The sequence below is a fragment of the Ciconia boyciana genome, chromosome 3 (genome assembly GCF_034638445.1).
Source record: "Ciconia boyciana chromosome 3, ASM3463844v1, whole genome shotgun sequence".
Taxonomy (NCBI): domain Eukaryota; kingdom Metazoa; phylum Chordata; class Aves; order Ciconiiformes; family Ciconiidae; genus Ciconia; species Ciconia boyciana.
In genome coordinates this window covers 64,535,290-64,657,185 of record NC_132936.1, presented here as the reverse complement: position 1 = coordinate 64,657,185, position 121,896 = coordinate 64,535,290, and the positions used below count along the sequence as shown (strand labels likewise).

General features: G+C 39.6%; 3 protein-coding genes across 5 annotated transcripts; all 3 read left to right on the top strand.

Annotated features, from left to right (window-relative positions):
• The first annotated feature begins 219 nt into the window (after positions 1-219).
• HBS1L (HBS1 like translational GTPase) lies at positions 220-63,063 on the top strand. The gene is made up of 18 exons (XM_072855901.1): positions 220-380; positions 3,633-3,698; positions 5,659-5,796; positions 8,092-8,286; positions 36,297-36,405; positions 44,266-44,522; positions 45,006-45,171; positions 47,457-47,574; positions 50,214-50,360; positions 51,045-51,119; positions 51,919-52,036; positions 52,224-52,292; positions 55,568-55,672; positions 57,694-57,784; positions 59,394-59,502; positions 60,111-60,211; positions 61,167-61,311; positions 62,409-63,063. The coding sequence occupies exons 1-18, from the start codon at positions 338-340 to the stop codon at positions 62,418-62,420; spliced, it is 2,064 nt and encodes a 687-aa protein (XP_072712002.1). The 5' UTR covers positions 220-337; the 3' UTR covers positions 62,421-63,063.
• LOC140649146 (uncharacterized) lies at positions 9,146-11,963 on the top strand. Its single transcript, XM_072855902.1, has one exon. The coding sequence runs from the start codon at positions 9,317-9,319 to the stop codon at positions 10,364-10,366; it is 1,050 nt and encodes a 349-aa protein (XP_072712003.1). The 5' UTR covers positions 9,146-9,316; the 3' UTR covers positions 10,367-11,963.
• Positions 63,064-67,512: 4,449 nt separating the features above from the next.
• ALDH8A1 (aldehyde dehydrogenase 8 family member A1) lies at positions 67,513-77,974 on the top strand. 3 transcript variants are annotated; one of them, XM_072857919.1, is made up of 7 exons: positions 67,513-67,650; positions 71,795-71,942; positions 72,327-72,482; positions 74,062-74,211; positions 74,858-75,114; positions 75,911-76,072; positions 77,522-77,974. In XM_072857919.1, the coding sequence occupies exons 1-7, from the start codon at positions 67,513-67,515 to the stop codon at positions 77,972-77,974; spliced, it is 1,464 nt and encodes a 487-aa protein (XP_072714020.1). The 3 variants fall into 3 exon arrangements, with proteins under 3 accessions (XP_072714020.1, XP_072714022.1, XP_072714023.1); XM_072857921.1 differs by lacking the exon at positions 74,062-74,211; XM_072857922.1 differs by lacking the exon at positions 75,911-76,072.
• Positions 77,975-121,896: the final 43,922 nt, after the last annotated feature.

Genomic DNA, 121,896 nt, shown 5'->3' with positions numbered 1-121,896 from the left:
CAGGCCCCGCGCCGCCCGGCCTCCCCAGCCCCTCAGCCGGCCCCAGCGGCGCGAGGCCAGCGCCCGCCGCTGACGTGGACAACGGCCCGGCGCAGGGGCGGAGCACGAGCGGCGTAGGGAGCCGCCCCCCCCCCGCCTCGCACAACCGGCCGACCAGGAAGCTGCCGGGCGAAGCGGGACAGGCCGCGCATGCGCAACAGCGAGATGAAGGCGGAAGAGTACTCGGCGCGCCTGCGCACGGGGATTCCGCCAGGCCCACTGCACACCAACATGGTGCCCTAGGTCCGCCGCGCCAGCGCCACTCTGGGCGAGTGAGGCGGCCGCCGCCGCCGCCATCATGTCCCGGCACAGGAACGTCCGAGGCTATAACTACGACGAAGGTAGTGGCGAGCAGGAGCTGGCGGCAGAGCTGCGGGGGCCGCCCCGGACGCCGCCCTAACTGCCGGTCCCTTCGCGTCGTGTCCCCCCCCCCCCAACCCTGGCCCGGCCCGGCCCGGCCCGGCCCGTACCCCTTTTCCCGGCGGGCCCTTCCGCCCCGCGGGGGTGTGCGGCGGTGTCCGCAGGCGGGAGGGTGTGCCGGGGCCCGCACGGGTGGAGGGGAGGGCGCGGGGGGCTGTCAAGGGCGGTGGGAGGGGAGAAGCAGCCCCCTCCCCTCCCCTCCGCGGGGGTTGGACGAGGCCCCGTGCGAGGCCTCGCCCCGCCTCCCCCCTCCCCGCCCGTTTCCCGCCCGAGTGGCGGGTCGGGCGCACGTGGCCGCGCTGCCGCCGCCGCTGCCCGTCAGGGCCACCTCCCGCCGCCGGGGTCTCCCGGAGCTTTCACACGGGTCAAGCGCGGCTCTGGCACGGAGGCCAAGCTGTGGCAGGGTTTACCTGCGTTGCCTTAAGCCGCCGAAATTAACTGCTTTTCAGGCGGGTGGGAGTGACTTGAAAACCAGCCTCAATACAATTGAACCCGCCCTTCTTTAGCCTTGTAAAGCTTAAAACTTTGTGTTCCCAGCCTAACTCCAGCAAATTGTTGCTGGTGTTCAGCCATAGATAGATAAGCGGCAACAGCCGTTCCTCGTAGAAGGGATGAAGTTCCTGAAGATGAGCATTTGAGTATCTAAGGAAGAACCTCTTTTTCAGATACCTTTCTGTCATGTTTTACTTAACCTTGCATGGAATGAATGAGCTCTTGTGTAAGAACTCGGCTCCTACCTGCAGTACTACAGCTTTCTTTGTGCTCTGTCCCATTAACTTAGGCAAACTGTAAATTGCACCCTTTTTTCTCAAAGGCTTTGTTTGTGTTGGCTTGGGCTGTGGAAAAATGGACGCACTTCCAGTTGATATTGGTATTTTAAAGAACCCTTTACTATGGGAGCAGCTATTTTGTTGCCTCACTTTGTCAGGTTATGTAAAAAAATTGCAAGAAATACTTCTGCCTGCCTCTGGTCTTTTGTTGTTCAGTGAACAGATGCAACATGTATATAATATTATAGTAGCACAAATTGGGTTTTGCACCATGATCTTGGAATTTTTGGGGAAGTTGTGTAAATCCTTGTGAGCCATGACATCTGTGTGGCCTACCTTACAGGTTTTAGTAGTGCAAATGTACTTAATATAGGCAAAATCTTAGACTGGATTGGGGATTTTACTGCTTGATTCTTTCATCCTCTAGAGATTTTCTTCATCACAGATTGGCTGAAATGTTGATTTCAACTGAATCTCTGTCATCTGTGAAGTTGGGTGCCCAACCTGTAGGACTCATTTCAGTGGTTGTACACTCATTAGAATCTCTTTTAATGAGGTTGCTGAGATACATAGTAATTTGCTGTAGCCACATGAGGCTTAAGTTGCTATTGCTATTTGAAACTTTACTGTTGCATTACATGTCAGGTTTAATTAGAAGTGTGTATATGTGTGGTCTTTATACTTACACTGTATACTACTTTTGTAGTCACATACAATCATTTCTGTCCCAAATGAAGTACGTTTTTTTGTCCTTTTTTAATTTAATATAATGCCATATGTGTTTTTTTATGCCACTTATGATACTGTAATGCTTTGTCTGGCCCAATTATTTGTCTCCTTTCTAAAGTAAATATTTACAGTATTTTTTGGTCTCCTTTTATAGGAAGGCTTCTGAAGCCTTAGATCTTGAGGCCTTTATTTGACCATATTCTATTTCTGCTGTCTCCTTTTTGAGGTATTGTGATGAGAACTGAATGTGATACTCCAGCTGAGAGTATGTTGGTGATACAGCTATTGATGCTCTGGAATGCTTCTGTGACTTCTACTCTGTTCTCTGTAATTTCTGTAATTAATTTTTTAATAATTATGGTCAATGCAAGCTGAGCCATTTTCACTGAGGTGTCTTTTTCTTAGTCTAGAAATTAAACCAGTATGGGATATACAAGTGATTCAAATAATGCACACTGACAAGACTTACCTTGACTTCACTTACTACTAACTGTGAATGTTAACCATTCACACAAGTCATCTTGGAGTTCTCCTTGACACTATCCAAGTATTGGCCAAACTACAAAAAGTCTTCTTACCTTGGAAAAAAATGTATAACTCTTCTGTAGACTTTTTATAGATTAATTGGTCCTAGCATGGAACCAGGAGGCAGTGTGTTCTTTTCAACATGGTCAAAGAGTAGATAACAATACGCTCTTTTTTTTTTAAAGACAAACAATCAAAGCCTATGATATTCTGAGCCTTTTATAGTTGGATACAGTGTTTGTAATGTCCCAGTTCTGTGGTCTGTAAGTTGATATCAGAGTGCAGATTTTGTTTTAGCTGTTAGCTACTTTTTTCTCTCACTCTTTTAAAACAACAAACAATATATGTTATTTGTGAAACCGCCAAGTGTATGCAATAACATCTTTAAAAATAGTTCAATTACTTTTTCATTTATTTCATTATTAGTGAAAATTACAAATTTATTTTCAAATAATATTTATTTTCAAATAATACTAGGATGGGGCAGGGGGGATAATTTACCTTCTCTCTGTGTTTCCTGATAACTGATTCCTGGTACCTGTTTTTTTTAAAATGGAGAAAGTATATGGCTATGTTTAGAGTAACTGTATAAGATTCTTGGCTGAAACAATTTTGCATATTCAAAGGGAATTGGAAATTGTGTTTTTGCCTTGCTGAGCTTGAGTTGAAAGGTAGATGGCCATGAGGATAGGTCAGAGAAGAAAGCTGAGAAGCAGATAGGTATGGAGTAGAAATGCTGATCCTGAGTTGTTGGAGTAGAGATCATAATTGAACTGTCTGTGGTTAAGACTATTGAGAGGTCAAGCAGAAACGTCAAGAGAAGTGCCGTGAGTAAAGATTTGTGGAACTGTAGAAAGTTGGGTGTGGACTGTGAGAGCAGCCTTCCACAGGAGATTCTGAAGGAGGAGGCGTGAACCATGGCAGCTCTTGAAAATTTTCAGCTTTCCTAATGAATAGAGTATTAAATGTTAAAATTCTATTATTGTAACTTAGAATTTCTTACCTAGGTAAATAAACACTACTTAACTGCACTTCTGGAATACTAGAGATGCATAATTTCTTAAAACGTCGTGTAAAAACTACCCTTTCAATTATGATATTAAGTATGTAGAAATTGTGCAGACTAATCTTACTGTTTCTGCTTCATAGATTTTGAAGATGATGATGTGTATGGCCAATCAGTAGAAGATGATTATTGCATTTCTCCTTCAACAGGTTAGTTCAAATGATTACGTATAAGCATTGCCCATTGATTCCTACTGTATTTGTTTCTAGAATAAAACAATATTTAAAACCTAGTGAAACTTTTGAAAAGTGCCTAGCAGCCATAATCTTGTTAAAGTCGGTTAGGTAGTGTTAGGCATTGTTGTACTTTTGGAAGTCACATTAGACAGCTGGGCATATCTTCATTTGTACAAGCATGTTATCTGGGATGGTCAGAATGTACTTGATAATGTAAAAATCTGGTTTATGGGAATGTGTTGATAGTCTTGAAACATTTGGTATGTTTTAAAATTGTTAGTAGGATCTAGCTGGGCTTAACAGTTGTGATTCTGCACCTGGTAGTTGATGTCTTTTACACAACTTTGAGTAAGTGTGGGGTAAGGAGTCTTGTTGTGGGATGCAGCACTGGTCCTCACTGGCTTCTGTTCTCATGCAAGATCATGTGGAGCTAATAAGCCTTCGGGCATTTGTAATGTTGCAAAGTAGATATAAAATAGTGATAGCGTGTGCTCAGGTAAGACATAATTGGAGTGGCTCAGCCCAGCTGAATTCAACCGGACTGTAGAACCATTAGGTTGTGTTCTCCAGTCAAATCTGGTAAGATTATGAGGTCAGGGTTTCCCCAGATTTGGTGGCAGTGTTTCTAGAGCTGAGGAGGCCCTGAAAATAGTATAGCTGATGTTGATGTGAGGCTGTACTACTGCAGGTAACTAGGCTGGATCTAAATCCACTGCGACTGTAATGTAGTCTGTGACCTCTGGCCACAGGTACTTGAGTTAATTAGTTAATTTAAAAATCTGTTCCTCTGTCATCTTGTTGATTTTTAGATAAGCAAATCTAGGTGTGTACTTTTATTATTTGTAGTCACATTCCCTGATTTAAATTCAGATTGTCTTGCATTCAATTTCTAAGTTTAATTGCTAGAATTTTTCTGACCTTTTCTAAGAATTAAGGTAGCATTGCATTTTGTGATGAAAATGGGCAACGTGTTTCCTTTTTAATCAAGTATAAAGTGCTAAATTGCAAAATTAATTCTTGTTTGTGCACAGTAATTTTCCTAAGAATTCTTTTTAGGTAAGTTTCATTTATAAAATAATCTGATCTAGATTGTATAGCAATCTTTTAATGGTTGCTTCAGTTATGGCCATTGACTATTAAATGGTACACGTTTGGGAAACAGTTGTTAAGGCTATACTACTTCTGGATATACATATACTTTCAGTATGTATTTCAGAGTTGGGGAGAATATTACGTAACATAAGGAAATTAATTTACGTTATACTTTGTACGTTTCTGAGAGTATGTGATGACTGGGGCTCATGTTCAGCAAGAAGTTTTATCTATATATGCCTTAATGTGTTGCTAAATCAGAGTGGAATTATGGACTTGTTTAAAATTTCGTGTTGAATATACATTTTAACTCATGGGCTGTATTTCGAATGAAATTCCAAGAAGAGAAGAATGTGTCCAACTCCATTAAATTGTTACCAGTAGTTTGACAGTGTCATGCTGTAAAAGCAAAGTTATCTTCATGCTAATTTATTTTTTACTTGTAACTGAGGTAAAAAAAAATAATTGCGGAGTAAGGTTCTGAAGACATTAGGCCATAGATGGTAATTCAGTATAGAAAATACTATTTTTCAAACTTGAAGTATATTATTTTGTTTGAATACTGAGCTTTGCAGAATTATTGCATTACATGAATACAAGGATATTGCCCAGCCTGTGGCTTCACTGTGATTGATGACTGACTTATATTCTAGGATGAACTGCTGTATGCTCTGTACAGTCTTCAGGTAGTAGTCATTATGCAGTAGTGTCCCATCCCCACACCCCTGAAACCACTGCAACAGATCAGCGTCCTTTTTTTCCCCTTTAGATATGTTTTGTTTTTAAAGGAGGAAAAAATATTTGACTTTTTTTTTAATACTTTGTTTTTTACCTAATGCAGCAGCTCAATTTATCTACTCCAGACGAGACAAACCAGCCACATTTGCTGAACCATTAGAAGAAGAATATGGCTACGAAGGTACAGATGATACTGCTGATTATTTTACATCCAATCATCAGTTGACTGAAGTTGATAGAGGTAATTATATAAAATAAATAATTCTCAGAACAATCTCCTTTACTAATTAAGGACTTACTAAAATAGTCTTAAATTAATGTTTGTTACTTGACTGACACTACTCAATTTTGTAATCTTGTTGTATAACCACACCCTTCATGAGCATAGCTTCAGTGGTGATTCTTCAAGTTCATAACTACCTTTTGTATACTACTTGTAACTTGGTTGCATATGTTGGATTATGTTCTTCTTAGTTTCTTATTAGAAATAGTGAGATTTGATATGAAATTCAGACATAAAAACAGCTGTACTGGCTCAGACCAAGCATCCATGTAGCTCAAGGTCTTGACTCTGCAAATGGACGCTTAGGGAAGAGTATTAGAAACAGATCATTTGTAGAATAATCTTTTGCTTGTATGGCATTCCAAATTATGGCAATTAGCAGTATTTGAGAGGTTTTGAAAGTCACACATTTCCTTGAAACAGTAGCCAATATCTTTAGTTACCTGTATCCTCTACAAGCTTGTCTTACCCTGTTTTGAATTTATTAGACTTTGGTTTCCATTCAGTTCTGCAGCTGTGAATTCCACGTTATAAGCAGAGTTCTGAGCTGAGTGATTGGGGAAAAAATACTTGCTTTTGTTATTTAAAGTTGCTGCCTGGTAGCTTAATTACATGCTTTGTGAAAAAGATTCACAAGTCTCTTTCCTAACTATTAATAGTTAACTTAGTTTTTCATGTTTTGGAAATAATCTAGGTTATTTTAAAAATGTTGATAAGCTCAGAGTAATGTGTGTTGGTGAATGAATAGGTAATAAAATGCATGAATGAAACTTGGTATTTAAAACAAGTTGCAGAAAATTCAGAAACAATAGATAGAATAGAAACAATCTAGATTCCACGTCAAGTAAATTGGTAGAAGCTATGCTAATGCATAGACATATGGGTAAATGTGATAAATTGGGGTGTAATGTACATGTTTTTACAGCAGGAAATAATGCTGTAGGGGGCAATTTGAAAGAATCAGCCAGTATGTGGATACAGGTGATCTAGACAATACTGTACCCTGGCTTTTCAGAATGCTTTTGACAGACTCAATCAGTTAAGAGTTGATATTGGAACTTATTGGAAAGTAATATTCTGGATGAAAAAAAAGATGGAAAAGAAACCTAGAAATAACCATTTCTACTGTGAAAACAGCAGTGGTCCCACAAGACCTGTTATGTTTGGTATAGTGTGCAGTGTTCGCCATTAATACAAAATTATTGATTGTGGTCAATCTGACTGCAAAGAGTTTGGCAAGATTGTCCTTGTTGAGTGTCGGATAATAAAATGGCCAACCAGCATGTTGTGCAGGGCTCTGCCAGTACTTGTTTTGCAGAGCAAATGTCTGGGGAACATTGACTTGATTACGGATCGAGGGTGCTGATTTAAGTAACCTTGAGGAAGTTGGAATTCTGTAGTATTGAGTTCCCTTAGCAAAGTTCTTTAAACATCACCATCTTTGAGGAGGCGTTCAAATAAAGAATCTGTGGTTGTCTTCCTGTTGTTCAGTTCCTGTTTTCTAAAATCTGAACTGGCAGAAACCATGATATTCAGAAAGATTTTTTTCTGTTCTCTTGTATTTGTATGTCTGATTAGCCCACTACTTCCAGTGAGTGGCAGCCAGGTGAATTTTCAGTCTCTTGTTGTGCGGCAGGTCAAGACTTAAGAAACTGACCATAGACAAGGTTTATACTGGTTGTGGAAATATGCTCCAAAGAAAATTGATTTTATCAGCCAAAAAATGTATTACAGTTTTAGGAAAGGTAAAGACTGCACGTAGTTTCAAACCTGGTGTGTTGATCCAGAGTTTTCAATCGGTAAGGCCTGAGGCCCCCTGAAAAAGCTGTTTTACTTTGGGTGTTAATTACAGCATCTATAAACACTTAAAGTATGCTGTTCAATGGGATTCCACGTTGACTTACTAAATTACTTTGTGTAATTTCAAGGTGATTATTTGTATTTCTTCTCTGCAGTGAAGATAGTTAATTTTACAATGCCAAAGTATTTAAATATTGAGACTTTATAAACTAATATGTAGTAGTCAGTGATATGTTCCTTCTAGCAATATCTGAAATTAGTCAAATATTCTGCAGGGTTTGGGGGCAAAGTTTATCATAGCAATAAGTGAGATGGAAATTAATTTCTAAAGGTTTTATCTCTTACTATGATATTTTTCTCCTGTTTTTGTTAATCAGATGTGTGGTGCTAGTGGTTAGGCCGCTTAAGACTTTTTTTTTTGTGCAGCTTATAACAGTAATATGTCTCTTTTAGCCCATCTTAATTCATGCCTTGATCAAATGAGAGAAGTTTTGGCAGAGTCTGTACCAGAGCAAACAATGGTGCAAGCAGTACTGGATAGTAAATTTGATGTACAGAAGGCTTTGGATCTTGTGCTTTCACAAGGCAGTAAGCAATATGTGAAGACCAAGAATGAGGACGCTGTGATTGTAGGAAAAACGACAAAAGGTATACTTCTATTTAATTGTTTACATTCAAGATGATTCATTTCTATGTACAGTTTAATTTTGGCTTTACAACCTGTGAAGATGCTTGTTATTGCATTAGTCATTTATTAGAACATTTAAAAAGACCAACTTATTCTTCTATTTCTGTGTTCTAAAAACATACAAAGGAAACAATAGCTTTTCTTGAGCTAGGAGTCAAAATAAAACCTTAGTGTCAGCTTAAATTCAAACTGCAACCCTCTGCAGTTCACAGTAAATTTCTGATTTCTAATATATGACTTAAGTGAATGAATACATGTCCTAAAAGTTGGACAACATCTTTAAGTTTTATGCACTTCCATTATTTGTTTGGTGAACTGATATCTGCCATCCCCCATACCTCCCTTTTTTTGGTAGTGCCTGTACAGTAACTTATTTTGATACCCATAATTTAATTGTAGAGCACTGCGTATCTTTGGATAACACTTAGTAATTAAATGCCTTTTCATGTTTCTTCTTGACTTTTTTTTTGTTGCCGCTGTCTACTTCAAAAAAATCGGATATTTCGTTGCGACTGCACTTCCATCTGAAAATTACTGGCTATCGTAAGGTAAGGAGACTTACTTTGTTGTCCAGAAATGTGTATTGATACAGACAGTTTCTCTTGTGCAGTAGAAAATGTTGCTGACAATGCCAACAAACCTGGGTTTGGAAACTTGACAGCCAAAAGTGGTTCAGCTTGTTACTCTCTAATTACAAATGACAAAATGCTCCTTAATGCTGAAAAATCCAATATGCTTACATCTGAAAGGAAAGGATTGAAATCCTCTTCACTTGTTCTGTCATCTTCTTTCAGCGATGATTTGTGTAAAGGAACGTTTTGTGAACCTGTGAATAAACAGGCAGAGAATCAACTACCAGAAAGTGCTAATGCAGTAAGTTCGATTCCTGACAGTGAAGATGTTTACTTTAGCATAGGAAGTAACCCATCTGGAAATTGTTCCTTTAAGAAGTTGGAATGCAAGGAAACACAGGACTTGAAATCCTTGCTGATGCAGAATGTGGTTTGTGATTCTGTGAGTCCTGAAGACAGCATTCCTCTTGTTTCCCCAAATACTTCTGATTGTAACAGTAATGCAAATTTTTACAGTCCTCCGTGTTTAACAAGTGCTTTAGGAAAACTGGCTCTTGATAATGAAGTCAGTCATACTGTAAGTAGAAAGAATCAACTTCTTGAAAATTTTCCTTCACTTCTGCAAAGCAGAAAACAAAAAAGCCCCTCTTCAGACATGGCTGCTTTGCCAGTGTTAAGGTCTGGAAGTACATCATTGGCTGACTTACTTCAGGAGCACCAGGAAAGCAGTCCTAGCCACTGTTATTCTTTGGCTGATCTTTATACCCAGTCAACAGCAAGTCTCACTGATACGAAATTGGGAACCTCACCATTATCACAACTAGTGAGTCAACCCCAAACTTCAGGTGGGATGCCAGAGCTAACAGGATCTTTGTCTTCTCTAGCCCTCTCTAAAGTTTCTCCACTAAAGGAAGTTGAGAATTTATCACTCTCGGATTTAATAGCGGAGACTATTGAAGTAGATAAAACTCAACAAAGGACAGACTTCCCCATGCTCAATGTCGCTGAATTGAGGTCCTCTAAAAGAACCAACATTGATTTAAGTGTCCTTGTAAAAAATGCAGGTGTATCTGCAGAACAAAATGTGGTAGGACAGTCAAATATCTTAAGCCCTGAAACTAAACTTTTAAAAGAAAAACAAGGAAAATGTTCTGGTTTTGCCAAAGCAAATAAAAAACCCAAAAGAGGGCTTACTCCTAAGAGGCAGGATTTGTCCTTTTCATGGATGAAGGCACTGCGTGCAAGACCTTCAGCTTTTGCTTTAACCTTGTGTCTCCGTTATCCTCCAAAAGGTTATAAGCGACGCACAATTGGTATGCATAAAGCTTTCCTATACAGTAGACAAGTACAAGATGTAAAACCCAAGGAAACTGGTCCTATAATAGCCATAACACCGTTTGACTTCAAATCAGCATCTCCTGATGATATTGTGAAAGCTAACCAAAAAAGAGCTTTTACAAGAGAGTAGTGCAAAAAAAAAAAAAAAAGAAAGAATCAGTGTTTATATCTTGGTATATTTAAAAAAAACCAAACCAAAACCCACAACTAATTATATAGGACCTGTTTATAATCCAGAATTGAATTTTTTATTTTTTTAATTGACATATTACAGTTCTCACTGTTTGGTATCAAATTTGTATGTTAACTTTTAAGCTGTTGCACTGAATATCTTTATTTTTGCCTAATTTTCACTGACAGTTTAACATTTTTAACTTTTGCAAACTCTTGAACTTCAGTATATAGATATTGCATGTACAAAATTCTATAAACACCATTGGACTTCTTGAAACATCTCTCTAGGTGTTGAAGATACAGTTCATTGGAAGGAACACTGAATTATTATTTTGTAAAGTAATTTAGTTTTGCTATGTGGTGCATAGTTTGGGGAGTGGGAACCTCAGTTTATATTACGACTGTTTTATTAAATGTTCTTAAAGTTAGATTTTCTGATAAGGTAGGTTATTAAATTGCCAGTCTTGTAATTGGTATTTCCAGTCAAGGTCACTATTCTCTTCTGTCTTTATACTGGTTACAATATTACAACAGAAATACCTTTAGTTTTTAAAAGCCTCGCTAACCTCAGGTTTTGACAGTTTTAGTTGTGATAGGACATGTATAGTTTTTGATAGGACCAAATTTGTAGGGGAGCAAGCAATTAAAATTGTGTGCACCCCCCATTCACTCTCTAATCAGCTGTCAAAATGTGATATTCAGGATTTTAAAACAGCTGTTTTGTAGGTATATTCATGTTGCATGTATTTCATGAAGTTTCACTGGGATTCTATGGTTTATTCTCAAGTCTTTCAGAGAAGTATTGGAATAACAATTCTTTCAACTTTAGCATGAGAGTCTTTGCTTAATGGAAAAAAAAAATCAGGCAAAGCATAAGTGCTGTTTGTGTCTGCCTCTTGTCTGTTTTGAAGAAAGCATCCTTTAGTAATGGAAATATATTCTCTTCTACTGTTTGCACCCATTGCTGTTACTTTGAATCTTTATATAGAAGATCAGAATCAGGGCATTCTGGACTTATTTTTTTAGCTGATAATTACCAGATTCTCGTGCCCATGTTAGTCAAACTAGTAACTGCATGTATGTTTCAACTTTCCTTTTAGTACACGTTACTACTTTTAATGTATTTCCAGTGTCAATGTCAGTATTTTAGATCCTGAACAGCAATAAGTGCAATAAAGGTACTGCTGCAACTAGAAAAATACGTTTGTTCATATACTGCCATACAGTTATTCATGCTAAACTTGGCAGCTAGTATGGAACAGTAGATACAATTTTCATCTAGTTTAAATCGAATTTTTGTTGAACATCTTTCATCAAAAAGAAGACAAAAACTTCAGGTTTATTCCTGACTTCAGGTTGCACTACAGTTTTGTTTCTAAATAAAAATATAACATGTTCCAGTGCTCTCAGGTACAGATTTCATGTTCTGTATATTTTGCTTGTTTGTCTAGTTGATGCTGTTGTCATTTAGGACTATGAGCAGTGTGTCCTCTGACCTCTTGAATGAAATTAATGTTTCTTACACTTACTAATAAAAGTTTTATATAATGACAGTGCTGCAGTGTTTATGTTCTAGTTGACATGTTAATCTAGCCATCTGTATCCTTACCTATTTTGAGTGCCTTAAAGCATTGAAGTGTAAATAATACAATCCAGTGTATACACTATGATCCAAGTTCACGAGCAGGAGCATAATTGATTTATTTCCTCAGAAGACTTCCTATAGAAGTCTGTCTGATACTGATTGTATACTGGTTGTTTTATTAATTAGTCTTAATACCAACTTCTGCTTTTTGAACAATATAAAATGCTTTTCAGTGATCAGTGTCTCTGTAGTCAGTCCAAATATTAACTTCCCACTGCTTAAAAGTCCAAGTCTGTTTTTCCCACTGAGGCAAAATGTCCTATTTGCAGAATTTATAATTCAAGTTCAGTTTTTCCAAAATTGTGTGTATTCTTCTTGTGACAAAATTCTGATTTTTAAAAGTAAAATATTAGTACAAAGTTTGGCATCATCATGCCTGGTATACTTCTAGGTGGTTTTGCTTTCTTATGTTCCAGATATTCTTGAGGCCCTAATTAATGTAGGTAGAGATTTCGAATACATGTGTGCTTTTTTAAAATTTTCAGTGAATAGCTTTGTTGTTCCCCTCTAAATCTTTTCCCTTATTCTTGTTGAACTTCTCTTTGGTTTTGATCTGTTTTCTCATTCCCCTGGCCACTCTTCTTTGCATAAAACTTCTTAGCATTTTTAATAATTTTAGAGCCTGAACTGGACATACACCTAAATGTACATCCTGTGGATTCCATCGGAAAGTATGTACAAGTAGTAGGTGGAAATGTGTAGTACTTAGAGCTCAGTTTTGCCATAGGTTTCATGCAGATTAAACTTCAAACAAGTGACTGAAGCCAAAGGGCAATGGCATTGCATGTTTATCATGGATCTTACTGTGGGACTAATACCTTAGTAAACAACTTTGGATCTTGTTAGGTAGCTAGATTTTCGTATATAAATACTTTTTTGTTTGCATTTATCTCAGTGTTGTTAGTGATCTTGAAGAACAATGCTGTTCAGTGTATAAGGAGTAGGGGAGGGATTTTTCTTCAGTTTGCAATCCTGAATCCTGAAGTGAGCCTTGAATTGCAAAAACAAACCTGCAAGCGGAACACTGCAGAGGTGCCTATGTGGTGGATAAACCTGAATTCCAATTAATTTTCAGCAGAGATTATTTATTTCCATGCTTGGAAAATTTTACAGTTTTGTTTTTATAAATAAAAGGTAATGTGTTACTATATTTGCTTTTTAAATGAAACAGGTATTTTAATAATTTCCTTACTGAGAACCGGGTTTGTGTCATTAGTGACAGGTTTGTCTTAGAATACTGCATGTTACTATGGTATATGGCATTTTTGTATAAGAAGTCTGTGTTTGGCCTTTGCACTGAAGTGTTTCCGCCTAATGAATGTTAGAATTCTTGTTAACTAAATCTGTCTATTTTATGCTTAACACGGTGAGCTTATTTTATTGATGTATGTATAAAACTTCCCGCCCCCCCCCCCCCCCCCCCCCATTTTGCAGCTAGTGTGCATCTTTGTCTAATACGGGTTAATTATGTTACTTGTTTTGGAATTCACATATTAACATTGCAAAGTACTTGTGTCTGTGTTTGCATATGGAGATAAAAAAGATAATATTAAACTACTAAACTAAATATTACTTGTGGTATTCAGACTGTATACTCCTAAGGTATTTTGTACATTAAATTTATTTTGTACATAATTTTTAAGTGGCTGCTGAATATTTTTAATATAAAATTGCCTTGTGGACATTGCTTTATGTACCTAAATAAAATGCGTATTCTTAAAGGACTGACTTAATTACAATTTCTTGTTAACTTACCTGATAGAAATAGAGTTGTGATTGAATGTTCTATGATGATTGAATCTATTGTGGAAACAGGCTCCAGTTCTTGTCTAGGTTTGCGTGGGCATACTTCTTTCCATGGAAGATTCCTTTGGAGAAAGTAAGGCAAAACCTGGCATCTACTAGTGTGTCTTCAGATACCAAATTGAGGCTCCAGTTTGCTTTTGGTTAGAAATGGGTTTGTAAAGCTTTTTTAGATCATTTTGATAGCGTTTTTAAACCTCATTTGGATCTTAAAAAGGAAAGGATATCAGTGAAATAAGAAAAAACCAACTGTCTAAAGTTAGTTCTCAAGCTCTTTGTTACAGTAGAAATTTGAGCTACTACAGTTGATTTCTTAAAATCAACATTCTTAAAATGTCTCGAAATACCCCTTCCTTTTTTTTCTCTTAGGTTTCCTTTTTCTAGCTGATTTCTATCCGAACTTGTTTTGGGAAACCAGGGCAAATTGAAAGTTAAAGTATTAGAAGGGTAGGAAAATAACAACCCACATTGGGATATCAAAAAGATTGATGATTTGTACCCTTTGGGATGTGATTTAACGTAATTATATTTAGCTGTTTTTTAATTACAACAGAAAACACTTTTGTTTTGAGAAAAGTATAGAATGTTAGGAGCATAAGCTTTAGATTTTAAAAAATCTCATGGGATTAAAACTTCACATACCTGGTTTTTACTTTTTATTCAGAAATAACTATGAGTAATTTCTCATTGAATTGTTCAGACAATTCTCAGGATCTTAAGTTTCAGAGGCAGCAAGCTACTTGAATTTCTGGAACTGTTGCACAGTAATATTTCAAAATCTTATTTCTAAGAGACTAAGTGGTGCAGTGAGGTAGTCTTTGCAATTTTGTGTGTTTTGCCCTATTTCCTCTAATCATGTAATTCAAATACATTTTTCAGTAATCAACAGTTTCTGAAAATCTACACTTATGCAAAAAGTTAAAGAGCAACTACTACTACTGCAAAAATGAATAGCTATACAAAATAATTTGTATGAAGATAGGATATAGGTTGTCTTTATGAAATGTATATAGTTTGTTACAGTACCTTTATACAAGGGCAGTAGTTTAGGGTTATACACACAATCATTCACATCTCTTTCAAAGCTAAAGTGCTCAGCTTTTCAAAGTTGTTAAAGCGTTTTTGTATTAAATGTTGATTATGAATTGTGGTCAGGAGAAAAAAAGCAAAAATTTCATCACATTGTAATTCATACAGTAAAAATAAACTTCCTAAAGTGCTGAAAGGGGATGCTTCTCTGCTTTTTTGTTTCTTTGGAAATTGAGTTGGATTTTTGTGGGTAACTTGTATCCTTTTTTGGTTTTTGTGAAATGTAGACGGCTGATAAATTCTTAAGTAGATTTTATGTTCAATTCACTATGTCCAAACTGCTATTTAGATGATGAGGAAATGTCATTAGTCCAAGTTATCTATACTTCTGTGTGTGCTAATGGTTTTGACCTTACACGTTTTTCTGTGGGGGGGTAAGGGAAACTTCTTTTGTGAAACTGATGTGTTTAGTCTGCACTAGAAAACAAAGTGATGAAACAAAAATCAAAGCCAATGGTGATTTATTTATTTATTTATTGAAGCAAGCTCTTTTGGTCTTCCCAAATTGCTGTCTTAATTTAGTTCAATGGGAATGGGTCTCTGTTTTAGTATTACTGTACTATACAGCCAGTTGCTCCTTTATGCAGACTGTTGAAGTATACATTTTTACCAAAAGTAAAAGCTAGTTGCAGTTTGTGATTCTAGGTGATTGTTGAGATGAACAATTCTTATGAAATGGTTCATGGGTTTCTGGTGTTTTATGTCATCATGGAAGTTTTCTTTATCTGGTTTGTGGATACATTACATTGCATACTCAAAAATGGCCCATTAAAAACAATTAGTGGCTTCTGAAGTATGTCAATGGTTTGTTGGTTAAGTAATTGATTTGGATGCTTAGTGTTGGTAGGATTCCTTTGGAAAATAACCCATTGCCCTTCTCTGGTGATGAAATGACCAGAAGATGACTAGAACCCGTAAAATGGTTTTAGACTGCAGAGATTAAAATGATAGATCTTGAAAGAATGCATGAACAATTTGTTAACTTACAGACTTAGGAAGACATAGTGAAAATTATCTAACTCTCTTTATAATGAGAATATGGAGATTTTAGAGAACAGTTGCTTGTGAAGGATTTCCTCGTCATCACGTCAATGTATGGAGGTAATAGCTGATGAAGATGGACCTTATTTTAATTTTTCAATTGGCTATTTTGAGTCTTTTTGTCCATAAAATCAAAGAATGAAAACTTTATATAAATTTATTTTTAACTAGTAGCATATGTTCTTGACATATGTAGCATTTCTCGGGCATCCTTCACTTGATCTCAGCATTAGGGTATTAGTGATGTTCAGAGATTGCAATTTGAAATGCATTATTGTAATAAGTTTGCTTTCACTATAGTCAAGCAAGAATTTTTATTTTATGAAATTTAGCTGATATTTATGGGTTCTCTAAGAAACCTTTCTTAAAGTTCAAATTTCTAAAAAATGTTTATGTAAAAATGGTACCCTCTTAGTCAAAAGGATCTGCATTCTGTGCATATTCGTTTCATTTCTGCTTGTTTTTTCTGGCTAAACTACGTTTTCATTTCTTTTTGACCGTGTTAGTATTGCAGAACAAATACAGATACTGGTGAGTGAGCTAGATTCTATTCCATTTCAGGCACCTTTAACGGAATTGTTAACCACTTTATGACACTAAGATTTTTGGTTTTAGTGATGTATGAGCAAGAAGGAGGTCAGATGTCTGTAAATGTGCAGTCCTTGCAGGAAATTAAAACTAGTGTGAACTGAGCATGTTTAGTTTGATTGTTGTTGGGATAGCAAGGAATCTAGTCTTTTTTTAATGAAGTCATTCTCATAGTTGAGCTATTTTTTTGGGGGCACTGGCTATTTTGTATTACAGTAATTTCTCAGGAACAGCACCAAGAACAGGACCTTTATGGGGCTATATGTATAAATATTTAATAAGAAACAAGCTTCACAGTAAAGAGTCAAAATTGAAAGTAAGGCACAGGAAATTGAAAAGCCTTACTCATGATATGCCAGATAATCTAGGAATAGAGCACAGGTCTCAAGCTCCAGTCTAGATTTCTAAATATTGGACTGTACTGCTTTGCTTGCAGCTGTTAATAGAGAAGCGGGCATTTCTTCACTGGCATTTATTTTTTATTTATGATTTTTATTAATACTGCATTTATTCAGGTTTTTGACATAGCTATTAAGACAGTGTGGGCAGTTTCAAGAGTACAAGCCACAAATAAAATTAGTAGGTGCTTAGCTTGCATTTTGTTAATGTTGTTTATCTTTCAATTTTCTAGAGTTCTTTTTTGCTTCTCCTGTGTAAATATATTCCTTCATTTTTGCTTTACACCAGTAACAAATAAACAAAAATCCCACAAATGTTACCACAGCGGGACTTTATGTAATTAGCTTTTTCTTTTCACTCAGTTGAGTGCAGCAAGCTTTGTTTTTGGTTCAAAATGATGGGCATTTCTCAGTCCATGGACAAATACTTACTTGTCTTCTGTCTTTTTATGCTACAGATGGACACTGTGATAGCAGTTGCTTCCTAGTGCAAATGTCAGAATGCAGATTATTGTGCTTTAACAGATAACTTTTATCACTTCTGCTTTGTGGTTAATGGACAAGTGAAGTTGGGAGTCTTAAATGAAAAAACAAACAAACCAATACTTTTGGATTTTATTTATAGGGAGAATTCCAGAGAAATCCTGGAGGTACAAACATTCTGAAGTTTAATGGTGATGTACAATATATTTTCATTAGCTTAGAGTCCCTCAGGTTTTACTTCCATTTATCATACTAGGCTCTAATGCTTTGATTTCACACATTTGAAAACCCATTATTTATACCCAGGTAGCTCAGAAGAAATTTTCGTCCCCAACTTCAATTGGCTGTTCTAACTTTTCAGTAACATGAGAGTTCTCAAATGCCTGCTATAGTGATGAGAGCCCATTGTAATGATACTCAGGTATGGCATGTATTCAGTCTGTGACAAAGAGAATTTGTTCTGTACTGAATGGAAATGTTTGAAATCTGACATGACTGATGATATAGTTATATCTTAAATCATGGAAAGTAATGAGAATTTAAGACTTCCGTGTTTTGTGTAAGAAAAATATATACACAGACTTTGAGAAGTTACTGAATCTTGACACTGAGGTACTGTGTGGGTTTTAGAAAGGAAGTGGCTTATTTCAGGGAAAAATGTGTCACCAGCAATGAAAAGCTTTTTAAAATCCTTTGAGATACCTTTTTGAGATTCTCCTCTTACATACTGTACACCTACACTGGAAAAAGTGACACTCCAGGCTTTTTCTGAGTTTTCTTTTATGGTCCTTTAACACTGGTTTGGTTTACTTTTTTTCAGACAAAGTGTAAACCAATACAAAGTCAATCATTTTCATAGTTTACTGTATCATGTGTGAAAGTTGGGTGCTTTGCTTGGAAGCTAGGAGAGCTTAGATAAACCTAAAAATGATTGTGTCCTTTTTAGAGCTTTGGGATTCCAGAATCAGAGATCCTGGGGAAACAGTAGCTCCGCTTGTTCTTACAGTGGCCTTCTATCTCAGTCCTTTCAGGTTATAGTAAAGATCAGCCATCAGTTGGTTTTCTCTGTGTCTTTAGAAGGTAAAGTGAAGAATTTACTAAGTTCTCAGATGTGATTGCTGGAGTGCCAGGAAAGTATGGTTGGAGTCACTTTTTTTTTTTTTTTTAAATCCTGTTAAGTTTTAAGGATGAATGATTGCTGCTGTAGTGCCGTTGTATATCAGTTTAAACATTGTAAGTCTTACCTGAAGTTTGCACTTGAGTACTCAAAGCAAGGGTGTTGACAAGGCTGAGACAGTAGTATTTTGCAGTTGTAAGCCAACACATTTCAGCTCTAGAAACTAGTAAGACATCTAAACATTAGAAGTATGGGCATATCAAATCCAAAATTGTGGGACCAAACAAAACAGTTTAAAATATATTAGTTACTGATGAAAAGGAGCTTGAATGCTAATAGGAAACACATGTAAAAATTCAGAAAAGAAGTTAAAAGTTAAAAGCCAGGAAGGTGTAAAAAATGCAAGCTTAAAACACAAAATTACTTTACAATGTCTGTTTATGCTAGGTGTCTTTCACTACAAATACTATTGTTCCTTCCCTGTAAAATTTGTGTTATCAAACCCTACTTTATCTCTGTATGGTCTTCTGGATGTGTTTCTGCAGTATCATACATATTTTTTTTTAATTCTGTGTGATTCAGTATTGTTATAAAATGTATTAGTTGCATACTCTAGTGTATTATGCCATGTATATGTCAACAGAAATGCCACCCACCCACTACTTGTGTGCTTCTATTTGCACCTGAACTGATTTGTTCTTAGGTGACAAAATATTACCTGTTTTTCATCATCTCGGCTTTTGTATTCTCTCATAAAACTAGCATTTCGGTCTTCAGAGTGGACAGTTACAGTGCTTAAAGTCCCAGGTTCCTCCTTTCTATTATACTTGTGACATTTGAAATGGCCATTAAACTTAAAACTCATGAGTTTACTGTTAGAATGCCTGGTAGAAATTCATGCTTAAAATGCCAAGAACTTGGAAAACTAGGTGACTTAAATATGGAAAATACCTGTGCCTGCATAAGCTGTGATGCCCAGTTGGCAGAGATGTGGAGGAGGAGCTTTGAGTGGTTGTTGCTTCAGTTCTCCGTGTTTTTACTGCATGTAAAAGCTCAGCCTAAATGGAAATTTTATATCTAATTAATTCCAAAATATGAGTTGAAGTTGTTTTGGGTACTCCTTGTTTGAGTCCTTGTTACCACTTTTTGTGGTTTTAGAATCACATTTTCCTATTTTTAATGTTTTCCTCTTCCCTATTGCTGAGCCAAAAACAGGAAAATGACTAACTTTGCTTGTCAGCTAGGCAAGATGGTGAAACTGCGTATACACCAAGTGCTATGCTTAAGTTGAAAAAAGGAGGAAAAGTGCCACTTAAAGATTTTAACTAAACATTTTTGAAGGCAAAAATGTGATTTGAATTGTATGCTTTTAACACTATTTTTCTGATAACATATATATGCGAACAAACTATTGTAAGGTTTTGGATGCTATCTGTGTGCTTGCAGGTACTACTGCAAATGTGACATGTCTACTCTTTCAAGGAAGAGGAAAACATGAAGCAATGAACTTGAGTCTATGCAAGTTCCTCTCTAATATCACAATAGAGTGAAATGCACTGCTTCAGACTGGCAAATGAACTTTTCCTGGCATTGATCTGCATCTGATAAATCTTGCAAAGCCTATTTAAAGCTATAGGTTCTATTTTACTATATTCAGTTCTGAGTCTTCTAGACTCAGATATGCAGCTTTTTATAAATCAGTTCGTGTCTCTGAATGATTTCAGCAATGAAGAATAGAGCCTCCAATGCTATGTTTCACATCACATCTATACATAGGTTGTTCCAAATATAGGTCTTCCTTAGTCAGATTATGGCGATGTTCAGTCTCCATTTTTTCTAGACTTAATTAAGCAAGTTCATCTTTGATAACTCTGGAATTCTGCTATGTTTGGCTAGCGCCAGAGGAGTTCATAGGAAAATCTGGAATAGTTAAAGAAATTTTCAGGGTGGTAATATAGATAAATAATGCAAATGTAGATAAGTAATGCAGATAATGTAAAACATGCTGCAATTAGAAAGGGAAAACTTAACTATGTAAGTGAATACATTTCTGACACTGAAAGGTGGGGCAATTTTTATAAACTTTTCCTAAATTTTAATGCAGAACAGATTTTTTTTAAGGTATCTTGTGCTTCTCAAATGCATGTTTTTGTGTATGTCAAGTAGCTTACTTTTACCTTGCTTACTTCAGCTTGACCAGTATCTCCACTTCTCCTTGCAACGATTTCCCTGATAAATACAATTAGAGCTTAATACTAGGATTCTATATCAGTTAGCTACTGAAAGCCCTACTGTCAGCTTAATAATTGAATTAATGTTAGATTCACTAAATCCCTAATAATGTCCATTGTTACTGGTAGCATCTATAATGTATTTCTTATGGAACGATGTCTTCCTTGTGTATAATCTGTTGTAGCTGAGTGTACAAACAGTGTGGTGTACAGTGGTGGTCCAGGAAAATCGCCTTCGTGGCTTTTTTGATAGCTTAAGATTTGTTTCTAAAATTGTAGTAATAGATTTGTGAACTTGTTTGCCTTTTTTTTCTGCTAATACCTTGTTTTTAGTACTGCGTAAGTTCTGGGCTGCAGATAAATTCAGTACGCTTGATCAGCCTACTGCATTGATGCAGTTTGAGTTTGTTTTGCAAGTTAGATTCAGAGATCTTTAGCAGTTTCACACCTAGGTTTCAAAGATTCTTTGTCTGTAAATGTGTTGCCACTAACACATTTAAATAACAAAGCTAAAGCTTTTCTTTCTCCATATTCTTTGTATTTTTTAATAGCCATTGCTTCCTCTGCATTTTTGCCCTTCCTCAAATGTACTTTATATATGAACAGGGCACAATAGCAGTGTGGCAAATTAATTCTGTTTATTTAGGAAATGAACAGGGTGCCTTCAATTAGAATTAAAGAAGCAGCAAAGGTAGATGTTGAAGCCTGTTGATATTACAGAGAAGACAAACAGAAAATTTGACAAAAATGAACTCGAAGAAAATTACGTGGCGTTAAAGTATGCCTTAGTAGTTTGACTCCTTTATCTAACAGCTTGCATCTCAACCTGTGCTTTGAGAATGTGGTCATCCTCTCCTAGGAATGTGTTTAGTTATTATTTGTCTTTTGTTAAAGACAGCTGGTGTTGAGTAGGTTTGTGTGTGATCTGTTGAACTTTCATCTGTGTAGCACTTAGGACAAAACTGAGATTGTACTCTTTTTTTTCTAAATGGCAGGAGTTGCTCAAGTTTAGGAAGTACCTACAGAAAAAATTCCTTTACAGCACAGGAATATCTGGAAAGTGTACCAGTAAGAGCTGCTAGTGGTGATGTAGCTAGCTGTATCAGAAGAGCTGAGCTTTGAATCCCAGTAGTAAGGTAGAATAAAATGCTGGTTTTCTAGAATAATTATGGCCAGTCAAGGTCTCTTCCAGTAGAGAGCAGTCACATGTGGAATAACACATCTTCATATACCCCATTGTTATGGACATCGTACCAAAACCTGGTAGATAAGAACATGCCCAGACTTTAAGCCTCATTTCCCTTTGTTTTTCTTCTGATGTTCCACCATGAGTGGAAAATAGCGTTAAGACTCTGGATGATGATGGGAAGATATTCTGATTTTAAGAGGTGGCTAATATAAGAGAGAGGGAAAGGACAGTGCTAAATAATAGCACATTGTAAAATGTAATCTTTAGTATTGAATTGGTAGGTTGTAGAAACGTCTTGTTTGATGGTGCACCTACAGCCTTTGGTTTCATGATGTAAGAACACACTGAAAACAAGATTCAGCTAGAAGGAGGAAATCTTAAGTGTTTTCTCCTGGTCTTACCTTTTTAAAATTGATGTTGAATGTCTACAGAATACTTAAACTGTCCCATCTACATAGAAATAATTTATAAATCTCATTTCTTTTTAATTGTCTTAAGCTGAATCAGATATAAGGAAAAGTGTTAAAACTTTGGCATTTCTGAAATTTCTATTGAAGAATTATGATCCTGCAGTTAAATTTTTTTAAAAAGCTACTTAATATTTTGTAATTGAGGAATAATGGAAAACTGATCTAATGGCATAAAACACCACCCCTTAATCTGAAATCTTGGAATAGTTAAGGAGGGGAAGAGCAGGTACTTGATCAATATTAGTCTCTAATTTGGAGAAAAAAACAGAAGGAAAACAGCACCTTGTTAATTATTTTGCTTGGTTTTGATAAGTGTATGTGTTTTGCTTCATTATTTTACATTTAATCCAACTAAAACGAGTACTATAAAAGGTGTATGTTCACTCAGCAAATTTCATTTGAACAGATTGTGTGAAATGTTTAACTTCACCTAATTTACATGTGCAAAGGAGAACAATGCATTTTTAATGCCTTTTGTTTCCAACTTGTCCTTTCTTAACAGTTATTCTTTGTGATACGTTACAAACGATAAAAATCTGAACATGTTTAAGATTTTTCTCTTCAAAGTAATTAGTCATGTGGCTTTTAAATGTATGTATTAAACTGTTTAAGATTCACAGCTTTTTAAAATAAACTCGGTTAATGTATCATTTCACTTTTTACAAGGTTGTACATTTCCAGTAGCTGCTTAAGTTTTGGATATTAAGAGACTGGTTGGAATAGCAAAAGAGGTAGGATTTTCAAGTTACAGTACCTTTGAGCTATGCTGTTTTGTAAAACCCTGTAAAATATAATATCTTCTACTCTATCCTCCATCTTTTAATACAGCTCTTCTGTAATCAGGGGCTTATCAGCTGCTAGGTCTGGAAGTTCTTCTATAGTTTGGGCTCGTCAGCTATCGGAGGTACCTTTTGCATCATTCCATCAGTCTTGTTGTTTTTTTTCCTGTTAAAATTTTATTTACAATAGTTAGCTACTTATCTTAAGTAGAGGCATCCATCTGCACAGCTACAAATGCTTGCTCTGAAAAAAATTCCCATTGTCTTGGGGGAACACGGGCAGACAGTGTTCTGCTCGACTGCCTTAAAAAGTGAGAGTACCTGTTACGTGTAACATGCTAGTTCCTATTTCACTGCTTATTCTTGTTGCTTCGAAAGCTTTTTTCCATCCAGAGAAAAAGGCGTTGCTTATTCACTGAGCTGGAGGCCTTGCATAGAACACAGCCATTTCTGCAAAGCAGGCAAGCTTGTAGAATGTCAGTCTTGTGTTTTACTGGTTTAATCTTCATTGGAGCCTGCCTTCCAGCATCATTATTTCCATTCTGGTGAATATGTCAGCTTTTTCCTTGTCAGTTTCCTGAATTTATTAGAATTGCTCATGGTCAAGAAAGCACTAAACATTGTTTTGTGACAATTTGGAAAAATGTCTGTGTCTAATTCCTTTGGTCAAAATAATATCTTTTAATGATTTTTATTTGGGGATTTATAATAGCACAATAGTTTCCACCATATCACAAGGGTTTGTTTCTTTTTTGTCAGCAATGACTTTTTGTTTGTGTTCTTGTATCTAATTGTAGTTTTCAATATAGAGAGTTGCTGTACTCTTTGGCACGTTGTTTTTTATAAGAATATTTATGGTTCATGTAGAAAAAGTTCTGTAACTTTAGTTGTCCCTGTACCTTAGTATCTTTTTCTTCAGTAGCAATTTTCTGTCTTAATGGAAGCAGAGCAACGACCTGAAGCAGGTCTTGTTGAGTTCAAGTCTCCACTAAAGTTATGGACTGTAGAGTTTAACTAACTAACAATTTAAGTATTTGTACCAAAAATGCAAGATAGGTCTCCTTTGACTTACGTATATGAACAGATATTGAACATCCCACACAGAGGTGGTTGTCTTTCAACCAAGGCTCATGCCCAAACCTGATTAGTAGTAGTCTACAGTGAAGTAATTTTTAATTGGAAGATTGTAGCTTGTCAAAGTGCAAAAAAACTCCCCAAAAAACTGTCAAGAGTCTGAACTTTCATTGTGCTGTGGATGATACACTTATCTACAGTTTCTGTTGGGTATAGTAAGGACTTTGTACCTAGTTTTACCAGATCCCAGAGAAGTGCCATAACTACTGGCTTGGGAAGATGCCTCCATTTCTATTGAGTAGGGGGTGGTGGGCATGGTGAGGATGATCAAGAAGTCAATTTTGTCACGATGCAAAGTAAAAACCCTTGAATTACGAACTGTTCCACATAATGCGCTTCCACCTTTTCAGTCCCATTTCTGTTGGCAATCCCATACCACCATTCCTACCATCTTTACCTTTAATGAAATTCTAATGCATACTGTCATTTCGTTTCATCTTAATTATAGGTAAAGCTTTCAAAATTGGAGTCTTTGGCTGACTTTTTGTAAAATATTTAAGTAGAGTATGTCTGTCTTTTGCTTTTTTTAAGGAAAAACCCACAAACTTGAAAGGGGACATCTCTGAGGATTTGCTATTTAATTACCATAGCCTTGCAGGCAGAAATGCAAAAGTCAGTGTCAATCAGTGAGTCTGTCTCCCTTGTACTCATGAACAATTCCTGTTTTTTGTTTTTAAATGCATTTGTGTTTCAATTTACAGTAAGGGGGGGGGTGTGTATGCATAGTGTTTTCAATGATTGCTGTACTGCTGGACCTTGGTTGGTTTTTTTTTTCCCTTTTAAACTGTACTGAATCTGTTGAGCATTTTTGATACTTTGCAATCATGTCTTACATAAGTCCCTAAACTCCTTTTTTCAGTAGCTGATAAATTCTTGATATATGATTAGGTTATTCTTTTGGTCCTCTGAGGCCACAAATCTTCCAGTCTGAAATGTGACCTATGCTGACATTACAATTGGCACAGCCATCCCTGAAATCATGGAAGGGCATCAGTAAATGTATTTTTCTTATACAGGCCTAACGTTGCAGAGAAATAAAAAAGTGAATGTGTGGACAAGTAAACACTTGCAAATTTGACTGACTTTTAAGAAAAAAATGGATTAATTCTCCCACAGCTATGTCAGCTCTCTGGCCCAGTCAGGGTCTAGTGTGGTTGTCATGTCACCAGAAGAGTGGGAGAGTTGAGAATTCAGAGAACCCAAATTATATTAAATAAGGTTTTAGCTAATCTTACCTTGAAATTCTCGCCATACTAGGAGTTTGCAAAATACAACTTTCTGGAACTTATAAAAGCTGAAAATACTTGCAGCTTCAATATATTTAATTGTGCAGGACTAGTAAATACATTATTTCTTCTGCAACTTTAGAAGGCCACCTCATTAAGTTTCTGGAGAGGGTTTGCAGAATGGTTGTGGAAGAGTTGAACAGATGTAAGATGATTTTATATACTATCAATTTGCTGGTATGCTTTTCTTGTTCACTATTCTTCTTATATTTAAACTTCTGTTTCATGCTGAAGTAATTTTGGTGCATAAATAGAAGTTGTGGATCAGGAAAGCTTTCTTTTGTAACGTGCCTTGCACTCCTGTAATACAATCAACGGGATTGTACTTGCATAGATAATGTCAACGTGTAGAAGGCATGATGTTGTTTCTGAATTACCTGGATGATGTACAGGCAAATAGCACCATCCTCTGGCATTATAATATTAACTAAGAATTAAATCTGAAATTGCTGTCTGTTATTTTTGGAAATTCAATATAATTGTAATAGAATGTACATATTGTACTTTCAGTTTTACATACTCATTTTGGGCCAAGGTTTTAACAGAAATTCTGGTAATTTGCATGGACTCTGTGTATTCTGTTCAATTAAGTGACTGGCTGAAGGGGATATCTTTTTAGGGTTATCCTGTCCGTAGTGCTGACTCTGCTCTTTACATGACCATTTATGGTAGGAAGTTGCACTTCAGAAATATCAGACCGAGCTTTTTCTAAATCTCAGTGAAAGACAATTCACAGTCATTTAAGAAAAATTCGTTGAATTAGAAAACACCACCAACGATTTACGGTTGTGTATGTGTGGGAGAGTGAAGGTGCTGTTACAGAACAACTGCAAATGTCTAATAAATTATTTTTACAGCAGATCGTAGCTTCAGTTACAGATTGAGAAGGGGCATTGTTGGCATTGCTAGAGTGCAAAGAAGTACACCTCCCACAAATAAGATTTCTGTAGTTACGGGATGAGTTGAACTGAGTGACGATTATGTGAAGGACTGGATTTTAGTCCATTTAACTATAAGCAGTAGGCATGAGAAATACCACAGGGACATTCTTCAAAAACTTGACGGATGAGAAAGTCACTGTTTTGATTGTTGTGAATTCCTATTGGACCTTTACATGTTTACGCATCAGAAACATCAAAAGGAGGCAGCTGATGTTTGTGTAATCTCTAGAAGAAAACGGACACCCCCCCCCGCCCCCCCGCCCCGTCTGCCTTTCTGTACATCAGATCTCCGTTCTTTTACATGGGAGGTGTTGGCTTAGTGAAACTGGAAATCTTGAGAGTTTTACTCCAGTGACAGTGCCTTTCCTTTCCCTAATATATTAACTGTGAATGTAAATCAGACCAATTATCTGTGTTTGTGGAAAGACTATGCCAATGGTCTACATATAGAGCTGAACTATGCATTCCTTTGTTGAAGTATGTTGCTTAAACATAACTTCTTAGAGATAGATACTTATTGGAATGTCATATTAAGCATCCAGAAATTGAGACATACAAGTTTTAATTTGCTAAAACACTGGATGCTCACAGTTGTAATAGAGGTCAGTAGGAAGTTTTATATAAAAATATATGTTATACCATTCTCTGAGATAATAGGTTTCTCTGGGATATCAGATACTCTAAATTGAATTAACACCGTTCAATGCATTAAAGGATCACAGAGAAAAAATAGCTTTAATAGGTAACATTAATTTTGTGGTGTTTGAGTATTTGAATACATGTAATTTGAGTAAGTCCTGATGGCCAGAAAAGTTCCATGGGAAGGTGTTCATTTCAGGTAAGAACAGCAAGAGAACGCAGCAGTAGCTGACTGCTGTATTCTGTATCATTTGGCTTCAGCTGGGGAGGAAGTGTTGATGGCAAGAGAAATGGTGAGACTCCAGAAATTTTCGCTAAGTTCCAGGCAGGAAAGAAAATGTTTTATTGTCTTGTTATAACACATTTCACATCATCCACTTCAGCCTGATCCGATGTCAGTGTATGTGTCCTTCTCATCCTCTGATTTATTTAGTCATGTTCAAATTTTTTTTGTTTAATTCCTGTTTGTGCCCTAAACACAACATGTCCTCATGTCATTCCAAGTTTTTCATTGCAGTTCCATTTTTTCTACTTTATCATTCCAAACCCCTTATCTAGCCATTTCCAGTTTCGTACCTATTTTCCAGATTACTTTCCATGTTCACTTTTTTCCACCCATAGCTTGCATTCATTTTCAGTTCTGATCCTCTTCTGCTCCTTTGTTCATGATTAGCTCTGCATGTAACTTGTCACTGACTATGTGTTCTCTTGCTTTCTCCTCCTTACACGCAATTTTTCCCCAAGTTAGGTTGTTAACTAATATTGTCAAATTTTTCATGGTCACTGTAACTCTCATTTCATCTTCTGTGCTTTATTGATTTTCGTTCTTGTAGTCCTTGTCTGTCCTTGATAACCTACTTGTCCTGCTGCTTGCCAGTGTTCACTATACTGTTGGTTTCTTCTCTTGCCCCCCAGTTTTGTTTACTTTTTCTGATTATCCAAGGCAGATTCACACCTCCAGTTTACTGATGTGGTAGGAAACTATGCAGACCACAGGAGAGGTAGGGTTTGCTCTCAGATGACACAACCGAGTCCAGCCTGGTCAAAAATAGACACAGCAGCTACATATTGAATGTCGATGAAGTATTTTGGGGATTTAGTTGTTAAAAGTTAAGGCTTAAGAGCATGTACAAACTGTTTTCTAAGGCCAAATTGAGTGGATTTTCCAAAGGTGAAAAGGTCACTTAAAGGATTTAATTTATGTAAATAATATTTTCTTCAGGTGCAATTTTTGAAAATAAACTGTTCTGATCTTTTCTCTCCCAGTCACCCTGTTCTCCCTGTCTGGAAGGAAAAAAAAAAGAAAAAGAAAAAAAAGTCAGCCCCATGCAGGTACCTCACTTGAACAGATTAATTTTTGGACTAAAGAGCTCAACTTGCTGAAAGTTGCTAGCATTGAAAGGGAAGCCTGAGCAATGACAAGTGCCAGCTCACTGTAACAGACGAGGCTGCCAGCCCTTCTGACTGTGCCTACTGCACATCCAGTTGTTGCAGCTGCATGTAGTGAAACAAACTGTTTCTGGAACTTCAGTCTTGGGGTGGCAAGTTGTTGTGCTGTTTGTCTGTTGGAGACAGACAACTGGCCCTTGTTGGAGATACTCAGGAATATCACTCAATAGCCTGCTATATCCCTCCTCCCTCCTGCTGTGTCAAAGCTTAAAAACAAAACAAAAAATTCTTGTAGTCAGGTGCAAGTAGACATTTTTATTTGCAGCATTTTTCAGTGAAAATGCCTACTCCCAGTTTCATGAAAAAAAAATCATATTCACCATCTGAAACTTTGCAGAGAAGGTAATAGTTATAACAACAAGATGAAGTTACCTGGAAAACCCCTGACTGTGGTTTCTATTAGGAAATAACCTTTCTTTTAAAAAGAAAAAGTTCAGCGTTCTTGTTTGGAGAACTGTTTTCAGTAGTATCTTTAGAATGGCTGTGTCTCAGCACTGGGGGGTGACTTAGCAGGTTGCCTTTTCTATTATTTTGGACTGTTGCATTATTTTCTTAAGTGCTGTGGATGTTCCGTAGCATCCATTTGTATATTGCGGTTCATAGTAGTATAATGTAATGCGTTTTCCTAAAAACGAGTATTTTGAACTGGTATAATTTAAATACTAAAGTAACATGTTATTTTGAAATTTTTTCACGTGGCACTTTTAAGTGGCACTTTTATTAGAGCTGGTTGGTGTTTCTTGGCTATCAGAGGTGCTCCTTGAAGGGCTGCTGATGTTTCTAGGATCACAGAAGAGTGGGAGAGACTTTTCTAAATCAGTTAATTTTTCCTTTCCCAATTATCCTATATTGCTTTATCTATTTGCATAAGAAAGGATTTCTGTATGTTGAACTTACTTCTCACACGTGCAGCAGGCTTTGTCACTGATCTGTTACATTCAAAGAAATTTAAATGATGGGCTATAAGGATGAGTGCATGGCAAGTTATATGCAGGCAGAATGTCTTAAGGATTAGCGAACTGTGTAAATTTAGTAAATCTGGGAAGTCCAGTAGTCATGTTATGTACTGGTAGGATATGGTTGAGAGGCCTGGACTTCTGATAGTATTCCCAGCACTGTGATGTGTTGATAATACTAATACTCAGTACCACTGCCACTGAAGATCCAGTGTGCTCTGTGGCAAACTTAACTAAACCATACTGCAAGTTGCCATCATGTCCTACAGCATTTTGTAGAATTTAGGAGTGTCAAATAATTCAGTTGAATTATTAAAAAAAAAATAAATTCAGTAGTGTATCTCTTTAATTTGACAAATTTTTATATTTCCTTATGTTATTGGTTTTCCTACATGCTGTGAAATTTGAAGGGAGAAAAATACAATACTACTCTTTTTAAGGCAAACTAAAGTTTTTAATTAAAGACTAGAAGCTTGTGAGGTTTATGGCAGAAATAGAAGGATATAAACAGTTTGAAATTTGTCAGCTGGGATATGTTACAGTCAAAATTTTGAAATAGCTGATTACAGTGATGGATGGATGTATTAGCTATTAATATAAACCCACATACATGTGGGCAAACAGGTGATACGTGCTTCTGAGCATGAAATTGTATGTAATCAGGCTGGCATCTCTGCATCTGGTTGTCTCGTGTAGTCCATATTTGGAATATTTTCACAATTGTAGGGCCTTAAAATTAGTTTTAAATTGTAGCACAGCTTATAGGAAGGGAAGTACTCTCTTGATAGAGGCCTCAGTTATTAAATCTGCTTTTCAGACAGAACTGTGTCTTGTCTGTGCTTCTATTGTTACTAATACACTCAATAGTTGCACTGCCAGTAGTGTATGCAAAAAATACTTTTTTTTTTAATCAGTGAGTCATAAAACATACTTGGAACAAGCTCATGATATGGTGCACAAAACCAGTGCACTGTCTTTTTTTCTTTTATGCAATTGGTGGCTGTTGCTGTGTAATCGGTAGACAAAGGTGTAAGTGGCTTGCTTGTGGTTATATAGAAAGTGTGTAGCAAAGTAAGGGATGCAAACCGTATCTTCTAGATCAGAAGGCATGGTGTTACATGTATATTTTTCCATGGCAGTGCTGGTTTTGACAGTGCTAGGAGGACCTGCCTAAGTAAATTAATGCTGTCTATTAAGTGTCAATAGCATCTAGGCTCCTTAGCACCATTCAAAATTGAAATAGTATGCAGCCGCCTTCTTTAAGGGCTCATACCACTTTTGAAAATAGAAGAATCAGTATAAACCAAGTAAAAATTTCAAAAGCATGTAAATGACTTAAAGCTTTAAAGAAGAAGAAACTGCATGTCACCACAGTTAATTAGCACATAATTCCCTTGGTGGTGCATTCCTTTGCCAGTGCTGATACACTGCTAGTAGTTTTGTGTGTAGACATGGATTTATTTAAATGGGGTTGCAATCTGAAAAAGCATGGACTTAAGACATGCCTAACATGCTGACATTCTTCCTTTCTTATTTTTCAAGCTGAATTCAGGCATATTAAAAATTCTGGTTCATCTTATCAGAAGCAGACTTCTCTGTGCAATGGTGTAGTTTCAGTGCCATTATACAATTTGATGAGGGGAAGACAAATTAGGAGGAGAAGCTGCTGTGTATAGGAATCAAATGGTGGCATTTTGTTTCTGTTGTTGAAAAGGTATGGCCATCTGAATGAAGCCAGTGTGGATTTAAATACCCAGTGCTAGTATGCATTTCTCCAAATAGGCCAATATCCCTGCTTCACTTGGTATCAACATGTCTTTCTTGAGACGGTGGTTGTTTAACAGACTCCTGTTGTTTTTCTGCGCCTCTAAACTACCTGGGAACAGAGTAGACTGACAACTCTTCCAAGTACTGAAACATAAGTTCCATACCTCCAACAGAATTGGAGAAAAGACCAGTTTTTATCTTCCTGTTACTTTCAGTGTAAGTATATAAACGAACAAAAACTGAAAAAAGAATTTCTTGAGCCTGTTATGTATGATAAAAAAGCCAAAATACTCTTTTGATTTGTTTGTTTAAATCTTTTACAGGTGCTCCTTACAACCATTTTTACAAAGGAAATCCAAAATATAGGGAGTTGCTTACAGTAAAGGAAAATGGTTGACTATATCCATACAGTTTTGCTGTTCCAGCTTGAACACCCAGAGAGACTGTTTTAATTTTTAAAGACTTTCCCTATGTTTTATTTGCTTCCTGCATATATATGTGTCTGTGTCCTGTCTATCAGTCTGCAAATACTTTATTGTGCCATGATATTTTGGGGTTGTACTTTTTAATAATTTTGAAGTTACAGCAGGTGTCATTAGTAATACTTTTTGACTAAATCAAAAGGTTTTTATGTCAGAAGACCACCTGGCAGTCATAGGAAAGGTAAAAGCAAAGAAGAATAATAAAGGGAAGAGAGCTTTGATTGTCAAGTTGTCACACACTGCCATAGTTGTACTGGAGTAACGTCAGTGCAGGTCTGTTCCCTTTGGTATTAGGCTCATCCTAATTTAATACTGAGACAAGGTGCATCAGTGTATGGGGTTTTTTTGTAATAGTGTTTGACTTGTAGCTACAGTACGCTTTAGTCTAGGTACGCTGATGTCACAGAATCACAGAATCATATAGGTTGGAAAAGACCTTTAAGGTCATCAAGTCCAACTGTAAACCTAACACTACCTAGACCACCGCTACACCATGTCCCTAAGCACCTCATCCAAACGTCTTTTAAATATCTCCAGGGATGGCGACTCAACCACTTCCCTGGGCAGCCTGTGCCAATGCTTGATAACCCTTTCAGTGAAGTAGAATTTCCTAATATCCAATCTAAACCTCCCCTGGCACAACTTGAGGCCATTTCCTCTCATCCTATCGCTTGTTACCTGGGAGAAGAGACCGACCCCCACCTCGCTACAACCTCCTTTCAGGCAGTTGTAGAGAGCGATAAGGTCTCCCCTCAGCCTCCTTTTCTCCAGGCTAAACAACCCCAGTTCCCTCAGCCGCTCCTCATCAGACTTGTGCTCCAGACCCTTCACCAGCTTCGTTGCCCTTCTCTGGACACGCTCCAGCACCTCAATGTCTCTCTTGTAGCGAGGGGCCCCCAATGTCAGTGCAGTCTAAATGCCAAATATCTGTCTGAAGACTATTTTGCTTAAAATAGGCTAGAAGTTTTGGTTTTTAAACATTCTGAATTGTGAGAGCTATCATGCTGACAAGTCTTTACATTTTTATAATTTATGAATGTATACTTTCTGTTTTCATGGAAGGAAAATTTCTTTTATTTTTCTAGTGTTCAGTTAGTGAACTGCCAGAATTTTAGGGAGTGTCCTCTTCACTAAAATCTCTTGCTCTGCAATTTGACACCATTGGCCAATCGGTGCATTACTTGCATGTGATCCACTCCTATTTTTGCTTTTTGCAATGCTAGAGTAAGTGAAATGTAGCAAGGAGGTATTTGGGCTTCTTTAGGAGTTTATGAAAGATGTATCTGTCTTTGTTTTTATTTTATGTGTACTCTTGATTTAGGAAACTTATTGTCATTGAATTGCTTTGGTATGTGTTTAAGAATGTCCAAATAGCAGTAGGCATGAAGAACTTTGAAGCCTTTCTTGGCAAAAACTTATATATCCTTTATATCCTTTCCCTTCAGAGGTTAATTTTCACAGCTGCTCTTGTCCTGATCAGGATTGGGATTACTGCTCCTATACTTTTTCCACACTTGTAGTTCCACGCTTCAGTTGCCATGGGATACTCTGCTTGCTGATTAAGAGGTGTTTTAAGAATTGTATCGGCATTGTGCATTGACTTCCTTTTAGTTCCAAGGTGCAGTTTAAGGATTTGCATGCTATCTTAAGTGCTGAATAGCTTTTGCTTTGCCTGCTAAAGCAGATAATAATTTATCATGCAGTTTTCTCTGGTGCCCTATAGATTAGATAGAGTACACTCCTTTCCACAGCCTTGTGTCCTTTGTAATGAAGCCCATAATAATTAATCTTTTTAATGGTGCCTGCAGTGCACAAAAGACAGACTTGGTCCTTATCTCAAATGTGCTGCTTGATTTTATTGTACTTGGTTATAAAACCATTGAAGTCAGAAAATTATATTTGACACTTCTGTCAGTAGTGTTACTAATAATTCTTGTGTTGTCTTTGCATCTGTTTGAATGCCACCGTTCCAGGGTTATCTTCTATGGTTTGGTTTGTCTTTATATGATTCTGGTCTGCTTCCATGCTGAAGTATTAGTGCTTTATAAAAATAAGTAAAGAAAAAAAACCCACTCAAACTGTCAGTGCTGTTGATGGACAATTACATTACTTTCTCTTGCTCTTTCTAATTTTATTTTAGTATCTTCTTTCAACTTTTAGTGTTCTCTGGTCTCTAGTTTTAAATTTCTGTGTTTTCTGTGTCAAATACTGGATTTGTTGAATGTATTTTGTCATCTTGTACATTTAGCTTTGGATCAGTGTCAAACACCTCAACAGTATTTGTACAGAGTGAAGCTTAATTTCTAAACTGATTAGAGAAGATGTATTTTGTAAAACCTTTGACTTTTGATTTTGGATCATATGTAGCAAATATTGCTAATAGATTGCAAGTTATTTTCAAGTTATATGACATGAATTGTTATCTTGTTTTCTTTCAACTAATCTCATTTCAATTTCATTGTGTTTTTTGTAATTATTAGTTCCTAGCAGCCAGATTTCAAACATGATATTTTCTGAGAATTAACTGTAATTCAGCTTTCAAATGACATGTAAAGCATTCATGTTTAACTGGCAGTTGAAAGTGATGGCTGCTTGAAATTTGTTAGAATTGAAGTGGAAAAAAACATACCAAGGTGGCAACAAAAATAATGTAACTTTTACTGTAACTCAAGTGATTAACTACTTATTAAAAAAATGCTATAGGTGGTCTGTGTAGGAGCTTGAAGATGAAACAAAATCTTTGTGCTTAACTAGTAGTCCTTGTCCAGTGATCTGAGAATTTTATATTCTGAATCTTTACTATTTGTTTGTCAGTTACATAATTTGTGGTTATTGTAAAGCATGATTTGTGCTGTTGCCTTTATTTCTCTTACTGTTTTTCCTTATTTACGGTGTACTTGGTATGCAACTATTAATAATACATGTACAGACTACTTCTTCCAGAGATCTCCAGGTGGCATATAAATAAAATGAGTATCAGCAGATAAGACAAATGAGGGAGATGAAGACCAAGTCATCAGTTAAAGAAGAATATCTCAGTCTATGGTGTGATTGTTTAGAAAAAGTTGCACAACAGCTTTTTTGTTATGCTGTCTATTATAGACACGTCTGTGGTATTCTGTTTCCTTACCTGAACTCTTCAACAGACTTGACCATAACTTTATGTATAACCTGCAAACCAATACAGTTCTGTGGTTTTAAAGGTGTAGCCATCATACTTTAGAACATGATAAAGAGTTAACCTAATAGTTTAACTGGGTTAACCTAATAGTTTAGGTTAACCCACTTTATTTAACCTAAACTGTAGGACCAAATGACTCCAACAGTTCATCTTACAGTAGTGATCTAAAATACTTAAAAGATTAACTTGTTATTCAAAATAAGTATTCACTCGACTCTGACTATCCGAATTGGTCTGTTACTGGAAGAGTAGTGGCATTTTTCTAGTTTTCAGGTACATCTGTAGGTGAAGATTGTTTCAAACTTGCAGCTTAATTCTGAATTCAGGGCATTGTTTTGCTTTCCTGTACACAAGGTACAGCCACTGTCACTTCTGCTGTAAAGCTGGAAGTCTTTTTCCTTGAAAGGAGAAGGGATCCTAACATATTGAAGAGGGAGTTGTGGAAAGAAAAGAGCTAGTTTACTTCTTTTATTTAAACTCCTCCCCAGAGTAAAATTTTTTTTTACTACAGCTTGACAAGAAACTAATAGCACTGTAGTTTCACAAAATTAAGAATGAACCTTACTGTAAATGTGTTTTCATTTAAGTTTTGGTAAAAATTGATACCTTTGAAGTACTTAAGTTACTCAACTCTGGTAATTATTTCTAAATAACCTTTAAATTAACTAGCTTTTGGGTATTGCTTGGCTTCTTCGGTATAATTCAGTACGAGACAACTGTTTCCAGGTTTCAGGGAAGGCCTGGTAGCCCACACATAGCTTGTGCTGCTGCTAGCAGTACCTGAGGCAGACATTTTTTTTATTTTTATTTTTTAACCTTACAATAGCCTTGAGGCTCAACAATGTTAAGGCAAAAGAAAAACTCCAAATAAGAATTAACCTAATCAGCTAGTGAGCAGCTGCAAAGCATTTCTTCATCCTCATATTGCATGAAATGCTTCTGGCATCCTGCAGAACTGCTGCGAGTAAAGCTCTTGAATGGTGTACGTGTCATGTGAATGCTTGGAGATACAGATAAGTTTTTCACAATAAATATAACTGTTTGTAGATTATTTTGAATAAATATGTAATATATGCAAGTAAGACACTGAAGTCTGAGAATTCATCATCACAGAGTGGTATCTTTGGGTTGAAGAGAAGTAATGTAACTTGTTAAACTTTATATTTAACACCTGTTAGTGACAACCTTAAGTTCAAACGTACTTTTTTCTATTACTAGGAAAAACAAGGGATTCCCAGTCAGCCAGAATGGAATCTGAAATTGTGCCAAAAGTTACCAAAATGACAGTGTCTGGAAAGAAACAATCTATGGGATTTGAAGTTCCATGGTAAGCCAAGCTCTTGTACATCAAGGTACATCAGCAGCTCTTCTTTCAGACTGATGCACCTGTAGCAAGTTTTCTTCTTCTTTTTTTTCTATTTTTTACAGCAGTTTTAGTGTCACTCTCCAGAACTAACCATCTCAGCTTCTTGTTTGACTCAGAATTACTTTCAGAAGATGGTACCTCACGTTTTGAGTTTAACAAATCCTTTCACTATGAATAGTGCAGAGAGGTATCAGCTAGTCAGATTATTTAAACATCCGCTTCATAGAATACTGAACTTTCTTGGGGTTCGTTTATTTTAAATTTAGTTCTCTAAGTGGAATTATGAAATCAATAAATCTTAACTGTAATTGCTTGTTCTTCAAAGGCAGTAATACATTTAAGAATAATTTATGGGGAAAACACTCACTTATGGCTAAACTCTGCCTTCCTCTGCAGCTTTTATTAACTTTAACAGGTGTCCAGGGTACAACTGTTATAGAGAACAAATTGGTCCTCCTTATGCTTTAGCTAAATTAGAGTGGTTGAGCAGTAGTTCTAATTTTATCCTGACTTGGAACTGTTGGGGGGATGTCTCGTGAGAGCATGAAAACAGACATCTGGGTCAGAGTCTACCTACAACAGTAGCCAGCAGTGAATACTTAAAGTAGTATATAAGGACAGGGCATGCGTATTGGCAATACAGTCTGCAAAATATCATTACATGTAGCATTCTGTGGCTCCCCACCATTTTTTTTTTTAATTAGGCTGTTTCTGTTAAGAATGGTTAATGGATTTTTCTTACTTGGGTGTGCTTATTCTGTTTTTGAACCCAATCTTGTAATAGCCACCTAATCTGTGGCAAGAAATTCCATAGTTCATCCTCAGGAAAAAGATTCGCAAGCATAAGCAGTGCCAACATCCCCACCTCATCCCGCAGTGTTTGTAGTTCTGATCTGGAAAGCATTTTTGGGAGTAAGAGGGCAGCATGGTCTTTATTTTACAGTATCTTGTGCATGTTTGATAACTGAGTGGAAAGCAAGCAGTTGCATCTACTTAGTCTCTTAAGCACATTTAATACAAGGTGTGAAGCTGATGTCATTATTCCCTTTATACTGCTAAATGCCATTGTGAAGACACATCACTTTCATTCAGCTACTTAGATGCAATAAGCTCCAAATGAAAAGTTTCTGGGCCTTTCAAAAATCCTATTTCTGTGCTGTTTGAGATTTGCAATAAATGAAAGGGAACATAATTCCCCCCTCCCTTGCCTCTGCTAATCAGTGACTCTGGGTGTGACAACTGGACTTGATCACAAAATTCCTATCAATGTCATGGCACCTTCATCTCTGGTGTTTCTATTACACTTCTTATAAGTTAGAGTTTTTCATGGGGACTTCTGTGTATTAAATTAATTTGGATAGAGGTTTATAAAAAGAAAGGAAACTTAAGTGAGTGAAAAAGATCCGCCAGCTAGTCCTGGGTAGTAGTGATTGAATTTTTTAGCTGTAATAATGACTATTTAAAATGTTTGCTTATAAAAAAGAGCAAATACAGAATTTTGTATCTCTGATATTTATTTAGCAACTGCCACACCTCGTGTATGTGTGCCTGCTCCATAGGGAAGGAAGAGATAAGAAGAATGCTTCCTCATCTGTAGACTGGAGTAATTCCTGGATAGGCTAGTGATGACTCAGTCTCTGAGGAAAGGTGGTTGGCTCCAATATGGTTCTCAGGCACTCTGCTTCTCTTCAGGGATCCTGAAATAGTCTGTATCATGCTTGCTTCCAGTTTAGTGACATATTATTTTTTTGTGACAGAAAAAAATTAAGCTTTCAGGACCTGCTGGTAATCCCTTTAAATAAATCCTCAGTATTGTGAAGATGTTTTTTAATTCACCTCACTTATTTAGTGGTACTGCTGAAATACTTATTGAGAACAAGCCTCTTTTGCAGAAGAAGTTGGATGCACATTGGGCATTTAGCTTTGAGTGGGAGGAATGGGTAAGAAGTGGAGGGATTTGTAAAAGAGCATGAGATTTGAAGCCCAGCCAATCCACAAATATGGAAGAAAGCGCAATTTAAATTGTAAAGTTATCTGCATGTCTAAAGACCTCTGCTTCAAGGAGTCTGTGATGGCCTCCTTTCTTCTTTTGTCCTACAGGCCACTGTGGAGGCACTGCCAAGGCACTAGGACCTTGACATGATGAATGGGGGAGGAAGCCTTGACCATATTTGCATCATATTTTTCCTTCTCTGCTGTAGGACAGTGGCATTTGCTCTCCTGATTCTTTTCCTAACAGTTGGATCTTGACTAGCTCCTTTCCACAGTCTCTGCATAAAGTCTGTGTAAATATATTGTGGTTAGCTGAAGCACTAGCATTGTCTTGCAAGCTTGTAATGACTTTGTATGCGTCCGTTTCTAAACTTGAAAAACAAAGCAAACATGAACCCCTGCCTCAACTCCATGGGTATCAGAATTGGATTTTTTCTTCTGCAGTTATCTTCTGGATTATTGAGAGCATGAGGATGAGCTGTCATGAAATAGAATGAACCTGTGTTTATTAACACCTAAGAAAGGCTTATTCTTTTGACTCTTTTCAGACCCTTTTTATGTTATTGTTGCATTTATCAATGTACTGCAGAGGGTTTATAATAATACAGATTTCTAAGTACGTAGCTTATGTCACTGACCAAAAGCACAATGTTATAAATTATTTATAGCAGTTTGGATTCTAAAACACCTGTAACTGTGCCCCTTACCCTCACCCCCAAATATTTGTATGGTGTTGATGCAGACATCATTAGAAGGTGATTGTATAGTATGTATGAACTAGTTTTTGTTGTCACCTTCTATGGGATCTTAAAGGTAATTCATGTTTTTAAAACCAGTGGCCTAGCATTAGCAAAAATAACCATTCTTTGACTAGCTATTCAGTCTTTATGATTCAATCTTGTTATGAGGTATGACTCATAAATAAATGGATTATTAGAAGTCATGGATTGCTTTAAGCATTGATTGCCTTTGTTGCTGTGTATTCTTAGTGGGATTATCTATGGAAAATGGAGTTTGCTCACTTCTGACAAACTGTTTTTCTGATGCTCTAGCAAAACTATTTACCAGGCTTTTTGTTCCTGTTAAGTCATGAAGGAAGCCAGAAGAAGTTGTGAGCAAAAAAGGGTGATTATTTTAACCAGCCTGACCAATATTGTGTAATTAATAATTTTGAAAGGGGAAATAAATGTAGACATTCCTGTAATGACTGTAAGTACTCCGAAAGAGTCGGTTGTATAAAAATAATTCACGAAGCGTCCCGACTAGAAGATTGAAAATAATGTTTAAAAGCTAAATTATGCAGAGTTAATCTTCAGCAGATAAGCTTTCAGGTTCTTCTTTGAACGCATGGTAGTGTGAACCTTTCAACAGTTGTGTGAGATTGAGTGATTTCTAACATGTCTTATAACAATGTATGTTGTATCTCTTACTTTTCCCCAGAAAACAGTGATGTAACCATAACATTTTACTCTGTTTACTCTCACAGTCCTTGTTGGCAAGAAAACATAGGAAGTTTCTGACCTGGCAGTTTTAATTTTGACTAAATGTTGGTCCTTGCCAGGCTTTTGTATGTCTGCTGATTTCCTAACAAAAAGCTCTGGTAAGCTCTTTTGCCATTTGTGCCTGAATTGCTGGCGGTCAAGCTTTCTTGACTATATGGCTTCAGTGCACGTACAAGGTGCTTAATGGTTTTGTCCTTTCAAAGAAGTCAAGAGTTGCTTAATCAATGGCTCCATGTTAGCAGCTAGCAGTGATGTGGCAGACAGGCACAGACGTTGGCAAACTGAGACCGCTCTTGATAGTTCCATCAAGTTGTCGTACAAAGATGCAAGCAATTGGTTAGGAAGTGCTCTTCCTCCAAATATAAATTTTTCTTGATATGGTGGTTCAATGTAACTCAGACCAAGTTGGAACTTTTGCTACTGAAGATGCTTGCTAATGCAGTTGACTTGTTTATATCATCAACTGCATGCACTAGCAATATAGTAGGTACTAGTATGCTATCCTATATGCTCTGTCTTCTGACAAATTTTCAATTCGGTAATTTTGAAAAATCTCAGTGGAAAAGGCTTACTGAAAAGCATTTTCAATGTCATAATTTTTTCATTGACTATTAGAGATGAAGCTCCTTAGCATTTTTCTGAGCTGTTATCAGGCTTTCAGTAAACTACTCATGTGGTTGCTATGAGGAATAACTAACTGTCAGGGTCTTATTGCTGCATCTCTCTTCATGTAATTCCATGAGACTGGAATTGTACATTTCATCTGCCCATCTTCCTGTTTAGGTACCTAGCAATGAATTCACTCTCCCTTTCCCCAACACTGGTCAGCAAAAAGCTGAATTATCTTATCAGAGATGCTCTGTAAGTAGATCATACACTCCATCCATTCTGATGTTTCTCTGAAATGGCAGGTCTTGGTTTATCACGGGACAGGTTGTTTTCAGGTTTCTAAAACTTGGAAGTATCTGAAACCTGTAAAACTCTAAATGGAGCGGTGTACTGGCTGTTCAAATATTGCACCCTTGAAAAAGTAGCAAGGCCTAATGTTATGATGGCTGGCGTCATGTTTCACTCATTTCAATTGTAACCAGCACTTTTTCTTTGCACCACCCAAAATAAAAACTATTTGTCAGCCTTAAGCAGTGGTAGTCACAACAAAAGCTACTTAGAATTGAGAGAGTAGTTATTTTATCTGGCAATAACTGTGATTTGTTCAGGTGCTGTAATTAGTTTGAATTCTACCACTTGGCATCCATCCTCTTTTTTGGAATCCTTGCTGACATAGGCTTTGGCCTGCAAGAAGATCTGAGCATCTGGGATTAGAAAAAAAATAGTTGTCTAGCTAACCAAAATAGAATTTAGAAGCTTACAAATAACCTGTCTTTCAAAATACAGTTTTGTCTTTTCATAGGCTTGATGTGACAGTCTTTTAATATATTTTGGAAAGCTATAGAAAAACATGAGAGTTATGTTTTTGGGTCACATTACTTGCTGCTTCATCTAAATATCTTCCTTTTAAATTTTTTTCATTTTTGAAAACTTGCTTTGGGAAGAAATGCAGACATTGAAAAGGAGAGAAAACTATTTCCAACTGCAAAGGCTGCTTTGATATGGCTTCTTAGACAAATACTTCTCTCCAGAACTTCAAATATTAGAATTTCAAGGAAGAAAACTTGATACCAATATAAAATACCATATTTGCATTCCAGTGTGACCTTTGCATATTGGCACTAGTCATAGTACTTCAGTGTGAAAGTGCTAGATGTTATGCTGATACTGAACTGAAGTTTATCTGAAAAAAGGGAAAAAGATGGAAGAGAGTCTTAATCTTGATGAAAGTTGTCTAATGCAAATTAACTGTAAATATATGCGGCTCAATACATGATTGAGGCATAAATGATCTGGTGTACTTTATAACATTCAGATAATTTTAAATAACTTATTAAAGTATGTAGAAAGCTTTGTCACTGTGATTCTCTGCATAATTGCTTTCTATCAATTTGATTGTTTTCAGTCAATTTTTATGAAGTAAAATGTCCCTGAAGAGACATTGGAGAAAATAATTGTTCTGCCATTCCAAAGTAGATTTTCAGCTTGAACTTAATGTACTATTTAAGGAATTTTAAAACATAGAGCCTTGTGTTCAGCCTTATAGAAATGCACTTACCTTTCCCAGTAAAAGAAAGCACAAATAACTGTAGTGGCTATTTTTCTGTGGAATAGTTCGTGTGTAATCACCTTTCTCCATAGCTACGTCTAAAGCAATGATGACCCACTAATTTTTGGAATTTAGGGAATCAAGTGTATCTTCTTATAAATGGTATTCAGCTTGTCAAGATAAGATGTTATATACTGGAGCTTGTCTAAGGCTATACTTGGTGATACACTACAGCTGCTTTCGTAGTGTCAAATCTAAAATGTCATGATTGTGTGACCTAAGGCAGTTGTTTGATATAAACTTGTCCTTCTCCTTCAAGTGGTTTAGAGTATTTTGATAGGATAAGTTCTTGTGAATAGACTTCATACGGAATTGTCTATCCATTATGCAGAAGCGCAGGTAACCATCTGTGCCCCTGCAACTAGCATGGCTGGCATAAACTAAGTTCTTTGCATAGCTAATTTGAGAAACGTGCTTGTGTATCCAGCCTTGATGCAAGACACTGGCCTTGGGTTGTGGAACCATAGCCAAAAACAAGTGCTCACATTTCTGTTTTGGGGTCTCACAATCAAGAGAAAAGCTTGGCTTTGGGCCTTATGAAAAAGGTGTCAAAATCAATCAGTCTGCTGCCGTACTGATTACATAGGTGGGTTCTGAAACTGAGGGAAAAAAGGGAGACCTATAAAATGTCCCATGTTGCTTAGTGCTATAATGAGAGGCTAATTTTGCATTCAGTCTGAATATTTCCTAGGTTTAATTTTTTAGATCATAACTCTAACTGCTTTGTTCAGTAGACTGACATACTTGGACTGTATTGTTTCCTGAGATACAGGTAATACAAAGGGACTAATGCAATGCAAATACTCTTATGCAGACAGAAAATGAGAAGTAATGTCAAATAAAAGTGGAGATGTCATGATGTGGGATTCTGAAGTACCGAAATAAGTAGTTTTGTTTATAGAAGTTGAAGAGAGGAAAACTGGCAAGTTAATTGTGGTACGTAAACAGAAAGCGGAGAGTGAAAAGTTCACACTGGATGTGGAGACACTTGAGTCTGAGAGCCTGCATGAATCCCTTCCATAGAAAGCAGCCCGCAGCACAGTGGTACTGCAATTGGGAAAGATTTCCAGTTTTCCAGGGCAAGAAGCCTCTTCTCCTTGGATAAAGTTTTAAATACAGTATTTCGTAGGTATTTTCAATATACTGTAATGGTCAGTGGTTTGTATATTGAAGTTTGCCGTGATATAATGTTGTCACACCTGTAATAACTGCTGCTGTTTCTGTCTTGTTGCTCACATTAATGCCTTACCATGGAGCTCTGTCAGGCAGTAAGAAAGCTTTTGCTCTCTTGAAGATGCTATTTAGCATTTGTGTTTAGTGGTCATCTTTGCCATAACAGGTGAAGAATCATATTGTATATTCTCAGAATGCTTGTGTAAATTGGGAAAATATCCTCATTTACAAATCAGAGACAAAAAGAGTGAGAGACTGTAAGAGAATAATATATTTAGGATTATTTACTATTAGGATTAGTATGGTGATCTGTGGGAGAACAGGGTGTTAGAGAAGGGGAGTTGGGGAATCCAAATCTCTTTAGTCCTAGATGCCTTGTTTTATGCATAAACCAAATTTTCTCAGTATTGATAAATGTGACTTGTCTGTTATGGCTTTATATAAGTATTGCACCTTAAATTGCAGCTCAGATATGCTTAGTATCTACTCTTTATGCTATATTGCTGTTCTCACAATAGAACATCACTACGTTCAGCTGCAATACTTGTAGTGTATGTGGAAGCTGTTTTAGGATTGATGGTTCAAAGTTGACTTGGGCTTACTTCAGAGACAACCAGCTCTCTGTAGTTGTTCTGCACAACTGTCCTTTCCCTCCCTGTTAAAAGAAGTGGCTGTGGGAAGCTTTTGTTTATCTGTTTCATGTGTTTTACAAGATTATTTCTTATCTTGCTTTTGTACACAGTGCTTTTCAGGCAAGGTGTTCAGAGCTCGTATCTGTGCAGTTTGTATCCAGCTGCTTATTGCTTCCACCTTAATGGGCTTATCACCTACTGTTTGTCTGGGGGTTACATGATAGTGAAGGGAAAACTCAGTTTCTCTCCTGTATTTCTATGGATTCTGTCATTTGCATTCCTTGTGTTTTCTTTTTTTCCCTAGTGTGATTGCTGAAGAAAATGGCCATGCTAACACACCTCAGAAAGGACTGTTAACTGAAGACACCAGTGTAGCTTCTAGGGTACTTGAGGCAGTCTCAAAATCCACTCTTTCACCCCAAGTGCTGCAGGTTTCAGAAGAGCCGAATACGGTGCCTACTCCAGTAAAAAAGCCAAGCAAGACAAAACCACAAATAGATGTGAAAGCAGAGTTGGAGAAGAGACAAGGAGGAAAGCAACTGCTTAATTTGGTGGTAATAGGTAATACTGATAAATTACATTTTTGACAAACATAGAGCTTAAAAACTATGTTGATTGAACCTGGAAGTGGTACAAAAGCAAAACTGTCCTCTCTCCAGGGAAGGGAAATCTCATACTGTTTTCAGTCGCATCTGCTTGACCGTTATTCTTTGGAAGGAGTACATTCAGATGTCCTTGACTAGGACAGTGAGGGTGACGTAGCTTCCTTTTGACAGTATAGTAAAATGTACTTTGGTTTGGTTTCATTCTTGCAGTGTGCTCTTTTTAGTATGAATTTGGAGGTGCTATATGGCTGTCATGCTAACTGACTGTTTCAATAAACTGTCTCTCTCTATCTCTATCTTACAGGATTGTGAAATTCTATGGATTGCATAAGCATTATTAATGCATGTGATTTAAATATGTTTTAGTATATTTCTTCTTGTACTATATTTAAAATGCATAAATTAATAGAATTGATATAATATTTATTTCCCTCCATAGGACATGTTGATGCAGGTAAAAGTACTTTAATGGGTCATTTGCTCTACCTTTTGGGAAATGTGAACAAAAGAACTATGCACAAATACGAACAGGAGTCTAAGAAAGCTGGCAAAGCTTCGTTTGCCTATGCATGGGTCTTGGATGAAACTGGAGAAGAAAGAGAAAGGTAGAAATATCTTTTAATGGGAATTACCTTTTTTTCCTGAAAGAATAGCATTTGTTAGGAAATATCAATTTACTAATAATTCTTTGGTAGAAATATTCTAAATGTTTAAAGATATTTAATCAATATGTATTAGCAAATATTTTTCTTTGTCTATATGAATACATGTTATCAAAAGAAAAAAATAATATCCTGATTTGGTTATAAGAAATGTTAATGAGAAGTTGAGTATTTCTTCATGTATTTCTATGCTGTGGAATGCAATGTAGGACTACAATACGGAATGCTTCTAGTAGCTGAGTTAGTTCATTTAAAGATGCCTTACTGGTTTATTGCTGCCAAATTTCTCACAGTTTGGTTATCATTGTATGGGAACGTTCTAGATCAAATTTTTCTATGAAAGGGTGCCAGAATTATAAACTAAGCACTGAAATGTCAGTTCATCGGATGTGACTTACATTACGTTGAATATAAAATCTCTAAACTAGATTAATAAATTATATTTATATTCTTTATAAACTGCCTTTAATTTATTAACTTGAAATATGAAATTTAAAATTAAATTTTATCATATTGAAAAAGTATGTAATGGGGAAGCAGTGAAGCTAATTTTTAAAAAAGAAATCTGTAAGAACTTTTAAGAATGGGAAGCTCTTACCATATGGGAAGCTAAAGACATGTTATTCTGTGTTCACAAAATTAATTAAAAAAGGAATTTTCTTATGTGTTTGTTTTTACAATCCCTTGTTACCCATGGTTTCATAGAATATAAGCTCTTCTGGTTGGAAAGATAACCTTTACAATGTAAACTGATGCTGAAGAACATGGAGTAAGGCAGTCCCTATTGAGTAACTTGTTTTTAAGGGCAGATACTTTTGCAGTGTCCCTGTATATAGCTAGAATTTTGCCTGTGTGAGTCCTTTCATTTTTGAAGTGAACAAACAAACCTGAGTGGAGGGGTGTGTGTTGGGGGGTGCAGGTACAGGGAAGGGGGGAACAATCACGAAGCGACCAAACACAAATTTTAAAAGTAGCCTTACATCAGTTAAGCCTGATGATATCAGAGTGGTAGTGTTGTGACATTACAGTCTCAGGATGTAAAAGAGGAAAAGCTGATGGGGGAAAGGTCTTTTTCTTAATCCCTGTAGATGTAGCTGGGTATAAAACGGACAAACTTTGAAGATCAATTCCTTTCACACATCTGTAACAGAATAATTAAACATCATATTAAGTATGTTATTTTATTAATACAAGCTACCTTTGATAGGATGTAATTAACATGTGAAACCAGAAAGAGAGACAAGTATTGCCTGCAAAAAGTAAAATGTTAACAGAAAGTAAAGTTTGTGGAATAATTGTCATGAGCCTTAAAAGTTATATCCCTTGGTCTATGATTTTTAGGATACAACAGTTGTGCGTTTAGCATACCAGACTTCTCTTCAGATTATAAATTTTAATTATTAAGGGAGAAGTTTTCTGAGTTGGTATTTTTGATTGATTCTGTTTTCTCTTTACTTTGGGTTTTATATTTTTAAAGAAAAACTTTCTGGAGCCATCTGTAAATGTTTGGGGTTTTGGGGAGGTTGGTTGGTTTATTTTTTTGGTTATTGGAAGTAGCATATTTTTAAGCATCTGTGCTAATGTGAGTTTTGTCCCTTGAAAGTGCCTGTCTTCATTGTCTGTAAAGGGAGATACAGATGACTAACCCAGATACAGACATGGGCATGATAGGTGTTTGCATTTGATCAGATGAATCCTATCCTATGTGCTGTGCAGAACATGTGGTTGTTAGTGAGATGTGGAATTGAGTCAAAGCACTGGGATCTCTCCTTGATAATCAGTAGTTCTGGACGTGGATCTTTGCAAATGTGTAACTGTATTCCTATGTTCCCATACCTTCTATTTTTTTATTCTTGGCTATGTTTCTGTTACTTTATGATGCTTTTTTCTGAAGAGCTAAGTATTAAAAGTAGAATTAGTAATGATTTAAATATGCAGGACAATTTTCATGTTCTCACTGTGCTTGTTGGGACGTAGTCTATGGGTGCATGGAGTTAGTACTGTGATTCTGGGTGCTTATTTCTTTGCGACTAGAGTTACTGAAAGGCAGCTCTAGAGGTCTGCTTTTCCAGCAAGCAGGTTTCTTTCAATTTTTTTGTGCAGGCTAAATCAAATGAAAGCTATGACGTGTATAATTTCATGATTGTGTTTTTAATAGCTTACTTTATATCTCTATGAAGCTTTCAAAGCAGTTTTAATAGTGTGTTGCATTTATGCTTTGTTTAAAGGGGAGTGACGATGGATGTGGGTATGACCAAATTTGAGACAAAGACTAAAGTAATTACACTGATGGATGCTCCAGGCCACAAAGACTTCATTCCAAATATGATCACAGGAGCTGCACAGGTAGAGATGATCTAAAACTCTTTTTCTAATAGCATTATTATTTATAACTTTTTCTTAAATTGGTTTTCTTCTTCTTTTACAAATCTAAGATGAAATGGAATCCTTGATGGTGCTAATATCTTTGAGGTTTTCATGAGTTTTCTGAACTTAAAGAATGCAGAAAGTCAGTTGCTTTTCTTTTTTTTGGATGTTAACTTTTTGGAGGAGAGTTTTATTAGGGAAGTAATTTGAATGGTAAGTTGCAGTTTGATAAAATCAGAGTTGAGCTTTGAAAGCTATTCAAATGTGGCGTATGCCTACTCAACAAGAAGTTCTGTGAAAGTGGTCTTGTAGGTAAAGATTTTAACTGGTTTTGAGCTTAAAGAAAAAGATTTGGAGAGGTCAAACAAAAGGCATTCTTCTATTTAACAATGTTTTGTATATGGGATGAGAAAACATAGATAACAAGGGTTATGCAGAATTCATCTGTGTTGTCAGTAGGACATTTGCAGAGACTACATGCCACTTGCTTTAGGAACAGTAGGTAAAGTCAAAAGCATTGGGCACTACCCATTGGATTCAGTATGGCACTTACCGTTCTTATACAGGTTAGTTATTTAATTTATGGAAATAATAAATCAGAGGGGGGGGAGAATAACGTGGTTACATGACATAAAATGTGTGAAATTTTTTCCACTTAAAGGCACCCTTTTTTAAATAGTAGAACTGATTCTCCAAAGTAGAGGTGTAATCAAAGATTTTTTTTTTCTGAAGCTAAGCTGCTGTGTAGAGGTTTTTGCTTTGTGCATGTCATTACAACCTGAAATGTGAGTTTTATCTTAAGATCTCAGTAAGGATGGGTACTGTTAGTATGATTTTCCTGATAGAGAACTGTACTGTAGGAAGACTGGTTTGCCCCAGATTCTGCTCTAGCTCTGAACCAGAGCCTGGGTAAGAATTCAGACCTTGTGACCCAGTGGTTAGGCTGCAGAATAGCCAGAAGTTTGCAAATTATGGTGTAGAGCTTGTACAGTCATCTATATTGTGGAGCATATGTTGTAGGAAGTTCAGGAGTTTTAAAATTAAAAATGGATCTTTACTTTCAGAACAGTGGAAAAATGTCAACTCAGCCACGCCATTTTCTTTACAATTTAAATTTAGATTGGTTTGTCTTTTGGGGGAAAAGTTATACAGGCAGAAGTGTTAAGAGAAGACTTGCAGATCCACCAGCAGTTCTATCAGTTCGGCAGAAGATGGGGCTGGCCAAATACGACTTAGTATCTCTGTGTTCCCTCAGCCCTCAGGATGGTGTGGGGCTGGTCTGTTCTGAAGCTTGTTAAGGAATCACTGAAACTTTGCAAGTTTCTGTTGCCTATTAGAGTAGGCTCAGCGCTGAAGCAATGGGTGGAAGAAAGCACACATGGAAATGGCTCTGATGCCTTTTTATCGTGGAGAATTCTGTTAGGAGGTGAATCCCCAAGTGCTGTTGTGCAAAATGCAAATCAGCCTTATCAGGGCCAGGATCTGGCCTTTGATACATATGGTTAATTCACGTAAGTCCCGAGGGTACGGTTTTTATAATTTAGAAAATACAGGATGTCCTTTTTTTGAGGGAGAAGTTCACCGCAATGCACTTCTGAGGTTGAGAGCTGTGGGGAAATTAATCCCTCATCCTTTTCCCGTTCTCACACTTGCACTGTCTCTGAACTGTGGGGCTTTCACCCCTAGGACAAGGCGAGGGGAATTCAGAGCCAGGACAATGTACTGTCTCTGTTCCTTCTCCTGGCATCTTGAAGCATAAGCATGTAAGGAAAGGAAGAAAGTACCACTTTTTCTCCTCTCTCTTTCCATTATGTCCATCTCATGAGTCCTGTGAAATTGTCTTACACCTGCCTTTTGACAGCAGTACCTTTATTGTTCATGTCTGTTGCTGTTGCTTGGTACATGATGATGGTCTGTCTGTTACTTACCAAAGCAGGAAAAGTAGAAGAAATACTAGCAGCATTTAGGGTTAACAGCAAAATCTGTGGTTTTTCCCTGTGCTTACATGCTTACTTTTGTGCAGTGCTGTAGACTGTGTGATACCTATTTGCTCTTAATGCTGGGGCAGAGAGTTTGCCTAGATAATAAAGTAGGCTACTCCATCTTTTCCACGTAGTGATTTTTGGCACGCTCCGGTGTGTTGAGTGGACTGTAAAGCATCCACATCCAACATGCAGTTGCCTGGTTGTCCCAGTTGGGAGGTGATTTATCTGTAATTTTTGCAGCTTCTCACTATGAAGGTGTCTAGACTGAGGCAGGGAGAACTGCACATTGTGCTCATACCTGTTCTTAAGCTTCTGGAGCACAGGCAGCTTTTGTTTAGTTAAGGTCTGTGCAGCACATCCATAGAGGGTAGTTTGAAGACAACAGGTTCCTAAAACCGACTTGGCTTGTGTTTAACAGAAAATGGTGGTTTATGGCATGAGGTGACATAATGCCATAATACATCACTGAAGTGGGCATGACACAGATAGGACTGAGCAGTTTCAATTACATTTGAAGCACATCAGGATTCCTCCCATGTAAAGTACATTTTGTGTGAAATGTTGCTGATTGATGTATTTACCCAGATTATTTCCACCTCTTAACCACTTTTTATTGTATTTTTTTTAATCTAGGCTGATGTAGCTATTTTGGTTGTGGATGCTAGCAGAGGAGAGTTTGAAGCAGGGTTTGAAACAGGTGGACAAACTCGAGAACATGGATTATTAGTGCGCTCTCTCGGAGTAACACAGATAGCTGTTGCAGTCAATAAAATGGACCAGGTACATGCTTCATTTTTTCATTTAATTGAAGGGCTTCCATCTATGTTTAAGGATCAATATTGACCCTAAGTTTATGGATCAATATTGTGAAATTAATAATAAAGTATTGTTTCTTTCTTTGATTCTCAGCTCCGTCTCTCATGTTTAGACTTTACAATACTTTTCTATTTATTTATGGGTGTATTTTCAAAGCACAGAGGGATAGTTTTGGTGCTGAAATGAATAGGGATCCCTCTTGTACCTGTGAAAATCTCACATAAGCAGTTAACCCAGTGGAATCTGCAAGGGCATCTTGGTGGTCATTCAGGTCAAGACCCCAAGAGCTTTGTTTAAACCTGTAAGGTGTGTTAAATATTACTAGTTGTGTTTTAGATTATTACTGTGTGGTATATATTCTTGCTGAATCTGAATTCTGTGTAAACTTAAAAAAAAAAGTGTTGTTCAAGGACAAATGAAACTAACGGGGCTTGCAAGTTAAGTGGTGTGTTGTTTGCTATCAGTAATTGTTAATGTGTATGCTCTTATGTATTCAACTATGAATCCACCTGGAAATCTCATAAATTCATTGGGTGCTGTGTGTGAAGCACACCTACTGGTACTAAAGAGTTGGTGACATGCAGCTGTATGTTTGAGTCATGGTTAAAAATCTACAATTTTATTATCATAATCTGTTTTCTATTTTAGGTCAATTGGCAACAGGAAAGATTTCAGGAAATTACGAGTAAGCTCGGCCAATTTCTTAAACAAGCTGGCTTTAAGGTAATATAAATTTCTGAGGTCTTTGTTGCTTTGTTCAGGCATTTGGGTAGGATAAGCTTTTCTTACAGTCAGGTTATTTTGTGTCACTTTCCTGCTACTACTATATGCACATAGTGTAGAAGATTCCTTTTCTTACTGATAGGGTGTACATGGAGCCCTGGATAAGGTTAGTCAGTTCTTTAATACTCTTTCTGTCATGATCTTTGTTTAGGCTTGTTGAATCTTTGGGGCACTCGCTTCGTTTGTAGTTTCTTGGGATTGTTGTCTGCAAAGCAGAACAGACCAAAGATCATCTATCTTAATGTTCAGGATTACGTGAATGACAGTAGAGAGTTTTATACCAGAGCAGGTGTCATTGTGGATTATGAACTCATAAGAACACTCTCCATTTGCCATCCTTGACTGTTCTTCTCATGTCTCCTCAGTTCCAACTACTATCCATTTGGACTGGCTGCGGCCTTCCTGAAATCCCTATACATAAACCAGCAATTCAAACCAAAGTTTTGCCTGTCAGATAGGGAATTGGAGTTTGTTACCTGAACTCAATTTCTGGTTGTTAATGTTGCGATCATCATGTTTAAGTATCTCCAACTCTTTGTTGGAGCACTGTAATCAGGCAAGAGGTAAACAGAAAGGAAGTGGATCCGCTGAGTAATGTGCCTTCTCCAGGGGAAATACGAATGTGCCAACTGTTCTCTTATAGCTTATATGCGTAATATTGAAAAAAATGCACCTCCTGCTTCTCCTAGAAGATCCTGTTGTTAATGTATGCTTAACTTCCGTTTGTTTTCTTAATTAGGAATCAGATGTGGCTTATATCCCAACGAGTGGCCTTGGTGGTGAAAATCTTGTCACAAGGTGTCAGTCAAGTGACCTCACACAGTGGTATAAAGGAAAGTGTTTGTTGGAGCAAATTGGTGAGTGCACTTTTCCTCATTTAAAAACTAATATATCTTAGTCCTGTGTATGTCAAAGCTTTTATTTTTGGGGAAATGTGGGACAAAGTCTTTGGAATGCAATATAGTTGATTTATCCCAAGTGAGAAGTTGTTGAGATAGTTATTGAATACAGACATTCTAAAAGGTCTTATCAATTTATTTGCAGATTCTTTCAAGCCACCACAGAGATCAGTGGATAAAGCATTTAGGTTGTGTGTTGCGGATGTTTTTAAAGGTTGGTTGTTTTTATAATATTGTCATCATCATTTCACTGATATTTAACATAAGTGTTTGAAAAATGATGTAAAAATAAGACTTAAAGTAGGAGCTTTATGTGTATCAGTAGTCTTGAACAGGAATAGTAAGTTTTCAAGCACTGTTCTTTGTCCAATTTTAGATAGTACCGCTGAAGGAGAAACACACTGGAAAAGAAATTGAGGAAGAAAATCTGCATGACCAGCTAATTGGCTATGTAATGAGTTGATGGTTCTGTGGGACAGAATTTGGAAGTTTCTCTTTCCCAAACTGGTTCTTGTTGTCTAGATGAATGTTTCTCAAACTTTTTACAAGTGTGACTTTAGGCTCTTTTACCTTCTACTCCTAGATTTTAAAAAAGTTTGACTTGTTCCTTTTATGTTCATTGTTGTAGCTGTAAATAATGATAAATTCCTTCATTTTCCTATAAAAATTGGGGGGGGTGAGGTGAAGGAGAAGGATGGTGGTGGTCAGACACTTATAACCAGCCAAGGATTTAATGAAAGGCAGCTAGCTATTCCCTAGCACTAATAGAGATACAGACAGCAAGTAACTATAACCAGTTTTTATTCACATTGTCTGGAGAAAATAGACTGCCTTGAGCCCTTAAGGTTTTCATGGTAAACTTGATATTTTTTTTTCAGTTAAATGCATTTACATTTACAGGTAATTTAGAAGAAAGTAGGTTTGTAACGCTCATCCCATTTGAAAAGTTCCATAGGTCCCTTGAGAAATGTTGCATACTAAATGGCAGCATGATTTGAAATGTTGTAAATACTTGTAATCAAATATTATTATTGAAATTCATATTTTAAAAGAAACTTTACTTTACATATAGGGTGTTTATAGGGGAAGTACAAACAAACCAGATCAAAATACTGATTGTAATTGGAAAAGTCAGTTTTGTGCAATTTTCATGTGGGACTTTGAGAAAACACTAGATGCTGTACATGCCCTGGGTTATCTGACTTAAGATACTGAAGCCATGATGTTAAATATTGAAACCTTGCATGAGAATTTACCCTAGTGTGTCACCACTGGTTTCGTGATCTAGGCTGTCACTGGTTTGGTTGGTTTTTTTTGTTGTTAATTTATGAGCTGTGGGAAAGTGTGTTAGGATTATTGATTGAGATCTTTCAAAATATTATCACAACTTTTTTGTTGCAATAATCATTTTTGTGTTGAGCTCAGTTTCACAAAATGAGCAATTTTGACTAAATCTGTTCTGTGGAGAAGTCTGTTTTTTTGCTAAAGTATGCAAAAAAATAATGGCTTTGGAAGGGACTCAATTTACATATGCAGGGTTTATCACTAAATGTGGCCTTTTAGGTGTTTTTTAGGCTATTTTTTTCTTACCTTGTGATCTCAAAACTTAATTAACTTGGATGCCACCACAGGAAGTAGCTGCAGGTATGAGTACATGAAACAACAGTTGTTCTCAGCATTATTCCAGTGCTTGTGCATGCTCAGGAGGAGCTGTCCATAGATGTGTGTAAAAAGTGAGAGTGCTGAGTGTACTCTTACGTAGTTTGGAAAACCCCCCTTTTTTTTTTTTAAGGTTACCCACACATATGATTCATCTACCTCAGCCTGATTTTAGCTGTTGTCCTCCATAGCTCTCCTAATATTCTCTCCAGGCAAACTATCTCCTAATCCAAGAGGTCCCTGTAAGTGCCTTCACTGCTGCATCAGTCCCCACTTACGATATTATACTGCTGTCTAGGGTATGACTTAACCTGACTTTAGAAAAGCCTTGTCCAGCAGCGAAATCCTGATGACAAAGAACATGTCCTGGCAGAACCTGAGTACCATGATACCCAGAAACCAGGCCATTTTTTATGCCCTGATTCTGTCGCCCACTATCTATTTTGTACTTGCATTGATTTTGTGGGGAGCTGAAGGAACTTAACGCTCTGCAGGAAGCAATCAGCATGGGAGAGGGTGAAGCTTCAAACACCACACTGGTTTACCAAGCCAGAACTGGTGATGATGTGAAAAAAAGAGAAATGGTTCTTGATTGTGCTTGGGAGTGGTTGGGAAGCTGGAACCAGTTCACATTTCTGGTTGCCTGCAAGTGCTTGCAGAGCCAGCTTCAGGTTCTTTTGTGTACCATATTGAGGTGTTCTTTGTTCCATGACTTGGGGATTCTTTTTCTGGCAAGTATCTGCTTCTCCAGTTTTCTCTTCTTTTGACATCCAATGTCATCTGTTACTTGACTTGCATTCATCACATTTGTTTGAATGAATAGAGGAAAATTAGCTTGCAGGCATACTGGTAATATTTTTCCAGCTAGATAGATGGAAGCATTCATCAATAATGGTGATGAATGCAAAAGAGCAAGTTGGTAGTATGTGACCTCAAGATTTGAGGTCAACTTGCTCTTTTTAATTCAGCTTTAAATTAAGCTTTTAATCTAATGTGACACACAAAATACTAAGATGCTTGCTTATCACTGAATTCTAATGTTCAGCAAAAGGTATATTTGTTGTTTGTATGGATACTGAAAATGTCAGTGTAGCATCACTTCAGAGGATTCTTTTTAAACACACCTGCAAACACATGCTAAGGAGATGAGGCATTTTCTTAAGGTGTATATGCATAAATGTGCACGTGTAGCACATCTATTGAAAATAACTGACATATTCAAATAATGAACGGAGTATTAGGACATTGAAGAAGAATAACTTTGCAGACCTTTTACTCAGAAATACTTAAGTCATCCACAATTATAATAGCTCCTCATATTAAATAGGACTGAATCAATCTTTGACTTTCCAGGAGTAAAAGTAATATGCAGACAGAGCATGTAGGATTCTGACTCAGTTAAACAGTAAATGGCATAGGAATTTGCACCTGTATGCATGAGAATTTTTATGAGAAGTCCGTGGTATGTTTTCTTTATCTGTAATTGTAGTGAGAAAGTGCTGAATTAAATAAAATTGCTAGAAATTAAGGGGCTTAATCTAATATTGAAAAACTAAAAAATATTTCTTCATGTACCTACATTTGTTTAAAGAAGGATCTTTCTCCCTTAGTTCTGAAAAACATAAGATCTAGAGGTTTTGAATTTGATGTTTCATTTTCATTATGATGCACAGCTGGCTAACTTGCAAGTACTGAACGCTCTACTGGGGGGGGGGGAACCTGTCTTCATTATATTAAAAACTTATCTATGCAATGCTGAAGGGCTAACTTGTTGTGGGAAATTGACCTTGTTAGGAAGTTTTTTTTAAGTTATTACTGTGTTTATTACAGACCAAGGATCAGGATTTTGTGTGACTGGTAAAATAGAAGCAGGCTATATTCAAGTTGGAGAACGACTTCTGGCAATGCCTCCCAATGAAACTTGCACTGCAAAAGGTACAGTCTTCAGAAGCGTGTTTACTTTCAGGTCAATACTGGGCTAGAAGCAGTTACTGAAATGGTAACAGACTGTCAAACTGATACTAACTGTCAAACATAAAATGTGAAAGCATAAAACGAATTTCTTTAGATGTGACTGTGTCTGTATAAATATGTCTATGAAGAGTATGTGAGATCTTGCTTTTTTTTTTTTACCATATCAGATAGTCCAAATGTTATGGCCTCATGACTTTTGACATTGCTTTATGAAGAACCTGTAAAAACGTCTGAGTTCCAGCAGCTGCATATACTGCATATAAAAATATGCAGTAAGGGAATCATGAATATTCAGCTTTGCTGTGGAGTGTTACTGCTGTTAGGAAGTGTGGGGATCTTAAACAACCTTTAGAAATTAATCTTATGAATTAGATGTGAAAAAGCTTGAGAATTAAGTCTCTGCTGTTTGTTCATGAGATTTGTCACTGATCCTTTCATAATATACAAACTTTCAGGATATAATTGTCCTGAGCAACTACAAAAGAGAAGAAAATTTGATTTAAATTTCAATACATTTGATTTCTGAAAAGAGGAATAGCTAAGTTAAGACATTAAATGTTTAGCTGTTTCCTGATTAAGCTTGCTGTCTTTGTATTGCAGTTGTTTTTGTTTCATATGCAAACAGAAAGATAAAATTATGATTTTCCTACATTGACCAATGAATAAAAAATTAAGCCATCAAAATAAATGAATAGGTTTCTATATCTAACTATTTAGCCTGAATTCAGCAATGTGCTGGTTTGACTGTCCTGTTCTGTTCCAGAACCAGCTCGTTCAGTGCTAATTTGGGAAGCTCTTCAGTGTGCCTCTTTATACGGTTGTATGCACATTGTTTGCATGCACAGGAATGTTACAATAATGTGGATGAATATGGGTATCAGACCACTGTAGTCACTCCTCTCTTTTGGGAGTGGAGGAAGTAGCATGGAAAAAGATGTATTTTTTCTGAGTATCTTCAATGGTACAATTCTATGATTTTTCTTTTGTACTGCCTCTTGTATGGCTGAAATGCAGGTGAAGGTTGGGGGTATTCGTTCATTAAGCATGTATAATTTATATTTAATGTAAAGAAGAGATAATTTATCATACAATATTTACTAAAGGTAGTGTGCATATTAGGATTCCAGTTTTTCATTTCAAGAGGCTGAGTCTCACTTATTCTGTGAGAATGACATGTATATGTGAAATAATTATCAACACTGCTTAAAAAACAGTACTTAACATGCTTGTAGTTGAATGATGCTTTCTGGCATGTTTTTGACAAGTGGTTTTGGGAACAGATTTGCAAATCAATAAAGACAATCTGTAGCAAAATAGAACTAGATCCTATAAATGTATGCAGTATTTATAAAAAGTGGGGGTTTTTCTTTCCTTCTTGGTGTCTACCAGAAGCCTCAGAATGTTAAGTCAGGAGCAATTAGTTTTGTCCTCACCCACCAGCCAGGTTATCTTTTAAAGCAATTAAAAGACATCAAAATCAGAATAAAATTACTTCTAAAGATGCTTTCTAATAGACGCGATGTCGTGAACGAAAGGCATCAGTTACGCTTTTTTATGAAAGAGTCAGCAAACCCACTTAAGGTAAATGAAAGTTGACATAGTACCATTAAAGTATATGAAAGATGCGGTCTAGGGTGTGCATGTGCCTCAAAGGATGGGTGGGGCAGATACGGAGATATTAGTACTACGGCATTTTCAGGACTGCGTCATCTGCGCTGTGTGACAAGTGCCAAGTCCCCTCCTCTGGCTTAAATAAAGCCATGTTATTGTGCAGGGTGGGGTGAGAGAATAGCGAGTCCTCACCAAGGGGAAAAAAAAGCTTCCTCAGTCTTCTCGGTTAAAAAGCTTTTACTCTCAACCCATTCATACTGAAAATTGATGAGTAATGGTTGATGAAGCACAAATGGCCCAAACAGAGCTGTTTGTTTGTAGCTCAGAACCTAGGTACTTCACTGTGAGGTTCTGTTCTTACTCATTTCCAGGAATCTCACTGCACGATGAACCAGTTGATTGGGCTGCAGCAGGAGATCACGTTAGTCTCACTTTGACCGGCATGGATATCATCAAAATCAAGTGAGCAAAACTGGGTTTCAGTCTAAGTAACGGTTTGTTTTTAATGAAAAGCTTTATAACTATTACACTTGACAATCAGCGGTTTACTTGAAGAATGATGTGGCTACCAGGATATTTAAAACCAAAGTGATGCATATCACCTGGCTTGCATGTAAAAACGTTGGAAACATCTGCTACATGTACAACGGCAACCTCAGAAGAATACTGTTAGTTTTCATACTTTGCCCTAGTGCTGACACTGGTAACCTTCAAAGCCTTTTTCCTTAAGACTTGTCCTTGGACATTTTAGTTGCTGAATTGAGTAAATCCTTATTGCTAAATAAAACAGAAGATTTTTTTAAGAGCTTATTGAATCATAAATCATTCTAACAAAACATATCCAAACAAATGCCATTGCGTACCAATAAGTAAATCTGGACAAGTGGAATAGATGGAAACTGTTTATTCAACACATTTAGCTGCTTGTAACATTTGTTTTGGTAAATGTTTTTCTGACCCTTTTTTTGGGGACTGATACATTCAGTGAGACACAGCAAATCTCTTTGTGCCCATTTCAGTCTACAGGTTTCATGCTAAGTGTTAGCCTCAAGCTTTTAGGTGTCAGTTGTTGTTCAGGCTAGAAAATTGGATCCATAATTTGTTCAGCTTCTTTACATTCCAGTTGGAGTTGAGACAGCAAACTTTCAAGCTACCGTTTGAAAAACTCCTTGCATTGATATTTTTGCAAATTTATGCTCTGTTTTTAAGCGAAAAGTACAGGCTTTTCTGTATTGCCATTTCATAATGGGGTGTGATTCTCTGTGGTAAATGGGGAGGGGAAAAAGTCTTGTTGTACTTGTTGAATGAAGGCTTGAGTCAATTTGTTACCTTGACATCATTCATCTTTTGGAGATATGTTAGATTTGTCAAGAAAAGGTATGAAGCTTTAAGTCCTCTTGATATTGATGAAATTCGATTACATCTGATGTATACGTTTAATCATGCTGTTTGTTCTCTTCAGTCATGTTTTTCTGGGTAGGATTAATTTTCCTTTCATTTTAGACGGCTAAAACTAGCCACTGTGAAAAAGCCGTGTCTAACCTACCTTACTGGCTTGTAATGAGCAGCAGCTTTCTTGTGACTCCATGTAGAGTTTTTTGGAAATGAGTGCTGCTGAGAGCTTAGGTTTTGAGAGTCCTGATCACGGTGTTCGTTTATCCACAAAATAGTTGTTACAGGCAGCAGCACTGCAATTGTGGGTACCCTGCAGTATTATGTGCTATTGATCTGGAACAATTAATGTCTGAATGAAAGTCTAATTCTTCAAAGTACGTACGCACAGGAAACAGTGACATTTTTAGAAACTGATTAGCAATGGATGAAATCGTTCACTGAACTAGACAGACCTCTTCATGCATACCCTCAAAATACCGTAGACATTGTCTAAGAATTAACTTTGTTGCAGGCTTTAATATGGTGTTCCTGATTTCCCCACCCTCCCGCCCCAGGTTATATTAAAGTGGTGTTGTCTTTGCTTTGCTTGTCTTAAGTATTTATCTTTTTCCAGTGCAGTGATTAACATTTGTACGTCAAGATATATATCACTTTCTTTTGTTCTCCTCTCTTGTAGTGTTGGCTGTGTATTTTGTGATCCCAAGGAACCCATTAAAGTTTGCACTCGTTTCAGAGCTCGGGTTCTCATCTTCAATATTGAGGTTCCAATCACTAAAGGATTTCCTGTAAGTCTCTGTGAAAGTTCCTGTGTTCATTACAGGTTGCTCAGGGCTTTTCCTCTCCACGTTTGAGCCCCCGAATATGAGAGGCATTTAGCGTCCAGAAGTGGTTCTGTCTCTGCAGAGGAAATTGATTCTTCTGTAATTTGAAGAAGATGTAAGGGGCTATTGTGGCTGCTTATGCATATTCTTACTGGCTTTTAATACATAGCTGAGCTGTTTCAGAGAGCATGAGTTCCACCACAGTCAGGCTAGGCCATCCTTTAGAAAACTCATGCCTTGTAGGAGTATAATGATGCACTTAGTTGTAAGATACCTTTTAAAATAAATAAAGTATTAGTTCATGCTACAGAACTGCATTGAAGTGGCAAAAGCAAAACACTTAAGAATTTATGATGAATTAGTACATGACCTTTGTGTCATATCTATAGAGATCACAAAGTTCCTAGGAACTAGGAATAGTTACTGAATGTGAGGCAGAGACTCCTGTGAGAGAAGTTTTATAAGAATTTGTTTAAAAAAGCAATCTTAAGAGAAGTTGATGTTTTCAAGTAGTAACATCTAGGATTTCTGATTATTGTAGAATGTTTAATAACTGAAAAAAAAATTTTTAGGTGCTTTTACACTATCAAACCGTAAGTGAACCTGCTACTATTAGAAGACTGTTGAGTGTCCTGCACAAAAGCACTGGTGAAGTGACAAAGAAAAAACCTAAGTAAGTGTGTTGAATAGTTAATAATTACTCAAGAAATGGGCTGATTTTTGATTAATATACAGTATATCAAGCAGGTTCTATTATGAAGCAATAATGTGTCTATGAGAATATGCTTTCATTGTTTTAGTTGGTTTCATGTTTAGATTTCAGAGTGCTGTACAAAGTGAAAAACCTCCTGCTCACTTGGTAAATGCTGAGCACTTGAGATGTAAAATGACTTCCCTAAGGTCACTTGCAGAATTGCAAGTGAATCCTAGATCACCAGCTGTGCACTTAAAGGATTTTTGGGGGGTTTTTTTTGTTTGTTTGTTTGGTGGTTTTTTTACATTATCTCTTTTATTTCTGTAATAGCATGGGATCCTTGGTATAATTCTGGAGATGGGTTACTGTCTAAAATAAACTTGACTAGACAGTGGGTCAGAGAAAAAGAGATTTAGGGAGTCTTCCCATACAAGTTAAACTATGGGAACATCCCTCTAGTTATTTAAAGCTATATTTAGGTAGAAATGCTATTTGATACATACAATGTTATCAGAGTAATCCTTTTCCAGAAATTGCATGGCTGAAACTGTTGCTGAAAGGTAATGGGAAGAAAAATCATGACTTCTACAGAGCAGTGAATTGGCTCTTTAGTCATTGGGTTTGAAACAAGACTTGATTTCTACTAGACATGAAAAAACAGTTATTAGTGAGATAAATAGCTTCAAAACAATTTGCTAAATGTTGTGGTGGATGCCCTTCTCAATAAGTTTTTAAAGAAAACTCAGATGCCTTTTTAAAAGGTATGCTCCAGGCAAATGAGTTTGCAGTGTAGTGGCTTGGGTTATACTTGAAATCAAGCTTTATCATTATACTTTTGGCTTTTTAAGTTGATTTTTTCCATTTATTCACTGTTCTCTTTTTCATTTATGCATGCATATATTTATAATAGAGTTTTCTGCTTATTCACCTGCAGGTTCTTGACCAAAGGGCAGAATGCTCTAATAGAACTACAGACTCAAAGACCTGTTGCTCTAGAGCTGTATAAGGATTTTAAAGAGCTTGGGAGGTTTATGTTACGCTACAGTGGTTCCACTATTGCTGCAGGAGTTGTCACAGAGGTATGGCATTTTTGTAATGGACTTTCTATATTGTAAAGGAACGGTGTTAACTTTCATATAGCATTTAGTTTTTATGGTTAAGACCTGTTTTACACTCTTTGGCCTAGAAAGTGAATTTATACTGCTGAAAAAGAGACAGTGCTTCAGCAAGATGTGAGGAAAACTTGCCATGGTTCTGTTCAATTTATTAGGAACAAAAATTACTGTATTTAGAATTTTTGAATGTTGTGCATTTTCCCCCCTCTCTTGAGTTAAAAAATAACCCTTCACTATTTTAATGTACATCAGTTGTTCTGAAATCGAATTGCCTCTATAAATATACTGGAAGTAGTTTGTAAATAAGAAGTGTTGGCTATTTTTACTGTGACTAGTTTGGCTCCCAGATCTTTTTGTGTTAGCATTAAAGACAATTGTACATTTGATTCTTACTGATGCCTATAGACATTTTCTGATCCTGTGTAAGTGAGAGGAAGCAAAGGCTGTGGGGCTAAATATAAATGTTTTGCCTTCTATTAGGAGCAAAAAATATGAATGTCCCTCTATCTGTCACTTTAAAAAATCTTGCTACGATTTTTGGATTAGAATTCAAGTTCTAATTCTAGGCCTGAGGGAGAGCAGTATAGTCACATTAACTAAGTTCTGGTACTGAGACTTAAAGCTGAGGCATTTAATGTCAAAACTTGGAACTAGAGGGTGAGAATTTCTGGCTTCTGCCTAGGACTGATGTGCTAGGTCTGTCAGAGGCTCTGGGCCTTAAGGAGCTTTAATGCTCTTAACAATCTGTCTGGTCTTAAATAGGATCCAGAATTAGGGCTTTAATTTTGCACCCATTTTTCATTAAATTTAACTTGAAGTGAATGGGGTCCTATTTAGATCTATGATGCCCAATGTTTGTAGAATTGGGGACTAAATAACTCTTTGATTGTTATTTGGGAATTACTATTTTAGTATTTGTGATCTTGTTCCAGAGAATTTCAGAGCAAAAGGAATTATTTTTTCCACAGCTAACTATATCATGTTGAAAAAAGCTGCGATCGTTTTACATTTAGTACTTCACTTTTCACCATAGGGTTTTTTCCATTTGCTTATATTTTTAGATTAAAGAATGACAGTGATGCCAGAACTTCCGCTGTCCAACCAAAATGCAATCAGATATCCAAACTTCTGTTAAAGAATCCAGTTACTTCAGTTGAAGGAACAAGTGCAATTAATTGGGGAGATTATGATGCTGCTGATAGAAGTTAAATCGTGTGAGACATCTGGGGAGCCCTTCATCAGTCCCTCCCACTGCAGAACAAGATGCCAACTGACAAGGAACTGCTAATGTTGCACTTCTTGATCTCGATCTCATGTGTTTCTCCATGTGGAATTTAGCCCTTAGAGAGCTTGATTGGAAAAATCTTAGAAAGTTGAATTAGAGAAAAAGATGATGAATCATCATGAAACAAACTCCTTACTTCCAGACATAAATTGTTTACATATTTTCTTTGATTTGCTTTTTTGCTGCACATTAATTCAGTAAAGTAACTTTATTGGTCTAATATATTTTTAGGTTTGAGTTGAATGCATATTCAGGGAAAAAAAGAACTATTTACTTTGGTTTCAAGAGAATGGCATGTAGTATTATCCCGGGATTGTTTTCCCTGTCCCAAAACTTATTTAAAAAAAGTTTTCTTTTGCTGTGTAGTGGAAGCTGTGCCAACATTGGCTACTTTTATTTTTTAAACTATAAGAATAATAAAATAACTTTGTCTAAGCATAATTTTTGTCTCCATCTTTTGTGATTTAAACACTTCTAAATTGTGTTAAATCCTTCTTTACCTTCCATAAGTCAGAAGTTTCAGAGTAAACTTATGAGTTAAAATGTGAAACTGGCATGCGACTTGTCTTTCTGTGGAAATAATTTCAGTTTTTCTCATGTTACTCAGTGTAGCTACTACACATACACATCTCTCTCATCCAGACTTAGTGCTCTTTTGAACAAAAGCTGGCAGTTTAATCTTGGTCTGTATGCTAAAGCCAGATTGTTGTGCTTACTCAAGCCTGTAACTCCTTTCTGCTTTTCAGTAATAGGGCAGGTGAAACCTCCCAAGTGAAAAGAGGGTCCTTCTGCCACCTCCAGCATAAGCTCAGGACAGACACGCTTTACTACAACTTGGAAGATTTTTTTGGTTTTTTTTCCCAATAGGAAGTGTGAGAGGACCTCAGGTATTTCAGGACCTGTATGTGAGTGCGGGGTGGAAACAACTCTACTTTGACCCTAGTTAGTAGTGTGGGGAAGAAACTAAAGTACTTGCCTCCAGAGCATCAGTCACTGGGGTTAACCGAAGTAAAGCTGTGTCCTGTGTAGTGAAGAACACAAAAAGCCTATGATCGCTATTTAAAGTCATGTTATTATATATATATATATATATATATAAGGTCATTATTTAAAGTTCAAAGTCATGTACGGTCCATGCCTACTCTTCTCACATGTTTTTTTTGGTAGGTAACTTTTTTGCACTTGCATGCTTTAGCCCCAGTTCAGCAGATACCTGCACTTGACCCCATAGATAAATTGTACTGTTGACTGCATGCATATTTGTAGAAGTATCAGCAACGCTTTACGTGGAAATTACTTTTGTAAAATCTTAAGAATCTGAAATAACTGAAAACTGTTATTGCCAAAACTGAAGCTTATGAATTATCACTATTTGTTATGTCTTTTTATAGTCCAGAAATTGCATTTAAATACTTAGCAGTTTCAACATGCCAGCCATGAAGGTTTCAGTGCACTTGGATTCCAGAGATTTGTACTGCCAAGCTCCTGCATTGAACCTGTTCCTCTTGAACTTGCCTTCAAACCTTGAAAATGTTTAGGTTGCTTTTAAGTCAGGGAACAGCTGAAGTGCTACAGGCAGAAGAATGTGTCTTCAGTTTTAAGACTTCAGTAAATTCCTTGCTGTTTGTGGACAAGGAAGTGTGATACGGGATAAACCTCTGATAATCCTTCTCAGACATGGTTGCATTAAATTTTGAGACTCAGTATTCTGTGATGACAGAAAAGCTACTGCATGCTTTCCCATTTTGTACTTGGGAGAGCCAGAGGTATTACCTAATCCAGTTTCAACATGACTGCACTACCTTTCAGCAGTGATTTGAACTCTGCCCAGAGGCGCCAGTTGGTTGATGCGTAAATGATCTGTTGTTGTGCAACAAAAACATATCACCTGTATTCGATCAAAATATAAGGGGCAGGCAACTCAGGAGGACTACAAAGGTGTAGCGAGGCTGTGCAGGGAGAAAATTAGAAGGGCCAAAGCTGAGCTAGAGCTCAATCTGGCTGCTGCTGTAAAAGACAACAAAAAATACTTCTTCAAATACATTAGCAGCAAAAGGAGAGCTAAGGAGAATCTCCAGCCCCTAGTAGATGGGGGAGGGAACACAGTGACCAAGGATGAGGAAAAGGCTGAGGTACTTAATGCCTTCTTTGCCTCAGTCTTTAATAGCAGGGCCAATAGTTCTCTGGGTACCCAGCCCCCAGTGTTGGAAGATAGGGACGGGGACCAGAATGGAGCCCCCATAATCCAGGGGGAAACGGTTAGTGACCTGCTGCACCACGTAGACACAAGTCTATGGGGCCTGATGAGATCCCCCCGAGAGTACTGAAGGAACTGGCAGATGTGCTCACCAAGCCCCTTTCCATCATTTACCAGCAGTCCTGGCTAACTGGGGAGGTCCCTGCTGACTGGAGATTAGCTAATGTGACGCCCATCTACAAGAAGGGCCGGAAGGAGGACCTGGGGAACTACAGGCCTGTCAGCCTGACCTCAGTACCAGGGAAGCTGATGGAGCAGATCATCCAGAGTGCCATCACATGGCATGTAGAGAATAACCAAGGGATCAAGCCCAGCCAGCATGGGTTCAGGAAAGGCAGGTCCTGCTTGACCAACCTGATCTCCTTCTATGACAAGATGACCTGCTTAGTGGATGAGGGAAAGGCTGTGGATATTGTTTACCTAGACTTCAGTAAAGCCTTTGACACAGTTTCCCACAGCATTCTCCTGGAGAAACTGGCTGCTCATGGCTTGGACGGGTGTACTCTTTGCTGGGTAAAGAACTGGCTGGATGGCTGGGCCCAAAGAGTGGTGGTGAATGGAGTTTACTCCAGGTGGCGGCCGGTCACAAGTGGTGTTCCCCAGGGCTCTGTGCTGGGGCCAGTTCTGTTTAATATCTTTATCAATGATCTGGACGAGGGGATCGAGTGCACCCTCAGTAAGTCTGCAGATGACACCAAGTTGGGCAGGAGTGTTGATCTGCTCGAGGGGAGGAAGGCTCTGCAGAGGGATCTGGACAGGCTGGATCGATGGGCCGAGGTCAATTGTATGAGGTTCAACAAGGCCAAGTGCCAGGTCCTGCACTTGGGCCACAGCAACCCCATGCAACGCTACAGGCTTGGGGAAGAGTGGCTGGAAAGCTGCCCGGCGGAAAAGGACCTGGGGGTGTTGGTTGACAGCCGCCTGAACATGAGCCAGCAGTGTGCCCAGGTGGCCAAGAAAGCCAATGGCATCCTGGCTTGTATCAAAAATAGTGTGGCCAGCAGGAGTAGGGAAGTGATCATGCTCCTGTACTCGGCACTGGTGAGGCCCCACCTCGAATACTGTGTTCAGTTTTGGGCCCCCCACTACAAGAGAGACATTGAGGTGCTGGAGCGTGTCCAGAGAAGGGCAACGAAGCTGGTGAAGGGTCTGGAGCACAAGTCTGATGAGGAGCGGCTGAGGGAACTGGGGTTGTTTAGCCTGGAGAAAAGGAGGCTGAGGGGAGACCTTCTTGCTCTCTACAACTACCTGAAAGGAGGTTGTAGTGAGGGGGGGGTCGGTCTCTTCTCCCAAGTAACAAGCAATAGGACAAGAGGAAATGGCCTCAAGTTGTGCCAGGGGAGGTTTAGACTGGATATTAGGAAATTCTACTTCACTGAAAGGGTTATCAAGCATTGGAACAGGCTGCCCAGGGAAGTGGTTGAGTCGCCATCCCTGGAGGTATTTAAAAGACGTTTGGATGAGGTGCTTAGGGACATGGTGTAGTGGTGGTCTTGGCAGTGTTAGGTTTATGGTTGGACTCGATGATCTTAAAGGTCTTTTCCAACCTATACGATTCTGTGATGTTTGCATGTTGATCCACAAGAAATTTCATGGCTTGGCAGTGGTCTAGGGTGCAAACACTTTCTAAACTGCTGATTGAGATATTCACAATCTCCTGGTGACAACGTACTGCTCTCCAGTCTCCAATGTGGATGTAGTGTTTTGAATATCTCTGGAGTGCAAGGAGGTGGCATGCAATCTTAGAGCAATTTGATAATCTAAGCATTCTCTCTTGGAGAAAAATGTCTCTTACACAGCTCTTACCGGGCAGTTCGGGTTAAGTTCGAAGTTAAAGAAAAACCTAATTATATGTAACAGGCTTCTCTGTAGTAAGGTGGCTTCCAGTGGGATGTCTATGGAAGGGAAAGCATGAGAGCCAGTGTCTTGCTTCTTTTTTAAAAACTGGATTTCTGACAACATACAACAGAGTGTACCAGGTAGGATTGTGCTTCTTGACTGTTTTGAATTGAAGGGCCACTCAGCTGCTCGTATTGTTCGATGTTTGGGGATATTGGTGGAAAAAAGAGAGTTTCTTATGTTTAAAATCTTTTGGTTTGGCAGAAGCATTGTTTTTGGGGTTACAAGGAAAAGTATTGATGATGACAAAGTTGTGAACATGAGCTGCAGACATGCAAGTCCAAGTGTCTTTGTGTGTACTGACAGTAAGGAGCAGGTGTTTGGGTCTTGAATTATTTTGTATAGTTGTCGCAAAATGTCTTCAGACTGTAGCTTGAAAAACTGGTATAGGGAGAAATTTTCCTGTCAAACCATTCTTTTTCTCCCTTCTTCAGTACTTCATTTCCTATAGACAGAGAGGAGCTGTTTTCTAACAACCAAGCTGATCCTGCCTCCCTGCTTCAACTCTTAGAAAAGAACCAAGCGTCACAGAAATAGTAATTTTTTCCCCCTTTCCTCTTTTCTGCTGTTGTGCCAGAGTTCATTCCCACTCGTGAGCAAGCGGTGCAGGGAAGACGGAGAGAGAGGAGGAGGAGTTCAGATTCCCTGTGCAAATACATACAGACCTACTAATCTAAATTGATACCTTGTAGAAAAAAATCACAAAGGAAGCAAGCGGCTAGTGATGGCTCACTCAAAGGCTCTCTTAGTGCTGGAAAACTTTATAGGTGGCAAATTTGTTCCTTGTTCCTCCTACATAGACTCCTATAATCCGTCCACTGGAGAGGTCTATTGCAAGGTGCCAGACAGTGGCAAAGAAGAGGTGAGTACTATCCAAATGTACAAAGAAGTGAAAAAGTTAAATGCACATAACATTAATATTTTGAGTGGGAGAGGCTGAAGGTGAGAGAAGAAAAATGCTGAAGACTAATGCTTAAATTAGTAAGTTCTTGATTGTATTGTAGCACAGTGTAATCTATTGCTGTGGCAGCGAATACTGGGGTTTTTTTTATGTTTTGCTGTTAGAAAGTTACAGGCTGGATCCTAGGCTGGTGTAAATCAAAAAAGCTTCAGTAACTCCAGTGGAGCTCCTTCAGCTCACACGGGAGATGCCTTGTACATAAGTTAACAATAATGCTCAGACTGGCTGTAAGTATAAATAATCTGTAAGAGAGAAAAGAGTTTATTGATTTCTTGTGTAAATAAACTTAGAGGCACTATATACAACTAAACGTGTTCTCCCTTAGCATCTTGATGATTTGCAGTTGTCACTTAAAACGATTTTTGGTTTGCTGACTCTTCCCTGAAGATGGTAAAAAGCTTCCAGACTTCTCTGGTTTTGGTATTAGCAGTTGGATATTAAATGGAGGTGATGAAGTGGCTGCGTAGAGTGTACGTTTCCTTATAATGTAGCCTGTCCTCTGCATCAATGTAATGTTTCCTAGTCCTGTGCTCTCTAGTGGGATGAATGTTTCCTGGTGCCTTATACGTGTTCAGGTGTGGATGGGCAATGTGACATTCGTCTGGGGAGCTGCAGTTTCATTGATGCTACTTTATAAAGGACCTACAAGTGTGTGTCCAACATAGTGTCTCAGATTTACTGAAGAGGGAAATGACTGGAAAAGCTCGGATAACGCAAAGGGCTTGGCAAATTTGACAAGTAGTGTATAGTATTTTCAAAATGCTTTTTAAAACAAACTGCTACTGTGTGTAGCTGTTCCCTTCACTTGCATTTCAGTCCTGTTGACATCTTTTCTCTTTGCTTCTCTCAGCAGAAACCTTTGCACTGTAATTTCAACTGGGTAAATATTTGCTAGATGCTGATGACCAAGGGTTAAAGAGTAACAGATTGGGTTTGCTAGAATACATCTGTGTAAGTTCATTCCAACCCTAATTATGCCTGAAAAGACTTCTCTTTGATGTGCAGGTGCAAATCTTCCTGTTCATTCATTTGCAAAATCATTAAAATGAGAGAGATGTGAGAATGCCAGAACAGCCTAACAAAAGTAGGCTGCTGCCCATTCTGGAGATGTAGTTCAAATCTACTAAAGAGCAATGGCTTTTCTCTTTCAGCTTTCTGAGTTAGTGGTTGTGTGTAGCAGCGGGAACCCAATTTAAACACCTGTAAAGTCAGCGGGTGCTTTACTCCTGCCTTTAGACAACTATGCAAGAAGGTCGGGCTCTGCAGAGCTGGCATCCGCTGGTGACTGATGGACTATGTTGCAGGGGAAAATGCAATCACATACTCCTTAGAGGGTATCTAGAGATATCAAAATAAGCATCTAGACCTAGTTTCAGCAAAGAACTTGGGATGCTGGTTTCTAGCAAGGCTTAATGTCCAGTTGGATTTTTTTTCTTGGTTAATTTTAGTGGAAGGTTAGAAGGCAGAACAAAGACAGTGAATCTGTTGCTGACCCTGCAGTTTAACACCAGGTCAGCTGCAGTGGCCATTTCGGCCAGTTTCTGCCAAAAACGACGAATGGTTTTTTTCAGGGGTTAATTTGTCCCACAGCTAGATGTCTTAAATTCCAAATAGCAGCACCAAAGCAAGCTGAACAGGTGCCCTGTATCTCTAAAAGACAGGCTGGTGAGGGCTAATTAGTCCTGGCAAATTATCTCCTTAAAAAAATCTCTCTTTAAAGAACCTTGCTCCTGTGCAGCACCCTCTGGGAAAGCAAACATCATGTCCTGAGGGTAGTTTTGGCTACTTTGTTATCAACCTTTTTAAGATAGGCCTGGATTCTGTGTTCTTTCTCTGTGCCTGTCTTGTGCAGAAGAGGAAAGCAGAAGGAAGTGTTTCAGACACACGAGTTCATAGTTGAATTCTTATGCGTGTTTTCTTTGTGGCTCGACTTTCTTTGCTGCTTTTTGCTAGTCAAAGCAACTGTTTAACCTTTGTATGCTCTCTTACTTCTGTACAAATCTCTTTCCTTTTTTTCCTCTCACTTTTTTTTAGATCAATCTACTGCCACTTCATTTCTTCCTTTGCTAATTTTCTCTTCTGCTGTCTGTGAAAATGCAACACCTTCTTCCTTCTTCTAAACCCACTGGAGGGTTAAAAATGCAGATAGCCTTAACTTCACATCAGCCCTCTCTTGAAGCCCACAGGACCTGGTGGAAAAGGCCACAGAGGAGAGGACAGATGAGAAGCAGCACCACAATGGCACCTAATGACAGGAGGGTGGAAGAACAAGTTAATTAGTAAAGGTGGTATGGCTTCACAGAGGGTGAACCTTTTCAGGGTGGCGTGCCATCCACACCTGACTCGCTCAAGAAGCTGCAGTTCCCCTTTCCCAGGCCTGCTTTGGCCCTGCTCCAGCTGTTCAGTGGCTGGCAGCCCGCTGCCGTGGGCACCTGAGCAGTAGGTTGTTGAACCGTAGTCGAAAGAGTAGAGTCTAGGTTTCTCAGCTTGGCCAGTGATCTGTGTGACCTTGTGTGAGTTGGTTTATTTCCCACCTTGGCCTCCGTACCAGTATCATTCTGGCCCTCAAAATTTTTAGGGAGCCCATAAATTCTGATGTGCATGGAGGGGAAGGTTTTCCACGTGCTTGAACTCTTGTGCCCTTGTTAGTAAAACATCATTGGAGTGTCTATAAATTATTTTGTGATGCTTTTTATGACACCCGTCACTATGTGAAGGAACAAATTTGGAACTCGATTTGGTGGAATTGGTGGAAAGGAGCCTTCAGTGACTGCATGGGAACCAGCAATATGGCAACATCAGGAGAGGTCAGAATGATCTGATTAATATTACACCAGCATCCTCCTAGTTATTGACCTTGGCAGATTTCTAAAAGCTGAAGAAATTCATGAGCAAAAATTATGGGAAACCAGCTAAGACAGCTTTGGCGAAAAGCCCACCTTGATGTGTATATTAGACATTGGAAGCAATAAAGAAGTGATCCGTAGGAAGCAAAAACTGGGAAATAGAGCAGTTAATTAAAATATGGAAGGATGTTGGTAACCATCTTTAGTAATCTGAGAGACTGGTAAACATCAAGAAGGAACTGCTTATAAATCAATAGATGCAGGTAACTTCCATTTAAGAGCCCAGAGGAAATGATTGATGGGAGAGAAAGCTTTCTGGTAAATTTTAATCCTTTGAAGCCTAGTCTGGTTCAGAAAAGTGCTGGTAATCTGCCACTATCCAGAAAGGTCAGGCTAAAGGACCATGCAGCAGTTATGTACATCTCAGGCGAGATACTGACAAGACTGGTATGCATCTATATAAATGCATATAATGATCTTTCAGATCTGTAGATTTCATTAGGTATCTGATGAGAGAACCCCAAGCGTTTAGAAAGGAGCTATTTTTTTTTTTTTTTTTTCCTCCTGTGAGGGCATTAATCAGTTTCCACCTGTGATCAGGTAAGATTAAAAATTTTCTCTGAGTGTCTATTCTATAAATACATTCTTAGTCCTTGCTTGAACCAGCTGGGGGAAAGGGAAGAGGAGATCAAAGGCTAGCAGGGCATACAGCCTGTTCCTTCCCCAACCCCTTACTTTCATCATTGTCTGGTGTGGCTGAAGTCCCATGTTGCAAGCACTGTGGACATTTAGACTGAGGCTGCATTTGCTCTGGGAGATTCTTGCACTTTCTCCCATGAGAAACAAGATTCTGCATGGGTTTAGCCAGTGGCACTTGCTGATGCCAGTTGACCGGTCCAGCATTTCCTCCAGGCCTGGAGGGTTGCCCACAAGTTGCTGGAATTTAGAGAAAAGCACGAATTACAGTGAGTTTCTTTTCTAGATACTCTATTTCAATAACACTTCTTGAGTTATGGGATAGTGTCCTGAGAAGATGAAAATGGAGAAGCTATCAATAGTCACAGCTCTGAAGAGATGCAGTCTTCCCAACAATGTGATCTGGATTATTAGCTTCTCAAATATGAATTAATCTGCTGATTGTTTGATATTCTTTCTAAGGCTTTTCATTAACATTCACCATCCATCTTCTGCTTTTTCAGGTGGATGCTGCTGTCAAAGCTGCCAAAGATGCCTTCCCAATTTGGTCCTCAAAAAGTCCATTGGAAAGATCTCAGATCCTGAACAAATTGGCAGACCTGATTGAACATGACCTGGAAGCATTTGCACAAGCAGAGTCAAAGGATCAGGGTAAACATTGGAACTGTTGATCTCAAATACAGTGTGTCTTGATGAATATTGAAATGGAGGATATGGTCCAAATTTTTCGTATGGTATGAACTGTTGGAGCAAATTGGAGTTGATGTGCATGAACTTTGCAGAAGTGGCTGATTTTGGATTCCTGGGGCATTCTTGCTTTTCAGAATTGCTGACTTTGACTTCAGTTGTTAAATATTTGGAATGCAATACTACAGGGGAGCTCTTGTCATTGACTGTGGTTGCACTGTGCCGGGGATTACTTGGGCGCAGGACAAAAGACATTTCCCAAAAACCACGCAAATCAGCTTTCAGAGCAGAGCTTAAAGCACTGTTTCAGCCCTTGATAACACAGCAGTGTGCTTGTTTGTGTTTCAGGAAAAACTATCACGTTTGCTAGAACAGTGGACATCCCTCGGGCCGTGTACAACTTCCGATTCTTTGCCTCTTCCATCCTTCATCACACGACGGAGTGCACAGAGATGGCAATTGTGGGCTGTGTGCATTACACTTCAAGGGCACCTGTGGGAGTTGGTATGGTGCTCCTGAGATGCTGAAAAGCTTGGCAGAGTGTCTGCCTCTGTCTGTTGGCAGAGTGGCTCAACAAAGAAAGAGGATTTTTCCAAAGCATTTATTGTCTCTGGGTCATGGGCTAAACACAACTAGTCTGCCAAAGCATGAGCAACTTTATGTAAAATCAGTTATCATAGAGTCATAGAAGGGTTTGGGTTGGAAGGCACCTTAAAGATCATCTAGTTCCAACCCCCCTGCCATGGGCAGGGACACCTTCCACTAGACCAGGTTGCTCCAACCTGGCCTTGAAGTTATGCTACTTCATGGTGAAAAGAATGCTTACATGCCTTAAAAAGCATCTGTTTTAACCTGGTAGCTCTCACCCTCAGAATATCTCTTGTCTTTTGTACGTGTGTGTCTGCGTGGGTAAGTAAGTATTACTGCTGTGGATCAGGGGGGCCTTCAGAAGCAATGAGCTGCTGTTCCTGCGGGGAGAGCTGGATCCTCCTCGCCTTTGGGCAAGCAGTAGTAGCTTGCAACGTGGCATTTCAGCCTGTGACTGGAATGCACACGGGTGGCTAAACCGCTTTTAGCTGGGGAATTGCTGAACTCAGCCACTAGATGCTGCTAATGCTTCAGAAATAAAGTGGCTGTGCTGAGCTGACGAGTAATGGAGTCGTCATGATTCCGTTATTAGGTGTTTTATCTAAATATATATGAATGTTCCACATTCACACTTGAATTATTTAAAAATAATTATTAAAAATATTTTTTAAAATAATTATTAAAAAAAATTATTAAAAAATAAAATTGGCAAACCTAGAGGGCCTATTTAAAAGTCTTTGTGAGCAGCGGAGAACATGAGTACTTCTGGTAAAATTACTCTCATAAGGAAAAGTCACTGCATCTGCTCCATCAAACAGTGACAAATCCTGTGGCTTTTGTGAGCAATCACACCTAGCGATTACAGATTGTTTTTTCACTCTTTCCTGTAAATATGTAAGGTGAAAGTATTCCCCAAGGCAATTACTGAAAAAATTCCGGTCGTTCAGCAATTTGTGGAAACAGCAGTTTGATAAACTTCGGCGCTCATAAGTTAGGCTACAATTTATCAGGAAAATATGCACTGTATGTTATGCATGCTCTTTTTTATATTAAAATTGGGGGGGGGAAAAGCTCTAAAGAGCAAGAGAAAGCAAGAGTGATCTGAGCTAACACACTTTACCTTAACTTGCTGTTGTCTAACACAGAATGTTACCACAGGCCAGTTCATGTACATAGTTTTTATGGCTAACCTTGCATTAATGTCCTAGAAAACACTGAAAAGCTGCTGTGAATATAAGATTCTGCCCTGAAGAAGCAGCAAAACATATTCAGAGACTTTGGCTGATCACCAAAAAGATTTGCACAAATCTTTTAAAATTGTCTGCCTCTGAGAAATGTTTCTAGCTGCAAATTTGTTGTACAATTGTCTGAAAATAAAAGCCATAGCCAAATTCCCTTCATAAATCTGAATTGGTGTATAAGTGCTTGAGGTTAGAGAATTGAGTTTTGTCTCGCAGCAGACTGAACTCCTGTCTTTTGTGCTTTTGCTTTGTAGCTGGTTTAATCAGTCCCTGGAATTTGCCACTATATTTGTTGACCTGGAAAATAGCTCCTGCCATTGCATGTGGAAATACTGTGGTTGCCAAGCCAAGTGAGATGACATCTGTCACAGCTTGGATGATGTGCAAACTCTTGGAGAAAGCAGGTAAGTCCTGTAGCATGCTAGGGAGGGGGAATGGGGTGGGAATGCTTGCCTGTGCACCATTTTTTTTGTTCCAGAAATCAGAAAGTGCTCAAAGAATTTGGGAAAGACTGTTTGCTGTAGCTGAATGTTGTACTGGAGAACAAAAAGCTCTCCCTGTCCTCCTACTATCCCATCTCCCAGCTATTGCCCACTTTTTTCCGCTATCTTATGAAAAGTCTTCCTGTGCCTCCTTTCCCCCTCCTGCACTCCACTTAAGGGTGTCCTAAGCCTGTGGTGCCAGCTGAGGAACCATGAAGGTGTACGAGAGTGAGAATCAGCTCTTGGTGGCTGTGTCATGGCTGTATTTGGTGCACTATTAAGAAAAACTGGGAGGACAACTGCTTCTTCCCTGAATGACTGCAAACTGAGACTGTGATGACAGATGTCAGGCAAGCTTGACTGATCAGTGGAATTGGCTTTATCTTTTAACCCATGACCCCCAGAGTTATTAAACATCATGCATTTCAGCTGCTACGTAAGTTAAGGGTCAGTCTTTGTCACCCTAGAGCTACTGGTAATTTTCTAACTTCAGAGACAAAACACAGTGAAGTGAAACCTGCAGAGCAAGGGAAAGGGTACGATGACTGTGTGCCTTTCTTCCCATCAGGAGTACCCCACGGGGTGGTAAACGTGGTGTTTGGAATGGGCGCCAAGGCAGGAGAAGCCCTCGTCTGCCATCCCGACGTGCCTCTGATCTCCTTCACGGGAAGCACGCTGACGGCCCAGCGGATCGCAGAGAAAAGTGCTCCACAATGCAAACGGCTTTCGCTGGAACTGGGAGGCAAAAACCCCGCAATCGTCTTTGACGATGCTGACTTGACCCAATGCATCCCCACAACCCTGAGGTCCAGCTTTGCCAACCAGGTGCCTCCCACCTCTGTAGCGTATAAACCGTGTTTGCAGCAGGAGGTGTGCATGTGTTTGAGAGTGTGTGTGTGTGCACATGCACGTACCTTTGGATCGAAATCCTAAATTGCCAAGGTCTGTTTCAAGATTCTGTGTTGTGGGCAAAGTGTAAATAGAAAAATATGAAAAAAATTTCATTATTCCACAAGCAGAGAAACAAAATAATAAAGAGCTCTTCCTAGTACTCTCCATCAGAAAATAACAAGGTGTCATTATCCCTCTCAAAATAGATATATTGCTTATCCTTCCAGAAGCAGCTGTTTTAAATCCCACCCTGCAAGTAAGTGGGAAGCTTGCTGATTTGCTGGAATTAAATTAGGAGACTCCCCCCCCAAATTCTATCCATGTTCCTCTTCCCTCATCACCACCCTCAGGAGAGATCACCAAAGCCATGAAACTATATCAGGGCAAATGTTCAGAAAAATAGCTTGGTATCAGAAAGGGATTATCAGGAAATGAAGACAGAGATCATTCAGAATTGGAAACCACATTTCCTATGAAAAATGTTGGAGAAGACTAATGTTTGCATTAGTAAGTGACTGTACAATCCTGTTATTGCTGTTTTGTCTTTTTCTTCTCTTTTCCTTTTTAATCTGGGAAAAATCCTGCTTTGCAGTGTTGGTGAATGTAGTTTGCACTCCCGAGGATGCAGAGACACAAGTCGCATTCTGGGATATGACTCTTATTACTCGTCAATAGCACAATGTAATATGAACTGATATTGTTGTTTTTCTTGTTTGTTTCTTTTTGGTAGGGTGAGATCTGTCTCTGCACCTCCAGGATCTTTGTTCAGAGGGGCATATACAGTGAGTTTTTGAAGAGGTTTGTGGCAGAGGCTAAGAAATGGAAGGTTGGGAACCCCTCAGATCCTACAGTCGACGTGGGAGCACTAATAAGTAAAGAGCATCTAGAAAAGGTGATATTACATGGAGTATACATGATCTCATCTCATCTTTTAGAGGGCTATGAAAGGTGATTTCTGAGGTGTATGGAGAGGACATGGTCCTCTCAAGGTACAAGATTAGTTCTGAGGGATGATGATTCAAAGCCATTATAAGGTATCTTTTTGATAAGGTTTCTGTTGCCTGTGGCCTGGGATCATGTGATTACTCCAGAAAAATCAGCTCCATGGGGAAAATAATTTAAAATGGCAAACAATAATTTTTTCCCCATTTAAAGTGAAGTAATTCAAAATGCATAAATCTAAATCCTGAATTTATACTAACCAATCTTAAAGTTCAGCAACATTTTCATGGATTTTAATATTGCATTTGCTGAGATCACTTATTTCCGTAATAAGGTAGTTAACAAGATAAAAGTTTTATTTTTATATCACACTTTGGCAAATTCTGGGGAGTAGAAGACACAGTTTCCTAGGACTGCCTGCAGTAATTTGGAATTGCGTATGTGTAGAGGGAAGCTGCCATGGTGCACAGTTAAACACAGTCTGCTTTAGTGGCTTATATGAAATGGATTTTTATGGTGTCAGATGGAGTTCAGGAGAGCAGATGCTCATATCCCAAAACTGTCTGACACAATCAGCATAAGCAAGAAGCAGACTGAAAACCGCAGAGAGAGAGAGAAAGCCAAACCTTTGTCATGCTTCCTGACACCTCAGCAGGTTCTCCAGGCCTGTTCAGAAGTAGAGTGGCAGAAACACCCACGTCCCGAGGTCCTCGGTCTGTGGCACCACAGAGAACTTCCGAGTCTAACCTACCAAGGTGGTTAAAAGAAGAAAAAGAGAAAGAAGCCTGGTGGTCTCTGTGGTGTTTCTATAGGGAGAGAAACCAGGCAATGATTTCAGAACAGCAGAAGTAAATCAGTAGCATGTCCTATGTGTTCAAGGTAGCATATGATAGCAGCAGCCGTGGAAACAGCTTTAATTATTTATTGATGAGATTTTCGATAGCATTCATGGCTTCATCATCCTAGTGGCATGTAAACATTTAACAAGCCTGCCTGTGAGGTAGGAAAATATTACTGATCCATTCGAGTAAATGAGTGAACCGTGGCATGGAATATGTGGCAAACTGCCCAAGCTCCTGGAAGAAGGGAGGGAGGCTCTGGCACCACTTGTGTTTTCACCAGGGGCCCTACCCTTTTGAGAATACTTAGCAAGAAGGGCCAGCGGTGTTGCCTGCTAGGCTAGTAAGTGTTTGGAGAGAGAGAAAGATTGTTTTACAGCGAGAAATACCTAGCCTTACTTTTACAGAAACATAACAACAAAAGCTAGGGAATGACCTCTGGTGTTAGGAGGGAAATAAAGGCAGCATGATCCAGTTGGAGATATTCAGGGGCTCCTGTTGATGCTGCCAGACTGGAGAGGTGGACCCACAGCAGTGACGTTTTCCTGCTGCTTCCCCAGGTAAGGAGCTATGTGAAGAAAGCCCAAGCTGAAGGAGCCAGAGTCCTCTGCGGAGAGGGAGTGGATTCCTTGGCTCTCCCAACTGGCAACCAGAAAGGCTACTTCATGTTGCCCACAGTTATTGCTGAAGTCAAGGATGAATCTTGTTGCATGCAAGAAGAGATCTTTGGTCCTGTGACATGTGTGGTAGCATTTGATACAGAAGAAGAAGTGATCAAAAGAGCCAACAGTGTGAAATATGGCTTGGCAGCCACTGTCTGGTCCAGCAACGTGGGACGTGTTCATCGGGTGGCACAAAGACTACAGTCTGGATTGGTGTGGACCAACTGCTGGCTTGTTAGAGATCTGAACTTGCCATTTGGTGGGATGAAAGCCTCAGGGATAGGAAGGGAGGGAGCAAAGGATTCCTACGAGTTCTTCACTGAGGTCAAAACCATCACAATAAAGCACTGACATATGTCAACGGAAGTATTTTATGGTAAAAGAAATGACAGTAATTTGCGTTACTGTAAATGGCTTTCTGGAACACAGGCTGCTATTGTGGCCTTCTTTTTCTTGACCTTTGGTCAAGTAACATCAATGACAGCTGAAAACAGTCGTCCCAAATGCTAATGTTGAATTCAGCCTTTCATGTTAAACGAGAAGATCAGTGTGGACTCCACAATCAACCCAGCCCAAGGCAGATGACTTGCTTATCTTATGGATCCTAAAGCTTTTTGAGTAGTTCTGTCTCAAAAATCTCTCCCTCTAAGGCGGATTGGAGAAACAATGATATATGACTATACCTGTGGTTGGTAAATTACCTTGAGGGACAAAGTGGCAAGCCCATAAGGCTGATACTGTAATGGGAATCAGCCCAGTTCCACTATAAGCAGTACGTTCCACGTACCAATCCATATTGCATGTCACTGATATCAGACAAAGACTAATGCTACGGTACACTAAATGCCTAAGGCAGTACCTTTAACCTGTTAAGTGGTATTAAACCATGGGGTCATGAAATTCTCATGATACACAGAGAAAATAAATGTGTTAATTATAACCTGTTTTATGGTATGCAGCTGAATCATCCTAAAACTTGTTCTCTAACTATTTTGAAATTACAGCCTTTTTTCACTTCTAGGCCTCAGTGATGGTGTTTTTCACATCCCCACACAAAGATTTGGCTACATCATAGACAGTGTCATTCTTCATTAATAAAGACTGGAAGTGACTCCTAAGAGAACTAACTGTTGGAAATGTTTGTCACCACTGGCAACTTTCCCTCATTCATTTACAGAGCTTTTTTAAAAATCAGGTATCTCACAAACTTGTTCATATTCCACAAAGGAAGAAATACAGTTGGATACACGTTTCCAGCCCCCCTGAGATGGCTACGTTGCTATTGAATTTTTACAGCAGCCCTTCATGATTTGTTTTTCAAGTTTTGAGCTGAATTTCACAGTAAACAAAGCTGTGTGGAGTTTCATAAATGCCTGTATTCTGAGATGAGCTAATGAGTCATTGGGATATTTTTTCAGAGCTTTTGGGGAAAAAAAAGACACCTCTAAAATACAACAAAACTGATGAAAAATTATTACTGATGAGACATGAAAGAATGGAGTAGCAAATTGCTCTGCTGCTCCTCTGCACACCAAAAAGAAAATACAGAGAGAGATTTGGGGTTAATAGAAAATGCAATTTTATTTTTTGTACAGTTTATAATGTTTTTGGGGGTGTGGAGCTATGATATGCAGGGCTGTAATACCTTGTAAAACTGATGAGGACAGTCTAGAGGAGTCTCTAGGCCTTGAATACTAATCCATAGCTTTATTTTGATATTCCTAATTAAGATAGGGTTTTTTGCATAGTGTACCTTTCAAGAGTATATTTTCCGCAGAGGATTTATTTTTTCTTTCCAGCGTTTGGCCAAGCTAATGCACTTTTCTTAGTAAAAATAAAAATGCCAACAGGGTGTTTTAAATTACAGCTGCAGAAAGGCAGTCTTTTCTCTCTAAGTGCTTTTTGGTGAGAGGAGTCACTGGAATAAATGGTGGTGGTGATGTCCTCACCTTGAGTGAGTCATGCCAGGTACTGCTCTAGGGGTCTTAGAGTAGGGGATGGATCCCACCTCACCCCTTCCAGATGTCCTTCCAGATGTCCTTCCAGAGTGAGTCGCTCACCGGGAGCATTTGATACATGTGTCCTGAGTTGGCTGAAAAGCTGATTTTCTCTTTCAGAAGCTTTTTTGAAAATAACTTGTACCCCAGAGCTGAGGCCCGAGGGTGTGATGAACCTTGAAATCTCTGGATCCAGCCCAGTTGCAGGGCAGACTGACCAGGCAGGTTGGGAACTCGGTCATCTGACGGATTTGGAACAAGTACCCCCAACTGGAGATGAGTTAAGGAAATACATAGAAATGATAGGCTTAGAGAACTGATGTATTCTGAAGAAACACAAACATTTTGTTTTATTTTAAAACTCTGCCTAGGTCTGTTCATGACCATGTGGTGGCAGCAGAACACCTGCGTTGGTTTTTTTTATCCCCCCCCCCCCAGGCACTCATTTTGCTGGGAGGGGAATGAACAGCTATATCAGTGCACGTTTCATTCAGCCAATTTTTTTTTTTTTTTTTTTTAACAAATCCTGTTTGGAAGAGCAAAAGAACCCAAAAGCTGTGAAATGCTTCATTAGTTTGGGGGGCAGGCATTTTCAGCAACAGCAGATGGGATATTACACAGTTAGTAGATTTGGATGGATTCCTTCCCCCACCTGGATCTGGTCTAGGTTCAGTTTTAATGAGCTGAATTTTCTTTCAGGTGTTGATTTTGGCTTGGTGTTAGATGCGATGGGAGATTTCTGTATGTATTTCGTGTACATGAAAGGCCTGTGTGTCATCTATGTGTTTCCGGCCCAAGATATGCGAGGTATTTTATAGAGAGGTGGAGTAGTAGGTGGGGTGAGGAGACAGAGCTCTGCAGAAGCCCCACATGAGGGGTATGGAGATGGCGGCTCCATGTCCAACATGGCCCTGAGGGTGTCTCAGAGGTGAACTCCTGGGGTGCCCCATTTGGTCATCCCTGTGTCTAGCACCTCAGAGAGGTAAGGGAGGTCAACTGGTGATAATGATGATGCTTACTTTTGGGCAGGAGGGAGAGCCCATGTGAAGATACAAAATTTTGTCCCTCTCTGCATTTTCCATCTGTAATGGACTCCTTTCTTCTCCAGTTAACATGCAGTTCAAGTGCCTTGCTTATTCTGCTATTTCTTGCCCTTTTAGGTGAGTAGAGATTCACATACGTATATATATATACATGGGTGGCTGGGTGGGTGTTACCTGGTGGGGAAATTTCTTTTCCTGCCTGTAGTAATGAGTAATTGTTGCATTTCACATGCCCACCTCCAGCCTCAGGTCCTAGCCCACAGGAGAGCTGCTGGTGCTCGTGGCTGTGAAGCAGGTGACGTGAGAGAGGTTACCTGCTTGTACCAGGACGCTGAATTCTCCTACATACCAAATGCTATGAACTCTCCCATATTTTCTTTATTCAGACTGACTTCTAGTATAGCAATGTGCATGGATAACTGTCTCTAATCTTACAGACGAAGTAGTCCAAGAACTTTTTCCTGCAGACGATGAAGGTGCCTGTTGCAGCTGCTTTGTTTCTGGATCTTCTGCTCTCAGTCCCAGTGCGCAGCAAAGAGGATATCCTGGAGGATGAGGCACGGTGATCCAAGGCATCAGGCTGATGGCTTTTGTGGAGCTCTCTGGGCTAAGTGACCTGGAATTTTCCAACCTGGCAGCGAAGCTTTTTTTTTGTAGACTGCCTTGGCTTGTGCATGAAATCATGTGGCCATTGTGAGGATTTGTTTAATTACTGTTACGTAAAGCCCGAAGAGTTGCTCCATCTGTTAATTCTTACAGATGGAGCGAGTACAGTTCTGTTTAACACCGGAAGATTATCTCACTGGTGTGAGATGATTACTCTACATGCATAGGTAGTAATATATTTGCTATATTTTAAAGCTTTCAATTAGCATAGAGTTATTTTAGTTCTATTTCAGATCTTTTCTTAACATGCTTATATCTGTATCCAGCTACTGTATAATGCTTGAAAGCAGCTTTGCCTGGGGAGACTCTGGGCGTACTTCGGAGAGGAGACACATCAATTCTAATGTTTATATTCAAATCAAGCTACGTCCCTGTTCCCACAGCGTTTGTAACTTAGGCAAAACAAGAAGTATTTGTAAAACTCCCAGGGATGAAAATAGACTTGACTTTATGGGTCAAAGTAAGTTTCATGCCTAACTTAATTTAAATGTGCAGAACTAGAATGTAAGCTAGGCTAGTTTTAAAGCCTTAGCTTTGAATTTCCAAACTTCAGAAAGCTATACCTTAAGATTCAGTTTCACAGGTAGAGTCAGATCTCTTATCCTTAAGACTTTCCTCTCACAACAACAACAAAAAAAGAAGAAGGAAAAAAAAAAAAGGGCAGTGGGATCCTGAGGGAACTGTAAGGACTTTCCTGTCAGGCTTGTCCTCAGGGCTGAGGTATAAGTTTTTGCTCAGTCTGGAAGGATGTTTCCTCAACACCTGTCTCAGCTCTAGAAGGGATGCCATCTGAAGTGTCCGAGTACTTGACTTCAAGCTTCTTATTAACCCTATGGATTTTCTGTGTGGTGAGACAGTGAAAACTGAAAATTGAATGAAATTTTCCTAGGCTGGAGGAAGACCTGGGTCCCACTCTTCACCCTAGTTCGTAGTTAAGTATGCTGTAGAAAGCTAACTGTAATGAATAGAGGAGACTCAGAACAGTTGCAGGAAATCCTGGTGACTGGGCCATTTTCTTCATTGAATTCTGTTCCCCTCCTTTCCGAGCATTTGTTTTTGCACCTGGAGGGTGATGCTTGTACTTAGGGGGCCTCAGTGCACTAGCTTTGTTGTTCTAGAATATATAAAATCCCTATTGGTAGCACTTGTACTCTAGATGAAGAGTGGTGTATAATGAGAAAAAGAGGGAAATCCTGCAGTGTTGTAACTGGGTAAAGTGGATGCATTTTAATGCAGCTGAAAGCTAGTTATGCATCCAGAAACCGCATGTGTTATGGTCCTGCCTCCTGAAAAGGATTTGGAGATCGTGAGGGAAAGCACAATCGGTATGAGAATACCAGTTCAGCCAAACCAGCCCAACAGAGTAGAACTCAACATGAGCTCTGCTACATCATTGCAGTTAACGGGGGAGCCAGCATGATCCTGGAGAGGATAAGCAAAAGTCTGCTGAAACTGCAAATAATCTTTACCTTTCTATGTAGTATTACTGTCATGTTGTGCATCTATTTCTGATCTCTTTTAAAGGATGTGGAGGGAGGAAATTGATTCCCAATTTTGAAAAAGCCCTTCTAGTGTGGGACTTATACCTTGGACCATGTGTTGCGACATCCTTTGGCTTCAGAATACCTGCTCTACTAAGACAACTGGTGTGTGTGTACGTGTGCATGTACGTGTGTGTGTTCAGATGCAGGGAAGCAATTACAGGAGTCAGTGATGACTCTGGAGGGGCAGATGCACAGTACTGGGCTGGTATTTCAAAGAGCAAGTTTTGTCTTCTAAAACACAGGAGGTGGTGGAACACACTTGACAGATGTCCTCTCCATCGGGTGATGAGTTAACCATGGCACAACCTGGCTTATGGTGTTTCCCTCTGGCACCAGGTGTCCTTAATCATCTCCTAGAAAATGGACGTGCTCCCAGAGAAGGGAGCACAAGTGTCCTGAACGGACTATGGCCTGTGGTTTAAAGCATGCTGTTTACGGAAAGGGGGAGATGCGGAGTCGTGACCTGTCAAGTGGATCAGGCCAAGGTTTCTCACCTAGTTGTGAGCACTCAGTCTTTGTCCTGGGCTTTGGGAAGATGTGCTGGACCTCGCAGCTCAGCTCAGGTGAGGGCAGGGATGCCTGGTTCAAGGAGCCCGCTGGGACATGAGTAGGTGAGAGACAGATGCTAAACCACGGTCAAGACTGAGGCATAAGCACTCATGCAACTTCACCGTAGGCATGTGGGGCCTTTGCGCAGTTATGTGCAAGATGAAATAAGAACATTTCCCTGTGTATGAGATGTGTTGTGAAGTGCTCAGATATGATAAGGATGGGGCCTATATAAATCCCCAAAAAGAGCAAAAGGTTTCTTTCAGAGTAATGCTAATGAGAGCTATCTCCTGGTTTCAGAGAAATGGAAGTAATTATAGACCATTTATTGTGGAGAAGTAAGGACACACATTCATTCACAGGGTGCTAAACTTGTCCAATTAACTCTGAGCTTCTGAAATAATAATGAAAAGATTATGCCACCATTTTAGTAATTGAATTTTCTCCTCCTTTGGGAACAGTGCATATTAAAGTGAGGGTTTACCCTCAGTTACAGAGAGATTTCTTGTTTTTCTTCAAGTTGGGCTGACCCAACACAAAAGTCAGGCAAAAGTCACATTTTCTGCAGCTGTAAAATAGCATTTTCAAGGGTTGATTTAAAAAAAAAAAAAAAAGGAAATAAAAGGAACATTTTCTAATCTTGCCTTAATTTTTTAAAATGGATTTGTTTACACTTACGTGGCTTGAGTAAATTAACTTTGTTTACCTGCTGAAAATGCAAGCTTTTGTCCTCAGGAGGAACGCCAGAATGTTTGTTGGTGGAAACAGCAGAATGTCCGCCTGGGATTCTGTTTGGGATTCTTGTGCTAAAATATCCCTGTTCTCACATGAGTAGTTATTAGCTGAAATAACTACTCACATTAGCTGAAAATAGATAATTTCAGTCCTGCTTAATGGCTGTATTTCAGTCACCCTTTTGCAAGGAGACACTGGAGCCAGTTTTCCACATAGAGGACATTGAGTAGCTATGATAAGATAGCCTCCAAAGTTTGATTAGGAGATTACCTCCTTCCTGTGCTGTTTTGCTCCCAGAACTGCACTAAGCTTTTTGAGGATGGAAATGATACTTTTGTAGTCCATAATTATATTCCTACAGTTAATCATTTTTTTGTCAGAGCTGTCAGTTTTGCCTCTTCAAATGCACAGTGTGGAAGGTTTTCTTGATCTTCAAATGTGTCTCTGGACTGTGTGGCTTTGAGTCATATGGGACAGGGGTGAAAACCGGCATCCCGCAACAGCCATGTGCACAAGAGTTTGTTGGTGATTCGAAGAGAAATTTGCTGTTACAGCACTGTGAGTTTCTTCTAAATCAGTTGACCCCTGCAAGGAGCTTCAGGCTGCTTCCTCTGTTGGTGATATGTTTTGAAACATTTGCTTTGTGTTTAAAAAATAAATACATGTGTGTGCATAACTATTCAGATATGTAGTTTCCATAGTGTGGTGCTCCAGTAAGAAGGGCAAGCTGAGCTATTGATCCATGTGCTTCCAAAGAAATCTCACTCTGGTCTGAGACCTCGCCTTCCTGTTCAGTTTGTTTCCATGAGCTTTCTTTCCACTAAAAGAAAAACAGTTTTTCAGATTCCTGAGCTCTTTATAGCACAACCTGCTATTTATTTGTAGTGCTTAACACCATAGACTCATCTAAATAATAAAATTCCCTTATTTTAAGAACATGGGTCCAGGGGAGGTCACATTCCTCTCAGCTGATACAAACGAATGTCTACTTTTGATCATCAGCTGATGGTTTGGTCCTGGTTTTGCTGTCATCCTGCCTAGGACTCACTTTTCTTTTCCTCCCAGGGTCTGATCAATACCGCTTTTCCCCAGTGGGGTTAGAAGATTGTTTACCAAAGCACCTTGTGCTTCTTCACCTGAGAGATGTGGCTTTTCACCACTGGGGGAGGAAAGTAATTTCTCCAGTCATTCTTCCTGAGGTTTGGCTGGGTTTATGGAGTTTGGATGTGAAAATGATAATGTTCTGTCCAAGGGCAAAATTCAGCGAGAGGTGCATTTCTGTATGATTTTTAAATATTTCTTTCCTTCCTAATTAATATTTGGAAATGAGCTTTCCTGCACTGAGATTCACTTGTTGTTTTGCTCCTAGATACCATCTCTCACTAGTGTTAGTCAGTGATATGACTTATTTAATGGACATACTGTGCTTCAGAAGCAGCGTTTTTAGCCGGGCTGATATGTACTTGGGCAGACACAAAAAAGATCACTTTTTGAGGAAGCTGTCAGAAATCTCCTGTACTTAAAACACCAAAACTGTGAGCCCTGAATGTTGAAGAAAATGTCATAGTGTTCTAGCAATATTTACTCTAATATCCCATTTGAGTCACCTGTCAAAAATAGGTAGTGAAATCACATCTCTGACTGAGATACGGCTTGGAGATACCAGTATCTAAACAATCCCTGAGGCTCCAGGTAAAACTTTGATGAATAATCCTATGATTGGACAATTTTTCTGGCATACATTTTCTGTGCAACATCAATCTGCTTTTTATGTTTTTTATAGCAGAAAAGATGGATTCTGGTTATCTGTTCTTAGCACTTCATTCAGAGGTCTTCCCATCTTCAAAGCAGTGTATGAACTTTAGCTAATTAAGCCTCTTTGCACATCTTGCATCTGGAAGTGTGAAGCGTTTTTCATTTTGCTGTTGAGGCAATTTATGGACAGAATATACTCTAATACCTGCAAGATATTTTCTTCAAAGGGAGTCGAGGGTGGTTTTTTCCTTGTGTAGTCATATCCTGAAGGGCTTGAATAACCTTGCCAGAGAAGAAAGTCGCTTTGGAGGGGGGAGGCAGAAGGTTCCTGGCTGAAATTTTCTTGCTTATTCCTTTCTTTGGTTGTAATGTGGTTTCTGTGGTCTCCAAGCATCCTGAAAAATGCTCACTGCTGAAACTCAAGGAAAAAAGTGTTGGCTGGTGTGTACCTGGCTGCTGGGTATCTGGTAGGGATGAGTTGGAACAGAGCTGAGGTAGGAAAAGTAAGAATGAAAGCTTTCAGTATGCATTACTGGGAGGTCAGACTGCTTTAATTCAGGCAGTCTGTCTGGGTATTTCTTATTTCACTGTAGGTGACTCTTGTAAATCCATTTATATACCTCTAAAAAAAAATCATGAAGAAACCTTAAAGTAACAGTAGATGGTATTTATACCACAAGAAAATTCATAGATGTAAAGAAACAAGAATATAAGTGAGAACTAGACTCAGGTGAAGCTCAGAAAAGAAAAAAATAAAAAAGGTTTTACAGCTGTTGTTGACTTTTGCCTTTGAGAGCACTCAAATCATGTACCTGAACACAGAAAAAAAGCAACTGCTGACTCTCATTCATATGCAGGACAGGAAAATCACAAATCTACAGCAATATTCTGAGCAACACTAAATTTTCAGTTGGATTTTACTGCCATTATCAGTGTAGTAGCTTAACTTATTTTGGTTTAAGGAAGCAGCCATTAAGGGCTGGACTTACACTACATGGAACTGCTATTGGGATGCTGTCAGATTTTGGAAGCTCTTGAAAGAGGAACCTGTTCCTTGAAGCTAAGTCAGATAATTTTTGTGATTAATTCACAGCATTATTTCTCTTTCCATGTGCAGTCTACTTAGCTATTCTCTGGGTTAAATTTAAGAAATGTGATCACTCAAAGCAGTGATCATGGATGGACTAAGCCCTGCATTGTCAGAGCAGCAGCATTAGGCATGCCAAATCAGGGTTGTGCTGTCTTACCTAAACTGGAAGTTGTCCAGGATTTTGCAGACCTCATGTGAAATCTGTTTTCTTTTTCTATGTGGCCCTGAACAATTTGCCATGCTTTGAATAGCTACAGGTCTGACTTTGTATGGAGAGCCTGCAGATCTCCATACAAAACACTTGACATCTGAAACAGCAGGAATGGGAGTAACTCTTATTTCTCTGTAGGGGAGAATGGTCTGTAGTTTGTTAATGGAAAAGTGTGAATGAGGAAAGTGCTCTCTAGGCCTAGGGAGGACATTGAATGCAGCATTTTGTTCTTCCAACATAAATGGATGTGTCTCTACTGCCAGGGGAAGCTCTGCTCTGGATGGGGGAGCATGGTTGTGGAGCTCAGACCAGCCCTGCAGAGCTGGGAGGACTCAGCCCGTTCTTGTTACTTTGCTTCAGGTCATTGCAATAGGAAGTGTGGCCAAGCACAGTTTAAATCTGCAGCTCCAGCTCTTAACTTTCCACTTAGAGCTACAATTCTCCCCTGGAGTGGGATGGGGCAAAGGTAGAGACAGTCATCAGACTGTGTGACCAAAGTATTGTTTAAAGGTGACCGTATATCCTGGATCAGTGGCTGTCTCATTTTCCCCCTTCCCTCCACAAGCCCCCCAGCAGGTTAATACAGTTCATGTTCTTAGACAGTGGTCATGCAGAGCGGCACTGCACCCTTTCCTCAGGATGTGTCCCGTGCAGTCTAATCTTTATAAAGACCACGTCCTGAACTGAGAGGTTAGGGTCACGTTGCCACACATGGAAACGAGAAACCTTTCCCTACGTTTCTTGTAAATGTCAAGACTAAGTGATGAGCCCTGTGAAAAGGTGAGGGGAATCTCCCCACCCTATCCATGGACCTTTTGGCACCACATTGTGTGGCGTGAAACACGCTCCACCTTGGGTGATAAAAGGAGTGCTGCTATTTCTGCCTGCTGGCACTGCCGTCTCCCTGCCGCAGGTTCGCGGGGATAGAAGGGCTGTGAGCTGCTCGTACGGAGCAGCCGCCGCGGCGGCTGCACTTTGTCCCTTGGTAGCACGGCAGAGTGTGCCGTGCGGGAATGAGGAGTGGCTCCGGGTGGAAACAACCGATTCGTGACATGTCCCCACCTATTCTGGAGAAGAAATATGGGCAGGGTCACACACTCTTTCCTCAACAAACACCCTCATTACCTTGAAATTACAGTCTCCAAAGGGGCATTGCTCTTGCTCTGTGTAATTTAAAATGATGGCTCTGTGCTATTTTTAGGGTGGTGCTTTCTTTCTACTGTAAAATGTTTGCATTGTGGTTATTTAGACTTGTTTCCTCCACCACCCCTAATTCTGAGGAACCTGTAGGGAAGTTACAAAGAAATGCTGGTAGAATTAATAGCCCAAGAGACCTAAATTTCTTCCTCCACAAATGGAGGCAGGTCAGGCAATAACTTCAGCTGTAGGACCTCAGCTTCACCCTGCTAGGACTGAAAAGAAGAAACTCATTCCCAGTGTGCACAGAAACCGCCAGCAAAGGTGCCGGCAGCCCTGGGCTGGATTGCCAAGGGCTGGATCCAACTCATTCATTTGGTGTGGCTCATCAGAAGGGCATTGGGCAGGACCAGCTTTTGAGCTACGGCACTAACTTGATCCAGGACTGAACCAATAGCCCAGCTAACAAAAGGTCCCGCAGTTTATGGCTGGCTCCAAGGTATCTGGGAAAGTGCAACAAAAATGTTGTTGCTGCGAGGAGAAGCAGGTGTGTGTACACGCTCACACACCCCACACACCCCCCCACCACACGCATACACTTGTCCTGCACGGTAGGATTGCACCAGGGTCTTTGTAGTCTCCCTTCGGATAATGAATCTGTTTTAACGCCTGAAGTCACAGCGTATCTTTTGCTTGATACAGTGGTTAACCACTGAGGGGTGTATATACACACATGTACTCTTCCTTAAATCCCGTTATCTGGCAGTTCTCCACAACAGCCTGGACCTCATTTCACGCTGCTTTTGCTCCTATTAGAGGTCAGAGAGAGCAACTGAGCATGTAAATAAACTCCCCAATTTTTTTTTCACCCCACTGAGGAGCTCCCTGAGAGCACAAGCCTGTCATATGAGCACTCTTTTCTTGTAAAGCAGCTGGAAAGCAGTAAATATCCCAGTTCCTTCCCTAGAAACCCATCATATTTTTTTCTTATTCTGTCCCTGTACACCTCCAGTCACGTTTGGGGTGATAGGAGTTTGATCCGCAGCTGTAACATCTGGGCAGACCTTCATTGGTTTACACTGGTTACCAGTTCAACCCCATTCTTTGGGGTAGTTCAGAAGGAATTCTACCAGGACAAAAATACACTGCAGTCTGTTTTAACGCCCTTGCGCAGTCACTTGTGTCTGCAAGCACTTGTGAAGCTGAGTAGACTTATAGGGCCAGATTTACCAAAGGCTTTAGATGGACAAGGCAAGACTTTAGTGCTATTTAGACAGTGACTTCTCATGTTGCAGCTTCCCAAGCCCCCCTGCTTGGCCACCATCTAAACCTGCCGTCCTCTCTGCGTTTAGCATCAAAATGTTCCAGGTCCCTCAGTCCTTTCAAGTGTGTATCTAGAAGCATCACTACTTCTGCCTCGTGCCAACCTGACCAGCAACTGGGTGGGAGGGGAGCATGAATGTCCCTGATAAAGCTTTATTTTTCTTACATTCCCTAAAGGTAAATTGCGACAGAGCGGGAGAACTGGGTACACAAAGCTCTTGTTTTCTTGCTTCCAGGACAGCCTGTCCAATTTATCTAATGGAACATAAGAGCAGTTTTTAATAGAAATGCCTGCAATCATTGGAGTAGGAACCCAGACTGGCTCTTCCCTGGAGCTGAGTGGTCACATTCACTTTCTCTGGCCTGTTTATCCATGCCCAGCACTACAGATTTTGCTTTGCATCTAAAAATTTGGAGTTACTATGCCTAGATTGCATGGGGCTGTAGGTTTTCACATGGCTTCTTGAATGTTTTTGAAAGGTTAAAGCTGAGGGGAGAAAATGGTGTCATTATCGAGAGAAAGGAAGATCACACTTTTCCTATCACTCTGTATCTGATTGCCTGCTCTCTCCTTCCTCTGCCCTGCCCAGACTATGAATAGGGAGCTCGGAGGTGTTTCCTGCAGGCCAGCTGCAGTATTGTTGCTGGAAAGTCTCAGTTACAAGTGAAGAACACGGGCTGGATCAAAAGTGATGAGTTACGGGTGACTGATCTCAGCTGATGAGGGAAAAAATGACTCCTCGGTGAACTGGGCTAGTTCCCAAAAAAAGAATCCATCGCTTTGGAAAAGAGATTAATGGAATATATCCAGCCGCTCTGCTGGCTGGTGGACAGCAGTTTGCACTGCAGCCACCGGATGAGGTGTTTCGTTGTGTCATCGTGTGATTATTTATATCTTCCGTTGACTAGCACATTTGTTTCCCCAAAGCAGAGTGGGTGTATGATTTGCTATTTTTTATTCTTTATTAAGTTCTAAATATAAAGCAGCCCTGGAGGGTGTGTGGAGCTGTAGTGCTGATTGATTTGGATGGGATGGGAGGAGGCTGAGGAACTCCCCCTGTCCGCAGAGGTCTCCTCTTCTTCTCAGCGTTCACAAACTTCTGAGCCAAGCAATGAATTTTCCTTTCTGCCTGGTTGCTGTTTATTTGAGGAACAGTTTGCCTTAGTCTGCAGAATTAAGACTATTTGATATCTCTTCTCTCAAGCACTGCAAAGCATTTTACCAATAAAATAATTTGCAGTGTTGTATGCGTTCATGATTTTTGCTAGAGCAAGCATATATTCTAATAGTTATAAGCTGCTTTGCCAATACATGGCAAGGAGGACTAAGTTTATGGGGTGTTGTAGTAGTGTTGAACTGCAAAGTGAAGTCTTCTTTAACCAAAGCTGTTAGCTATAGAAAACTTATCTGACTGATCATTTATATTAGGAGAGGAAAGTTCTCTCAGTTCTTTCCCTCCTTCTTTTGATAAGGATTTTTTTCAGTCTTGTATGAAGTTATATTTCAGTCTTGCAGTAATTGATGTTTTAGCAGTACAAAATGATTGGTTACATATCTATAAACCTAGTGTTTATATAAATTAAAAAGAGAATGGATGAAACAGTTCTGCTACTTCTGCAGAAGCTGATTAATGTCAAAACAAAAAGGAACATCAAGTTCTCATACTGGGTCCCATATAACCATTTAAAAGTGTGGAAGGCATATGGCTAGAGGGCCTCCCTAGTTTTGAGCAGGAGACCCAGGGTTTGTGATGAATGTTTTCCTGAGGCTTTCCTATGTGCCTGTCAAAGATGGTTTCCCAGTAAGTAATTCTCTAGCATTCCTCTGGACAAGGAGGAGACACTGGTTTCCACCTCAGAACCTACTGATCTTTATCACAGGTGTCTGTGTCCAGTGTTAAAGACACTGAAAGACTTTAAAAATGTTTTTAAAACATAAATAAGAATTTAAGAGAAGTACTTACCTGAAGCTCACCAACTTCTTGAAACAGATTTTCGTTCTGATATTCAAAACCTTTGTTCTCAGCTTTTTACCATGATGTTATTCCTCTCTGCTTTACCTTTGCCTCTGCGAGGTTGAAATACCCAACAGCAAAAGGACAAAGCACTGAAAAGCTAGCAGGAAAGTTGCTCCTGTGAGGGACCCTTGTCCCTAAGGTTTTAGGTTGGTATTAGACCAGATTCAAATGTGATATACTTTGAAACATCAAATCTTTGGAAATTTGCCTGAAACTGATGTGCCTGAAACCTGTGCCTGTCAAAATGTTCAGGCATCCCTAGTGGCAGATTATAATTCTGTTATGTTCTTTTTTTCAGCTTTCAGCTATGCTGAGACTTAAACTAGTGTCTTTTAAGTGGAAGGGTATATGATATTTACAGTTCTTAAGACCTGACTAACATTATGAATTGGACCATAGACATCAGGCTTTCCAAAACACAGTTTGTTTGAAGTAAGGCAAGCTCAGTTACTGTGCACGAAGAAGCACAGCGGTGTGAAAGAAGTACGCGGGGAAAAGCAATAAATGTTTTATCAGCTGAAAACAGGAAAAATCTAGGTGATATGATTGATTTTATGAGAAACTGTTTTTGACAAGTCCAAAAATAGGTAGCAGAGCCAAAAGAATTTTCCACCCGTGTGTTCCCATTCAGAGCTGGCTTAGTTAAGCAGAATTAAAATCCCTTTTTGGATCCACTATGAGGTAGCACTTATGAACACTGTTCAGTCTTCATCGATCTTCATTTAGTAATCAAAACACACTGCCTTTCACCACAAGTGCTATGCTACTGATTGTTGCCATAGCAGCTATATTGTATTGGGGGAAAAAAAGTCTGTATATTGAGTTAACCACAGATTTATTTTTAAACAAAATTCTGACTGACCTCAGAGGAAAACTTGCATGCTTAAATTTAAGAATATGCTTAAGTATCTTATTAGAGTCGAGCAACTCTCAGAGATATTATTGTGCCTGAAGACAAAATCTTAAATTTAGCTGAGCGGAGGTGCCTCTTTAATAGTCTGTTGTGGCAATAAACAATGGAAACCATAATCTGGCATTCAAAGTTAATAACCTGAAGTTAATGTTTGCTTATTTCAGATTATACTATATTTAGAAACAGTGGGAAATAAGGAGCTTTGCTAGAGCAGAAGTATAGGACAGAATTGCCAAATAATGTGAGAAATAGCAAAGTTATTGCACTACTCAAGCAAGAGCATTACTGTAGTATTCAGTGGAAGTTGTCCTTGCTTGGTACCCTCTCAGCTGTGGACATATGCATGGCTTCACCCATGATAAGTCAAGCTGTCCTGAGTCAAAGACATTGACAGTTGAAAGTGATTAAACTGTCCCAGATACCCTTGGTGAATTAGTGGCCATTGCCTCACACTTCCAAATACCTGTTTCCTAGTACGCAGGCTACTAATGTGTGGTCAAATGTTTTAAGGTGATTCGTTCATGCCTTGAACCTGGGCTTTTGATATCCATAGCTTCAGGTGTGTCTCGCTGCATCTTGGCCTTGTCTTCACACTGAGCCTGATAAACTTTCCCTTTTTATCTCCTGGCGTATGAGTGTCTTCTTCCTGCTTAGTTTACTCACATTCGACATTCATCTTCAGAAGTGGGTTAAACAGGAAAACGCCCTTGTTACTTCTAGGATAAGAGTGTCCACACATGGAGAGTTAAATATAGTCACTACTACATGTGATGCTCTGTGGCATTCATGCAACTAGGCAGACTGCCTCCCCTTTACCTCTGAATAGAACTGATTTCTACCCAGCAGGGGTAGGCTGGTCCTTGCCATTAAGTAAATTGCCTTAAAACCAATGACTGACTACCTTGCCCTTCACACTAGATAGAAGGGACATGGAAATGCTCCTGTATGCAATGAAAGCTGCCTACAGATGTCCAAAGGGGCAGCCCTGCTTTTTGGGAGGTGATGGGTAAGGGATTTCCCCCAGGACAGGATGCAAATGCAGAAGTAAAGGTACCTGTTGGAGGGTGCTGGTTGTGTCGGTAGGAGTCGGGCATCCTGGAGACAAAGTGAGAAAGTGTGAGCTGATCCCATTCCCACTGAAGCTGCTGGGAGACTTGTTAACCAGTTTCAGCACGGGCAGTCATGTTGGGTGACAGTGTGTATTGAGGAAGAAAAACCGGATCTCCCAGCCATTTTCTGAATACTATCAGAAGTCCAATAAATGGAATTAATTTCTAAAATGGTGGTTGGAATATCTGCTATGATCTAATTTAATAATTTTGGGATATGCAAAGCACTCTACAAATCATAATGAACTAATCATCCAGCAGACGTCTGGAGTGAGAAACATATGCTCTCTGTGTTATAGACAGGGGAAACTGGGGCACAGAGAAGATCAAAGATTTAGCTAGGCCCTTTGGTTCCATTTTTAATTAATATACTTACCATGTACAAAATTAGCCAGTTAAAAAAAGAAACTTGTGTGGAACTGTTAGCTACAGAAGTCAGAGAAATTGGTTTATTAAGCGGAGTTATATAAAGAATGTACTGATCTCCAAACCTTCCATCAGTGGATTTCAAACATGGTGCAGTGGCACCAAATCAGCTTCTTTTTCTCCTGGCTAGTATTTCTTTCCACCCTGCTACACTACTCAGGTGCCAAGGTAATGAGGTGATGATACTGTTATTGCTACAAAACCCAGAATGGAACAGAACAAAGAAACTAGTGTGGGTACAAAAAATATCTTGAAATTGCCATGTGTTACATTAAAATCCATTAGCTTAATGACGTTGAATGCCATCTTTTTGGGCTTTACAGCATAATTCCACTGCCTTTATCTTAGTACCTCCTGATTTACACTAATGTGTGTGAAATCAGGGTGTACTTGTAATTTGATTCTGTGTTTGCAGTTGGAAGGAAGCTCATTTTTTCTAGGCTAGAATTTTAATATCGGAGGCTCATAGAGCAATAGGCCTTGAAGAACCCCATGAGCTTGTCTAGTCTTTGTTTCTGCTTCAGGCCAGAGTAATTATACTGGTATGTTTATTAAATTTGTCCTTAAAAACCTCTGATGGTGGAGAGTCCACAGCCTCTCAGGCACCCTATTGCGGTATCGCTACCTGCACTGCTAAAATGCTTTTTGCTAGCATCCAACCTGAATTCTCCTAACTGCAAATGAAGGTTATTATATCTTCCTCCCATCCATGATGAACAGGGACCTCATTATGTCTCTCCTCTTTCCACTAGCTTTTTATATATTGCTAGATTATTTTACCCTGTGTAAGTCTTCCTTGTATGTCATACTTTCTGGATCTCTCTTGTTGTTCTCTGCTTTCACTGGATTTCTTTACATACTTCAAGAAGGTGACACTCAATCCTGGCTACGGTATCCAAGTGGGAGCTCTCCAGGACAGAACAGGGCAAAGGACTGCTTCCTGTGCCTCATGGAATTTGAGAATTACATGTTAGTGCTGAACAGAGATCAGGTTTGAAATATTACAGCCCTCAGGATCTGCTCCTCTACCGTTTGAGAAGCCTTTTCCCTGTTGTTTTTAATAGACCTTCTCAGACTCTGTATGACCATGATGTTGTTATGGCCCAATATACAAACTATAGTTTTCAGGAAAGTATTTCCAGTTGAAGGAAAAAAATGTTAGCAATGGGAAAAGGTAAATGCTGCATCAGTGAAGAAAATCTAGCTCAAACGCAAATGTGCACAAGTTCCTATTTGGTTCTGCATCAGGAATTTGACTTTGCTAGGGTTTATTGCTATTTATCACTGAAAGAATACGGGAGAACAGTTACTGGTAATCCTTTCACAAATATCTTCCTTCTTCACCATCACTCCCTTTACAGTGATGAGAGAGAAAAATCATCCCTGTGGGAGAGCCCCCTCCCCTCCCCAGTGTTGGGTTAATCCCGAAGTCGTCACACAGACAGTAAAACTGCATCAACCTTGCTGGAACATTATCCTCAGATGCAGGCTTTCCATTTGTAAGTAGTCTTTCTTCCTGCGTTTACTCTGGTGCTGTATTAACAAGTCTTAGCAATGGATGAGTTCAGTGCTTTGACTTTCAACATGAAACACGGCTATGAAAGTGATAATGAATGGTACTACTAGTGTTCTTGAATATTCTTAATGGTTTTAAAGGTAATATATTGCTCAGTGTTCAGTATTTTAGTGGTCTCCAATTAATTTTTATCTCTAAACATAAAAATAGTTCTTTTTTGTGTGAATCATGAAATTGTTGACATGGATATTATTTGCTCCTCTGAACATGAATTTTCAGTTTGTGTTCAGTTGTCACGAAATTCCTGTTACCCATTTTTGGTTTTATAGTGCTATTAGACAAGCTATAATAGAGATGGTGCTATTTGGAACAGTGCATTCAGCACAACGGAGCAAAAATGAAACTAACAGTCCTGTGCTGATCCTGATCACTTCTAACCCTGTTGCAGCCTCTGATTCCTGAGGAACGGCAGTGCCTCCCTTCACATGCTGGTTGCATGCTGAGCACATCTTTGTCGTGGGATGCAGTGGCTGGCAGAACCAGTTCTCCTCAACATCTTCTGTTATTTACGGCTGGACACCTGCAAGGAAGGTCTAGTTTGCTGTTTCTTGAATTCCAAGTAGGTAGGAACACCCTGGTTAAAGGTACATACTTTACCTTAAGCTATTATTTTATATATATTAGATGTATCTAGTATATCTGATTATATATATTATAAGTATCAGGTAACTACTCCAGATTTTCCAGTGGAACCGCTCATTTGCCATAGGAGGCACAGCTGTCTGCCAGCCTTCGAACTGGCTTAGGACCTTGAGGTCCTCATTGCTATTTGGTTATCTTACTCCTTTGGGTGACTGGCTTTTAATTCTGGTCCTTATTTTCCCCATCTGCAAAAGAAGACACTATTCTTAACTTCCCTCATCTCAAAGGCAGAGCCTTGTGCCCTCTATTCCCTTGCTCTGGTCCCTCCTAGGCACCTTGGGCTTTCTTTGTGGGAGAACGGAGAACAGGGGAAGACGACATGCAGAGGAAACGGAAGGGAATGATGTACTTCTGGGTCATACCTCACAGCAAGGACTGGATGTGGCCAGAGAGTGCATTTGGATGTGGGAGCCAAGCAGCACCCTTGTGCTTCATGTGCCCAGGGAAACACAGGGTCACCAAGGTCTGTGGTGGGCAAGGAGCTGTATTTGGCACTCCTAAATCCCAGGCTGGTTGGCTAGTCTTCCTCTCACTCATCTTCCTCCCAGTAATAAAGAAGATGAAACATAGATTTGCTGGTGAAGGACAGGTAGTAGTCCCATATCAGCACCTGCTGACGCAGTGGACACACATGGTGGTCATGTGTTGAGACCATGCAACTGCACCCCTGTCCCCTCCTGTATGTGCTGCCTGCAGCAGTCTCCTGGCCTGGGGCAGCTACACAGCGATAAAAACGGATGGTTTCCTTCAGGCCAGATGGAAGCGGAAACAGAAATATGTGGGATTTCCTGGCACCCAGTCCAGTGCTTAGCTCCTGGGAACGTGTGGCTTCTGGAAGGCACCCGCACCAACACCTGAACCTCAGTTCACAAGGACAGGGATAAATCAGCTTTTGAGTAACTGCCAGCATCCAGAGATCACTGAACATTCATGAAGTCTTCTGTGTTGAGAAATTTTGTTTTTACTTTTTTTTTTAAAAAAAGGTTCCTTCCCATTTTTGTAGTTTTTCACACCTGTGAAATAAATCTTTTGGATTTAGCTATGTTTAGCTATATGTCCTTGAGACAGGTAAGCTCCAGTGTTGCAAAACTCATGGTAAAAATCAGGATAGCTGGCAATATTCGGTATTTTTCTCCAGGACTTTGGAATCAGACAGTAATGTCTTAGTCACTGCTTTTATTAAATTTAAAAAAAAAAAAAAAAAAGAACGAGCAAACCCATTCTCATGCCTGGTCAGAAAAACCCCTGAGAACATGAACGAATTGAACACCAAGGGACCAGGAGTCTAGAGATCAGTGTGAGGGCTTGGACACCACCCACTGAAAAAGTTTGCGCTTTCAAACCCAGCTGACGCGCGAGGGGCAGAGGGTGGGAGGCGGGGGAAGAGGGTCCTCTTCACTGCTTTGGGGGTCCGTGCCGCTCCTGACACCGAGCTGCAGCTTTTCTGTAGGCCCGCTCGGGCACCAGCTTGTAGCAGCATTGGCGTGCCGCTGCGCCCTGGGAGCTGTCATTTAGCGCAGCAGCAGCTAATTAAACCCCGGGAAGCGAAGCGCTGGCTAAGTGAACCTCCGCTACCTCTGCCGAGGCCGTGCTGCTGTCACTCGGGCCTCGGGGGCCCTTCAGGCAGGAGCGCCGTTACGTGCTGGAGAGCCGAAGCTGGCGAGCCGATGGGGAGCCCCGCTGCCCGCCGGCTCGCCCCGGGCCAGCCGCCGGGTCGGCACCCCGGGTCCCCGTCCGCGCAGAGGGCGGCGGAGGGGGCGAGGGCTTTCAAGCCAAACCTCCCCGGCAGCCATTGCCTGTTCACACCCGCGCCCTGCTGCGGGAACAGGCTGCCTGCCGGACTCCCTCCCCTGCCCCGAGGTGTAATTTAGGGGGGTTTTTAAGCTGGAGATGTAATTTGGTGGGTTTTTCTTTTTTTTGCCTTGAAGGAAGGCATCACTAGATGGCACTGCATCACCGCAGGACACGCCGCCTCCCTCTGTCGCTAGGATGGATGAAAGACATCGTTGCCTACCTCTTTATTTTCAGCTGTCTGCTTTCGATCTTTAGCAGGGGGAAAAAAAGGCCAAAACAAACCAAAAAGCTGGGTCTGTATTAATAAAACGTACTTTAGCACAGTTTCCCTCTCTAACTTCAGGAGTGCTACCCCTGAATCATTTGCCTGTGGGACCTTCTGGTTAGAATAATACACTTTACATGAGTTGATTTTTGTACTTTGTTCTTTTAGCCTGTTTTTCTCTCTACCTGCTATCGCCAATGCAGCAGACTCAGAAGGCTCAGTAAAAAAAAAGGGGGATTGGACGTTTAGTTCAAGACTAAACTCCGTCAAATGTGGGTGCTGTTTGGGAATGCTGGTTCCCAGCTAGGCTTCTAAGTTCTTAAACCAAATGAAAATAATAATAAATGGATGTGCTTAGCTACACGCACATAAATGGCTAACCGAGAGCCATCCACTGACACACGAGTATAGATAGCATTGTTCACCGAGCCATGGTTTCAATAAATTACTGCTATTATGTGCTGCAAATATCCTTAATCAGAGGCTTGACCAAAATTACCTTCAGCCACCAAGCTTGCAAAATTGGGCTGTTTCATGACTACAGAGTTGATTGCAATAGTTTAACATTTCTATACCTAGTTGGGATCCATTAATTCACAGTTTGGCAGAAAAGGAGAATAAACTGATGAAAAAACCATTAAAAATGCATAACGTTTACTTTGGTCTGAAGCCTGCATAAAAAGGTTTTGGTCATTTCCTATCTGCTCAATGAACCTTAATATACTAGTGTTTCTTTCTTCAAGAAATGTTGCCAAGTAGTAGCACTTGGAAGGAGTGGGTGTTTGAGCTCTTCTTTGCAATCTCAGAGAATCAGTCTTATCATTGTGCTGTTCTCATTAGTAGCTGCTGTAGCTGCAGCACAATTACAGAGGGCAGAAATCTCATTGTTGGGAGGGAGACCAACCTATTTACAAAATCTGTGAGAAATTGCACTGCACATGAAAACGTGATTCTTGGCTTAATGCTGCTTTAATCCATTTTAGTGTTGCAAGACCATTAAGATGAAAAGTATTTGAGTTTTAAAAGTGAAAGTCTTAAAAGGAAAGGTGCCACAGCTGTGTCCAGTTTCCTCTCTTTTATTAAAGGGGTTGGTTAGGCTAGAGCTGCAGCCTACTGATAATGAAGGAAGATAGATTAGCTTTGTCAGATAATTCATGTTTGCCAGCAGTCACTGGACATAGATTTTCGTAATTATTTTATTGTATTTCCCCTTTAAATTCACAAATAGATATTTATTTCTGTGACATCTTGTTGCAATTGGAGGACGTGATACTTCTGTATGCTTCAGTTTCTCCATGGCAACTGTAAATGGGTCAAGCACCGGTGCAGCTTGGCACACAGCAGCTATGGGAAGGCAGCTGCAGGAGTCTGCCCTCACAGTGCTCTTGTGTTATTCTCACCTGGAGCTCCCGTGCGTGATGCTTCCCAGGACAGTATAGAGTACTGCAGCCACGAGGTATTGCGTAAAAGGTTTCTTGGTGGTCACTAAACCTTGAGCATCCCCTGGATCTGCTATAGGTTTTATTAGAGGCTACCTGTTCAGACACCTGGTGTTGCACAGACCCATGCTTCAGGTCCGTGTGATTGTTGCAGGTACGTTATAGTGCTTTCTCGTACCAGTGCAGAGCTTGTTTCAAGCCATGTTCCAGATCCACGACCAAGAGAGCCTGGGCTAAGGCAGTCTGAGGAAAGTGCTTGGGAGAAAGAGAGGATGGTTGTGAGACTGTCATGTTGTGTGCGAGAGAGGGAGGAGAGATATAGGCACAATGAATACAGGCTCTGCTCAGCTGCAAAGTAAACTCATTTTCAGGATGTTGGGATGCAGGGAGAACTCACTGAGGATAGAGACACGCAGAGAACCGACAGCAAGGAGGGGTGTCGGGTACCCTGGTGCAGGGGTACCTTGGCATTAGACAACCCCATTTGGATCCCACATTATATAGCTTGTGAGGCTACTTACCTTCCATGTGGATAAGCAATTACATGGTCTGCAGTTAACATGATTCAGTGCTGCAACTAAAACGGACAAGATGAAACAAGAATCGGAAATGACCCGACTTTGCAATATTGCGAGAGTAATTCTAGACGGATTGTTGAGGGAGAAAACCCAGACATGTTTAGCCATAAAATTATAGTAGTGCTAGACAGATGAAATGGAGGCATGCATTAGGGTTTTGTAATAGGGACACTGAGGGCAATTCTCAAGGCCAAAATACAATTTACATTTCCGAACATCTGCCTGTGGAAACTGGGGTGGGGAATCTCAACCTAATCTCTGGTGCCTGCAAGTCTTGTTACAGGATCTTTTCATTCCCACAGCAGTCTTGATCATTCAGTGATGGGAACGGAGTCATCTTTCTTCTCTGCTGATCTGTGACATGAGGTGTTACATTTTCTGAATAGTATCTATCGTGCAGTAGGATCATAAAACGCAAAAAAATTATTCTGAACAACCATTTCAATTGCTGGAGTAAGAAGCAGCCTTGTCATTATGCTCTCTGTTAATACTGGTGTCTGCTAGGGAAACTGATGTCCAGTCAGTAGTCCACATTAATTGAATCTTGGTCAGGTATACATCTACTAGGACAAAGAGACACTAATTATCACATAATTGAGGTACAAGTGAGTTTCTATTCACCATTGGGAAAAAAACCCCCAAACCAATGGCAATCACAGACCTGATGGAGCTATTAATACACAACCTTCACCTGGAGAAATAATATTCTTGTTTCTGTGACTGAGAGCATTACATAAGCAAGTAATTCTGTGTGAAAGGAGCAGATCGGTAGACTGGGGCAGATGGATCACCATCTAATATATCAAAATTGTTAATGGTTTAGGCATTTTACTCTGGACTAGATTTAATCTGGTCCCCTGATATCCCCATCTCACACATGGTTTGAGGCTGTCTGAAGGACAAGTCACTGATTTAGCCACTTATTGTCTCCATTATGGACTGGGGTGAGTTTGGTGCCTAGGTGGATGGAGGAGAGCTTTTGGATGAGTTTCCTCCTCAGAGAGTCTAGTTTGAATGTGCTAAAACTACCCTGAAAACCCAACTGACAGGTGGTAACTTGGGATGGTGAGGGTTTCACTTCAACACTGAACCAAAAGGGCAGTATGGGCACAACCTGGTGAACACAGCAAGAGCAGGTTGTTGGGGTCATACGCTTCTGGTGTCTAAGTGGAGACTGTTTTGTTCTCAAGTCATTAAAACCTCAGCAGGGAACTAGTTCCTTTGTCTGCAATATTGTCTAAATGATCACTTAGCTCACCATGGCAGTTAATCTTTTTTCTTTCTAAAATACATGTCATGACACAATTGTTAGATCATTTGCCCTCAGGATGTTCTTCATACTGTTTTTCTAACCTGTTAGCACAAAACCCCTTCTCTTTTGAGTCTCTAAACACATAGGTGAACTTATCATCTGAGTCATACAGGCTCTCTTGTTCTTCAGCATCATGCAGTGATTAGAGTTATCCTTTAATTTAAGGACAGCTAATCACCATTATTTCAAATGCATACATTCCCTTCGGGTGCCAAACCTGAGATACGTGGAAGCTGATTTTGGAGGGGTGTGGAGCAGTACCAAAGCCATTCAAATCACTGAGGCTGTACTGCTTTAGCCCTTCCAAATATTATTGACTACTCAAAATTGAGCATCTTTGTTTTTAAAAAATTTAGATCTGCAAATGAAGGAATGTATCCTGTTTTTATTCAGCAAATCCCACTGTCACACAGTCTGTGGCTGTCTTGAGTTTAATTAAATTAACTTGTGTCATTGTTAGTGGTGGAAAAGGAGAAAATGAAAAGCTGGTAAAGAGATCAATGTTGTTATTTTCAGTTCAGGGTGGTCACCTTAGCCTAAGAGCTTCTTGGATCATTCTCTTTCCACATATAAAGCTATATATAGCTGAGAGTTGCCTTAAGAGGGCAGTTACTTCATTACTTCCTCTTAACTAGCACGGCCTCTCCCAGTGTAGGATCAAGCAACATGGAACTTGGTGATTTTTATCCTCTATATACTTAGTCTTGTCTCCAGTATAATTCGGAGCATCTCAGAGGTGGCCCCTGTGCTGTAGTCCAGGGCAGCATATAAAGTAGAGACCTGAAACTGGAATGGAGAGCATGGGTTAGATAGATGGGGGCTAAATGGAAGCTTTTGGTTTGCTGATTTCTGTCCCTTGCCACCACAGACCACCATGTTGTAATTGTTTTCACAGGCTGCTCGGCCTTTATCTTAAGCCTAGCTAAATTTCTTCTCCCTAATTTCTGCTGAGTTGTTTGAATTTTCCAGGACCTCACTGGTCTGCTGGTTAGATACCTTCTGTTTTCCAGATTCAATTTATTCAAAGCTATTTGTTCTTTGGCAACACAGTTCATTAGTTTAATTTTTTTTTTTCTAGCCTTTATTTTGCTAGGCTAAAATAAACTGAGTTCTCCTTGTCTCCATTCATGAAGAAGGTTTTCTGTTCACCTAATTAATTTAGTGTCCCCCACCCCCAACCCTGAAATCCCTGTTGATGCAGAGTAGATTTTGTTGAATGTGGGTTGCTGGAATTGTATACAACATTGTAGTGTCTTGTGCAGTGGCAATAATATTAATACATCTCTACCTTTTTTATGCTGCTCAGGACTGCTTTTTTTTTTTTTTGGCATAGGTTTTAAGGTCATCCTGTGATTAACTACAATCTAGATGTTTTATTTTGTCAGTTGTTTCCAAATGTTGCTTCCTTACTGTGCAAGACTGTGATTATTAGTTTGTATGTATTTGTTCTATTAGTTATCCGGTTTCTGTTTCTCTAGTCTTCAAAAGCACTCAGTCTCTCTGTGATGATATTCTGGTCCTCTTCCCCATTAGCAGTGCTTCCCTAGTTTGTCAGCAGCGCATGCCAGCTTTGTCAGCCATGAATTTCATTACACTATTCTTATTTTTTGGTATCAAGATCAGTGCTAAAAATAGTAAGGAAAGATTGTTCAAAGACCATGGGCTGAATTAGTAACTTTCCTTTGACTTAACATGTCTCTTCTGTGCTGTCTCTTGGCACATGCTGGTTCCTTATCAATGCTGTAATTCTCCTCTTCTCCAGCTGAACCACTAGTCTCCTGGATAGTACTGTACCAAATGCTTTGCTAAATTAGATCCCATGCACTCCCACAGAATCACAGAGTTTCTGAGGTGGGAAGGCACCTCTGAAGATTGTCTAGTCCAAAGCCCAGCTCAGAGCAGGGTGCTCAGGGCCATGTCCTGTTGGGTTTTGAGTATCTCCAAGGAGGGAGACTCCGCAACCTCTCTGGGCAACTTCCTCCAGGTGTTCAAACACCCCCCATGGAAAAAAAAAGTTTCTTATGTTTAAATGGAATTTGCTGTGTTTCAGTTTGTGCCCATTGCTTCTTGTCCTGTCACTGGGCAGCACTGAAAGGAGCCTGGCTCCTTCTTCTTTACTCCCCCCATCAGGTATTTATATATGTTGATAAGATCCCCCCGAGCCTTCTGTTCTCCAGGCTGAACAGTCCCCAGCTCTCCCAGCCTCTCCTCGTATGAAGAATGCTCTGGTCCCTTAATTATCATTGTAGGCCTTCACTGGACTTGCTCCAGTATGTCCATGTCTCCCATGTACTGGGGAGCCCAGTGCTGGATACAACACTCCAGATGCATCTCACCAGGGCTGAGCAGAGGAGAAGGATCACTTCTCTCCACCTGCTGGCAACACTCTTCCTAAGGCACATTTGCTGCAAGGGCACATTGCTGGCTCATAACCAACATGCCATCACCTCTGTGTGCCCCTCACTCCGCGCCCTTTTTTCTTTTCTGCCAAGCTGTTTTCCAGCTAGCCAGTCCCCAGCCTGTGCTGGTGCCTGGTGTTGTCCTCCCCAGGTGCAGGGCTTTGCATTTCTCTGTCAGCCCATTTCTCCAGCCTGTTGAGGTCCCTCTGAACGACAGCATGGTCCTCTGGCATATCAGCCACTCCTCCAAGTTTGGCATCATCAGCAAACTTGCTAGGAGTGCACTCAGTCTCATCATCCAGGTCATTAATGAAGATGTTAAACAGTGTTGGCCCCAGCATCAAACCCTGGGGTGCACCACTAGTGACTGGCCTTCAACTAGACTTTGTGCTGCTTATTGCCACCCTTAATCATGACAAGTTTTTTTAGATAGTCAGAGAAAAACAATCAGGTTAGTCTAGTTTGATGTGTGCTTGCCAAATGCAAGTTGCACTTCATCCAGGTTTGGTTTCACCTCTCCATCTGTAAGAGGTTTCTGACTGGAAATAGATTCCGGGACCTGTACTTTGATAAGACAAATGCAGTGAGGTTCATAGGTGTGTTAGAGGAAGAAATCTGTACTTGTGGGTAGGAGGGAACTCTAGGAGGCTACTGTTGGATCAGATCTGTGGAATATGGTTCCGACGATAATCTGTAGGGCCTTTCTGGAATTTTTTTTTGGCCAGTATTATCAGCAATAATAAAATTTCAAATAAAAAGCTTTTTTGAGCCTGCAACTTAGTTTGCTAATCCTTACCTTTGGAATTGGGATTGCTTCTTAGAAGGAGTGTAGTTTTCATTATAGAAGGAATCTGCAGTGTAGAATATATATAGTTGGAGTGCATGAGGATACAAAACCTTCCTCTAGCTTTTCTACACTTATTTCCATTCCACATAAAAGGCTTTGCAATAGATATCAAACAAACATAATATCTCTCGTCTGCTTAGGGAAATTTAACATAAAAGCATCTGTAAGAAGGAAATAACATAAAAATGAGATGACAGAAGTAATGGAGATTTAGATGAGGAGAAATCAGCTCTCATTATGAGGTAATAAGATTGCTTATCTGGTTGTGTATTAGAATAGAGTTCATCAATGAGATTTCTGTTGGTGAAGCTAGATAATGGAATGAACATAATTTTCTTGCCTTTGGAGCTGGTAATTTCTATCCTTAGTGAGTGTATTGTTCATGTGTTTCCAAACATTATGCATATCAGAAATAATACACATACGGAATTCAGCAAAGCAAGCGTGATGGATGTGAACATAAAGAAAATCAAAGTCCCTTCAGTTTAATGAATTATGTCTTGACCAAAAAAGGAAGGAGATGATCAGGACAACTGGGGATCAGAAAAGCAAATCTTCAGCAGTAGTTTGTGGCAATTATATATCCTAAGATGCAGGAATTACCAGCTAAATAGATTGGACATACTGCAATACAGTCTTAAATATGATTCGCTGGCAGTGTTGTGAACTGTATTGGAAAAAGCTAACTATGGGGACACAGTCTCTGATCCTGCAGATGCTTACGGATGAATTTAACTGTAAGTATTGATTTCTACTGAAGTCCGGGCTAAGAGATGCCTGCTTAACTAGGCCAAAATACATCTAAGTATCTGTGGGATGGGGGGCCAGCTTTTCTTCAGTGATACCAAATCCTCCTATTGTCCATTAGTGGTCAATGGAAAAAGGTATATATATTTTTGATGACTTATCTTCCTTGGCATCATTTCCAGTATACACATCTGTTGGTTCTTTGATTTCCTTTTTACTGCAAATGATAGCTCTGCATTTATAGACCTGGAAGCTACCCCGCAGTACTTGCTTGGCAGTCCAGTCTCAGTGTAAAAGCGTCACGTCAGTAAGCAACATACCTGAGAGGGAGCATGGCATAGGTACCCTGTTCTCTGAGCTGCTCTGGCTCCCACTGGACCCATGGGTGCACCTTAGGGGGATGGTTCTGACACTAAATGGGTTGGGAGTGGAGCCACATTTCCAAAGCTGAGCCCTTCTCTTGATTCCTCTTCCTATAAAAGAAAAGGGAGGGGAGAGTGGGCAGGGAGTTGTCTGCCATAATCCCTTTGTTCTGAAATTCACTTTCTGCTCTGTTTGACCCAGGCTGAAATTGATGGAAATGGGGTTTCCAGGCTTGGTTGTTTGGGAACCACTACTCAAGGCAGCAGCAGTTGCTAGCTTTCAGGGCAGGTTGCACATCCCTGCTTGCTTCCCAAACCAGGACTCCACTCCTACCCCCCTTCCCTTCCAAATCTTAAGCTCCTTGCTTCCTTCTACACACCCTTCTTAAGCAACAGTTCACTCCCTGGCTCCTATTTCCCCCCCTTCCTTTCCTATCTGCCAAAGTGAGGACTCCAGTCCTACCCATCTTCCTCCTTAATTGCTCTTCTCCTTTCACCTCAGGGGTAAACATGATCTAGCCTTTCTTCCATCCTAATCCAATGCTCTCTACCTCATTCTGCCAAGTTCCTGCAGTTTGCATTGGAATTACAGGCATGGTTGTGTTGGATGCTAATTGTATCAACTCCTGATTGCCCTCTGGGAACCACGAGGGATTCATCCAGCAGCTCTGGTGGAAACCTCCATGCAGCCATTGTCAGAAGTGCTGCTGCCACCAGCCCCACACATTCATCTGGAAGAGTTTTTCATACCCTCATGCCATGCAGACCATGGATCAGGAACCTCAGATCTTGACAACTGTTATGTGGGACTGCCAAGAAAACTGAAGGACTGGGTTTTTAGGTGTGACAGGTGTATGTTGTGGAGTGTCTGCATATGCTAAGAAAGAATATACACTTGGTTAGAGAGAAAGGAAGGAGGGTTTGTACATAAGTTGCAGGAATGCGAACTGAGCATCCATAGTATTTTAGTTTTGTCCCATAATTTCTAACATTATATCCATTTTATCCATGAAGCATGAACTTCCACCTAAAATTAACTGTCTGGGAGCACAAAAACCCTTGTCACTAAAGCCAATTTAGTCTTTTACAGGTGTATGAATCAGAGGCTTGAAGGGATCATTTTCTGTCAGCAGCAACCTTTATGATAGCTACTCTCCAATTTTCACAATACAGTTGTTTTTTTTCCTTTCTGAAATATTTGAAGAAGAATGTTGTTTCTAAAAGATACCAAGTAGCTGGCTCCTAATCTCAGTGGCAATTGTGCATCTAACTTACTTAGACTGGTTTGAGAAAGTCAACCCTGTTGAAGGAAAAAAAAACCCCAAGAATGAAGTGTCTAGATGTTCAGTATAGTTTCATTCACATGTGAAAAACTTGCCATGCTTTGTATTTAGGCTATGCTTAGAATTGGTCAATTAAACAATCAGTGGACATTTAAATAAGCAGTTAATCGATTGTGAGATCCCTGTTGATTCTGTTATGTTAGTATGCTCTTCATAGCCATTGCCTATGCCCCCATGTAAAGCTTACTGCTAATGTGCTTCTAATGCTCAGGAGGCATGCTTCTCTGATCAGTCAATCTTTTATAAACAAAGCAGTGTGTGTCATGCAGAAAACTGATTGAAACCTGTGGCCTGTTGTGGCGTAAGATTCAATGCAAAAGCTTTCAGACAGACTAGTAAAGCATGCTCAAGTAGCAGGGAAGCATGATTTTTCAGATCAATCTTTGTAAAAGCCCCATCAGTATGTATTCACAGAACTATTCATAAAGAGGATGTGTCTGTGCCTGGAATGCTTATTTATAGCCATATTTTAGAGGTAAGCAGCATCGTTTTTAACAGCTTTGAAAGAAAGAAGGTTTGGGAGAGGCTCTCTAAGAGTTCAAGCTGAGTGATCCAGGCACCTGGGGTCATGTACAAGGCACTGACCTAGGAGCAAGTTACTTGAAGCTCACGTCTTCTCTGTGCCATTGTCCTCCTGAATGATGGGAGACACATCTCTTCCTGCTCTTGACTTTCCTTTTTTATCTTCATTAGCATTGTCTATTTAAACTGTAGCATCTTTGGGACAGAGAGATTCAGGTGCAATCCACCAAGATTACCTAAGATCTCAGGTGACTTTCAGAGGGGCAGGTCTTCTTTTCATCAACTGTATCTTTCTAGACTGAATATAAAGGGAATCTAACTTAGATGACAGTCAATAACAGTCAATGTTCAAGTTTGCTTGAACTGTATAGTCAGTTGCTATGTGTGGAGTATACCACAGCTGGACTTTCCAAGGACATCTGTAACTCAAATGATCACTATGCCAAGAAGTGTCACTGTTTTATCTCCTAGAATATATGCTGTCTTTACTTTATTTTAGCTTACTTCTGATTAAAGGTCTTAGCCAATATAAGTATATTTATTCGAAAGCCATCTGGACATAGTCTTGGGCAGCTAGCTCTAGGTGACCCTGCTTGAGCAGGGGGTTTGGACAAGATGATGTCCAGAGGTCCCATCCAACCTCAACCATCCTGTGGTTCTGTGAAATACAACAGGAAATTAGAGAAGAGCATGCAGAAGGGGAAAAAGTAAAGGAAAACCTGTGATAGTGTTATGGGATAGCTAGAAGCAGTCACTGCTTGCTCATGAAGATGTTTGCTTCAATGTGAATGCAAAAACCTTTGGGGTTTGCTCAGATTGAGCTGTGATGTAGCTCTGTGAAATGTGGTGAAGTGGCAATGGGGATGAACACAATCCGTTTTGCCCTTGGGTGGAAAAGATGTGGGCCTTGGGCCTCTAATAATTGAACATATTGGTACAGAAGTGAAATCCCTCCCTCCCTCCCTCTCAGCCATGCTTGCCCTTTATTTATGCTCTTTGTGAGCCTGACACTGAAACTCATAAAACATTATCTTACTCTAGCAATACATGCCTTAATGGTAGCTGAAGGTAAAAATTGCTTTTTGCAATTTTTAATCTCTGTGTTAGTCTAGTATAAAAATTCATGGTACCTAACCACCAGCTGGGACAATTTCTACTCCTTTGGATTAATCTAAACAGTTAATTTCCTTACTCATTTTTTATGCCTTCCAAATTATTTAATGCTTACAGCCACCTCCCATTTTAGAAGTTGTTTGTCCAAGCTAAACACATTTAATGATTTTAATCTTTCTGCACAAGTCAGTCTCTCATACTGTATACTCTGAGGTTATATCAGTTGGAGGAGGTGAAGGAAGCTAATGTCATGGATCAACATTCCCACCCCATGTGTGCTCATCTTGTTGCCAGATGGTTCAGAGAAGAGATTTTGAACATATTCCTGGATAAAACCAGTCCTGGTTGGTCAGGACAGGAATGCTTCTTATCTCCTTTCAAAAATCTATATGGCCTAGCAGTGAGGGTAGTCCAGGGGCTGGAACACCAGGATTTATGAGCAAATTCAGGAACGCCTGAATTTATGTCCCTGCTTCACCTTTGACCACCGTTTTCCTATTACTATTGGCAAACCGCTCAGGGCCGGACCCTCAGAGGTGCCTGCACTCAGGTTTTCTCCTCAGCACTGCAAGACCCAACTCCTTCATGGTCGCTCCAAGCCCTGAGTTGAAAGCGCAGGTTTCCTGTGCCATGTGCAGGGAGAAGCAGCCACCTGCAGAGGGGCAGCCATGAGCAAAATGTACAGGAAAGTTTTAGGCACTGTCTTAACAGGCGTTGTCAGAGGTGAATACTTATTTTACAGGATTCTTATCTGTCAACACTTTTTCCTGAAGTGGTTTAACTGCTCAAACGCAGAGGTGTGGTATTGAACCATATTCATGAGTAGCTACTGAGTTGCACTGAAAATGTCCAAGATGACTGAGAGAGGAATTCAGTTCTTTCCTTTGCTTAATTGGGAGCAAAGTCTCGAAGTCTTCCTTGTCCTGGGGAGGTGCTGTAGCCATGGGTAATGTCTCCCTGCCCCTTTGCTGGGAGGACATCCCTCTGCCCTCGGACTTTTGGCTGCTCAGGGCTTAGCTCTGGTGTAATCTCCAGGAACTGCCAGGGCAAGGATTGTGCCTTAGGAGCATCCCCAGAGACCTGTGGCCCCGGTGGTTTGATGAAAGCTCGAGCGAGCGCCAGCGATACCCAGGGCACATGCAGGGTTAGGCCGCTGCTGAGCAGCCATCTCCAGCCTTTCCCTGCTGCCCGCGCCGGGGGCTTGGGTGCACAACTCGGCAAAGGGTGCGGGGGGGCGAGGGACTGGCTGCCCGGCATCAGCTCACCTGGCAGATGGGGATAACACTGCTTTGCTGTCTCTCAGCGGTGCCGTGAGGATAAATAGATTAAAAGATTGTGTGGTGCTCGGAGGTGTGCGATGGGGGCTTTAGAAGAATTTAGGATCAATAAACTGTCAGCTATACAACAAAAGGTCTCCTCCAGTTTAAGAACCGCAATATTAATGCTATCTATCTTGAAAATAGCATCTACTTCTTCCTAATGGAAATGATCAAAATAATTTTCATTTTGCAGTTTTTAGAAAGGAAACATTTCTGTCTAGCTAAAACGGCTTTTTTTCTTTTCTTTTTTTTTTTTTTTTAATAGTGAACTTGTGTTCAAATGCTGGTATCTGAAAACTTTAATTTCCCTCTTTTTTTTTGGGGGGGGGGACGGGACAGAGACAAAGAGAAGTCAGAATTAGCCAGTTTTTGAAAAAAAATTCCACTGTGGGTTTTTTCCACACTGATATTCCTTTATAATATGAGAAATTCACTTGATGTGTTAATTGTCTATTTGATGCCACCTGACAAATCAGTAGGAGCTGGCTTAAGAGCTTTGGTTTGTGTCTTTCAGCTTCCCATGTTAACAACTGATGCAAGGAGAACTACTACAATCCTCAGAAGACTTACCAAGAGGCTTGTGGTCACTCTGTTTCATACAGTGATGCTGTTATTAAGCAAATTATTTTTATTGTGTCATAGCTGTATGTGTAGTAAAGTGTAGTAACAGTTAAAATCCATTCTTGATTCCAGAACGGTATCTTCTATTTCCTATTCTTCTGTTTCAGTTTTATATCAACACCTGAGAACAGGAATTAAAGTAATAATAATAGCAGCGCAAAATGCGTAGTGGGATAAAGTTGCCAATTTTTGATTAAGATCAAAATCTGGACTTCTCTTTTTCCTTGGTGTAATCCAAAAGCAATTAAGAATGCTGAAGCCCTCCCTGTTTTTCCCAGTGCTCTCCCTTGTGACATTTATTTATTCTAATTCTCAGGGCCTCAAAGACTTGTGTTTGTTCTCTGTCACTCATTAGCATGTGTGGGATTGGAATCTGTGGGATTTCTCTGTTTAAAAACACAGTGTTTTCTTCTCCGAAGATGTCAAGCTCACAAAAGTGTTGATTTCTTTTAATGGTATATGTTGAAGTAGATGAATGATGAACATTACTCCTCGCTTTTCAGATTAAGGATCAATTACACGGACATCATTTATGTGCTTGATGTTTTCTGTTTGTTTCATCTGTGGTGCCCAAGCACAGTACAGCTTTCATTTACTGGTTCTCTGCTGGTAGGGCACTAGGTAGTGTACTTTTCATGGCACAAGTCAAATTCAATTTAACTTGTTTGTTTTAACCCTGAGGTGATGTCTTCAAAACCTTCTAATTCTCATTCTGTTTCTTTCAACAGCATGTCTAACAAACAGAGCTCATTTGCCTTAAGAGTGGATGGCATGACTGTGCAGTTCTATTTTGCCCAGCATATTGCCCATCACATTTTAATTTTCATCTAGAGAAGCAGAAATTGTCTACTCAGTTCTTTGTTACAAAGATAACACTGGTGTGAGGCAAAATGAGAAGCGTGGTCAATTTTTGTCCTGCACTGTCTTGGGAGGTAACTTGCTTCAAAGCAGAAAGCTTCTTGCTTTATACGTGTTGTAGCATCTCTGTTATTTTTAGCAACACAGTTTGTTCTGAAAACTAAAGTACAGACCTGAGAAAATGAAATGTAATGTAAAATAAGTTGAGCTGATCACCTGGGCTACCTTTGCATAGGACTATATGAAGAAAATGGACAGAGAAAGAAAAATTGATAGGGAACTGGTAGCTGAGGCTCTCTTAGGCCCCAAAATCAATGGCAAGGAGCCTGAAAGCTTGAGACCTGGTGGGTGAGTTAGTGCTAGTTATGGTAAAATTCCCCAGAAGCTGAGATGCTGGAATCTTTTATACCTTTAGATGCCCCAAAGGAAAAGCGGCAGGATGTATTCCGGACAAACTCCTGTCTTTCACTGCAATTTGGCCAAAACTTCTTGGTTTTGACTAGTCAATAGTTTCCAATGACAATCTGTTTTGCTGGGAAATTCCCCAGCAAGTGTAATAAGATCCATATTGAATTGTTGACATGATAACCTATGAACCAGTAACAGCCCATTGCTCAAGTGGCTAAAAGGACTGAGAACACCTAGAAAAAGCTACGTGGAGCTCTGCTGTTCATTTGATGTATGGCCTGAAGAATGCCAATGTTGTTATTAAAGACTTGCTGACTCCGTCGAATACAGTCCTGTTGAATGATTCCGCCCAAATGTCTTCATAGTCCTTCCTGTTGCTTTCTGTTTGTTTTTAGTTACGCTGACTCTTACATGAAGACAGAATGGGATTTGCCCATGAGTTCATCTGCTTCTCCGTTTGGTTGCTGGCTAAACTCCTAGTCCCCTGTGACATCATTGTATGCCTCATTTCAGCTGTCACCCACTGGGATCAGAGCGTCTTTTTTGTTCTCCCTGGATCAGACGGGTGGAAGAGTGCTACAGTCCCCCTGCAGAGCCTGCTTTCTAACTGAAGTGACGTCCTCTCTCAAGCCTGGCTCTGGAGCCCCTGGAAATAAATGCCAGCTGGGGTGCCAGTCACAGCAGTAGCTGTAATGGCTGACAATTCGTAACCTGTCAATTAATAATGTGAGGGGCTAAACAAGTCTCATCTGTCTTTGCATAAATACCCTTCACAATGTAGTGGGCCAGGTAAGGAGAAGCCACACAATAGGCAGGCAGAATTAACTCTGAAAAGAATGTCCTGAAAATTAGGACAGTGGGGGTGTAAAGCCAATGAGGGATCCTCAGGAACAGGGATGAAAGGAGAGGATATGTTTTTTCTTACAAAGCTGAAACTAATTTCATGTACATGAAATGACCTTGACTTGCATACCCCTATATATATACTACATATGTATTATATATATAATACAGGTATGTACATAGCAGAGATTCACATTCAAATGTTACAAGTACTGTCAGTAGAGTCTGTTAAAATGAAGGAGATTCAAAGGATTTAATAATCAGGTTATTTCTTTCTAGTTTCTTCCTTCCCTGACCAGGCAGGAAGTAAGAAGTGCCAGTTTAAGGAATATTAAAAAGATGCACAGAGATATAAGCTATCTTTCCCATAATACCTTAATTTTTGTAGTAAAGCACCTGGGACTTGCAGAGTCCTGTAAGACATGCTAAGAAACTCCTTAGTTCCTGCATGGCAGAGACCTGGAGCTGCCTAAGGAACTCTGCAGTAAACTGGCTGTGTAAAAACCTCAAAGAAGAATCCAATACCAGATAAATTGGCTTATTGCAGCTTTTTTCTTTTTGTTTTTTTTTTTTCTTCTGGTGAGTTCCCTGGGTGCAAAAGAGATTGAGAAAGAAGGATCAACTTAAACCCTGACTAGATCAATCTCTTTTCAAGGAGCAGATGGCCACAGCTTTGCCTCCTCTTGCCTCTGCACTTTGGACCTGGGCAATGTTTGGGGATGCTGCAGTTTAGAGCAGAAGACTCTGTTATTTCAGACCTGTAATGTGATTTTCAGTTGTGTAACTCTGGAAAAGGAGAGATTTTAGGGTATCACAGGTGCCAAATTTAACTTTCCAAGAGACAGATAAGGCAGCAGGTGTGTTACCACAATTACAGCACAACTGGTGACTTGGAAGTCACTGGTACGAAAGAACGTGGAGGTTTTAAAACTCGCCTCTTGAGTCATGCAGCATACGGTGCTCAGAAGAGCTTAAGAGGTTAAGAGCTACCCAAATAAAACATTCACTGTCCAGTAGCCCTGGAGCTCATTACCCATAAATACTATAAGGTTTACAGGTATGTCAAGGAGGCAAAGGAGATGAAATGTACTTCTACCTTCAGAAGGGGAATTCATGTAATAGCATTCATTCCTTTTATAGATAATACTGTTATTTAGGAAGTCCCAATGTACATGACGTCTTTGCTGATTAAATTTCCTCTGTAAGCAAAATGTTCATAAAGTTACATAACTGCATTTTTCTTCCTACCTCGTTGCTGGCAGTACAGGTTTCTGGAGCGCTGCAAACCTTGCTTTGCCTCCATTTCTAGGTGGCCTAATACTGAGGAGAAAAGAGTGGAGCGAGAGCAGGGGAACTGAGAGAGAAAGAGTGATGCTTTTGCAATAAATCCTTCATTCAGTCTGTGTAACTCATATGTGCTTCCTGCCTTCCTCTTGCATCCCTTAACACATCTCCCTGTGGCCTGGTGCTTCCCGCCTTAGGTCATTACTGCAGTCCTGACCCAATGAAGTGACTGAAGTAATTTCCCTTTTTATCCCTGGTGAATTGAGCTGAGAAACCAAGACTATCTGTCCCTCTGGGCTCGAGCCTGCTAGACAGATCTTTCCCTCCCACTTATGCCACACAGTCTCTTTCCCATACTGTGGGGGCCCTTTCCCATACTGTAACTTTTAGTGGATTGGCGAGTAGAGCGTCAAGTTGTGAGACAGATGTTTGGCCAGAGGATGTCAGACAGGCATCCTCTGCATCATCTTCTGCAAGCAGTTCAACAGAAATGATTGCGGTGGGGAGCGTTTTGGGCATGTCCTCTAAGGGAAAAATTATAGTGGGTAATTTTGCTGCCTCTAGACTGGCTTATCTGACTTTTGTATCCCTTTGTGGTAGAGCAGGCCCTTGCCCTGTTTTTTTAGTCAATTTAAAGAGTGAGTCAGGCCAAGTAGAGTTTATTTCAAAGTTTCCATATTAATTACTATGAGTCAAAGTAAAAATGAATATAAGATTAGTTGTTTTGCTTAAGTAGCACTGTCCAATCTGATTAATAAGTACCCTTCTGCTGACCTCAAAATATGTTGTAAAACTTCTTCAAGATAAGGACCAAAAAATGTACCAAGACACTTCTGCTGTTCTTGTATTTGTTTATTGTACTTCTGCTCCAGTTTCCTTTGCTGCCAATAGCATTTAAATACAAATGAGCAAACTGTGGGCCAAATTAAAGGACAGAAAAAAGATTTTTAAAGAAAATGGTGGGAGCTCAGCAGTGGAGTCTATATGAAATCAAAGTTTTATTGTGTACGGTTTTGTAATACAGAGATTCCCTCTCAACAGATGGATCGTTCCTCTGCTGTGTACAGAGAGGCGATGTCCTCATGGCTGAACCCCTTGAGAGATCCAGTGCACTCAGATAGGAGAGCTTAAAACAACCTGTGCAGGGTTTAAAAAGTCAAACCCAAAAGCTGTTAGCACCAGGGAACATTCAATCTGGAAATTAAGAAAGGGAAAAAAGTCACATGAGGAGAGGAGACACTTCTTAAAAAGACTCTAAAAACACCTTTGGTTTTCATCAGTATTCTGTTAACTATTATCATGCATTTTTGAGTCACTTGGCATGGGGTGATGCAAATCTGCTGCACGGCTCTGGGAGCAGCAAGGAGTGACGAGCTCAGCACATGCTGGCCATTCATTCTGAGTGAAAGGTAGAGATACAAGCCATGCTGCAAGCCTTTTGCCCCAAGAATCAGGAAAAGCTGCTCTTTTGTCCCGTTCTGCCTCTTCAGGAATCAGCAGCAGCCCTCTCTCAGACGATGCACGATGGAAGGGTCACTCTCCTCCTCTTCAGTCTAAGCCTTTTTCTGTAGTGCCATTTGTCTCATTTTTGGCAGCGATCAGCAGTTTTGCTCAGTGTATGTGGGACACTTGCTGCAGACAATTTACAAACATCAGGGGAAAGAAGGGAGTTGGCGGTGTTTTTTAATTCCCATAAGCTCTTCTTTTTTTGTTGTTTCTAATGAGTGGCTGAAAAACAAAACGGGTGTTTTATTTCCTGATGAGTGCAAATATTTGTCCAAAATAACTTAAATTGTTTATTAACGTGACTCCATTTGAACATTTCTTGTTTAGGCACCATGTGAAAGCTCTTATTTCTTCCATGATGGATATTTGTCATCAGCTCATGTGAATGTTTTGGTGAACCAAAGGATGGATTGTTTTCTTTTGCTTACTTGGATTGTGAAATAAGAATATCCGTAACATGACAGGGCATGAAAGAGCCTGAAATGAATTAAGGCTGTACTTTAATGAATGGGCTTTTCATTTAGCAGATTCTTTATAAACAACTGTGGTAAATCCACTTTCAGTAAATCCAAAGGATGGTTGACACATACATTTCATATGGGTGGGTACTGGCAGACTAGAACTGATGATACATTATTCCAGACAGACCATTTTTCAGCAGAGGAGTGTTCTAGCTATCGTATTTCAACTGGAAGAAGTGCTGTGGTGTAGAGCCAATACAGTATGTACTGTGTTTAATCTGATTATCTCAGCTCAAAGCCTGGACAGATGAGAACATTCTCAAGCTGGATACTCCAGGAATCATCCAACCAATGTGAATCTCTCAGGCTTCACTGGAAAGGGGGGCAGGTTTCTACCTGCTGAATTATTTGCTAAGTTGGGCTGAAGGTAACTGGGCCAATGGATATTCCATGCTGAAGGTGGAAGAACTGAGCAGGCATATGCAAGTAAAACATGTGATAATGCCCAGTGCTTCATTCAAAGCTGCGTATTTATTCAGATGAGGAGTCCCTCTAGGCAAATGTTCCACCTGAGTGTCTTTCAAGTTTTAAGCCATGAACAAAGATAACACCTACAATCCATCCTTAAGAGAAAATTAAAGGGATTTATATCCAAATGTAAGTATGATGGAAAATGTTGTGACTGTGCATCTGCTGTAAGTATTTGAAAACAGTGAATTTTGCCAAGACAATTGTGCCAAAAAATGTGGGTCATTAGAAAGCAAGAGCTGTAAGGAAGGGCTGGCAATAAGTTGGGTCATTTTGCTTTGCTGATCTTTTCAGGAAGTACAGCAGTTGAGGGTAAATGTACTATTTGTTCCTTAAGGGCTTACTAACCCACTTGAACCAGAACCTGACGTACATCTAGCCATCTAATTTCTCATGATGATGTAGGCTTACGTCACTTTTTGCTTTCAGACGCATCTCAAAGAGTACCAGCGTCCATGTGCCGTTTGCATGGGAAGAGTTCAAGGTGACTGACACTCGCTGTGTGCTCCTGTTCACATCAGAGAATACTGGAGCTGAGCCCTATAATCACAACCCCAAATAAACACCTCGGATTCCTGATTGCCAACAGGTTCCTTGGGAAGTCACGTACATCCAGTGCTAGTCTGGAGGAATGTTTTTTGTGGGATATATGGCAAGACCACCATTAATGATATCTATGCCCCTTGCCTGTGGCCACTTTTTATTGTTACTAGTGTGATTTTCAGTCCTTGGTGATCCCTTTGTGTTAGATTTTGTATTAACCTGCTGTTAGGCATCTAGTTCCAGCTACAGACACTGACTCATACCCATAGAAACACCTCCTACTGCTTGGTGAGGCATTGGACTGCAAACAAAGTTACTGTCATCAATCAAAATGATTACACAAACTTGTTCCTGACTTTTGTTGACCCTACATTTTCAGAGCTGAGAATGGAAAACACAAGCTCTGTAGCTCAGGGCTGAAAGTTTGGACCAGATAAAAGATACTGTTCCTTTGCACTCAAGTATAAGAATATAATTACAACCAGATCGCTGGTGTGACTACTTAGAGAGGTAAAATCCTTGCATGTGTAAGCATAAACTCCATCTTTGCAGATATTTTAACCTAATTAAACAGGTGGTTGAATGTTTCTGGGAAGAGTGCATGAGAAGGTGTGAACACAGCGGAAGATTAATTCTCTTGTCTTTTTTAAAAGATGCTCAGATTTTTCACCCTATCATAATAGCAGATATACCTAATGTGACTGTAGGTTTATCATTGAAAGACACCAGCCAGTACATTACATACATTAGAGTCTGTTTGTGCATCAGTGACCCAATTAGCGTGCAGTAAACAGATGCACACCCTGGAAACATTCCCATCTCCCTAACTATGCTAAGTCTGACTCTTTCCATATTTAATAACAAGTCATTATGACAGATAAAGGACGGAGGATACAGAATTCAGTCAAATGAGTATTTCAGGCACCATTTAACTATGGTAAGCAAGCAGTTAACAAGGAAATTAGACAGCAGAATAGACACGATAAAGCAATTTATCAAATTTAGGAAGACTGCCCATCCTAGTCTGACCATGATGTAGACTGGCACTGAACTGAAGGTTATTGACCTGACCTGGTTTGCATCTGACGGTGCTGATTTTGAGAGCAAATGAGTTCTGGTGCCTATGAGCTCATGGGGCTTCCAGTTTCTCAGAAGATAAGCGTTGGCTGGCCTTCTCTTTTGGATTGCCTTGTGCAAACACATGCCTAACAATTCCCACAGATCACGTAACTGGAGTGAAATACGCTGCTGGAAGTACCAGTTACTGAAATCTGGCACTGGTCCCCTCCGATTGTGCAGCACACGATGGGTACTTGCACGTGTATTAGTTATGCACATGCCTGCTCCCACTCAGCCTATGAGAGAGGAAGGCTCACGTGGCAGTGCCGTATGGCACAGGGAGTTGAAAGGCTACTGCACGCATCTGACTCCCTCTGACTTTAAATTTTAGATGCCTAGATATTACCAAGGAGTCTTTCCCCTTAAGCAGTGTCCTGTGCTGATGCTAGGAGTCATGTAATGTCAATCTGCTCTGTAACCCCCTGTGTGGCACTTCCAGTTCTCCTCCGGCCGTCTGTCTGGGACTGCTGCAGCCAGCCACGGGCGAGGAGGATGAAAACGTGGCTCCTTTCATAACCACTGTTGACCCATTGCATTCTGAGCAGAGTTGCCCTGGATGGCTGAACTGCAACGATCTCAAAATACAGGATTTCTGCTTGGAAATAGAGCCAACTGAGCTTTGGTTTTTCTAAGACCTTAATCTGCTTTACACCTGATGTAATCAGGTAACCTGATATAACCAAGGTAACATTGATTGTAATCGGAAGGCAAACAATCATGTTGAAAATATCCTCTTATAATGTTGCAATAATCTGTGGTGGTTTTCTAGGGGTCGCTATGGACTAGCTGCTTTGGCTAAACTGACAGGTGATAATAACCAAAACCAAAACTTTCTGAAGTACTATAATTCTTAGTCCATGCATATTTTTTCCGTAAGTGGAATTGAAAACCTGTTTTCATAGCATCTCAGCTAAATTTCTACAAATATTTAGCTGACTTAAATTTATTTTTGAGATTATTTCCAATTTATTCAGAAAAAAATAATTAGCCCTTTTTAAAATGAGTATTCTGAATTTTCTAAGGTTTCCAGTGCATCTTAATGTTCTGCATAATGAGTTTTGAGACAAACATATATATATATGATGCTGCAAGATTATTATTATTTTTTTTAAATTAAAGTAGAGATTGATCTCAGCCAGGTGTCATTCACACTGGCTTCTTGCATGGGTTGTAAACTGAAAATAAATCTGTGAGAATAAACAGCACGCTCTTCTGCTCCCTTTCGTCTTGTGAAGAACGTACCTGATGATTATGGTCTCAGGCCCCTGCTCTTGCTGAACCAGTATCAGTCACAAGGGCAGGCAGGCAGCTGAGCAAAACTCTTCTTGAAAGGCATCAGTAAGACGGAAAATGATCCATTGCGCCCAGAGAGTACCAGAGCCAATCGCCTGGGCAGTCAGAAGACTGAGGCCACCTTTGCTGGTGGAAAGCTTCCTTCTGATTGTTTCTATAGTCCAGAGAACCGGGTTGGCCTTTTGCTTATCTCTCCTCTAACCCTAGTGAGCTTCTATTGCCTGTGCTGTTCAGTGCTTTTCAGGAACCCAAGGTGATGGGTTACTACAGTGTCTCTACACAGCAGTTTCAAGACACAATTAAGAAAATTGTTTTGGAATTATTTATTTGCATCCAGATGGCTGCCCAAGAAGGTGCAGGTCAATATGTTGTCCATGAGCTCCCAATGAATAGCATGATGGCTTAGGGTTTTGCATGGTATAAACCAGGTTGTAACTTATGTGTCTGTCAGCTCACTCATATTCAAGCCCTGCCTGATATACACTGGAGGAAATCTAGTTGTATCTTCTTGGAGAGTGGCTATCCCATTTTGGGGTGTCTACTGAGGTCCTGAAACATCCTTTGGTTCCATACAGAAACAAACCCAAGCTCTTTCAAACATGTTCACCAAACTGAGTTGTGTCAAAATGTCACTTTTCATCAAAATCTGAACTGTTTGGGAAGTGTTACATGTGTCTATTCTCATGTGCTCTGTCTTCCTCTCTCCTTTACTTTTTTCCCTACCCCACCCTCTTCCCTCCTTCCTGTCAAAACAGCGACAGCTTATGTTTTGCAATACAGGCAAGTTTTGATTTTAGCAAAATTAATATAGTAAAAAATTTTGGCTATCTCTAAATGTGTGCTTTCCTATGCTACCTAGCATGGGGGTAAAAAGTACCTCCCCCACCCCACCCATAAGCTATTAATACAAGACAATATAATACAAGACAATATATTCCTGTTAGTTGAAACACCTGTTTTTTTCAGGCGTACCAGCAGTGTCCTTTCCTCGCCCTCTGTCCTCCCCCCATACCAAAACAAAGCAAAGGCCAGCAGGACCGGAGCATGCGAATTCCATTGCCTCCTTCCTCGGCCGCGCACCCCTTCCCTCCCGCAGGGAGGTGAACCCAGTCCACACATCATTTGAGACAGGAACAATATAACACAATCTGTTTTCAAATTTTCTAAATATTTCCCAACTTCCATTGCAGGCTGTTGTCTTCATGCTGTAAATTTGTGCCAAGAACTCCCCGACAGCATTCTTCTCTGCCTTCCCAAATCACTTGGAGAGCAAACAAACCTCTCCTTGAGTCATTGATTTCTGCAAGAAAGCATTTGTGTTTATTACATATGAAGGAAGAATGGCTAGACTGCACATTTTACAGCTCACAGCTCTCCAGTGAAAGCCATAAATAAGAATATCTTTGACAGCACAGAGCTGCTTTCTCCTCTGCGTATTTCGATCTGTGAACAGGACTTCTCCCTTCCCAGAGCAACCAGGGTACTGCTGTGCTGGGTAGGAAACAACTGCCTGGCAGTTTTCTATCCCCTCCGAGCCCATAAGGCTCTGGGACATGTTGTGCCATCTATAATTGGCTTTACTGCCTGAACGAAAAGCTTTTGATGTAATAAACACTGTGTACACAGTGCAGTTTCACAGGATAATACGATCATCTATATTTCAGTGAGCTATACTGAACGGCTCGGTCTAGACAGGAATGTGTTAAATTAGTACTGGAACAATTTTACAGACACTAGAATTAATTAGGAGAGGATTTTTTTCCTACTGTAAAAAACGTACGATATCTAGCACCTAATAATTAAGTTAGACCATAGAAATTTTCAGTATTCATCGTCAGGAGTATTTAAAGTGCTCACGGTGTGTGCTAATACTTGTCTGTGAGGGCCTATACTCATGACAGTAGCAGGTTGCCCTGCCCTGTATGAGTGCATTTGTGCCTGGCCATGACTATATTTTGAGGAGGTATAGTCCTTGATTGCCTCCATTTATTTCCTCATTGCTCTAGCAACGTCGCACACTTGTATTTCTGTGCAT

What these genes read in the sequence shown, in the direction of transcription:
- HBS1L (XM_072855901.1), top strand. Translation starts at nt 338, where the DNA reads ATGTCCCGGCACAGGAACGTCCGAGGCTATAACTACGACGAAG. An exon ending in GCTTAATTTGGTGGTAATAG is followed by an intron (nt 44,523 to 45,005) that starts GTAATACTGATA and finishes TTCCCTCCATAG; the next exon opens with GACATGTTGATGCAGGTAAA. An exon ending in TTAAACAAGCTGGCTTTAAG is followed by an intron (nt 51,120 to 51,918) that starts GTAATATAAATT and finishes TTTCTTAATTAG; the next exon opens with GAATCAGATGTGGCTTATAT.
- LOC140649146 (XM_072855902.1), top strand. Translation starts at nt 9,317, where the DNA reads ATGCAGAATGTGGTTTGTGATTCTGTGAGTCCTGAAGACAGCATTCCT.
- ALDH8A1 (XM_072857919.1), top strand. Translation starts at nt 67,513, where the DNA reads ATGGCTCACTCAAAGGCTCTCTTAGTGCTGGAAAACTTTATAGGTGGC. An exon ending in CAGACAGTGGCAAAGAAGAG is followed by an intron (nt 67,651 to 71,794) that starts GTGAGTACTATC and finishes CTGCTTTTTCAG; the next exon opens with GTGGATGCTGCTGTCAAAGC. An exon ending in AGCAGAGTCAAAGGATCAGG is followed by an intron (nt 71,943 to 72,326) that starts GTAAACATTGGA and finishes TTTGTGTTTCAG; the next exon opens with GAAAAACTATCACGTTTGCT.